Source organism: Opisthocomus hoazin, chromosome 3 (assembly GCF_030867145.1).
Source record: "Opisthocomus hoazin isolate bOpiHoa1 chromosome 3, bOpiHoa1.hap1, whole genome shotgun sequence".
NCBI classification, from domain to species: Eukaryota; Metazoa; Chordata; class Aves; order Opisthocomiformes; family Opisthocomidae; genus Opisthocomus; species Opisthocomus hoazin.
Genome location: NC_134416.1, coordinates 34798038 through 34942216, shown reverse-complemented (window position 1 = coordinate 34942216; position 144179 = coordinate 34798038). Strand labels below are relative to the sequence as shown.

The 144179-nt window shown below is 42.0% G+C and overlaps 1 protein-coding gene across 1 annotated transcript; it reads left to right on the top strand.

Moving 5' to 3' along the window:
• The first annotated feature begins 95808 nt into the window (after positions 1–95808).
• On the top strand, positions 95809–143132 carry STMN2 (stathmin 2). Its single transcript, XM_009942091.2, has 5 exons — positions 95809–96054; positions 128939–129034; positions 129659–129831; positions 138715–138906; positions 141782–143132. The coding sequence occupies exons 1-5, from the start codon at positions 96036–96038 to the stop codon at positions 141839–141841; spliced, it is 540 nt and encodes a 179-aa protein (XP_009940393.1). The 5' UTR covers positions 95809–96035; the 3' UTR covers positions 141842–143132.
• The last annotated feature ends 1047 nt before the right edge of the window (positions 143133–144179 follow it).

The following is a 144179-nucleotide window of genomic DNA, read 5'->3' as shown; positions in this document are numbered from 1 at the left end:
TTACTTTATCAGTCACATTTCTGCTCCTCACTGTAAAAGTAAAGATATCAGCACTGAGAAGTTCGTGAACTGGACTTTGATAGAGTTACTGAGTGAATTGCTAAATTAAATTTTGTCACTATAACCACACCAAAAATCAACATAGAAAACTGCCATCAGATGTTTCTAGGGTATTAATCTTCCCATAAGACTCAGTATTATATTTTCCCACCATCCACCCATTTCCCTCATTCTTCCTTCTGACAACCCACTGTAGTGTCCTCCAAGCTCATAGGTTTTTTGAGGTATACTAACCAAGATGAGGTGCATCTTGTTTTTTCCCCACATAAATATGCTTTCTCTGTGTTTCTGGCACCCAGCAACAAGTCAAGCATTCAAAATACAGAACATGATATTATTTCCTGTTCTTACTCTCAGTCCTAGAGTAGTCTGCAGCAGATCAGGGAACAGGTGCTGACTTGCCTGACCTGGAGCATGAAAAATGAATTTGGATCAGTTGGGATAGCTGGAAAACTTGGCATGTTTAGCATTAAAGTACTGGCAAATCTCTACTACCCATATGCAAAGAGACAAGGGTCAATAGCAAAGCTAATTTGGATAGATACGTGGACCGGTGATTGTAAAAATATTTATTCATTTGCTAACATTTGTGTCTTGTTCATTCCTTTGAAGTCTCCTAAAATTTGTGTGCGTTAAGCATTCTTTGGTTTGCTATTCTCACTGGGTAGTGTTCAAAATTTGCTCTGTTTTGGAGGATTGAGATGGCAAGTAAATGATTGATATTAGAACAAATGTCTGGAGACCATAATACAATTTTTTAACCTTACTGTTCAATTCCTCTTGTCTGTTTTTCTTGATAGTACGTTTATTTACATCTGTTTCTACTGTAGATAAATCTGAATCTTCACCACTGCCCAGAGTTTGCACTATGGATCTATCGTAACATTTATTTTTGACCCTTAACAAGTTGGTATACTGAATGATGCAGATATTGCCTATTAGGATATTAATTTCTTTTTTAAAATAGTAGAATGTAGACATATTTCTCTAGGAATAAAAAATAATTGCATGTTTCTACTATTTATCAGCACCTTATTTTGAGTAAATTCCCAAAGACAGTATCAAGCACATTATTTGGATGTTTAAAGTCTGAAAAAAAATTAAATTGTTACAGAGCTCTGCTTGAGTACCTTCAAGTAAAAATCAAATAAGAATATTGTCTCACATTCTGACTTCTTAAAAATACACTGCTAAAAGATGATTAGACACTTAAATCTTCTCTATTTGAAAGGCAGAATTTAGGAATAAAAAGAAAATTCTTGGACTGCAAGAGCTTTCTCAGAAAAGAAACAGTACTCAAATTTAGAAGACTGCCTCCATGTCAATACATTTGTTTTGTTTATTTTGTACATTCTATTTTGTTATGAAACAAGACAGGGTGATTTCTCTTATTCTGTATTTCAAGCACCATTGAGGCCTGGAACTGTCACAGTTATTTGAACTTCTTTGGGGATTTAGCTATATTTCCTTTTCTTTATTCTCCCTTCAAAAATTGATATAGGGGCCAGAGTGGTGTTGACTTTGACCTGTGTGAAGCATATTTTACTCTCATAATTTCATGAATGTGGTGGGTTGACCATGGCTGGAGGCCAGATGTTCGCCAAAGCCTCTCTATCACTCCCCCTCCTCAGCTGGACAAGGGAGAGAAAATGTAACAAAAAAAGCCCATGGGTCAAGATAAGGACAGAGAGACATCACTCACCAATTACCGTCAAGGGCAAAACAGGCTCAACCTGGGGAAATTAACTTAATGCAAATCAAATCAGAGAAGGGTAATGAGAAATAAAAACTAAATTTTAAAAATGCATTCCCCCCACCCCTCCCTTATTCCATGGCTTAACTTTACTCCCAATTTCCCTACCTCCTGCCCCCCATCAGCACAGGGGGATAGGGAATAGGAGTTGCAGTCAGTTCATCACACATTGTCTCTGCTGCTCCTTCCTCCTCAGAGGGAGGACTGCTCACATTTTTACCCTCCTCCAGCATGGGGTCCCTCCCATGGGAGACAGTTCTCCACGAACTTCTCCAACGCGAGTCCTTCCCATGGGCTGCAGCTCTTCATGAACTATTCCAACCTGCATCCCCCATGGCGTCACAAGTCCTGCCAGTAAACCTGCTCCAGCGAGGGCTCTTCACTCTGCGAGTTCACAAGTCCTGCTAGGATCCTGCTCCAGTGTGAGCTTCCCACGGGTTCACCGCCTTCTTTGGGCATCCACCTGCTCCAGTGTGGGGTCCTCCATGGTCTGCGGGGTGACAGCCTGCCTCACCATGGTCTTCTGCACAGGCTGCAGCGCAACCTCTGCTCCAGTGCCTGGAGCACCTCGTCACTGACCTTGGTGTCTGCAGAGTTGTTTCTCTCACATGTGCTCACTCCTCTCTTCAACTGCAGTGGCTGTCTTGTTCAGTAACTTTTTTCCCTTCTTAAATATGTTATCACAGAGGGGCTACCACCATTGCTGATGTGCTCATCCTTGGCCACTGGCGGGTCCGTCTTGGAGCCAGCTGGTACTGGCTCTGTCAGACACAGGGGAAGCTTCTGGCAGCTTCTCACAGAAGCCACCCCTGTAGCCCCCTCGCTACCAAAACCTTGCCACACAAACCTAATACAATGAAGAAATTGCTTATTGCAGAAAGCCTACTGTCACTCTTCTCTGGCCTCCACCTTGGCGGCCTTCCAGAAAGGAGGTCTGGCAGTGGCAAAGGTACGTACTCCAGTGAAGTGAGAAATTTTTTTACAAGTTCATGGGTTATTGTAAAAAATGTACATTTTTCAAGTCCTTTCACCAACTCTAGAGCTTGCTAAAACAAGATGAAATTTGATGAGCTCTTCCAGGTTTTGTCTGGTCTCCCAGGAACGGAGGAGGATACAGACAGGGATGAACCATGTGGGTCTGTTTTCTCCCTTTTCTCATTTGTTCTCATGCTCTTACCATACACATTTGTTGCACAGGAGAGAGACGGCACACCTTTTGTTTGTAAGGCCTTCTACCACACCACATCCTTGCTAAAGCTGGAGTAAGAAACTAGGAGAGTATACTAGAGAAAGGCTCTTGACGTCCACTTCTTTCCTTAACCATACCAATAGACACTACTGGAGGTCATTCACTAGGTTACAAGGCTCTTTCACTTGTACAGCTGTTCTTGGGTTGTAATCACTGATCTGAAGTCCTCACTATCACACTTCTCATTATTTTCTGTCAATCTCAAAGATAAAATCACTTTAAAATAATTTAGAAAACAGTCTTGATTGTTCAGGGACCATCAGTTTCCACTTCAAGATATGTTTAATGCAATCTTCTCAACATCGCTAATTTTTCTTGATAACAATTTTCTTTCATTGTTTCATTCAGGTACACAAATTAGACATCTTCAATCCATTTTTCAGCCTGATTTCCTAAAGACATAGTTCCTTCTATAGATGTATTTATCTAATAGACAATTTTGATGAAATATGAAAGAGGGACAGAAGCCTCTAAGATTATAAAGTTCCTGAAAGTTTGTGAAAATAAATGGCCAGGTAAAAGGAGACAACTGCAAGTCACTATTTCTTCTGAAGAGCTCCCTGTATTCTGCTGCCTGGAAGAAAACGTCATTGCAACATGTCATAGTTTTTCTTACTTATCTCTTTTCCATGTTCTTTAAAGCTGGTATTACTGCCTTTTTGACTCTATATTTCAGACCATGCTCCCCTTCTCAAAAGAAGTGGTTCTGTGTGTCAACCTACATGTATACATACACAAACACACAAATGCTTACATGCATAGACAAAAATATGGGGGGGGGGGAGTTATGTACATATGCATGTATATACAGACACACAAAGGTAAAATATCTTTCCAATTTCCTGGTCTTTTTTTTAAATGTCCTTTATTGCTGACGGGATAGTCTACGCCACCTTTTATGAAACCTTCATTTTCTCAGCCGATCAATTCCAAGCCTTTGCTTCATAAAGTACGCTTGGTGAACAACAAAAGTAATTTATTCTTAACAGGCCTTCTGTCATTTCCCAGTTCACCTCAGTCTTCAGCCCATTGCAAAATACTGATTTCTATTTCTATCACAAATCTTTAGGGTCTTTGACAGGTTTAAAAAGTTTGTTTCTGTATTCAAAGATCATTTAATTGGTGTCATTAACAAAAATAAAGGAAGATTTCATTTCTGCATAATGTTTTAGAGATATTTGGCTGACTTACAGTCATCATGAATCTGAGAATAGTTCTGTTTAATTTCCAAAAATATAAGTCAGAACTTCCCAGTGACTGGACAACCATTTTTCAAACTTAGAGACTTAAATTCAACTTGCTTTCTGTGCTTCATTTTTAAAGAGAAACATGTTCATAAAATAGTCTAATTCCAGCATAAAAAATATTTTTTTTACTTAATTTCAGAGGTATGTAACTTTACCCTTTAAATTGAGTTATTTGGAAACAAACACACAGTATCATTTTTAAAAATCATGTGAATATTGATGTCAATTCTATTTGCAAATCAACAGGAGCAAATTTTTCATTTCTGGATTATGTCTCTTTAGGGTTGTTCACGCATATTTCTCTTGAAGCTTGTTTTCCCTGCTGAAAAGCATGATATAACATAAAACATAGATAATTTCCAGTATTTGGATGTACTTCTCTTATATGGAGTTAGAGGAGGGTGCTTTTTGATATTTTTCCAGTCAGTTATCCCACCGACTTGTGAAATGTCTCATTTGTGAGTTGTATAGTCAGCAGTAGATTTGTCTCAAGGAGACAAAACAGTATAATGAATTATGCGGATGTACTTTGAATAAAACATTTCTTAGAGCAGCAGTAAATCTCATGGCCTGCCTTTAAATGCTTCAGAATACAGTGTTTCTAGACATTATGAGCATATCATACAGATAACGGTTCTTGAAGAAGATGAGAGTTACTAGATGTTTCATCAACAGGAAAGATACTGTACTCTCTGAAAGGAATAAAATTCATACAGGACATGAGACCTCAGGGTGGTGATTCAGTCCATGTATGTCTACCACATACCATCAGGGTCTGAGTCCATTAAAAATGAGTCACATGACTATTGATTGTAATGAACAGTAGACACTATGTTAGGCGCTTCCAGAGAATGATGTGTTCTCAGCTTCATCATGTATAGAGCTTGAAAGGACAATAAAAAAGACCAAAATCTTTATACATATTTAAATATGTATCTTTTGAAGAAGGATTTTCTATCCTGTATTATTATATTGTTTACACCTATTTTCATTCTCAGTTTCATAAAGAGGCTGTGCATTTCAGTAGTTCCTGCCTCGTATAATATATATTCTCTATATTTAGGGCAGATAAAAATACGGTGTTATGAAGCAGTGCTGCCAATGCTGTTAGGCCTAGGACAGGCACAGACACAGGGATACCAGCATGCTCGATCCATCCACCTAGGTCTTCCCTTACTGTCAGTAAAAGCATTCCCCCCTCAGTCTCTGTGTTGGCTATTAATGCCAGGCAATGAAGATGTCGCATACAAATCTGTGGGAAACTAGCATATTCCTCTCTTTCTGTGAGTGATGCAACTGATTTGCCTTTCTCTCACCCACCAAGAAACAAAACAGCAGTAGAAACCTTCAAAGTAAATGCAACAGCTTCTTCAAAATGTATAAGCAAGACTGTGAAGCCTACCATGCAGTCATAAAGTTTCACCCATGGTGCTTGCAGCAAATTACTTCAAAGTAAACATCAGGAAGAAAGAGCAAGCAAATAACTTCTAAGTTTTAAGCCATATTAGTTTTCTCAAGGATAAGTCCAAATGAAGTCAAACAGAAAAGCACCGCCACAAACTACTCCCTGAGGTTTTCTCCTGTCTAGATCAATAAAAACTCCTTCCCTACCCATGTCTCCACAACTGTGACTATCATCTCTTCCAGTCACCCGGCGTCTCACCCAGTCACCCGAAGTCTCCTAAGTACACATCCTCATTTCAAGAGCTGATTTGAAGTGCCTGTTCTCCCATGGAAAAAATTTTGCAACCTATCTTATGAAGTGGAGAATCTACCTCATGAATATAGATCTACATAATGTGATTATGGCTGAAAAAGAGAGTAGCAGAGATCATTTATTCTCCATTCTTGCTCCAGAAAAGGATGCTCATCATCCGTCGATAACATGCACTGGAGTAAAGCATCCCAGAGAGGACAAACACAGCCTCTGCCAGAAGAACAAAGGGGACAACTCTGTGATCAAAGTGAGAAGACTATCAAACACTATTTGAGATAATCTTTAAAATAGCTAACAAGGCTCAGCATCATTAGCAAACTGTTTGGTGCAGACCAGTTTAATGGACCACATTGGCAGCTTCAATATATTGTGGCATTTCAGAGTGGCTACACTGGAAGTCAACCTGAGGGCAAGAGGAAGGATGAATCAATTCCTTTTAAAAGGCAGTCACTACTAGAATGATAGTTTAGTCCATTCAAATTACACTGGCTTCAGGGACAAAATCTGAGATGCAAAGCAAGAAGAGCTGAAAAATCGGCTTGCTATCTAGTTGCTTTACCAAAAAAGTAGAAAACTTCTACACAGATATTACTTGATGTCTACTCAGGAGATATGAGTATCTTTTTTGACTATAACATTTTTTCAATAATTTTGTTTGTTTGTTTTTAAACCCATCTTAGAATCTATCTACCATTTTGTGCTTAAGGCACTGCACATTTAGTTCTACTTCAGTTTGCAGATGGACACTGGATCAGATCAGTGTGCCATCACATTGTATGGGATCTGACATAAAATATTTTTTCACTAATTAAGACAAGAAACCTTATTATCTTGTATGTTCTTTTGCTTTTTAACTAATGTAGATTTATCTCTGAGATAGCACTTATCCAGAGACAGTATAAAACATTTTGTAATGAAAACATAATGGATAACTACGTAATTGCAAACTTCTCTATTTCTCAGCCATTTACTGGTTCCTGTAACATTCACCACAAAGACTGCAGATATTTTTTCACCATACACAGAAGCAATTAGTTTCAACAATGACTAAAGAAATTACCATTGCAAAATAAACAGAGCCATGAACTCTGATCTCTAATTTTCACATGGGTTCATCTAAAGTGCACTTTGTGAGTATACACATAAATGGATATATGAATCGGTATACTTGAATGAATATACATTAATGGGCTAGAGTAAGTCAGTAGCCTTATTGCAGCACAATCAGGAGCACAACTCTTTCAATGTAACACAGCCTCAGTCATTTCAATGAACTTCCGCACTTGTGCTGGTTTTGGCTGGGATAGAATTAATTTTCTTCATAGTAGCTAGTATGAGGCTATGTTTTTTTTGGATTTGTGCTGAAAACAGTGTTGATAGCACAGGGATGTTTTTTTTCTGCTGAGCAGTTTGTACACAGAGTCAAGGCCTTTCCTGCTTCTCACCCCACCCCACCAGCAGTTAGGCTAGGGGTGCACAAGAAGTTGTGAGGGGACATAGCTGGGACAGCTGACCCCAACGGACCAAAGGGATATTCCATACCATATATGACTTTTTGCTCAGTATATAAAGTGGGGGGGCAGAAGAAAGGGAGGGAACATTCGGAGTGATAGCATTTATTTTCCCAAGTAACCACTATGTGTGATGGAGCATTGCTTTCCTGGAGATGGCTGCACACCTGCCTGCTGATGGGAAGCAGTGAATTAATCCCTTGTTTTGCTTTGCCTGCGCACGCGGCTTTTGCTTTACCTATTACACTGTCTTTATCTCAAACCATGAATTTTCTTTTACCCTTCTGATTCTCTCATCCAGCCGTGGGGGTGAGTGAGCAAGCAGCTGTGTGGTGCTTAGTTGCCGACCAGGGTTAAATCATGACAGCATGATAACAGGAAAAAGTAATGAACTTAATCACACTCCACTGATGCATGTCTTTCTATCACAGGGGTTTTACTAGAGTTTAATTTTGAAATAAAATGGTAGAGAAAAGAAATGTCGGACCTTGTCAGAACAACCTTGATATTTTCTGACTGAAAGATACATTCACTTCATTTTAAAATGCCATTTTGTTTGATTTTTCTAAATTTTACATTATACTAATACATACTGATAATGTACATGTCAATATTCTTTCTAATTAAAAAAGAAATACAAGGAATACATTGAGTAATTTCCATGAAATCACTTTGTTTTCTACAAATACATGGAAAGTTCACAATATCTGGCATTTGAAGTAGTCCTTTGTGCTCACTACCGATGGTACACATTCAACAGTATTTTTATTGACTGTACTGTAACCGAGATGACCAAGTGAGACACACTAAGCCAAATCAGAAGCTTGTTTTGCTTCCATTCTTCCATTCCCTAAACATCAGTCGGATTTCCCTATTTTTTAATTCATAAATTCTTCTTCTATCTCCTTTCATATTGCTTTAACTCATGACAACAAGAGATGAAAGATGGATAGACACCACCTACTTCCCATTAGCAGTAATGTGGTTTTGGCCATCTAACTAAGGCTGTTAGTTTTGTCAAAACATGTAATTTTGATGACTCTCAAGGGAAAGTAACACAAGAAGCAATTGCTAAGCAAAATGAAACAAATAAACTTATTTAAAGAAGATACAGCTTGATTCAGTACATTATATCATGACCTTTTAGTGAAACTCGTTACCAGTCAACAAGAAACAGTCAACAGGAAAAATTCAGTGCTGAAGCAGTCTGTGACTCACGCATGTAACTTGTGGTCAGTGGAACTATCACTCTTCTGTGACTCCTAGCAGCAATGACCATGCGGTTTGAAGGAGCTATTAGCGTGTTTTCTATGGAAAAATTCCTGTGTTTTCATCAATAAGTAATGCTACCAGAAGATGAAATTGAAATCCCCGGTCAACAATGTAATCATATTTTCTACCTTGATGTAGTTTTTTTTTTTAAGTCCATGGTGCTGTTGCACTTTTTCTCATATCTTCCACATATACAGAAGATTGCTGAGTGAAATGCATTGGTGAATACTTATCCATTCTGTGCATTTTCTTCTGGATATTCTTATTGATCCTAATTTTTTTTAGTCTCTTCCTAAAGAGATTTTTTAATAAATTTAAAACTAAATTCTAATTTTAGCTATGGTAAAGGGAGACCTTATTGCTCTCTACAACTACCTGAGAGGCACTTGTAGTGAGGTGGGTGTTGGTCTGTTCTCCCAAGAGTGACAGGGTAATGGGAAAAGGCCTCAATTTGCATCAGGGGAGGTTTAGATGAGGTATTAGGAAAAATTTCTTTACTGAAAGAGTGGTCAGACATTGGAACAGGCTGCCCAGGGAAGTGGTGGAGTCACCATTGCTGGAGGTGTTCAAAAAATGTGTAGATGTGGCACTTCAGGATATGGTTTAGCAGGCATGGTGTTGTGGGGTTGATGGTTGGACTTGATGATCTTAGAGGTCTTTTCCAACCTTAATGCTCCTATGATTCTATGATTCTAAATATCATCACTAAATTATCTGCATAAACCTTGCACTGTGGACATAAGTACACTACTGTGTGAAACTATATGGTTACCTATGTGCTCCAATACACTTGTAAGTGGGTTTTGGCTGTTCAGTTCGGCACATATGAAAGTGGTATCACAGTCACACATCAAGAAAGTTTCTCCATGGTAGCTGCTGTTGTGACTGAAATCTCTCATGACATTCTAGAAAAGACCCATTCCAAGACTCAGTAGTGAATATTTTCAAATTATCTTAAATTTCTGAAACCACTCCAAGTTGCTTTTGACTCTGACAACCATCATTATTTGCTTTAACATCTTTACTCAGTCAGAGAAATTATGGTATGCAAAACAAGTTTGTTTGGCACTATTTGCTGAAGATGGCCAAGACTGGCTGTGCTGTAATCATTATGAGCATTTGCATTGAATCAACCTTTGTATCCTGCCTCATGCTACATCTGAAGTCACTGTCTCTGCAGGAACAATTTTACATTATAGACATTATGGATAACTGCTGTTTCTGGGTTCCTTAGTACAAGAGAGACATGAACATACTGGAGAGAGTCCAGCAAAGGTTCAAGAATTTCATTAAGTGACTGGAGCATTTCTCCTATGAGGAATGGCTGAGAGAGCTGGGAGTGTTCAACCTGGAGAGGTGAAGGCTCAAGGGTGATTTTATTAGTGTCTATAAATACCCGAAGGGAGGAAGCAAGGAGGATGGAGCCAGGCTCTTCTCAGTGGTGCCCAGTGACAGGCTTTGGGGCAACGGGCACACGTTGAAGCACAGGAGGTTCCATTTGATGATCAAGAAAAACTTTTTTATTGTGAGGGTGACCAAGCACTGGCAGAGGTTGCCCTGGGAGATTGTGGATCCTCCCTGCTTGGAGATATTCAAAAGCCATTTGGACATGGTCCTGGGCAACCTGCTCTAGGTGGCCCTGCTTGAGCAGGGCAGTTGGACCAAATGACCTCCAGAGGTCCCTTCCAATGTCAACCATGCTGTGATTCTGTCTACACATACAAACTCTGGTTTGTGGAGCTAACTGAAAAGTCTGCCATTACTGTACTGGAATTCAAAACATAGGACTGAAACATTTGGCTCCAGGCCTTACAGGGAGTGTTAACGGTGCAACTAAGGGCAGCATTTGTAAAGGAAAACTTCAATTCAGGGACCTTGTGTCCTGGGGTCCAGTAAACACAGTCAAGATGGAAGATCCTATGGAGCGCATTAGAGAGCAAAAACATGCTTTAGACATCTAGCATCTTCTTCCCTCTCTCTCCCTTGACGACTCAGCTTAGGAAGAAAAGTCTCCTAACATTAAGGCAGCATTTGGGACTATGCCCCTAAAATTTACAAACAGGCATCCAATTGCAATGCTATACAGGATACCATGTACTGCAGCAAGAAACCTTGGCTTTTTGATAGCTCATTAAAGCATAGCTTTTGCGGTCAGAGCATTAAATGCTTGTTTATTCTCTAGGAGTGCACATGCACGCAAGTCACTGCTGTTAAGCAGATGACTCACACAGGAGAAGGTTTTCCAAGCTCAGAAGAGACATGCTACTAAAATGTACACAGTGCACTGCTAGTTTGCAACTGGCAGGACCATGCCCTTCCTAGCACAATACACAGGTTCTGCAGAGGACCATGGTCACGGTGGTAGGGAGAGGCTTAGTTAACAGTTCCAAATGAGGCAAGGTGATGAATCAGGATAGGGATCCATCCAGGGACTCCCACAAGGAGCTGCAGGAGATGCAGATAGACACAGGGCTGAAGGCAAGCTCATCACATGGGTCCAACATCCATGCAGAGAACAGGGATTAGGCACTGGTTAACCTAAAATATAGCTCAGGAAAAGACTTAGTGCCAAGACCTGTGATCAAATGGGGCTCCTGAGTCCATGGGCAGGGATGAGGGGAGGCTGACCAGAGCCAGTTTGGCCTGGTAGTGCCCTCAGGGTCTGGACAACTTTTGACTCTATGGATAAAAAATGATGAATCTCCCTTGGCCACATGATGGCCTGTGAGGATTGGCTTTATATTTTCACAGCTACAATTTCACAATTTCAATTGTCACTGTAGGTGACCCTGCTTTGGCAGGAGGGTTGGACTAGATGACCCACAGAGGTCCCTTCCAACGCCTACCATTCTGTGATTGTGCCTACTAACACCACCCCTCCAGGTATGATATTATGACACAAACAAATCTATGCTCCCCATAACTCCTGCCAAACATTATTTAAAATTATAAACAAGTCGGAATTACACAAATAATGTTCTAAAGACATTAGTCTAGAAGTATGTAGAAATTGTTCTTGGTTTATGAACTACTTTACAAAAGACTTATTTTTCTCTTATATTCTTAAAGGCTTTCTGACCAGGGTGGAAACGCTGTGTGTTGGTGAAAGCCTGTGCATTGATTAAAAAAGAGGGTTGAAAATAGTACCTTGAAGAGGTGGGATCTTTGCAGCACTGTCACAGCACTGTGCCCCGTGGCACTGAGCACACAGGAGGTGACCAGCTGCTTCCCTGGAGTTGAATATTGCCCAGAGAAGGGCAGACACGCACACAAGTCAGGAGGGAGCAGCAGGGACCTGGGCTCGATGTGGAATTGTGTGCCACTTGGCCAAAAGAACAAATCTGATAGATGTGCAAACAGTCACTGATAGATCCAGACTAATCAATCACACAAGCTCAGATGATATCCTGACTTTCTATGTCTGTGCCAGGAGATGTACAATATTTCAGTCCAGCCCTCATTTAAGCATTTCTGGAGACTGCAGTCATCCCATACTGTTCATTTTGATTTCTTTAAATTTTACTTTGCCACTTTATTTACTGCATTCTTACTTTGCAGTATCCAAAATAGGAACCGCACATGAGCAGAATGCATAATTGCCACCCCAAACCGCAACAAAATCCAAAATACAGTCAGTTGGACCTTCCATAAACAAGACAGAAACTTATAGAGTGCCATTGCTGTCTATTTACGTCTCTGCAGAACACACCCAGCACTGCTATATTGCTCTCAAAGTATTTTATTCCACAAATTCGAAGCAACTAACAATGCTCTCCTTTGCCCGAGCCCTGCTGTACAGAACACATTTTTTCCCCTTCTGGAGTTTGTTCCAGCATTCGGTACATAAAGTAAATCACAGAGGTCACACCGAGCGGTCAGAAGACAAGTGTGTTCTTGTTCTGTAACATGACAGGCTGCCTGAACATATTTAAAGGTGCTAGATTATTTTCATTCTCCAGGCCTCCAGACTCCCTTTGATCTCCGCGTGTCACTTTCCACTTCCTTTTACTTCTACCCAGATGTGCATGGATGCAGCTATGCAAAACCAGAGGTTATTTGTAATTAACCCCAAACGGAAGGCATGACCTTCTTGCCAAGCACCAGCCCTAGAACAGAGCCTCCTCTGCCTTTCCTGCGTGCATGGTTAATTGAGGCTGTAGCCGTGGCATTCCCCGTGAAGTGCCTGCACGCAGCTGAAAGAGCAAAGGTGGCAATGAGGGAGCTGCATATGCCAATGCAAAGACAACGTGGCTGATCACACCAAAATGACAGCTTGTTTAACAGCCTGATTCAGCCAGGTACTTAACCACACACTTAAAAATAAATATACCTGCTCTCCATTTGAATTCAGTGGGACAGAAATACATCCTACTGAACAAAGTGTGTGTTTGACAAACTCTGTACTGAATCAAGGTTTTCCACCATAAGGTTTTAAATAATGAAGCTCATGCCTACTAGTCACATTTCTATTCTTACAAGCTACTATTATGGCGGTTCTTAGGAGTCATGAACAAGGACCCCATCTTGTTTGGCTCTGTACAAGGTCGGGGAAAAAAAAGGACAAAAACCTGACATCACGAGAGAAGAGACAATTGACTAGGGAGGGGATGGGAGCGATGAGACGCGGGACGGGCATTTCAGTTAACTGCAGGCTCAGCCTGGCAGCAGTCTTGTTGTCTGGAGGCTGTCACAGGCACCCTGGCCAGGGAGGACTTTCAGCGGTGTCTGATGGAGGGTAATGAGGCAGCATCACAGAGGTGTACAGCGAGCTCCTTGGAGGCAGTGGGAGAGAAGACATGAAAGTGCATGTTTGAAATGTTAACAAGTGAATGTCGAAGCTGGCATCAGTGACCTATCAGGGCTGAGAGATGACATTTTCTATGAATTATAGATGATCTGTACGGAAGGTGCAGCTTTGAAGAGTCTTCAAGGTGAAGTCAAGTGCTTCACATTAGATGTGATATAAAAAGAAAAGCTAGGAGTGGGGTGATGAGGGGTGGGAGGGAGCAAAGTGACAACCCAGTGGAATTAATTTTTGCAGCAGCATGATGAAGGGCAGGGAGGCAATATCCCCGCGCAGATCACTCCCTCCAATGACCATGGTCTTCCAGCTGATCTTTCTCACTACAATGCATGGGGCACTTCCACTAGCACCTGGTAAGTTTGGTTATTTGTTCTCAGGTTCAGGGGCATGTGTGTGAAGGAGAGCGTACCCAGGAAAAGGAGTATGATAAAAAAGTCTGAAAAATACTAAAAATTAATAAAATAATCAACAGATAATCATAAGAGAATAATAATATATCACCTTCATTTTAGATTTTGACTTGCGTTCATAATTTCCCAAGAATTCACAGGATAAAGGGGCATATTAGTCCATTAATATCTGCATTTCATCAAAGAATCAATATTATACATAGCAAGAACTACTTACACTTGTAGCATAGTAATCAGGTCTAGCTAAATGGAAAAATAAATTACACTAATACATAGTACTTTGCTTAATTGTTCAGGATTTTTTTCATCTCATAAAAGCATTTGCTTTCATGTGCTTTCACCTTCTCATCTCCCAGAATTACATAGGTGGTGTCATATTCTCCAGACATTGACCTTCTCATTAGATCGCTAGAGACCTAATCCATCACATCCTTTGGCATGCGTGATTCCCAGAATGGGACAGACACTCATCATTGGCCTGCTGTAATACATTCTGTATCCACGCATCGAGGCATGTTTCTTTGTAATTTGCTCCTTTTATTCCATCTCCACCTCCTGCTAACAACCTGGAGCACTGATCATTTTAATGGAAATCCCAGATTTTGCTCCTTAGCCTTCAGTAATGATCAAACATCAGCAGTAAGCCAAAAGGTCGGTTGAGCAGCATTTTCATACACTTTTCTTTAATATCCAAGTATATATTACAGATCTTCTCAGTATTATTTTCTATTGGGTTCTTTACAGAACATTATTTCCTTCCATTTCCTTGCATTCAGCTGTGCTCAGCACACACATGAGAAAAAAAAAAACTAATCAAAAAAAACCCACAACCAATGAAACAAACAAAAAGGACTTGGTGCAGCTGCATAAAAAACCCCCGTCATCCTTGTACATTCCTACATAAACAGCGGCATTCGACTAGGATTCACCTCCCTTAATTTTGGCCATTTGGAAGACATTGCGTCTTAGCCAGTTATCTTGATCGTCCCTGTAGTCAGTGAAGTGGCAATCTCCAGAGAGTGATTCATCCTAGCCTTTTTTTGCATCGGCTTAGACTATGCAGCTGACTTTCAAACAGCTCAAGGTACACACAGTACAGAGCCCTGCAAGGCTTCTTCCTCCCGTGAGCAAGGCTCCTTCTTCTTGTAACGCAGTGTTGCTACACTGCTGCCGGAGACCTGCATTCAACAGGGATTAATGCATTCACCTTGGGTAAAACAGAAATGGTGAGAAAGGACTCCCTGTCCCCCCACCAGCTGGAAAAATAAGGTATTCTTCTTTTCCAACTGCTTTCTGCGAAATGAAAAGGTGATGATTTAGCTTTCTAGAGATTTCCTGAAGTGTACTATATTACAGATCTTCCTGAAAGCTCACTTCATCTGGTCTGTTGTGTGATAACCTCGGGGACACCATGTTTCTGGAAATAGTCCCCAGCACTCAGCAGCTACTCAGCTCATATTGCCCTGAAGCATTTCCAGCTGTAGGAAAACTTTCCTGGATAAGAAAATAAGCTTTTAACTAATTGCATGCACATGTGCGAAACCTCAGCATTGTTCACATGTGCAAGTTTACTGAGGTTTTACAGGTAGTCAAGTATCTGTTAAATCAAAAAGCGCTTTATTTCCCTAACTCATAGTTTTGCTTTCTTGTGAAATTAGAGGCTCTTTTACCCAGTTTCACCCATGTTTGCTCCTGACCCATCAAAACCATGAGAGAAGAAACACATGTATCGTATTTAGAGAAGTAATAAGTACTCATAAATAGCTCTGGAAGAGCAAATAGTGTCATAGTAAGACCTCACAGTTAGAAGAAAACATTTTCATATGTTATCGCAAAATCAAATAGTTTGAGAAGTTATGAGCAAGCAAACATAGGGCAGAGTGAACACTCCTGCACCCTGACTGCTAAAACAGCTGTGGATGTAGATGAAATGTATCATAGCACAGAATCTACCTCCCTTGCAACTTCCAGGTGCATGTTTCAGGTTCTTTTTGGTTTTCCTGCTTCTTATGATCACCCTCATTTTTCTAGTGACTTCAAAGCCTCCTGTGTTCATACATTCTGCACTTTCATCCCCATGATAGCCCCTTTTCATAAAAGTTCTGGTTACACGCTAGAAAAATTTGCATTCCTACAAATATTCCAAGGCAGCTCCACTTCCAGTATTAATCCTTGATTTCTGCTTTTGAAATTCTAGTGAAACTCAGCAAAATTAAGAGAAAATATCAGAACACCCAAAAAAATAATTGTTTGTTGGAAATCCACCATTCACAGCGGAGGAAAGATGGGTATTTGGATTAAGAATGGATGAGAATTAGGGGTCCAAATTCAATTTTATTGGGCAATTTGGCAATCTGTTTTCTGTTCCAAGACCCAGGATAGGATTTTTTTAGGGGTCTAAATCTGAGCTCTAAGAAATATTTCAAACATTTTTCTTGAAACTCTAAGTTGAACTATGTGCTCATTTAGTGAGTTAACTAGCCCAGAATGAAAATGGGAAATGTGCTAAAACCAAAACGAGGTGGAGTCCTTTCCAGTTCTTAAAAAGAAGATCTTTTTTTTAGTCTTTGGATCCAGTCTGGTTACGCAACACAGCTACAACTACAATCAGGAGTAAGGAATTTTACTTTTTGGATAACTATCCGTGTTTTTTCTTTTTGACTGAAACATGGCAGTTTAATTATCTCTTAAAAGTTTTAAATTATACAGATGTAAGTAAAACCAACTGCATTCATGCTGCCCTTGTCTAAGAAGAGCAAATGTCATACTGGCTGTTCTGGGGTTTGGTTTATGAGATTTCAGTGTGATTGTTTATGCTGGAAGATTAAAGCAAACATCAAAAAGCAACATTAGTACCAAAAAGATGACTGAGAAATAACAAATCATTAATAAGTCTATAACCAGGTGTGGAAAGTCTTTAACTCAAGTCATTGGAAATAATCTTTTCCCAGGTCAGAGAAATTCATGACTGGTCAGGCATGAATGGCAACTGTGACCAAACGGCCTTATACCTGAAAATAACTGAACTCGCCACATCAAGAGAATGTGATTTAATGTCCACTCAGCTGCACGCCTGAGGAAAAATCAAAAAGGGCTTATCATAAAAGAGGGATAACCTTTTCCACAAAGATGCTATAGCCCCTCCTGCAGAGAGATCCCTTTTGGAACAAGAAAGGAATCAGCCAGGCACTAAAACTGAAGGAAACCCAATGAAGAGCAGCTGTGAAGCAGCCACGCTTGTCTGGCATAGCACTGAGCCACACTCCAGCCTGGCTCCTCTCACTTGCACCAGCAGGCTCAGGAGAAGAAGCAGCGTAAGAAGATGCAAAGGTTAGAAAAGGTTAGAAACATCCTTCTGTCTTCACTGCTCAGAATAAAAAGTTCACTTACATTGCTTGACAAATATGTTTTGCTAAAAATAACCCTTTTGTATTTTGAGTCCTCTGCTGGAGTGTTTTAAATAATACTTTCTAAATATTATTAGAAATATTAAGTTTCACTTCACATTCATCTACATTAATAAGTTCTATTTCCATCACTATAGCTCTACAGTTAATATTTAAAGCTGCATAAAAAAAAATGTTTTTGTCTCACTGACAATCTGGGTGAAAAAATTGTTTGTCTTCCTAGGAATTGAAAGTTTCCCTTTATTGGATTTTTTTAATGTTTCAGGGTGGACAGACCAAATAATTTTACCAGAGTAGAAATTAAATATTTCATTGCCCTTGTATTTGAATCAGTTCAGCCTTTTCAAAAATGTCTCTTTTTTCTAAAAGTAAAACATTTAAAACTTTAAAAAGTTTTTTTTCTTCTTTCTTATGTGGACACTAGTATTTGAATTCTATATGAATTTGTGCATGACTGAGGCATTTCAGAAGGCCTTTTTTGTGAACAACAATAATAATTTTAAAAATCTTAAAGGTCTCCTCCTTTTGCCTGTGGAAACACAGTTGACCTAGAGATTGCATTATTCAAGTTAAAAAAATGTTGCAATTAAAATTATAAAAACATTTCATTCTCAAATCAAGCCAAAGCAAAAATTTGCAAACCAACAAACAGTCAGCCATTGGGTGAACCTCCTGATAATTTAAGTCCTGAACTCAGGTATTTTATAGAGTTTTATTTTTTGTTTAGCCCGAATTTTCTATTTTTGTCAGGAATGTAACCGTGTCTGAACTTCATTTTCAACAAAGATCTGAAATATCTCAACCACAGCTATTAAAAAAATCTTATGTTTAGACCTACCTAAAAATGTCTTTTACTTAGTTTCAAACATCATCTTTTGCACTTAGCCAGGTTTCTCAGGACATATAATCTTCTCTCATTATTTTTTTCAGTCATGCGAACTAAAATAGTTTTGTTTTTTCCCAGCTTTGGACAAAAATTAAAATGTGTGTATTTTCACCCCCAAACTCCAGTTCAAATCACAAGAAAAATAGTGTGAAAATGGATCCAAAGAAAACCTACAGAAGCATGTCCATTCTTGGGAAGGTGAAGAGGTGGGTCCTCGGACATTGCAGCTGCTGAATTTCAACCTTTCCTTTTTTGTTGCTCAAATTACATGATAAAAAAATCACTTGGTGTGATAAACACATAGGGTAATTTATAAAGAATTATGTGTGAAAGTTCCAATATGGACAGTGCTGGATTATGCAGTGAACAGACAGGGGAATGTCGATTTTAGGAGGTCCTTTTTTAGTGGTCAGCCACTGGAACAGGCTGCCCAGATAGGTGGTTGAGTCATCATCCCTGGAGGTATTTAAAAAGTGTGTGGTTATGGCACTTCAGAACATGGTTTAGCAGGCATGGTGTTGTTAGGTGGATGGTTGAACTTGATGATCTTAGAGGTCTTTTCCAACCTGTGATTCTATGATTCTATGATTGTATACTATTTTTCTTGAAATTCCAGCAATGAACAGAACACAACATGGCAAAAGGAAGTTCAGTGCAGAAAAATATAGACTCTCTTTATCTTTTCTCCATCCAGAACCTACGGGGATAATAAAATATAACCAAAACACTGAGAATTCAATGACTTTAAGCTTAAGCTTTAAGTGAATCACTTCCATTATCACAGAAGTTATTTGTTCCTTATGAAACTGTTAAACACTCAGGCACACCCATTGTATACACACATATGTGTTTGCATACATGCATTTATATTTTTCTGTATTTGTGCATGTATATGTAGGGATGTAAGACAATTTGAGGTACGAAATATGACATACCCAGTTTTGCCAGATTGGAAACAGAAACTGAAACAAACATGATACCTTGGTTTTCTGTTTTTCCACTGGGCTCTTTGAACTATGTTTTGTATTCTCCTTGCTGATAACTACAATGTAAAACTGTGGTTCTGCTCTTTTTCCACCTATTGCCTCCAAGGAGAAATTACATGCCAGATACATAAAACATGTTCTTCCATGCATATCACACAGAACTCAGCAACTTTGCAAAAAGTTCAAGACCAAAGCATCTTGTCCTTAAACAAAACACGTAAATGCTTCACTGAAAACTGAAAAGATCATGCAGCGAGGTTGCCACAGAATCTCTTGATTATAAAAATTATGGTACTAAATTTTCCTACTTTTTTGTCAAAGACTGATTCCACAACTGGAAAACATCTCTCAGATGCAAAATTATTTTTCCTCTTATTCAAATTCTGTAAAGTATAATTGAGAAAAAAAAACAGTGAGCATTGAAACGCAGTACGAGACAAGTCAACTTGGGAGCCCAAGATATGGAGGATAATGGCGCTGTCAAACAATTTATTTAACACTGCTTAGGAGAAAGAACAATGACACTTCTAGTATTGGAAATATTAATGGGTTTTGTTGCTGTTTTCAAATTATATGTGCTAAAATTATTTTGGAAAACTCAGAACTTCTCCACAAAAATATTTTCTTTGTCGAAAGCAAACTTATCCATTGAAAAACAACTTTGATATAACATTTTTGAACATACTTTTCCGTCAACCATAAAACTGAATGTCATTAACAAGGGAAAATAATGCTGTAAATAATCCACAGTGAAACAAAATTACATTCCTACTCCTGCATGAAGTACAAAAACACCTTTAATTTCTAAGAATTGATAACTACATATCAGTGATAGGACTGACCTTTTTCCAGGACTATTTGCTCGATTGCGTTTGATAGTAAAAAAATGTGTGAGAGGAAGAAGAACTATCCTTAAAAATAAGAGAAACTTACTTATTGCAACTCATGAAAGAACTGACGACACAAAAGGGTCTTTTTGGCTGTTTTTATTGTAAGAAAAACAGATAGAACATCCATCCTCCTCTTCAAAGGAGGATTTAGCTAACTACCGTTGCTCACAGGAAACAGAGGCAAAATGACAAAGGGTTATCTATTACTTAGGGAAGAAATATATCTAAAAGAAGACAGAGGTGAGACTGTCAAGATAGATTTTCCTAACAATTCCCTGAAATTTTATTCATGTGGGTATAAATTCTGCTATGGTACTTGCCCTCAGGTATCCTACACTAGAGCATACTCTAGACATGCTCTGTTCAGTTTACCAAGTAAGACAAAATCTTTTCATCCTTTTTTTTGTTTGTTGGATTATTTTTATACATATCAACCATATGTAAATTCTAGCTCACGTAACACGCTAGCTAGAACATTTATTCTATTCAATATCTTAATTGTATGCACCTTTTTACAAGAGAGCTGTGTTTCAGTATGCAAAGTGAATGATATAATCACCATACTGGAAAGGATGGGCTACCACTAGAACAGCTTCTTATGAATAAATGGATTTGGATCCAGAGCTCCAAGTGTTTGCATCAGCTGCTCATCTCCCTTGGGGTGAGGAGAGATTCAGAGGAGAAATACAAGCATCAGTTCTCCAGATGTGACGAGAGTGGATGTTGCAGTACGTCCTGCCCAGTTTTGTCAACTTTAACAAGGATATACTAAAAGTATTTGAGATGTTAATACAGTCCATTTTGATTAATTTGATTTCACCATTCAATACATACATGCATGGTATTTGAGTAGTGCACCATCACTAAAAACGAAGAAATTCACTTTCACATGGCTAGCAGTCTGCTATGGAGAAAATAAGGATGACACACAAAGCTAATATCACTACTAAAATATTTACTAGACTTGGCAACACACTCAGATGATCAAGATTTACAGCACTCACAGTAATGATAACTGAGGGAGATCTCAAAGCAGATTTTTACATGGCATTCTCATATTTCAGCTGTTTCAGGTATTTCTTTGAAGCTGAAGAGCGGTGACTAGCTCCCACTGAAGTCACTGACAGCCTATCATGCACCCTTGAAATAAATGAAGATGTCTCAATGGGCTCCAAGCAGAAGGATTAATTGGGATTTCTAGGATAAACTTCCTTACGCCCTGATTAAAATCCTGCAAATCTCTAAAGCAAGGCCATACTAAGTCCCAACTGAAGTCCAAGTGCACTTTTGTCATGAATCCTAATTTAGGATCCTGTCAACTACGCCAATTTGTCACAAATGAGTGATTTAGGATTGCTCAAAGAACAACTGTCAAAAGGTAGTAGCAAAAGTAATTTTAATATGATGTTGTAAAAATGGAACTTAAAAAGATCTTGATGGCAAAGTTCACTGTTAATTACTACATGGAAGGAACATACAAAGGAAAATTGAGTTACACTTGAGTTCGAATGATTCCCAGAGAGATTAGAGACCAAAGGGTAAGGAAGACCCTCCTACTGGGTCATGAGGTTCAGAATGGGCCCCCTTGCTTTCTAAACTCCTTCTCAGAGAGGAGCCTAGGTGCAGCTGCATCCAGACTTAGCTCCAGACTTGATCAATGATTTATGTCTAAAAAATTCTATACGAAGGTTTCATTAGCATCAATTCAGCATGCACTCAAAGTTACCAACGCAAAATTAAAGTTATCACACTACAGGGTAATGCCCAGTCCCGGTCACTTACCAAAGATCTGCCTTTGGTGAAAGATCTCTCTGCTTTGAGGAGCGTAGTTTGAGGGATGTCCCAGCTCAAGGGGAGATCACCGCCATGCAGCCATGCTTCCTAGCAGGGAGAGTTCAAAGAACGTTCACTCAGGCTGTCATATTTCTGGAATAAAGTGGCTGGCTTGTAGTCGAATTGCATGCGATGGGAAAGGTATACACAAGACTACTTGCACCCTCAACTTTCTTGGAAAGTCTTGGAAAAGCCACCTGCCATTCATGCGCTGATTGTATGATGGGTGTTCCAAGCTCATATGCATCAATGCTTACTCTGTCACTCTCCTCGTTTGTGGGTTTTCAGAGAACAGAATAAAACTAGAGGGGTTCTTGGGCCGTCCACGGCTCAGGCCTTTACCTCCCTTGGTGCCTGCACAAAATCACTGCTCACGTCATGAGTTAGGAAAGTTTCTCAGCTTAACCTGTCATGTATCAGCAACAGATGGGCAGGCAGCAAATGTAATGAAATTGAATACTAAGGAGAAACGTGGACTAAATTGTTGACCTAGTTCATGGGACAAACCTTGGTAATTGAACCTTGAGCATAGTGTTGTCAAGTAAAATTCTGTAGTTTTAAACCACCATCACATTTGCCTTGACAGCTCCACATAAACAGAGAGCTGACTTGCTAAGCTGCAGTAATTCCTGCTGTTCCAAATAGCTCTTCACACCCTTCTCACTTAAACAAAGGTGGTGTAAAAGTACTAAATTAAACACAAGGAAAAGCATCAATTTTTTTTGACAGTAACCTCACTCTCTGTTTTGCTTCCTTACATGGCTATACGTCACATCTGGTCTGAACAAATACCCACTGGTCATACACATCAGAGACGATATCTACCACTAGTGTGATCAAGACATGGACCCGCTCATGTCATGTTTAGTGCCTGAGGTTGCAGTGAAGAAGATCGGAGTGTTGATCCAGAAGGCAGTCTGAGCTAAAGCAGGGTAGTGGGTTGGACCAGCAGGCAGAAGGCTCAAGGCAGGTTTGTGACTGCAGCTGCAATCTTGAGCTACAGCAGGACGGCCGCAGACCAGTGGGCCAGCAACCCACCAGGGTGGGATTTGTCCCTGGTGGGACAGTGACACTTCACAGCCAGGATGCTGATATTGGAATGGCTTTTGTGTCGCCTGAAGTGAGTTAACATCTCACAGAGCTTCAAGGTCTTGGCATATAAGAACTCCTCTCTGCTTTTGCCCTGTGTAAAGTGACAGTGGAGATGGGAAACACAGGAGAAAGACCAAAAAAGAAACAGAATATAAAGTCCAAAGACCTATATCTTGGCTAGGCAGAGAAAGGGACTGACTGTGAGATGTCCTGAGTTTCTTCCCCTTAGCTAACATGTAAATTAACCTCCTATCACCATGACACTTAAATTATATTTCCAAGATCTCTTTCCCTTAAAAAGACAGCAAAGGTAGTGTTGCTTTTTTTTTTCCAGCTTTCCACAAGCTGCTTTTTAAACTTTGGCATAATCTCCAAACCAAGTCAGATCTGAGCACAAATTACAAGCACTCACAGATTTTAGAAATTAAGAGCACAAAATTAGGCTCCTACTCTAAATTAAGAATTGCCAAATGAATGACCTGATTTTCCAAAGTTCTCACACACAACAACTCTCACAGATTTCAGCAAAAATCTTAATTCAGAGGTTGACTTCAGTGCTTTGGAAATCAGGTCACTTGTTCAGGTACCCAAATACAGGTTTAGAAGAGTAGCTACAGCCTATGTTTATTTTTTAAATATTTAGATTTGGTGTTCAAAGCAGGTTATTGCTTCAGCTCACGCAAGAGAATTTTGCAAAACTTCGGCCATGATCCGAATTTGGTAAGGAGACATGAAGTCCAGGGGCACGTGGCACCAGGGTTTATGTCTCTCACACCAACGCACAGGTCCCCAGCCATTTGTAGGAGGAAACTCAGACTTTTGTTCTGGTGACCCTGTAAATGACCCTGACAGTTCAACAACAGCCCCTTCCTCAGCTGCTCTTTGTTCTTCTTCACACAAATAATGTTTCCTGAAACACTGAATTAAATAAACAGTAAAAGCATGGCTGGATGCAAGAAACTCCGGCAAGGATTAAAGTGCCATAGTTATGTATTAAAAAAGCACAAGTATGCAGAAATTTATAATTATATAGTTTTCATTATTTATAAAGGTGTAATGTACGTAACTAGAAAAATAAATAGTAAGTGGCAGATTATTCTCAGAGTATTTCCTTTGATTTGTCTAAACAAGATGTATGTTTGGTTTTGTGTGTCTGTCTGTCTGTCTAATTTGCTGCCAGGAGGAACAGAGATAAACAGAGGAACCGCTTTTGCAGATCACAGACCTGGAACCACTAAGTAGAAACCCACTAGAGGTGTAATCAGATGAGAACCTCAAAATTTTCATGATGTATCCACTGTATATGAGATGACCCTTACTAGAATCATATTTATTTTTAGGTTTCATTTCTTTGTTGCTTTATGTATGCTCAGCGCTATAGATCCAGCTATATGAGAGGTGATTTTTTACCCTTCCCCCACAGCTGTCAAGTGGAAGACTGCTTGTCTCCCTGCTTTCAGCCTGGCATAGCCATGCAGTATTACCCCTTCAAAAACAAATCTTTGCAGTTCTGCTGTTACTGTCCCTTCTATTTTAATCCAGGAAATTAAGATTGGCAGCCTAAACAATTTCACAATGAGGACACAGATAGCAACAGTATGACTGCAAAACAGCTTCTCCAAAAGAAATTATTTTTTCCTGCACCTCAACTTATTAAGCATGCAAGAAAAGGCAGTAAATATTGGATTCTACACATGTATTTCTAGTTACCTAAATCTTTATTTGCAACATCTGCAAACTTTCCCTCAGTCTAGATGGCTTTCATCTCTAGCTGTAAGACACAGAGAATCATGATCGCAGAGAGTGATAAGCATGACTGCCAGTGGGTCAATAGTCTGTTTACTCCCTCCTTCCTCATAAAGTCATCTTCTGTAAGGTTTAGCATGCCCTTCAGTGGTCAGCTGAATATCCGTAAATCTGTTGGTTTACTTTGTAGCATACTCTACCAAGAAATGACATCCTATGCCAAGTCCATTACTAGTATATAGACATACATCATTTCTGCACTGGCAAAAAAATGGCAGACAGCAACACTTTGGGTGACAGGGTGCAAGATGACACTTGACAACAGCTCCTATTTTGTGGGGTTTGTAATAGGAGTGACAACAGATGATCTTACTCCTGCTGCATCTGTTTCTAAGGGGTCCATAATACCACAGCGCAAGATTTGCAGTGTAGCTGCGGTTATTCCCACAGGAAGCTGGATTCAAGGAGTGTCATTAATCCGTCAAGAACTGAGAAACACAACGTGTGTTGTGACCGGCTGAGGCAGTCGGACTGGTACAACAGCAAAGGGCCAGTGCATTCAGGTGCAACAGCAGGCAGCAAAACAGAGAGTGCTCTTTCATATTTTTTAACACGCTGTTGACAGATTAGGACCCACAAGATTTGACAGCACAGTCGAAGGGGTGACAGAGACCCAAATCCAGGCTTGCAGCCGTGTCTGGAGAAGCCAGGAGGAACCATTCAGAGCTAGCAGATCGCACAAGGGGTTCTGACTGCTCCGTTGGGCTGAGCGCTCTCCTCCCACCACCTCCTCACCCCATTCGGCCCCAGGCAGACGTGAGAGCCAGCGGGCAGCGGGGAGCCCGGAGCCACAGCCACTTCAGGCTGGTAGCAGCCATCTCTTTACTCCCTTCCCCACCTTCCACTGCCTTTTTTTTGCCCTCTCCCCATGTGACACTTCACTAGAAAGCTGATGGATTTAGCAAGTCATGGGGGAAGGTTTTGTCATCCAGGAAGACAAGCAAGCCAACCATTCAGATTTTCATATATGAACAGCCCCCACTGACATCGCAGGCTTCCCGACGGCCACCCATCTCTCAGGAGCCACTAAAGGAAGGGAGAAAACGAACTCCCTTTTGGCATTTGTCTTTCTATATGACTGTATTATTTCCATATTGCTTAAACTACTTCAATGGGTTTCTAAGTGACCAGAGTGTAGACAGACAGGTTCAGGATGCTGACACCAGGGACGTTGTCATGGTAACGAAGAGGGAGTCCCGGTGGTTAGAAACTTGGAGGCAGGTAATTAAAAATGCCCAGAAGCCAGTGACGAGGGTTTGATACCGCCCTGTTACCCCAAGGCAAATTTCAAATGAAGATGAAACCTTCTGCCCCATGCTCATAATTAATGCTTCCGATTGTGCTCTCAGGCATAGGGAATCACAGCCTTTGCATTCAACTGAGGGAAAGTACTGTTTGTACCAGAATACTGAATCATCATTTTCCGGTGCATTTTGTTATCTCTGTTTCTAGCAGTGACAGTATATAACTGAAACAAAATCCCTAGCCAGCTGCAGATGACCCTGTGATTGGTGACATTAAATTTATTCGGCATCCATTATTCACGACGTAAATTGTCAATGAGGAAAAATGTTCTGAAAATGTACCTGCCCATGCACAAAGATCTGTCTGACTCATTATAGGGTGAATGGTGACACAATTTACAAAAAAAAAAGAAAATACCCACTTGCTAGGAGAACAAATAAAAAACAGCCTTGCTCCCTCAGAATGCAAATATATATGGTTCAGCATGTCAAAGGAAACTTTCACTTGCTTCCCTCTGTGTTAGCAACCATATAATTATGCATAATTAATTTATTTGCATTCATTTCGTCCACATGGATACTTGAGTATTGATGTGAACTCACAGAGACAGATATGTTGCTACAGGCAGCGTCCTGTACACTACATGATTTGGTGAGTCTGCAGTTTCTCCCTTCCTGCAAAATGTGTTCCAGGTTCTCAGCTTTGATCACACACAAAAGCAGCTTTAGCGAAGCCTTTGTGGTGCAAGGAAAAGTCTGAGAATGTGAGCTGAATATCAACTGCAACAGTCACCTCTTCCTACACTAGCAAGCAGACTAAAACAATAGGACACAGATCTCGGCAGTGTCATTCATATTAAAGGGCTGCTAACTGTAACTCTGAACCTAGGAAACGATCATCAGAAATTGTGGGAACAACAAAAAATAATATGGCAGTTGTAACAGAAGATTATATGTCCAGACTCAAATCTGAATGTTCATTTAAATGTATCTGAAGGTCCTACAAAAATGCCCAAATTCCCAGCTCTGATGCAGAATCTAGGGATCTTGGCACAAATTTTGGATGTATTTGGCTTTGTATTAGGATGCCTTTCACCTATAAACTCACGCAATTATATATTTACAAATCTAAATGCATGATTTCTTAGTATACGTTTGCAGGAAACGTTATTTTAGCTAGTGCAGTGCATCTCACTAACCAGAACTTAGATATGAAAACATAAAATGACTGATATGTATGTCATCTGTCATCTTTTTTACACTAAAGTTTTTCAGAGTGATTTCTTCTACTGCTTGTTGTCCACTCCATAGTTTGTGCTATGTGCACACTAACTATAAAACTGAAACTAAAGAAAAGCATTCATTATTGTGACACCAGTAAAAAACCCAACAAACTATACCCAGAAGAAAAAGCAGACTCATTTTTGTTTTGTTCAAAAATGTGGAGGAATCAGACCACATCAATATTACTTTAAAAAAGTTGAAAATTATGACATTTTAAAGAAGTAAGATGCACAAATAACCTGAGCTCTGTCCTTGATCACTACCATATTGAAAGTCTTTTTTCTGTCAGTTGATTACAGCCACCTTCACTCCCAGCAAGTAAGAGACCATTCATTCGGCTCAGCACATGGCAACCTGCCTTGTTTTGAAGATAAATTTCTGTGTCACAGACTTTTAGGGGAAGAAGACAGTGGCAAATACTTCAATACTGGCTACAGTATTTAATGAAGGGAATGAGTCTTATTACTGCAGTCATTTGTTGCCATAGCTTCCCATGTTAAAGCCAAAGAAACCATTAGAACATCTTTTTACCAGAGGTCAGATTTTAATTCAGTTACACCCATTACACCCAATTTGAGTTTAGCACAAGTATATCTTTCAGTTTGGCTGTGCACACTATTTTTCATTTCAGTTTCACAGAATCACACAGATGATCGGGGTTGGAAGGGACCTCTGAAGATCATCGAGTCCAATGCCCTTGCTCAAGCAGGGCTGCCTAGAATGGCTTCACAGCACATCATCCAGGTGGGTTTTGAGTACGTCCAGAGAAGGAGACTCCACAACCTCCCTGGGCAGCCTGTTCCAGTGCTCTGACACTCTCAAACTAAAGAAATTCTTCCTCATGTTCAGGTGGAACTTCCTATGCTTCAGCTTGTGCCCGTTGCCCCTTGTCCTGTCACTGGGCACCACTGAGGTATTTGCAAGCATTTATAAGATCTCCTCTCAGCCTTCTCTTCTTCAAGCTAAACAATGACAGCTCCCTTAGCCTTTCCTCTCAGGAGAGATGCTCCAGTCCTCTCATCATCCTTGTAGCCCTCCGCTGGACTCTCTCCAGTAGCTCACCGTCTTTCTTGAACTGGGGAGCCCAGTTCACAGTACTCCAGATGTTGCCTCACCAGGGCAGAGTGGATGGGGCGGAGAACCTCCCTTGACCTGTTGGCCACAATCTTCTTAATGAACCCCAGGATACCATTGGCCTTCTTGGCAACCAGTGCAAGCTGCTGGTTCATGGTCAACTTGTCATCCACTAGTACTCCCAGGTCCTTCTCCACAGAGCTGCTCTCCAGCAGGTCCACCCCAAGCCTGTACTGATGCATGGGGTTGTTCCTCCCCATGTGCAGGACCCTGCATTTGCCTTTGTTGAATCTCATCAGGTTCCTCTCTGCCCAACTTTCCAGCCTGTCCAGGTCACGCTGAATGGCAGCACAGCCTGCTGGTGTATCCACCACTCCTCCCTGTTTGGTGTCATCAGCAAACTTGCTGAGAGTACACTCTAACTCTTCATCCAGGTCATTGATGAAGAAGCTGATTAAGACTGGGCCCAGTACTGACCCCTGGGGGACACCACTAGTTACCAGCCTCCAACTAGACTCAGCGCTGCTGATGACAACCTTCTGAGTTCTGCAATTCAGCCAGTTCTGAGTCCACCTCACCGACCACTCATCCAGCCCACACTTCCTGAGCTTCCCTAGGAGGATGTTATGGGAGATAATGTTGAAAGCCTTGCTGAAGTCCAGGTAGACAACACCCACTGCTCTTCCCTCATCTACCCAGCCAGTCACACCATCATAGAAAGCTATCAGATTGGTCAGGCATGATTTCCCCTTGTTGAATCCATGCTGACTACTCCTGATAACCTTCTTTTCCTCCATTTTCTTGATGATGACCTCTAGAATGAGTTGCTCCATCACTTTTCCCGGGACGGAGGTGAGGCTGACAGGCCTATAGTTCCCTGGGTCCTCTTTCTTGCCCTTTTTGAAGACTGGAGTGGCTTTCCTCCAGTTCTCAGACACTTCTCCTGTTCCCCAGGACCTCTCAAAGATGATGGAGAGTGGCTCAGCAGAGGCATCTGCCAGCTCCCTCAGCACTTGTGGTTGCATTCCATTGGGGCCCATGGATTTCTGGTTGTCCAGTTTGCTTAAATACTCTCTAACCTGATCCTCCTTGAGTAAGGGAAGGTCTTCCTTTCTCTAGGCTTTCTCTCTTACATCCAGGGACTGGGATTCTGAGGGCAAGCCTTAGCACTGAAGACTAAGCAAAGAAGGCATTCAGTAACACTGCCTTCTCTGTATCCTCCATCACTGGGGCACCCACCTCGTTCAGCAGTGAGCCCATATTTTCCCTAGTCATCTGTTTGCTGCTGATGTACCTGAAGAAGCCCTTCTCATTGTCTTTGACATCCCTTGCCGGATTTAATTCCAGGTGGACCTTAGCCTTGCTTGTTTCTTCCCTGCATGCTCTAACAACATTCCTGTATTCCTCCCAAGTGGCTTGTCCCTCTTTCCACATTCCATAGACCTTTCTATTCCATCTGAGTTTTGATAGAAGCTCCTTGTTCATCCACACAGGTCTCCTGCCTCCTTTTCTTACTCATGGGGATGCATCCCTCCTGAGCATAGAGGAAGTGATGCTTAAATAGCGACCAGCTCTCTTGGAACCCCCACCTTCCAGAGCCCTAGTCCACGGGATTCTTCCAAGTAGGTCCTTGAAGAGGCCAAAGTTAGCTCTCCTGAAGTCCAAGGTTGTGATCCTACTTATTTCCCTGCTTCCTCTACGCAGGATCCTGAACTCCACCATCTCGTTTCTGAGGTTTTGACTTCCAGCCACTGGTTCTTCTTCTTCTGGGATATTTTTGACCCAGCAGAACATTTAGGCATTGTGATCAACTCCCTTGTTGATATTCCTATTGATAAACTGTCTGCTGTGGCCACTTGTCAAGCAAGGAAGTAACCTGAGAAGAGAAAGCATCTAATTCCAGTCAATTTAGTTCTCCAGCATCACCTTTTCAGAGCATTCCACCTTGCAGCCCCACTCTACAATTTTTGACTTGTGAGTTGGCTCTCATCTTGACATAAATAACATTATCACTTCTGTCAAATGATGCTGCTTTCTGCCCTCCCTTTACAGGCCTGTAATACCTTTATACTCATCAGAGTGATTAAAAATCCCTCCCTCCCTCTCTCCCTCTCTCACTCTTCACCAAGGAAGTCAGCAGCCTTATGCTTATTTTAAAGGCTGACAAACAGAAGCACACAGAGGATAGATAATACTTTACTATGCATTACATATCAGACAATGGCAGACCCCTGTAACCTAAATCTCCTGGCTAAATCCAGCAATGCGTTAGCAACGCTGGTTCTGCTAACTCTAACTCTTACTGATGGTTGTCTTCGCTACACACACAGACTGTCAAACTTCATAGATTTGTATGTTAAAATGCATCAAAGATGTCTAGTACCCTCTTTTTTTTCAGGAAACATCTATTTGATTCCCTATAATGCTCTTGCAGATTCAAGTCAAACCTACTAAAATGGGACTTCCTGCTTTGGTTTTTTAACCAACAGAGAGGAAATCTATGTAGGCAGGAAAACAGACCACTATTACTTATAGTTTAGGATGTTCTGTTTATGGTGCGTACCAAACAAAACATAAAACAGAAACACCTGACTCTACCAGAAAAAAAAGAGAGGCAATTTGGACATGAAACATCAACAGTGAGCCCTGTCTCTTGTATTCTGAATACACAAATCTCCCAGACTAATGGAAGGGCAATCTCCTACCAACAAGGTATTGATCTCCTCCATGTTGCATACACAAGCATTTCCTGGAAGTGTCAGATGGTGGATTTACAAACTCTGTAAACATCAGGAGCACAGATGTGCATTTAGTGAATCGTTTCACTATTACAGATGCCATGCAGTCTCATGGTATGTTTGATTTGTAATAAGCAACCTGTGCTTTATAAGTTTAGTGATTTAATTACTGTGAAGTCTCAATGTAGACATGCAATAGTAAGTCAACTAGCTTGTGGTCAAGACAGGCAAAACTGATTTACATCAGAGTTGTAACCCAGTACACTGAAGAGCACACATCAAACTGTATTCTTGTTGTTCCAGGAGCAATGAAACAGAAATAAAGAAAAATGTTGCATTCTACAGGCTGTCAAATCACAAATAGACACATGGCAGGGTGGGCAGTCACATGAAAGACTCCATAACTGTTTAGCTGTTTGCTGTTAATACTTTGATTTCCATAGAATAAAGGCACTGACTCCTTATCAGCCCTGACGTGATTCTGTCAGAATTACATGAGCTAATAGTGTTATAGTGCACATAGTTTAGACAAACCATTCATAATTTACCATCTACAAGTGGCATCTACCTACGTACCTACCTACCTACCTACCAGTGCTCTCATAAGGATTCCAATAAATTTGCCTCCACAGTGGTTGTGGATTTCTCCTGACAACCATGACTATAAAGGAAGGAAAAGTTACCAAATCTCATATCATAATTTGTCTGCTGATGCACATAAAATATTGTCATACAATGGTAGTAAAGATGGAGTGAGTTCAGTCCCAGGGTAAAATTCATCAGCCTAAACTTAAGCAACTATTGTCATTTAAATATCCAGGACCAAAAGAGGGTGGCAGACATGGTCAGTCCTGCTGTGGAGTCTGCCTCCTCAGTTGGTGGCTAGGACTCAGATAGAAGGAGGAATCTAAAAGAGTACCAAAGCATCCTACTCTAGGCACACCACTTTCTTAAGTGCTTCTAACCCAAATTTAACCTTTAAAATTAAAACAATGAACATGAAAGCCAATTCCTTGTTACCACAGAGTAATATTCTCTTGATATATGTTCACTGCTCAAAACTGATCTGGGAAAAGAATTAGATGTTTAATCATAGAATCATAAGTTGTAAAAGACCTCTAAGATCATCAAGATCAACCATCCGCCCAACACCACCATGCCTACTAAACCACATCCCGAAGTGCCACATTTACACGTTTTTTGAATGCCTCCAGGGATAGTGATTCAACCACCTCCCTGGGCAGCCTATTCCAATGCCTGACCACTCTTTCAGTAAAGAAATTTTTCCTGATATCTAATCTAAACCTCCCCTGACGCAACTTGACCTCTCGTCCTATCTCTAGTTACCTGGGAGAAGAGACCAACACCTGCCTCACTACAACCTCCTTTTAGGTAGTTGTAGAGAGCAAGAAGGTGGCCCCTCAGCCTCCTCTTCTCCACACTAAACAGCCCCAATTCCTTCAGTCGCTCCTCACAAGACTTGTTCTCTAGCCCCCTCATCAGCCTCATTGCCCTTCTCTGGACACGCTCCAGCACCTCGATGTCCTTCTTGTAGTGAGGGGCCCAAACCTGAACACAGTACTTGAGGTGTGGCCTCACCAGTGCCAAGTACAGGGGCACGATCACCTCCCTACTCCTGCTGGCCACACTATTCCTGGTACAAGCCAGGATGCCGTGAATGTTCTGTTTTCTTCACTGCTTTATTTGATGTCTAGGAAGACTGTGATCTTCTCATTTTAGATTTCGTGTTGGACTTAGACTAGGAGCAAAAGTGTGTGCACATGTGAATAGCTGCACAGCTACGTGTGGGGCTGTGGGGGGCACATACCTATATGTTCATGCCTGCCCACTTGCCGGCTTTGACACTATGCAAAAGCTCAGGAAAGATTTAAAGAACAGTTTTCCTTTCTGCTTTCTTGGGTCTTTTCTACTGATTGCTGCAAGAATACTTGGATTACGATTCTGATCCCCCTGCTTCCTTTGGGCCCTACCTTATCATTAGAGCAGTCCAACTTTCACAGCAGGCTGGTCCTCAGGGAAGAACAAGAACTGGTGATTTTGCATGTTTCCTCTGGTGGGAGTACACAGAGAACGAAGAGGGAAATCTTACTACCTTGTTCACAGAGTGATGGACATAAACCATTCTGTGTATTTTGCACCTACAGAACTTACTTGACTGATCACGCAAAGGATATATTTCTGCTTGTCAGGTTTTAGTTTAGCTGGTATACACAGGGGAGAAATCTGAGATGTATAGGAATTATTGTCAGATATTTGTGGACTCAAAAATCTCTGAATTTTTGCTATCTGTCTACTCAACTTCTCAGGTATCTCTTGATTTTTGCAATACTCATAATTTACATAACCTTCACTAGCAATTCCACAACTGTTTCAAAGTGAAACTGATTAGCAAAATGTCATGTGGGTACACACCTTCCCGAATACTGCTACTATATTTAACTATGAACCTTTGTTTCAGTAGCTGCTTTGCATCTATTTAAAGCCCACTAAAGGCCAAAACCATTTCCAAGAATATAAACCATGCATTGATCTAAATTTACTGACTTTTCTTGCCACCTGTCAAAATATAGATTTTCTTTCTACTTATATTGCTAGTTATTAGTCACTAAATAGATGAAAAGCTTTTCAGACCTGACATTACTATCTCAAAAGGTCAAATAAACCTAAAGACAAGTAAGTCTGAGTAAGGGAATCTGAGCAGATGACAGCTTTGATTAAAGACTGAAGGATTCCAAGCATATTCAGGGATGGCTGGTAAATGGTTATTATCTGTACAAATAAGGCACATCTAAGACACATTCAGAATGAAACAGCAAGAGGATATCATCAGTCTGAAATAACAGAAGGTCTTATACCAGAGGCAACATACTGAGGGAGGGCACAGTGTAGATAAAGTAGTTGTATCTGGTAGGACACAAGATCTGGAGTACCCAGTGCCAATAGCCCCTAGAGGTTATAATTTGTTATGCAGGCATATTCATTTGTTTACATTTCCCTGAGAGTGGCAATGGTAGCTGGACTCAAATTTAGGAGCTCAATTTACCTCTGAGAACAACATTGGGGATAATCATTAGAAATATAATCTCATTAAGAAGAAATCTGATACAAGAAAAATACAGGAATTTACAAATGTACCAAAACTACCACAGTTTTATGTGATTTACTGCACTCTGAGTTAGAGAGCATGAGAAATATATTGACTCTTCTCTTGTGTATGACAGGACCTTTCTTTTTTTTTAACTCAGTTTATACCAGCAGAACATAGATGATTTTACAGTGTACTTTTTACTGTGTTTCCCTCTCCTTTTTAAACTTTGAATAGAATTTTAATTGACCTTACAATGATACATTTTTTTAATCAAACGTAGCAGAAAAGATCACAACAATGACCTGCTTTAGCATATAGTGTATTTCGAAAAACAACAATACTTTAGAAAAATGCATATGACTATTACCATCAAACCTGAAAAATCTATCAGTTCCTCTAGCTCAATTATGTGCCACAATAAAAAACAATAGACTCTTGGAGTCTGTCAAATCTTAGATTAATAATAAATGAACACCTAATGATAAACACAACCTTTCACTTTTCTATTGCTGAAGATTATTGCAGGATATATACTAACAGGAAATTGAGCAATGTTAAATATAGGGCTTAAGAGATACATTATTTACAATATGAAAATGTATCAAAAATTCTCACTTAACTAAAAGGATCAGGCATACATTAAAAAAACAATGTGTTTTGGAACACATTATATTATATGGAAAAATATTTTCACAGAAATTACTTTTCAAGATTTAATTACAGAAATGTCCAGAGGATTCAGAGTTATGTGAAGTTGTATGACTACAGCCTTTGATTTGTCGATGCTGCTGAGGTACAGAGGTATTCTGGCTGGAAAAAGAAATGCTGGTTAAGAGGGGAAAACAGATGAATGTACAAGAAAGGTTACAGCAGGAACAGTTCAATAATATACAACCTTTTTCCATTTCCGGGAAATGGGCTAATTTCTAGTATATTCCTCTTCCTTCCAGTGGACTTTAATGACAGGGCATAGGTGATAGCAGTTTCAGCCAAGCGGTGAACAGACAGAACATATATAATAAACTCTGCTACCAGCATGCTGCAGACCTGGAGCAGAATATAGGAGCACCACTCTGCACAGTCTTTGATGACTGGGTAGGAGATCTAAAATTGCAAGCAGAATTTTGGTGGAAAGAATGAAATAACCCAAGTCAGAATATCTTCAGAAGAGAGACTTCTTGCATGATGTACTTCCCATAGTCATACTTACAGAGTGACAAAGGTCATTAGAGTTTATCTTTTACAAAATGGAGATAACAAAATATGTAGTAACACCACATTTTAATACAGCCAGATGAAGGGTCACACATTTGTGAACCTTCCCTAAAGAATTCATGAAAGCAGTGACAATAAGGAGGATCTTAGAGTCCCAGTACGTAATCAGTAAGACCAGGTGTATTTGCATCCTGTTGTAAATTGGAGAGTAAGACAAAATGGGTGTATAGAAAAGGTATTTGAGGGAATATTTCCTTTGTTTAACACATAAGTGAGACTACTACTAATATACCAGTAGTAACCAGTTGTACTGTCAAAAATCTGTTGAAAACGTGCCTCATCCTCAAAGAGTTCAAAGACTTGTCTGTTTATTTTATTCATAAGACAAGGCAATTTTCTTGTGGTCTACAAAAACTCATATGAGAAAATATTTCTGATGACAGACCATTCTTTAATCTAGCAAGAAAACTTCACCATGAGATCCCCTGATGACAGACCATTCTTTAATCTAGCAAGAAAACTTCACCATGAGATCCCAAGGGTAAAAATAGACCCCAGACAGAAAAAAACTATGAAAAATTTACAGCATTTTTTTAAGAGCTACTTCAATAGCTTAGGTAGTAAGTCACTGGGTTGCCTGTTTCTTAGTATGTAAATCATAATGGCTTTTTTAGAAAAGGTAGGGAACATAGATCAAGGAGATACCATGCTTACAATTTAACTATTAACATCTAAATATCGTTCCCCGGTGCGTTGCGATCAACATTTTTCCATGGGCACCGAGTATGTCAGTTTAGCTAGGGACTGCTCTGCTCCATAGGAATTCTGAGTCCTCACCTGACACACCGGCTGCACCCTATATTGCTTAGGGTATGTTGCCCTATAATCTGTCACCATCCCAGGGGATGAGACTGCTGTGAAGACATTTCACTAAACACAATGCCAGTTTTTCTCTCTCTCTGAGACCATCTTCACAAAGATCTTACTGCATGATCCTAATGCTTTGATTTCTTCAGGGATGCTACCTGTGTTTTCTAATGCACAGAGAGAGGCCCCAATGTAAATACTAAGTGTTAATGTAAAATACATATTCAAGAACAGATACTAGCTTGAGAAGAATTGGAAATGTACTCCTGGATTTTTACAGCAATGATGGGCAGAATTAGATTATAAAATTTGCCAAAAGTATTGCATTCAGACTCCTGGATGCTTCTTCCTGCTGGAACTTGCATCTAGGGCTATTCCTTGGGGCGGGGGGAAGTCTACTACTGATGGGTGCAAGATCAGCAAATAGTCATCATTTTGCTAAAGACTAGACCTTCTGGAAATATGGGAGCATTAATCAGTCTACTCTTTACTCAGCTATTCCTTCTTAACACCTCTCAGGACCTTTCAGATCACAGAATCACAGAATCACAGAATCACAGAATGGTAGGGGTTGGAAGGGATCTCTGTGGGTCATCTAGTCCAACCCCCCTGCTGAAGCAGGATCACCTACAGCAGGCTGCACAGGATCTTGTCCAGGCGGGTCTTGAATATCTCCAGAGAAGGAGACTCCACAACCTCCCTGGGCAGCCTGGGCAGAAAGATAAGTCCTTCCCTCATCCAGAAGGGAGAAGAAAGGAATGATCCTGGCAAAGGCAGCCACATCTCTGATCTCTGAGGGCAAAAGGCTAGTTCTATAGACTACACTTTTCTTTCGTTTCCACATGAGAAAAGTCTTATTACTCTACTCCAGAGTCCTCACAATCAGCACATTGTCATTTTGCTGCTGTAAAGATGATAAAAGACCCATCCAATTGACCCCCTGGAAAATAGACACATTAGTAGTGACAGCTCCTCTTTTCTGCATTGCACAGAAAGAGAGACCAGCTTCATTCAAATATAAGGCAACACAATGAAATTTGATTTGCTGATAGCCCAGAGACACAACTAGGAAGAGCACTGAAACAGGGATGTGTCTCTCCAGGACTATGAGTTCACCACATTAAAAAAAATTCAATGATTAAAAAGGAAGTCCCAAACTAAAGATCAGGTAGTCCTTCTCTGATTGTTTTGCAACCAAAATCTCAGACTGTCTTGTGTCCAAAATTAATGATGCATGAATATTTTGTTTTCCAGTATCATTCCTTTCTCAAACACAAACAGTAATAGACAATCAGTAACAAGTTCTTCAAGAAATTACTTTATTTTTCAGTATAGAGGAAAGGCAGAGAGAAAGAATGGATGTCACTAATCTATCACTACCACTATCGTACTCGTTAGCACTGTGCTTTCAGAGTTGACATTCAGCCATGCTTCTGAGGTCTCTATTATTTTCCCACTCTTTCCCTGCCTTATCCTGGTGTTTCCACTTACCTCTGGACTATACTTCAATTAGCTGACTCTACAGAATAAGCTATCATATTGAACCTGCCTAAAACCACCCAAAAAGGAGCACCAGAAGAAAGGACAATGTCCTTACCAGTCATCTCTGGCAGGAATTTCAAGCTTAGCTTTCCTCAAGCCCTCATCTTCTTAGCCCAGTGTCCACTGCAAGAAGCAAAACATTCTACAGAACACCACAACACATATCATGTATGTGAATTTTCAAACCATCTTGCTAAAAAGGTAAAAAACAAAAATCTCAAGTGATTTTCTGTTTGTTCAGTTTGTACCTTCCCCACCACTGCACAAATCTGGGACTTGGAAGAGCAGGTATAACAAAGGATGAGCCACAGCTTAAGGTAAGTGCATGTTGTTTTTTGATTTTGTCCTTAATGTAAAGATGATTGTACGTCATTAGGAGCTAGTGATATCATTAGTGAAAATCATATCGATTATATCAAGTTTCCATTAGTCACATACTGCACATTCCCTTCTGCCATCCCTATTATATGCTTATTTTTATAATTCTAGGAAAAATAGCAGGCTAGGTTCTCCTACATGAGAAGCTTTGAAACCAACGGATTTACTCACAATGCTAAGTGCTACTCAGCACAAAAAAAAACAGAAAAGATAAAAAGGCTTCAACGCTACCACTGGGGATGTTGCCTCCGCATTGTTTCACCTTTAACAGCCTGAGGCCCCCTTCTCCACTGCTTTCTCTCTCAGAGCTGTCAAGAGCAGTCTCATCGCAGAGTGACCACTATGGACTTCACCAGCAAGACTTTGCAGTCTTCTCAGGCATTGGTATTGCAAAACATTCTATGTGAAATCTCCAGATATCTTGCAAATATTTATTCGTTAACATCCATTGCACTCAATAATGTTGCAGTATCATCATTTCTTAAATGGATAAGTTGAAATAATGAGAAGGTAAGTGACCTTTCTAAAGTTATAGTGGGAGCCATAGTTACATTTACAAGTATATTTTAAGTATACTTGCCATTTCCTAGTCACAGCAGTACATTTTCTTGGCCCACCTGCAATTTTGGTGGCAAGGTGGTTCAGTGACCATCCAAATTAGCAGAGCATTAAAGAAAAACTGGCCTGAACTACTGTGTAAGTGTGTCATGGGAAATCTGCTCAGGCTAACGCCAGTCCAGTCATAAAACATTGCTTGTGACAGCCTGATACTAGCAGAATGATTAATGTCCAGTGCCAACTACTATTTGGAACAGGCCTTTTGTCCCATGCTAGAATTCCAGCCATCTGCAGAAGAAAAGAGTAAAAACCATCTGTTTTTATATATTCTTCAGGTCCAACACACTGGCAAATCAGGAAAAAAAAAAAAGCACAGCAAATGCCATGTGTTTTATAAGCCTCAAAGCTTTTTTCTACATGCTTGCTGCACACTCTGGCACTCACTTCATCTGGCACATCAGCAAGAAACCACTCAGAAGATTGTCTTGTTGATTTCTATTAGGAACCAAGGAAAGCAATTTTCCAGGGAAGATGCATGTAAGATACACACATTTCTTATCAATATTTGACTGAGGACAGAGTTATGGAAACAGAAATAACGGGAAGAATCCTCTTCTATTGAACAGCCAGCCAAGAAAGTGGCAGCCAGTCTCAGCATAATCAGATCATCACAGTGCTCTGCAGCATGGCCAGCCTTTGTTTCCTTTATGTGCTTGTTCATTACTTATCTGGGCTGAAAATCAAAGCTTAATGGCTGACACCCATTTCTAATGAATCCATGTGACAGACAGAAGGGACACGATCATTACTGGCATCCCAATGTATGCAAATAATGCCTTTGTTCAACTGCCCTTTCCACATCACTTGATCAAATTGGGCATGCTTCTTGTGGATCATACACCCAACTAATTTATAAACATCAGCTGTTTCAGAGCCAGAGGTTTTCATTGTATTGTACAATGTATTGTACATAACCCTTCACTCCCCTTCACTAATAACTAAATAAATAATAACTAAACTAAATAACTAAAAGATGATTTCTTTAAAAAAAAAAAAAACTGAGTGAACTGAGTCTAGTAAGAGCTTTAAAGATGGTAGATCTTGTTTCCCTCTTTGCTCTACTCTGTAAATTATTATGCTGCAGCTACGAGAACATAAGCCATTACGACCTGCAGCATTTCTCCAGGGATACAGTACAAAAGTGCTCTATCAGAAATGCAATCAATTCCAGAGATGACTGCTTCCTGCATGCTTCCAAGCTGCTGCTTTATAAAACAGCTCCCCGTAAAAGGAGCAGGAAATGCATGACATCGTTTAGCAACCAGTCATTAGAATCTAATGGAGGAGGATTAAAATACAAAAAATGCCGTGCTTATAGACCTTCCTATACATTACCCCAGCCTCTGAGAGGAGGAATTGGTGACATACTGGTAGAGCCTTAACCCTTTCCCCTTCTTCAGAGACAGAAACATCCCACGATCAGAAAAAAATTTTTGTCATATTAGAAGGGAAAGTCAAATAAAAATCAAACCTCTGAATGAACATGGAGTGAAAGTTTAAGTCAATTTAAAAATTTTTTGCGGAAATAGAAATGTGTTCCCTAATCTTGATTTCTCCTTAACTGTCTTTGCACAGGTGCCATACCTTGGCGTTTCTTGCATTTTAGCAGTTTTCTCATTTCTAGTTGCCTACGTTGAGGTGCGTGTGCATTCCCTCTTTCATGCACACAAGGTACAATGAGAACAAACAAAATAACCTCTGAAATTATGTTCCTACTGAGCTATTGTGAAGATGTTTTTCATACTGAAAACACCTGGTGCATGGTATCATGTGCATTGATAATAACTCTGGCTCAGATTTTTCCTAGAGCAAAGCAAGTATTTACAGCTACATGAGCAGGATGCTGGTGATGAAGTAATTCTTATCACAATCAAAAGATTACTTGAGCAGCAGGAATATATCAACCTCTTGAGGCTCAGCTCTCCCTAAATCAGCCCCAGAAGGTTCTGTGAGTCTCTCTCCCCTCTGCAAGTTTTAAAACTGACAACTGCATGGTGCTGATAACCAATATCTGTATAAATGCTTTTCCCACTGCATGTTAAATTGTATCTAAAAATAACTTACAGACCATCTATCTTTAAAAAGCATATTACATATCTCTGAATGATTACATATCTCTTAAATGACAAGTCTTTTCAGCGTACTAAGACAGAGGACAGAGTGGAGGTATGTTCTTTTTTGGCAACTTCTCCATCTCTCTTGGTGCTTTACTCTCCAGTTAAGCACAGTTCAAACCACACAAGGAATTGGGAGCCAGAGCACTGCCCGGCACCCAAACGACCCGGTGTCTGACACAGCTGCCCAGTCACATCTTGCCGTCCTATAGTCTGACATCATTATCAGCAGAATACAGTTACAGGAATTCAAATTCCTCAACTATTAAGAAAACGCATCTTGTAATACTGTGAAGTGTTGACTCACAAGGCCTGCCTGACTCATATTAAATATTTACTGTTATTTGTTAGTTTAGTCATTCAGCTGTAACAAAAAGTATTCCCTGCAGCCGTGTCACCCCAAGCTGTGATCTAACCACACTCCACACCCAAGGCAATGCCAGTCAGCCAGGAGGCCCTGTCACCTACCATCATCAAAGGATGGTGGCAAGGACAGACGCCAAACGCTGAGAACAGCTGCCACTCCATAACCAAATCCTCCCCCAGGAAGAGCAGTTGGGAAAACAGCATAGCTGGAAGTGTTGCACCCCAGGGTGAAGTCTGAAAAAAAAAAAAATTCTGACCATTTCTGACTATTCGATCAAGCAAGATCCTTCTTGTCCCAAAGCACAGAGCTGTAATTCTTCACTCTAAACCAATCACTCTTTGTGCGACTCAGAGTTTGACAAACCCTACGGCTTTGGTACAGAATCATCTAACTCCAGCATCTCTCCAAGGAGAATGTTTCGAATCTTCTGCTATTGCAATCAGACATCTCATTCCTTGTGTCGTGAATGTCAAACATAGTGTTGCTGTTTATTGTTAAAAATTGCCATATTCAACCCAAAGGTGGATTTATTTCACTACTACACACTAGCATTCATATATATAAGAAAAAAAATTATTCTTTTTGACATAAATGACATAAACCCTGAGACTAAGAAGACTTGGGGTCTCCTTCAGCTATCTCCCCTCCTCCTTTCCAACCACACATCTAACACGGCCAGCTTTTCTACACACCCATGAAATTATGCAGTGTTGCAATGATAAAGCTTAAATCAAAATGAACATAAAACATCAACAGGAAATTGTGGCTGCTTCAAATGAATACCCTTTATTGTTGCAGTCATTTAGAGCCTAGGTTGCCTGTGATGCTGAAAATCATCTAAATGACTAATTTAGAACTTCTTTAGAAAGATACACTTTAACATGCCTAGGCTTCAGAGAAATATATCTAGTGTGGAAATCACCAGCACCAGCCACAAAGGTAAAATTCAAGTCTAACCATCTATTCCAAGATCATTTTTACAGCACTTCTTTAAAAAAAAGGGATATACGAACACAGCATAACACAAGAAAGAACGTAACACCATCTCAAAGCAAGGGCCTTCCTTGGTCGATGTTCTGTCTCCAGCACTGGTCACAAGTGGACGTGTATGGAAGAGAAAGAAATGGGAACATATATGATCTAGTGACTTTCAGCCAAGGAGATTTCCCAATCCTGACACAATTAATAACCCAGTTAGTAAATGTCAGCAGATGTCGCTTCCAAGTACTTGTCCAGTCTGCCTTCATCTATACACAACACCCTTTGGCCAGGAGTTCCACAGGTCCACTGCATGAAGAACCACATCCCTTTCTGCATTTTGAATCTGATTCAAATTAGCCTTATACTTAATTCTGTGGGATTTGTATCTGAAAAATACAACAATCAGTTGAACCCTAGAATTCCTCTCCATGTACTCAGAATTGCGCTGACCTCTCTCATACCTCTGTAAATCATCCCTTTTTCAGGCTGAAGTGTCCTAGTTCACCTCAGCTATGCCCACATTATAGAGTAGGTAATAGCAGTGCATTTGTAAAACAAAACTAGTGATGCAGAGTCCCGGGCATCCTCAGGGGGCTTTTTTCTTCCAACTAGCATAAAATTGGTCCTGCCAATTGTATACCCACTAGCAGCTGGATCACACTAGGCTTGTTCCAGGACACAATCAGGTTTTGTTTCATCCAAAAGGAATTCAGTTCAGGTGCTCCAAGACTGTCCTTTGTTTGAAATAAAGCGCAGTAAGTGAGGATGATTTGAAGATCTGTTTCATAAAAAGGTGTCTTATCTGAACTAAAACTAGTAGATGTACCTTGGTTTTCGTCATAAAGAAGCTGTTCTATAGCTCTGAATCATCTTTATCACCATTCTCTGAGCCTTTTCCACTTTAAGGACATGCTTTTTGAGATGGGAGGACCAGAACTGCACACAGCTGTGAAGGTGTGGCCAAACCATGAACATATTTGTTGTTACAATAATGGCTTCTGTTTTCTCCTCTATTCCTTTCCTAACATTTCTGAACATCTGTTTGTTTTTCAGACAGCTGCTGAACCTAAGATGACAATTTCACGGTACTATCAATAATCACCTGAAGGTCTCTCTCCTGAGTGGTAATGGTCTCTCAGAACACAACATTTTATATATGAAGTTAAAATCGGTTTTCCCTGTATGCATCACTTTACATTTATCCATCAATCTGATTTTTGACACAAACATACGATATCTAAGAATTGGTAGAAACATTATATGTATCACAAAAGTCAATTAACCAGCTGGTTATGCCACACAATCTTCTTTTGAGGCATGTAAGCATTATTATATGCACTTACACACTACTACATCAGTTTTTTGAGAGACAAACCTACTTGGACAAACAAACTCAAATGAGGGTGAGTTTTTTCATCTGCAGAGCAAGGAAATCCCACTACATTTATCCTACTTCTAATAGATAAAACTGCCACAACTAGAAAGGAATCCTGGAAAATGCCTGCTGGTACAGCTCTTTGCAGTACAGATACTTCCAGCAAAATGTAATTTGGGAACACTAGTATCATCTAAAGAACACATTATAACCTTGGGTTATCATGTCAGAAAAGAGCATCCAAAAGTTAATTATGCTTTTGAATTGCTTAGCTGTTCCTCATCACTTGCCAGGAATTACCTTTAGAAGGACATTCAGGTGCTCCAGGCACAAGAATTCTCTGATGCTAACACACCAAGTTCAATAAGCACAGTTAAGCTCCCCCTTTTTCACACTGATGGATTAAGAGTTTCTAGAGTCCTTATCAAGATCCTTCTGACAACTAATTTTTTATATGTTTCCTAAATTTAATACAAAGCTGCTGAATTTTATGAATTTCAATACATAACACCAGATGCTGGGCTCTTGAAAGAGAGTACTTAAAAATGAAAAAGTAAAAGATTAAAAAGGCATTGAAGATGGGATCTAACTTCTGGCAGGACACAACACAGATCTCAGCTAGCCAATGCATCAGACTTTTTATGGGAACAGCTTAACTAAAAAAGCTTGCATTTTAATTTCAGATTTTCAATTACTTTGTCCAAAAACTTGCTATGTGGCTTTTTCATTTTCTTTCCTGAGGAAAGCTTTTTCAGCTTTGATAGATATGAATGTTCCTGAATCAGCACAGAGACCCTTGAGAAGGAGGGTATTAACCTGAAAATCATGAGATTAAATATACTTATTACATTCCATGCTATAAAACAGAAGTATTATATAATTGCAATATATTATATATATGTATCATATGTACGCGTTCTGGATTTATAGTCCTGGCATGACTTTGGGTTGCATTTTCTTCATAAAAATGAAGGCTGGTGAGCTTTTAGAAAATGAAAGCTTAGATTTTCTTGTAATGATTTAGGTCTTACAAAGCAGTCCTTTTTGGGGCAAATGCCCTTGTGCTTGGCTTTTCCCAAGGTGAGGAATTTTACCCTCTGTGATGAGAGCAGAACCTTGGCACAGTGGATGAATCACCTTAAGGTCTGCATGTCTAAAGCACACATAGTTTTGGTGCATATATATGTGAGCTTCTTTCCCTCTGCCACAGTCAAAGTGTCTGCTTTGCAGTTGAACAGTTTATTTATCTTCGTTTATAACAAAAAGACCCCACATAAAATCCTGAAACAAGACAGAACAACACCTTGGTTCGCACAAGGCAGAAATCCTTTAGGCATCAGTAAAATTCTTGAACAAATTGAATTACTGAAAATAATATTTCATTATCTGCTGAGTTCTTCCTGCACAGTCCTCTCTGTCCTAGCTGACGTGTGCTGCCGCAGGAGTGGGACTGAGCAGGGCTAGGGCAGATCTGATCAAGTGCTTTGTCCTGTGAACCGTGCAGGTACAGCATTGCAAGCTGCTAGTACAGATGAAGTCACAGTAGGATAAAGACAGCTAAGCCAATACAGATTATAGCTGTGACCATAACAAAATGTGCTGCAGACTACAAAGGCACCTTTGTGTGAGGCTCAGAAGTTGTCCTCATCAGTGAGGTAGTATCAATATAACTAATGTATCCTAAGCCTAGTATAGTTATGTCCTCAAAAATCCTCAAAAAACACGTGGACAGGTTCTGAAGGTCCAGGTCTGCATCCATGCCTGAAGGCTTTTATTTGAAGGAGCAGCTGTGGGGGATTTCCTTAGAAAGGATCTTCTCCAAAAACTCTGTACTGTACCATGGTTTATTGTTCTGGAGGAGTGTGCTCCTTTATGAATGTCTTTTTCTTCCCTCAGGAAGTGCGATAGCTGTAATGCTAAGCAACACTTATTCAGGAACGTCTCTCCTTCTGATAGCTTGAATTTGCTTTTCTCCAATCTGTTGATTGAAGATATTCTGTAGCCTTAACTTTAAATTGAAGTAACAGTTCCTGATGGGTGCGCTCGATCCCTTGACCAGAACAGCGGTGGTTTTGTGCAGGCGCCAAGGGAGGTAAAGGCCTGAGCCATGGACGGCCCAAGAACCCCTCTAGTTTTATTCTGTTCTCTGAAAACCCACAAAGGAGGAGAGTGACACAGTGAGCATCAACGCATATGAGCTTGGAACACCAATCATGCAATCAGCTCATGAATGGCGGGTGGCTTTTCCAAGACCCATTTATCAAGGAACCAAGAAATGTGAGAGTGTAAGGAGTCTCATGTATACCTTTCCCATCGCATGCAATTCGACTACAAGCGAGCTGCTTTATTCCAGAAATATGACAGTCTGAGTGAACGTTCTTTGAACTCTCCCTGCTAGGAAGCATGGCTGCATGGTGGTGATCTCCCCTTGAGCTGGGACATCCCTCAAACTATGCTCCTCGAGGCAGAGAGATCTTTCACTAAAGGCAGATCTTTGGTAAGCGACCAAGACTGGGCATTACCCTGTAGTGTGATAACTTTAATTTTGCCTTGGTAACTTTGAGTGTGTGCTGAATCGATGCTAATGAAACCTTCGTATAGAATTTTTTAGACATAAATCATTGATCAAGTCTGGGGCTAATTCTGGATGCAGCCACACCTAGGCTCCTCTCTGAGAAAGAGTTTAGAAAGCAATGGGGCCCATTCTGAACCACATGACTCAACGTGAAGGTCCTTCTTACTCTTTGGTCTCTAATCTCTCTGGGAATCATTTGAACTCAAGTATAACTCAATTTGCCTTTGTATGTTTCTTCCATGTGGTAATTAACTGAGTGAACCTTGCCATCAAACTTTTTTAAGTTCCATTTTTACAACAACGTATGAACACTTTTGCTAATACCTTTGACACTGTTAAAATAAATTAAGTGAAAATTTACTTGCCATTTTCACTAGTCTGTAGGCATAACCCATTTAGCAACACTTCCTAAAACTACATACAGAAAATATCAGTATTTCAGGAAGTGTATTAATCGACCAGTTTGTCTGAGACTGTGTCTACTACCCACTTCTTCAAAGACAGCTACAATTAATGCCACTGAACATCCAGTCAGTTAGTACCTGGATGAACTCAGGAGAACACATGAATAAAACGTACATTCAGGACAATATATGATGAAGAATCCTCTTAAAAGATCCCTTCTCATGGAATTGAACCTGTTAAAGGAAGGATTTACTATACGTCACGGGTGTGTTTTGAAGAAACTTCCACTGTATTCAATTGCTATTGATTCATTAGGTACATGACCTGTACAGCTCTAATTAAATCCTTTTTCTTTCCTTCTTTCAAACCAGCAGGGAACCTTAAATAGATTTACTCTAAACTGAAAAAAAGTGATAAAAAGATTAATTAGAAAAATGCTAACCCAAATTCCCTGGCCTTCTTTGTGTCGATATCTAAGTAACCATAGTCTCCCTGGCCCTCCCTGAGCTGAGGCAGTAGATGATGAGCCTTCGCAAGGTCTTTGATCACTTGTCTTCAGCCCAAACATGCTTTGGCATATCCCACAGGCAGGCAGTGCTTGCTCATACACACTGTCCTTTCCGTCTCTGGCAGGGAAAGATCCCAGTGCTGGGAATCCCAGATGGAAAAGATAGATGCAGAAAAGGAGGAATGGCTTTATTTGACTAACCGGGCTTCCAACATGCTGACTCGGCAAGCCTTTCTCAGGGCAGGGGAAGGGCTGGTGAAGGACTGTGCTGGTGATGGGTCTGGCGGGGGGTGGGGGTTCTGCTGTCAGACTGCGTTGCAAGAGTTGGGGAGTAACTGGTGGATTGTGCTGAGCTTTCTATCTCACTCTGTGGATGAAATCCAGCCTGTACTGCTGACCCAGTGCCCAGACTGTGTAAACCCCAAGAGTCTTTTGAACTGCCAAAAGGTTTCCTGAGATAAGGTTCTTCATCCTCTGGCCCTGTCCCACAGCATTTAAGAATTTAGATAGTCCTCCAGGTGTTACAGCATCAGACAAGACTTTGCCGGCTGGACTGAAATGAAAATACTCCAAACCTACTCCAGGAGAGGGAAATACATCTCTCTCTAGGTAGGTCACTACTTCATGCTTAAAAGCCTATCATCACGTGTGCTGCTTAGGCTTTGATAGCCGCTCATAGAAATAATAATTAGCAGAGGCATTGTAAATGCTTTATACCTTCTGATTGCCCTGCAGGTAGTATCTAATCTGACACAGTAGAGTCACGTCATCCTCCCAATGCCTTGCCATGCGGCAGATAATGATTAGACTTCCTTAGTACAAATGCACATCCTAAGCATTGTCAGCGCTCTCCAAAGTAATAACGCATCTAGGTGTTTACTTCTAATTTCATGCAGCTACCAGTGGGCTGAGGGCCCATTTTGTGGTCATTCACCAAGCCAGAATTTAAAGATATCTGTTACCACAGGGATGCTCTGCTTTAACAGAGACTCCTACAACCTTTCTGCTGTTGCTTCTCTTGTCAAGATGAACCCAGATTCATTATGGTTCAGGGCTGCAGTGGTTAGGGCAGGCACAACCCATGTGCCCCATTCAACCCAGTACAACTGGCAGCTGACAAACCGTCAGCCCCTTCCCCAGCAACACGGCAGCAGGGCCGGGCTCCAGCTCCCACAGCCTTGCCCTGCCTGCCCACTTGAACAGATTTTTGAAAGATCTGTTAGTATTCAATGGCAACAGGACTCTTGACTACTTGCTCAGGACATTTTTATGGAATAGAAAATTTCACCTCTGATCTCCTTTAATCAAACTATAAAATCCTACAGCATATATACCTATATAAAAATTGCTGTTGTCAGTGGATTTTTCCATAAGGATTTCCTAGACTCAGTTGACTTCAGATAATAATTTCCAATATGTATCTTCAGTTCTGCTTCATTTTTTTCAAAGTTTCTTCTTACTCTGTGATGGAAATCACATATTTGTTGATGAGTAAGGACAACTATTTTCTTATGGCTGCTACATCCAATGCGATAATCGTGACAAGCTGCAGCTTCATCACATTCCTCCCATAGTGGCTACATCTGCTCAGCTTCCACCAGGGATCCAGACCAATCTGCAGGTACCTTTACACATTAATAAACTTCCACAAGTGGCTGCTGCTTTAACGAATTCTATGTGCAATTCAGACAAATACTGGTCTACCATCAGTTTTTTCCACTTAAATATGTTTTAGCCTGTCAAGTGAACAGAAAGAGGAAGCCATTACTGTTGTAAATGTAACAAGAAAAGTGCCAGGAGTCCCATTATTTAAAGCTGAGCTGGGCAGGGTGGAGGGAAATGTATGGTAGAGACCAGTCCAGCATGGAATGGGCTAAACATTCCACTGAACTCCATTTCATCAGCAATTTGCTGACTTTCATTTCATTTACCTGCATCAATAAGCTTGGTTAATAAGGCACAGACCCCTGCCATTCCTCTGAAAGGCTTCAGCACTGCATTATAGAGCAATTTCACTATCCCAACACTAAAAGAATGATATTTTCTTCATGTTGAGGATACTTTCAATCTAATTTAAAAACCACGTGGGCAATAATTTAAGCAATGTCCCAAAACCTGCTCCCCCTCTCCATCTTCAACAATTCCCTATGCTCACATGCTATTTTCAGATGTTGGGGAAAGACAGCACACTTTTCAAAGGAGCTCTAAAGGCCATGAATTTCATTTTCATATAGGTCATTTTCATAGTCTGAACAGCTTCAACAGGAGCTGGTTAAATCATGGCACAATTACTCGAAAATTCAGTGCATGGTTTCTTTCATTTCTTTGTGGGGTTATAGAAAAAGTCTTAAAATTATGCCTGATCCACAGGATAAATTTAATCTTAACGAGTTTCATTTCTGCTAATTGCTAAAGCCAAAAGGAAGCCTGTCAAAGGCCAATAACTCCCCAGCATCTTCTGAGACATTAATGTGTATTATCAAATAAGATTACATATTACATTCATCCTTTAGAGGGCATTCTGTGAGTAAGAAATATGCTCTGGGTAACACTGAGGGTCATATCTACTCTGGTGTATATTTCCGTATTTGCACTTAAGCCAATGAAAACACATGAGTTACACTGCTTGCAGACACTACTCTTTGTCTTTAAAAGTTTGTTCTTAAATCCTGAACTGACTTAAATCTTTTCAAATGGATCTCCATGTCTTCTCAATAGATTTGTCATGTAGCTTACAACTGTTCCTTTCTGGTTTATACTTGATTACATGTCTAATCTGGTTGATAAAGAAAAAGAGCCACCCAACAGGAACGGTTGTTGCTCACTGTCCCATAGCCTTCACTGGTAGGAATTGTTTCATATCTAACTTCTCTCTTCCTGGGTTTAGTCACATAGGTATATTTAAAGAAGGAGTTCAAGACACCAAATCATTCATCAGTTATATGTAAACTAATTAATTCTAAGGGTTTTATCAGACTGTCACTCCATAAGAACAAAAAACTGTTTTGAAACGCAGGTGGTCTCTGGTTCATTCACAAGAACTGACATTACTGGCTAATAATAGAAAAAATATCAGCAGGTCCATAGCTCCTTACTAAATCTTGTACTTAGTCCTTCAGTAGAGGTGACATTGGGCATGGATTTCCTAAAAGCTTTCCAGGTTGGTGATTTTATTGACGTGGTTTTGGAAACCAGAACTGGAAGGACGACTGGACCTGATTCAAGCTCCAGCAATTCAAAGGATGGGAAAGCATGAAATACGAGACAAATTTTAAAGAATCAACCAACTTGGATTAGAGAGATGTAAGGATACTTAAAGGAAGACAGTCCAAAATATATTGGGATAATGTAAAGCACAAGACATTTTACAGAAAATGTCTTATTTAGTGAACAAAAACAGGAAAGGTATAGAAAGATTAGGCGTTGTGTACCAGGAAAGTTTTCTAACAGAAAGGCCATAAAACAAAGGAGAGAGACGGAATCCCCGAAGGCTCTCCAGCAAACCTTCAGGCTCAAAGCAGGACCCAGACATTGCATACAGTCATTTAAAACAAACATGGACAAGCGCTGGCAACAAACTTCCAAGAGGAAAATCCAGAATATACATCATCTTATCTCTCTCACTAATGTGTTTAATCCTGTGAAAACAAGTGTGCTCCTTGAGGTTATTTGAATGCTGAAAGCTGATCTTAAGCAGGTGACAGTGGGCTGACAGATGGCATTAAAGATGAGATTAGAGGGGAGTTTCTGCAGAAACTTCCATGTGAATTCCTGTCCCAAATCTGAAAGGTTGCATGACTCTGAGCTGTTGGGTTGATGCAACCAAATGTGTAAAGTTACCCATAACATTGACCCTTCCCTGCAATGATGACTTTCAGTATGACAAAGCAGAATGAAAAGGTTGAACTTCCATGCACCTTCTGGGTCTCAGAAAAGGCTGCATTGTCATTTGTACCTCAAAATGAAACTCAAAGCAAGTTATTCACAGCACCAGCAGGTCTGTTCTCCCTGACCATTGTAATTGTGCATTGTGCTCGAAAGCATATAAGATTTCTCCTCAGTATATTATTTTCACTGAAAATATTTGCCAGATAAAAAAGGACAGATTGCTACGAGAATAAGTGTCACTTATTCTAGCAATAAAAGCCTCTAATTTTTGCATGTCTCAGAATCACAGAATCACAGAATCACAGAATCACCCAATGTTCGGGGTTGGAAGGGACCTCTGTGGGTCATCTAGTCCAACCCTCCTGCTGAAGCAGGGTCACCTACAGCAGGCTGCACAGGACCTCCTCCAGGAGCGTCTTGAATATCTCCAGAGAAGGAGACTCCACAACCTCCCTGGGCAGCCTGTTCCAGTGCTCTGTCACCCTCAGAGGGAAGAAGTTCTTCCTCATATTCAGACGGAACTTCCTGTGCTTCGGTTTGTGCCCATTGCCCCTTGTCCTGTCGCTGGGCACCACTGAAAAGAGCTTGGCCCCATCCTCCTGACACCCACCCTTCAGATATTTGTAAACATTTATAAGGTCCCCTCGCAGCCTTCTCTTCTTCAGGCTCAACAAGCCCAGCTCCCTCAGCCTTTCCTCACAGGAGAGATGTTCCAGTCCCCTCACCATCCTTGTAGCCCTCCGCTGGACTCTCTCCAGTAGCTCTTCATCTTTCTTGAACTGGGGAGCCCAGAACTGGACACAGTACTCCAGATGAGGCCTCACTAGGGCAGAGTAGAGGGGAAGAAGAACCTCCCTCGACCTGCTGGCCACACTCCTCTTAATGCATCCCAGGGTGCCATTGGCCTTCTTGGCAGCCAGGGCACACTGCTGGCTCATGGTTAACCTGTCGTCCACTAGGACACCCAGGTCCCTCTCCACAGAGCTGCTCTCCAGCAGGTCCACCCCAAGCCTGTACTGATGCATGGGTTGTTCCTCCCCAGGTGCAGGACCCTGCATTTGCCTTTGTTGAACCTCATCAGGTTCCTCTCTGCCCAACTTTCCAGCCTGTCCAGGTCATGCTGAATGGCAGCACAGCCTTCCGGTGTGTCTACCACACCTCCCAGTTTGGTGTCATCAGCAAACTTGCTGAGAGTACACTCTAACTCTTCATCCAGGTCGTTGAATTTCCAGGGCTTGACAGTTTTGACTCTTTGACTTCCCAGCACACTCTGAACAGGTCTTTCATTGATCTCATTTTCTGCAATCCTTAAAAATCAAATATTGCTAGTGAGGATAATTTTTAAATGCACAGTATTTCTCTACAAATCAATCAGATGTCTATGGAGCAGTGCAAGAACACTCAGAGGTATCCAGGTTCCTTCGAGCATACTTATTCTCCTAAAATCTCAAAGACCATCACAAGAAATAATGCAGTAAAGAGCTACCAGTAATGCAGTAAGCAGTTCTCTACCTCTTCTGAGAGTCCAGTTGATTATATATATATATATATACGTGTACCTATCAGTGTGTTTGTGTGTGTGAGGCCAGCCATGCCTCTCCCATTTACTCCGTATGTGATTTTTTCTCTCTGAGACTCTATTTATCATTACATACAATGGTTGAACTATACTTTGAGATCCTTGAAAAATGTCGTCTATTGCTATCTAGCTATCTGTATGTTGGTTAAATGCTAAAACGTGCAAGTCACTAACATTAACTTGGTGTAACAACAAGGGTGGACAAGGGAAAACCTATGGATGTCATTTATCTGGATTTTTGTAAAGCCTTTGACATGGTCCCCCACAACATCCTTCACTCTAAATTGGAGAGCCATGGATTTGATGGGTGGACCGTTCGGTGGATAAGGAATTGGTTGGATGGTTGCAGCCAAAGCGTAGTGGTCAACGGCTCAATGTCCAGATGGAGACCAGTGACGAGTGGAGTCCCTCAGGGGTCCGTACTGGGACCGGTGCTGTTCAATATATTTATCAATGACATGGACAGCGACATCGAGAGTACCCTCAGCAAGTTTGCAGATGACACCAAGCTGAGTGGTACGGTCGAGACACCAGAAGTACGGGATGCCATCCAGAGGGACCTGGACAAGCTGGAGAGGTGGGCCTGTGTGAACCTCATGAGGTTCAACAAGGCCAAGTGCAAGGTCCTACACCTAGGTCAGGGTAATCCCCGCTATCAGTACAGACTGGGGGATGAAAGGATCGAGAGCAGCCCTGCTGAGAGGGACTTGGGGGTACTGATAGATGAAAGGCTGGACCTGAGCCAGCAATGTGCGCTGGCAGCCCAGAGGGCCAACCGTGTCCTGGGCTGCATCAGGAGAAGTGTGGCCAGCAGGTCGAGGGAGGTGATTCTCCCCCTCTACTCCACTCTGGTGGGACCTCACCTGGAGTACTGCGTTCAGCTCTGGAGCCCTCAGCACAAGAAGGACATGGAACTGTTGGAGTGGGTCCAAAGGAGGGCTACAAAAATGATCCGAGGGCTGGAGCACCTCTCCTATGAGGACAGGCTGAGACAGTTGGGCTTGTTCAGCCTCGAGAAGAGAAGGCTGCGGGGAGACCTGATTGCAGCCTTTCAGTACTTAAAGGGAGCCTATAGGAAAGATGGGGACAATCTTTTTAGTAGAGACAGCAGTGACAGGACGAGGGGTAATGGTTTTAAACTAAAACAGGGTAGGTTTAGGCTGGATATAAGGAAGAAATTCTTTACAATGAGGGTTGTGAAACACTGGAACGGGTTGCCCAGAGAGGTAGTGGAGGCCCCATCCCTGGAAACATTCAAGACCAGGTTGGACAGGGCTCTGAGCAACCTGATCTAGTTAGTGGTGTCCCTGCTCGCTGCAGGGGGGTTGGACTAGATGACCTCTAGGGGTCCCGTCCAACCCAAAACATTCTATGATTCTATGATTCTATGATTTTGGCTAAGCACGTGTGGTTCCTCAGACTGTCTGTGCAATTTTCAGTAATGTAAAAGGGAAACGAGGGCAGTTTGATGGATGTTTCATTGTTAGCATATGCAAACCTCTCCTAGAAACCAACTACTAAAGAAAATGCACAAGGTAGAGCTTTTTCTTTTGGGATTCTTGTAATTTCTCTTTACTGTAAACTTGGCTGAAGTACGTCAAACCAAGTCCTGAGAGCAGATATAGACTACCTAATGTCAGAAAGAAGGCAGGTCATAGTGTGCAGAAATGGTGAGTTTGTTTTAAATAATGGAGCTGGGCATAGGTAGTGCAGCTTGCACATTCTGCAAGAGAAACCCCAGCAGACACATCCACCACATCAGAGAGCTGCCTAAATCTAGCCATCGGCAGCTGAAGCAATAGTCCACCTGCCTGATCAAACTGTATATGAGGACAAACATTTCTACTCTTTGTCTGACTTGACACAGGACAACTGACAAACTCAGCAAGCAACAGGCATCAGATTTCTCTTGTGGTGCACCACATTCTTGTGTAAGAGCTTATTAACCTAGGAGAAGAAACTAAGTGCAGACGTGGAAGACACTTTTGGCAGTTATCTCTGTTTCCAAAAAGGTCTTTTAGATTCTTCCAAAAGAAAGAATCTAAGGAAACTGCTTTTCAAGAACATAGATTATTTGCTTATAAATAATATTTGAAATTGCCTTCAGTCTTTGACAAAATGTCAGCAACAGCAAATATGTTTCCAGCTTCACTAGCCAATCCATACAGTCAAAGGACAGCACATCTATATTACTCATGTTCAGCCTTCCAGTCACAGATAAACGTTTGTCTCCTCAGTCTGCAGCAGAACATAACTGCAATATCAGGAGGGAGGTGTGACAGAGTAGTCAAAGAGAAATGAAAAGTGTGTGAAAACACTGTTAATCATAAGAGTTAAACACATACTTTACTCAATGCATACAAGGAATCTGGTCTGCGATCTGCTAAAGATCTGAAAATCACAGAATCACAGAATGTTTGGGGCTGGAAGGGACCTCTGTGGGTCATCTAGTCCAACCCTCCTGCTGAAGCAGTGTCACCTACAGCAGGCTGCTCAGGACCTCCTCCAGGAGGGTCTTGAATATCTCCAGAGAAGGAGACTCCACAACCTCCCTGGGCAGCCTGTTCCAGTGCTCCGTCACCCTCAGAGTGAAGAAGTTCTTCCTCATGTTCAGATGGAACTTCCTGTGCTTCAGTTTGTGCCCATTGCCCCTTGTCCTGTCACTGGGCACCGCTGAGTAATTTATAAGCATTTATAAGGTCCCCTCTCAGCCTTCTCTTCTTCAGGCTCAACAAGCCCAGCTCCCTCAGCCTTTCCTCACAGGAGAGATGCTCCTGTCCCCTCATCATCCTCGCAGCCCTCTGCTGGACTCTCTCCAGTAGTTCTTCATCTTGCTTGAACTGAGGAGCCCAGAACTGGACACAGTACTCCAGATGGGGCCTCACTAGGGCAGAGTAGAGGGAGAGAAGAACCTCCCTTCACCTACTGGCCACACTCCTCTTGATGCACCTCAGGGTGCCATTGGCCTTCTTGGCAGCCAGGGCACACTGCTGGCTCATGGTTAACCTGTCATCCAGCAGGACACCCAGGTCCCTCTCCACAGAGCTGCTCTCCAGCAGTTCCGCCCCGAGCCTGTACTGATGCATGGGGTTTTTTCTCCCCATGTGCAGGACCCTGCACTTGCTCTTGTTGAACTTCATCAGGTTCCTCTGCACCCAACTCTCCAGCCTGTCCAGCAGCACAGCCTTCCGGTGTATCAGCCACTCCTCCCAGTTCGGTGTCATCAGAAAACTTGCTTTCTACTAAATAGTAAAGTGTATGAATACCAGTTTTTGTCTATGATCCTGCCTTCTTTTTGTCTTGAAACAAGTTGAGATTTAATCACTCTCCGACTTCTCTCTCTCAGACATTGTTGATTGGCTGGCAGTTATGGGAAGTCAACACAAATATGAATTTTACCTCATCTTCATTGGAAGTACCACCAAATGACTCCATCTTAATGTGCACAGTCCTGAGCCAGTTAGCAGTAAAGCTCCGTCTCCACTGAAATTGCCTGTTAGTAGTGATCTCGTAACTCCTGAGGAACATAAGTTATGAGAAATATTAAACCTGTGGTGAGAAAAAGTATCTGAGACCTACTGTATGGCTATCATAGGGAATCAGTGTCTGGATTTAATCCTAGTGTTGCAGGAGAACTGTGGATGAGTTTCCCAGTAACTGATGTTCTTGATGCAGCAAGTTTTGCTTTCTGGGAAACTGGAAGATATTAAGTCTTTATTTGCATTTGCCAGTCTGGAGATGCTTGGCAAGCCAGTTTTATTCCTCACCACTGTTTCAGATGCAGGCCAGGGCCAGCCCAGGTTCAGTTTAGATTTAATTAGGATTCAGGTAACATTAAACTGCTGCCACACGCAGTGATTAGAGTGCGGTGCCGAATCAGCCCTTGTGAGTGTTCCTCTCTCTAATTGCAATTAGAAAAGGATGACTGTTTTCCTAAAATGAATGTCTCAGAAACCAGAGTTAGATGATGCGAGTCTGTCCTCTGGTTTCATAGCAGCCACAAGTAGTACACTGAATATCTAGCAGCATTCCTGATGATAATACTTGCAGTGCACAGGACAGCCTGACTGGTTCAAGGCTGTGTTTCCAGTTCAGACTCAGGAATATGCACAATTCCCATGAATTCCTTCTCTGAACTCTCCTTTAACAATCTACAAAGTGACACTGGCCTGTGTATTTTTAACAGTGTCCACCCAGCCCCTCCCATCAGACAGAGTAGGTATGTGATGCATGAAGAAAACAAGGAGTTCTGATTCCCAGAGACTAATTTTTAGGCAGAAAGAGGTCGGGAAAGGCTGGGTTGGGTTTCAGAGTACAGAAGAAAAAGTTCTGTGTAGTACAATCCATCACTGTAATCAGGGCTGTAAGTAATAACGCTTGTGTTTTCAGTGCCTAGCTCCAGAGTCAGGACCTATGCAGGAAATTCCTCTTTCTCCCTCTCTCTCCTAGCAAAACAGCTGATACCTGCATGTGAATCCTTATCAGAGATGCTTTCCCTGCCAAACCAAGGGGAAATCCAAGTGCAATTCAATTAGTGAATGCAAATGGGGTCACCTGTCACCTGCAACCTGATGGGATTGTCTGACAGGGCATTGGGAGCATCTGTGTACCCCAAAGCATCACACAGTTAAGATTTTCTAGAGGACAGTGAAATACGTGCCCCCGAGTGTTTCACAGATGGTTGGGAGGATCTTCTTTATTAATGAATTCAGACTTCACAACAACTTGCCTTGACAAAAGGATAACATTTAGAGATTCAAAGAGAGGAGGTAGCAAAGAGGTTGTCTGAAATGATTTAGATGAATGATGTTCTTTAATTCATTTCAAGGTCCTTTGAGCATAGGCCTGTTAAATATAAAACCTGCGCATAAGAGTATAAACATTTTTAAAATATCTACTTAAGCAATACCAAGAGACTTACAGAAACTTCATTGTGAAAAGTAAATAATATCTAAGTCAGGACCTTGGTGCTGTCCCTCACTGACATCCATATTCAGTTTTGCAGTATTTTATGATAGGGATTTTAAGACTGAGAATTCTGAGGACTTCTCTGGGAACAGAGTAAGATATAAGATTCTAGCCATATATATGACTTCCACCATTTTCAGTGGTTTAAACCAATATTTGTGCTTTGTTTCATTGTCATTTTCAGGTTTGAACACACTGTCTTTTTTTCAAAGCTTCCCTCTCATTATGAAGGGATGATTGAGAAATCTCCTCTTAGCAGCTCTTTGTAAAGAGATCTCCAGAAATATAGATCTCTTAGACATTCAGTATAACAAAGTAAAATGGAGTCTTAAATGCACTGAGTAAATGCTGGTGATACCCACATTTTAAGAGAGGAAATATGTTAACAAGAGGTAGAGCATTTCAGAGAACATGGATGGACTTTGCTAGCTGGACAGGACAGAATCTAATGAAGAGAAGTTCAAGGCTCTTGTGCTTGCAGCATGAAAAGACAGTTACAACACAATGTATTTTATTTATTTGGTTGAATTCTTCTTCTACCAGTAAGAACAGGTGGCTGCACCTGTAGAAATGACAGCCAGACCATTACAGCCTCCCCCAACTTTAGCCATTACTCTGAGGAGAGGAAGGGTTTATTCTTCCTAAAGAATTGTTGGAAAGTTTTCCAAAGCAGCCAAAAAGAGATCAAAAGCATCTGTAAATCATCTCTCATCCTCAGAATAATCTGGTAGCATTGAAGACAGAGGAACTATGGTCTCCACCTGTTCCCCAAGCTACCTAGGGAGAGACTGTGCTGCCAGAGCAGCATGCTAGCTAAAAATAAAGGAGTAAAGAAGCAGAATTTGCTCAAGAATATGCCTAGATTGTTAAAACCAGTGGGAAATGTTGCTTCAGAGAGATACTCTGACAAGGAAAACCACTTATGCAAAAGCATCAGAATTTTCTAGGGGAAATGTCATTTTCTGCTAGGAAAAAGAGATGCAATTTTCTGTCAGGAAAATAAAAATGATAGCTTTGTGATTGCCTAACTGGAGGGACCCTATCCATTAAGCTCACTACTCACAGGAAGAAAGCAAATAAGTAAGCGCAGTCCCTCAGGAAGCTGCTACCTACTGCAGACGTTGTTTCCCACACAGATATGGATGAAGGTCCTGGGGGGGGGGGTGTCACATTTTCCTGCTTTTTTAACAGTTTTTTTCAATTAATATTATTTTTGTTTCAGATAAAAATTTTCCAAATGCACAGGTAACATTTCATAAACTCTTCCAGTCCATACTGACTCAGTACAGCAGCACCTCGCAGAACAGTTTTAGGAGAGGATCTATTACAGAAAGCATGGTAGATTAGTTTTTACTGAATGTCTTCCAGGGTCTGCTCAAAAGCCTCTGGTTACTGGGCAATATACAGACCACATTATTTCCACCCACATGAATTTGCACCAATGTGAAAGGTTAATTTTCATGTAAATTGCATGGGAAATGGAATGCCGCCCCAGAGCTAAGAAGGTAAGCAAAAGCAAATACAGATGAATGGTATAATCTGAGATAAAATAAAGGGAAGAAATTAAGTAGGATGTTGTAGTTAACAAAAATACCCTTGAAATCACAAGACTTATCTGTGCTTTGCAGAATTTCTCTCATATACCAACATCGAGGTCCAGATTACAATTTCCATAATTTACTTTCTTCCAAGAGCAACGTCCAATTTCCTGAGCATTTATTTTGGTTCCATTGGGCATATTTGTGAATAGGGTGCTACATAACTTACAAAAGTGTAGTAGAATGTAACACATTCACTGTTACTTCTACAGCAAAATGATGACACGACTGTTGTAAGGAAAACTATGCTGTCCATGACCTTAAATACTTAGACTTCGATGTGAAACTGAAAAAGAAGGAAAGTAGGTTGTGATATTTTTCCTTTTTAACTCTGTACATCCAGGACAGAAATGTATCCCAGCAGAGTCTGCAGAAGATGCCATACCTTCATTTCAGATGGAAAATCTATACCTCCAAGACGCTAAAACTTGGTATTCTGAACCTACAAAGAAATAATTCTAATGAGCGTTCCAGACACTGATATATTTGCAATCAAAGCTACCTCTGCAGAAGGAATTGCGACAAATGGCAAAGTGAGACCTGTGCAAGGCAGAAGGAAGAACTGGGAGTAGGGCAATTAAGAAGTAGCAAATAGCAAACATCTGCAAGAAAACTGCTGATTTGTGGCTGAACAACCTCTCTTACTAAGCCAGATGGTTCATTAGCAAAAAGCATGTGTAGATGCCAAAGAAGCTTTAACTCTGCAGTGACCAACACCTGTATCTAGTGTTTTCAGGAGTGTTACAGAGACAGGGCACTCCAGAGATGTGTCATGTAGTTTAGTGTCAAGGGTGGCAATACCGGATCATGGGTCTCCACTGCAAATTCTATCCTGTAAATAGCCCTGACACACATGGAGCCTGGGAGATGAGACAGCAGATTATTTTTAAAGGAATAGCAGATCTGTTGCTTTGTAGCAGCACCTTACTGTCCTTCGTTGTTCCCTCTCCTTTTATAACCTCTTCCCACCACCCATCACGTTCCAGGGTAAATGTGGTTTTGCACAATGTCCAGTTTGTTTCTTTTTCATTTCTCAAGGCACCAGACACTCTCTCTTTAACTGTGCTTTTACCTTTCTCTGTGACACTGGTATCAGCTATGAGGAATGCTCTGTTATTCTTGTGCTCAAGGCAGAGACTTATTTTTGGCTTTTTAAATATACCACAAGCTGTGGCCAAATTTCCAGTTGCTCTTTGCACTCACTTTAGTCTCAGCTGTGGGTGAATGAGCATGTTTGAACATCAGGCCCACCCAGGCTCATACAAATGCTCTGTGACAAAATTTGGGCATCTGCGTTGCAGCAAGCATAGAGTGGGTAGAGAGATTACAGCCCTCTTCCACCCGGAGAACATCAGCATTGTAGATTGTCCATGAAAGGAGGCCTCTGAGAACACCTGGGGTTGGTATCTCCAGGACCATGTCTGTGGGACTCAGCTGATTTCGGGCCACTGTCACTACATGTTTTCATAACATCACATATAGCTGAGCCCATGACAGGCATTTTTGTTTGTCTTTCTCAGGCTTTGTTCCCTAGGAGGTTGCATCTTGTGTCTGCCCAGCCATCTCCAACCATTTGCTTCTTGGCCATGGCCAGCTTTTTGGAGATCTCTACTCTTCCCTTCTCCCAGAGGTCCTTTTCCACTTCACACCAGAGCCTGCCTTGCCCTAGATGGAAGAGCTACTTCAGCAAGCACTGCTCCTCAGGGGACAGATCGAAGAGATGCTCAGTTCCACTGGAAGCACTATAAGCATTAATATAGGTTTCTTAATCTCTCACTGCAACTTTCCCCTGTGTCCCAAAAACATGGTGAGGGTCCTCCTTGTGAGGAAAAGAAATCTCTGTTTGTACCTTCCCAAGGCCATGTTCAAATGAAAAAGGAAAAGACCTGTGGACTGAGGGACAATGGCAGTAATTTATAGTTACTGAGGGTGATGGGATACATTCTATCCATCAAAGACAAGTAAGTGCTTAGTAGATACTGAGTCAGGCTTGTAACTTCCCACCAGATGGCAAGGACGCCCTCTCAATAGCTGAATATGCTTTGTCTCATGCCGATAGCTTTGTGCTTAAGGCTAATATTATATTTAAAAGTATTCTTAACGTTATATCAATATAATGCACTTCCTTCACCTTGCTGGAGGCGTCTGTCTGGAGTATTAATGGCTTGGAAAATCTGGCACCATCAGCAGTGGTGCTGTTCTCTTTCTTTATTCTGGAAGCGGTGATACCACTTCCAAGAACCTAGATACCCATGAAAGCTAGTCAAACACACACACAAAAAATGCATACATCTGTCTTCTTTCTCCATTTGTGCTAATCTGTCTGCACTGCATCTGGACATTATTCTATCATGTGTTTTATATGTCTTTTGCGTAGAAGCCTGAAGCACAAAACTCACTTATAGTCTGCACACGCCACTCGGGGATTACTCGCAATCTTTCTTCCTAATCAGATTCTAAATTCAGAAAAAATATCCTGATCACATGTAGCTGGTCTTCCCATTGTTCACTGAAAATCACAGTGTCATTTGAATATGTCTTTATACTTTCCTGATTGGGCCAGAGAAACTGAATGCTGAAAAACAACTACATCCACTGACGAGATGACACTATTCTGAACTCCAAGGGTGGAAAGGCCAGATTCCCTGCTGCCCCACCTTCACCCTTCTGGTTAGAGGGATACACTGAGGTCCCTTGGTTAAAAACAGTGAGGATATAGACATGGGAAATTAGCAAATTTAGCACTTCATCAAATATGACTTAGATTTGGATTCACATTTACCTACCAGAAAGCCATCTGGGTTAGGACATCATGACCTGTCTTTCCCTCGGGATATGGAATTCCTTTGTCATTTCATATTTTTACATCTCACTCAGCTCTTGTTTGTGACTAGCAGCCTCTCTGGGCTTTGACCTTAATTCAAGGACCTTTTTTTTTCTTATGTATAAGTGTCTAGGTGTGATAACAGATGCATTTGCTTCATCCTTGAGAGAACACATCCCTTAACTTCTGTACCACGTAATCTAGAGGTTTACGTTGCTGTACTGCCCTTTGATTTCCTGTTTGCACTTTCTCTGATAACTTGTGTGATTAGGCTTAGCTTGGGTTTACAGAGATAAGGTGCTACTCAAATGTCTTGGTTTTCCTCCCTCCCCATGCAAAACTATTTCTTGCACTTGTGGCTCAAACAGTCTCTTTTTCAGTGTTTCACATGGATCCTTGCCATTTTGCAAATAGCTGGTACTCCAAACTTGCCTGTGATACTTGAATTTTGTTAGAATTCTGTCCCCTTTTCTTTGACTATACCCTCAAGGTATAGCCCCCATTCAGCAAGGCCACCTGGAGATTTCTCTTCTTCCTCCTCACCCCAGTCTTACAACCCAAATGTTCTTGTTGGCTGCAGGCATTACAACCTTGCTACTGCCTCCTGGACAAAGAGAAGGGTGTCAATAAATGATCCAATTGTTGTGGTCTAATTGAGAAGTGCCTTATCATGTCCTTTGATATCTGACTAAAACACACTACCCACTCATCAGTTGTGTTTGATAGGTTGACATCCTTGGCATATGAAGAGCCAGATGCTCTTTGAAATAGCAGAATTCTCTTTTATTAGGCATGATAGAGAGTTAATCCATCATTCAGCAAACATTCCTTTGTGCAGTCACACTCAGGAAATACCTTAGTTTTGCTATTCATATTTTGGGATAGCAAGCAGCATAATTTATCAGCACCTGCATTCATGGTCACATATCTGACAACTGATTCACAGCTCTGAACCCCTCAATACACACATAAAGATAATACATACCTAATCACCAGTAGCTGTCTTGTTATTGTTTCCTTGGGATCTCAAGGATGTTTATTCATGGGCTTCCACGTGTTTTCCTATCGCTTTGGCCTTGCTCTGAAGTCAGTAGATCTGAGCCTATGTCATCAACTCTATTTCTCATTGTCATCATAGAATAATCATTTGTATTTCCACCCATTTTCACTGAGACTTGATCAAAAACAAAGTCACTGTATAGAGCTGTCATAGCTTTCACACACCAGCTTTTTTCCATTGTGGAGACAAACAATAAAAAGCCGTCACACTGTTATGGAAGAGCAGCTCTCTGGGACCCTTCTTTTGTGCCCTGCTTCATGGCAATGATATTTCAACCCCATCTGTAGAACTTTGGCTCTTTGGCCCTCTATTTTGCCAGTCTTCATGTGTGCTTTCACTCTTCTGACATACTCTCCATCAGTTTCATGCCACAATATGTTTCACAGTTTCTCACTTCTTCACTGCGATCAAAAGCTGAAGGTGCTAGTCCTTTCCTCCTCCTCGCTCATACAGTCACCATCAGGGAGCAGAGCCAGGAGAGTAATTTCTCCTTAAAATGCCATTACTACTGTTGTGGGGTTTTCATTCCACCATTTTTAGAAATGTAGGACACCTGATGCAGCACTGGAGCTGGCCACAGTAGAAGCACCTTAAGTGTTGAGATGCCAGGGAGAATGATGCAATCGTCCAGTCATACATTAAGGCACAATTAACCTTTGGCTCTCTTGTAGGTACAAGGAAAGAAAGAAGCAGGACACAATTCATTTAGGCATTTCTATACGTAAGTTTTCTTAGGAGGTGGGACAATGAAAATATACAGTGTCAGCCTAAGAAACTACAGTCTTAAGACCACTCAATCAACAATAGCATAGAGATTTAATATATAGAGGAACATATAGTTCTTTCCTCTATTTTAACCACTAGATCAGATGGAAATTAATCTATTTACAACTAAAGTGCAAAATATTTCATAATTCTAAAAAATTAATTACAAATCTGTGTATCACAGCAAAGATAAATTTAATTGATTGAGAAACCAACCATGGCATGAGAAGGTCTTACACTGAATAGTGAGTACCTAAGTATGCAGAACTGGGTATAGCTTGATCAATCGTATGTTTATCAACAGTACCTATTAGAATACAGAGTTGAGATCCTGCCAGGTATACAAGATACATGTTGAGGACTTGATTTGGCTGTGTAATATTTTTGGCTGACAAATATTTTCAGTGAAGTGTCTCTCACACATACCTCTATTGCCTTCAGCTGCATGGTACAGCAATACAGACTACTGGTAGAAGGCAGTTTAACCACATATAACTTTTATTACACTGTATAGTGAGACTCTAACTGTAACTTCTTTTCACTAACATGCTAATGTCCCTGGTACGTTCACTGTATGCAGTGCAAAAGAATGTAGTGAAAATTGCCATTCATGTGCAGGCAGGTGGAAAGTGGCCCCTTGCAACTATTAGCTGATCTCTATCAATATAAAGACCCCCTTGTGTTGTATTTCCCTGTGCTAACAAGCCATATCTGAGTAGCGAACAGGGACAAATTTGTCAAAACTCAAAGAGTATTTGATGACCAGACCCCAGTAGCCTAACGTTTCAGCAGCTATGTTCTGTAGCAGAGCAACTCCTGTTGACACTTCAAGAACACACGCAGATCTTTTTGCAACAGCAGTTTCCATCTGCAAGAACATTTTTTCTTGTAGCAGTAGCAGTAAACAAGTGCTGAGGCAACAATAAACTTCGCCAAGGATTACCTTCAAATGCAAAAATGGGTTTGCTCTTTAAAGAATCTCATAATAAATGCCAAAGCCTCAAAGACTGGAGCCCAGAACAGATTCTATAAATGAAATAAGTGCAAAACTTTCTCTTTAAATCTGACAACAACTGTAAGCAAACCACATAACTTTTTGGTTTCACAGATAATCCATCTGAAAACATCACTTGATTCTAAAAGTAGCTGGACAACTCTCGCTGGTACTGAGCCAGGGAAAAGCCAAGTTTATAAACGGCTTTGTCAGTGAACAAATCGGAGATTTGTCCTTTGGTCTGATAACGCCAACAAGACTGATAAACAACACCCTTATCAACATAACAAATACAAGTATCACAACCCATTTTACAGTGGAGACTGTAGGAATCTTTAATATGCCTGTAAAATACTATATGCTTTGATCTATCTTTTGTAAAAAGATGTATGATGAAGAAATTGGGTCATTAGCATTGCTGGAGCATTGGAGCAATGTAGGAGATGAGAATATCACTGCCCAATTTTCTTCAAATTCTTTTTCTTTCATCAAGACTTTTATTGGGAACTTCAGCCATATCACCAGGTTTAAAGCACACCTATACGGTTGAGCCAGTTCGCTTTTCCAGGAGACATCTTTCCATTTTTATGATTGCCTGCCGCACTTTATGAGGCTGAAATGGCGGATGGTCTCACAGTGGCATTTCTATTGTGTTCCAAAACTCATCAAGTCTGCTTTGCTTAAACTAAGATTATTATCTTCTTTGCTCATAACAGCTTTCCTGGGCTAGCTTTGCCTTACTACTTAAATTTCTTTCCTCTTATTGTTACACTGCCAGTGTGAGAGTCTGAGAGTGGCTGTCGGTGAGCTGACTTGATGAGGCATGTCTTGGCACCTGCACTCAGGACAGCGCAAAGCTGATCCCACGTGGTATGCGGGAAAAAAAAAAAATGCCTTGCTCAGTTTCCCATGCTTTTGGAAAGGCTGTTCTCATTGCAATGCATTTCCTTGTTTATGAAAGGAATATGCTTGATTATCAGGTCATTAGTGTTTTAAAATTTCCTGTGATCTAAATGTTGCTCTTGCAACAATTTGTCAAAGACAGATTGTCACTTGGAATGATTTTATGTATCAGAAAACAACTAGAGGTAAGAGGTAAAAGATCTCGTAAGTTAATTATTTATACCTGAATCAAAGCAAAGACATTAAGAACCTAGTATTTTAAAAAAGAAGTTAAAATACTTCTGTGTTTAAGACAAAGAAATGGCATGTCAGGGATCCTGCCTTCTACTTTGGGTTTTAGTGACTCTTTCAAGTGTGGTTTTAGTCAGATTACTTGTGCACTGTGCTGTGGACTTGCTCCCTGCAGGGGCATTGGCAATCTTCAGCAGGTCACCTGTTCTATGTAAAGCGTGACAACAGCTAAATACTGGTATTTGTGAACACTGGCAAGAGCTACTAAACCCCAACCAGGAGGCAAAGCTGAGTGACATCCAAATTCTGCAACTTCCCAGGGACTGCAAGGCATCTGAAGTGCTACTAGGAGGTGGATCCTTTCATTCAGCCTCCTCAAGGCTACATCTTCTTTTGCAGGTAGTTTTGTCCCAAGATCAATACAAAAGTCGTCATTGATGGATATAATGTTGAACAGCCATTAAATAAAATGCACAAGTCATCAGTGGAGCTAGCACTGGAGCTCCAGTTTGCTTTTAACTGGAGAAGTGTCCTAACTATGGCCAGAGAACCTGATATCTTCTGGAAACTCAGAAACAGCCCAGAGGTTTACGAGGACCAACAACCACTTTGGATCTTTGGATGTAGGTGCTGAGCACCCCTTTGGTCTTCAATTATGTTTATGAACCGTGTTCTGACGCCCTGAAGAAATGAAGGAAAAAAACAATAAGTGCAATATCCATAAAGGTACTTGAAAGATTAGTTTCCTCATCTCTAAAATCGGTCTGGTAATCTATACTATGTATCATGTGTCGCTGTGTCAGTGCTAACTGTATCATTTTCTTGCCCGTGCCCCTTACAGATGCACTGCGTTATGCAGTGCTCTACCTGTTTTGATGTATTGCTCCACAGAAACTGAGTCATTATCTAATCATATGTACAGACATCCAGAAACACTCTTGAAAGGATTTTGGCTCTTTGATTTCTTCAAATATTCCCTTCAAATGAAAATTACAATTTTTCCACTCCACTCACCGAGTGCTTTAAATGTTAAGTTATATATAATCTTTCCCACAGGGGCTCAGGCATTAGCTGGTATTCAGGCGCTCCTGAAGCTGTTTCAAGAGATGTTGATGGCAAAGTAGAGCTTCCTTGTCCCAGTCTCATTATATATACGTACATTTATGTACATGCAAGAGAAACAGCCTTGCAGACTCCAGGCTCAGAGAAGAAGAGGAGGCGGTGCTCCAGGCACCTGAGAAGATTCCCCTGCAGCCTGTGGTGAGGACCATGGTGAGGCAGGCTGTCCCCGTGCAGCCCATGGAGGACCACACTGGAACAGATATCCACACTAAAGTTCATGGAGGACCACACAGGTTATTCCACCTCATTTTGTAGCTTTTCTCACTTTTTCCTGGCTTACAGCCACGCATGCATAACTATAAGGCACCAACCCTCTACTTCCATACACTCACCATACATTCTCAATGAGCTCCTAGCTAATGACAATGAAGCTCAGGAGGACTCAAAGCAGGTTTGCCTTGGGCTTCATTGACTTGAGCAATAGTTTCCACCTGCTTCTAGAAACTACTAGTAGCTATGGCAGTTACATAGATACCTATGTAATTTACTATTACATAAAACCACCACCTTGCTGCTCTGCTGTAGTTGCCCGGTTGTTTTTTCACTCTGGCAGAGAGGTGACTAAAACTCCCTTCAGCTTTTGCATTGTAGAGGGCACTTTTCCCCACCAGCCCCAGTAGCATAGGCTTCACATCCCAAACTCTGCTCTCTTGATTTCCATTTCTGGAACTAACTCCCACAGGAATTTTCCACTGCCTCAGCACGTCTGTAGTGTGGAGATGTTTTTCTACTGTTGTTCACTCAGTCAGCCAAAATGTTTGTGAAAATAGTGATCTTATAGAAACGATGGGTCCTAAATTAATGAGGTATGCTGCAAAGCAGAATCAGATTTCAGACTCTTTATACTCAAAATGTCTAAATCTCAGCTCTGACCTGGCAGTTTACTTGACCCCATCAGCAATGAAGCCAACAAGTGGAAAATTGGAAGGGCTCTGACTTCACAAGAAGAGTCAGAGAACTGTGTCTCCACATGCTCACGTTAGCTGCCAGCATGCAGATGCAGCTCCCAGCTGGAGACCAAATCTTTTCAAGACAGACTTCTGCCGGTTCCCAAAGGAAAACTACGACAATGTTAGACAGCTAATTCTGCTGTTTACATTATCAGCATCAGAATACATATGTATTGGAACAACTTTAAACCCAAAGGTTACATGAAAGATTAGGCTCTGGACTGAAAAAATAGCTCCAATGAGCACCAGTACAACTGTTTCACAAAGCCAAAGATCATGTTTAGACAACATCAGCCAGTCAGCAATTGATCTGGAGTAATTTTCTTTCCAGAGCAAGTTTACTGCCCACCTGCTCTTCTTTTCAGGCACAGAAAGCTGCCAAGATGCTAAAGGAGGGCATTCACCCAGACCAGTAATCGCAGCTTGCTGGAAACTTGCTCCTGAACAAATCACCACCAGCTGGCACTCATGGGACTGCACCAGCAGCACACACTGCACTGCAGATCTGATGGGCCCCAGGATTTGCCCGAGACACTTATCCTCAGACACAGATGCTTTCTGAGGGAGTTGCTCAGCTTTGGGAATCTTCTCAGCCTCAATCTCTTCTGAAGAGTTGCTAGTCAGCAAGCAATGCAAAAATAAATATGTTTCAGTAAGGTAACTCATACGTACAGACTCATGAGTCTGTAAATAGAAGGCATTCACCCAAAGTAACTGGTGATATATCTCTGACTCCCTCCTATAATATTACGTAGGCAGCCACACTTCTTCAGAGCTTTATTTCTAGGAAATACTTCATAGCATCACAGTAATTTTCAGTTTCTGATTACATAATTCAATTCTCCCAAATTTTGTCTTCTTTTTCAAGTAGCACTGCTGGGAAAGTTAAGAAATACAAGTATATTAAATTCTTATGGGCATTCTCACAGGCACAAATGCCTATATAATTGCCATATTAATAAATTAATAATTAATAATAAGGTTTTTAAGTATTTGGGTACCCTCTGGACTGCTAAGATTTCTGGTACTAACAGTATGTCACACTTTAGCACCAAAATTATGATGTAATTTACCAAAAAACATTCTCAATTTTAACTAAACCATCTTTTTAGCAGCAATTTTAGTGTTCGCCACAAGTTTCAAGTTCTCAAATGAAGCAATCTGCAGGAACCTGTGCAAAATCCAGACATTTTCTCATACTCCATTGTATACACTGGAATATTCGTTTCAACCTTATCAATACAACCTTTCAGTTACCTACTGGATCGTCAAAAGGGTGTGGTTAATCAGAGTAAGGCTGCAGAATATTCTGATTTGTGAAGAGTTTTAAAATGTTTATTTTTCATCCTATTTCAGGGTGGGTCCACATTTCTGAAATTTCAGCATCTCCTACACGGCAAGATTTCAGTGCTTTGACCATTTTACTGATTTGACATTTCTCAGAAGCTACAGTCTCATGTACAGCTACACCACCGTGCTATATAGTATGCATTGGGTCTAAAGGGTGTAAGTGTTCTAAAAGCATTTTGGAAATGCCATTGCTCCCGTAAGATATATTTAGAATGTTCCTGGTCAAAATTAACAAGTATTTCTACAAGCAACCATGTGACACTGCGTATTAGAGGCTAGAAAGAATGACAGTACGTGGGCTCCTCTATCTGAGAATGGTAGTATCAGATTAGTAACAAGATCACTGAATAAGCCCTAGGACAAATTCTTCCAGGGAGGTCCATCACTGCGGTACCGAGACTCATTTTCATGCAGTGCCCCTTGCCACTGCACTGATTCAATAAAGCACTTCAGCATGGGGGCATGCATGTGATTTCTGTTCAAAATCAAGCATAAGCTTAAACCAATTAGGATTCCAAAAGACCTGAAATCAGGAAAAAAACTTGTTGCCAGGACCTCAGCAGAAAAGGCTACGAATCCTATTTCTGGGTAATGTTGCTGGAGCTGACAGGTTAAACTCCCTGCTACATGGAGTAAGGCAGAGGAGGGAGGTCTGTCCTTCTAGCACAGAACTTCAGAAAAATTGTGTAGATGGAAACATAGCTTATCTGCTACCTCTCCACTACACTCCTCCAAGTATAAGCCGCTATGTGACCAGGGAGCCGGGAGAAAATATAGCAAAGAAATTAATTACAAACTGATTACACGTAGCACCAGTTTCATGCCTTCTCACCATACCACTGGGAGACTTGGACACGCATCTGCACATCTCAGTTCCTGCATACATGCTTTTCTGGTTACATCTACCATGATGCTGCATTACACTAGGAACACTTTTGTTCTCTCTTGCTATCTCTTTTTGACTTTTTTATAGTTTAAATAAGAGTACAGAAGCACTTGAAGCTGACTTAAAAAGGTGGGGTTAATGAAAATCATGCAGATGGTGAATGGTAGAAGAATGGTTCAAGGATTTACATGCATCATAGTGGAGCCACTGCATACATTTCCATAACAGTAAGTGATGAATAATAAAATGTACAAGTTTTATGTTTTAATTATGTCATCATCTCTGATTTAATATTCTTTTTGGTGTATTTTTTTTCTTCCTTGCCCACAGTCCTCCTTTCTTCATTATTTAGTTCAAACGATAAGTCTTTTTTCACCTTTGGGAGTTCTATTTATACTTTTTTCCCTTCCTGATGCAAAATAGAAATATGTACTAAGAAGCCATCCCAGAGGTGATTAGAGTCATTCATACGTAAAGCAAATGGAGTAATATCTGGAGAGGACTACTAAGAGCATATCACTGTTCAGGAACCTCTGGTTTTCATCTTTTTTCCCACAATTTTGCCCCCAGAAAGAAAACTCACATTTGCCAAAATAGATGGCAAAAAAAAATGATGGTGCTATTTGGTCAAAGTCTTGGAAAATTGTTCTCTTTAGGCAATGGCAGTAATTTGAATTTTATTGCTTACCTGGCAGACGGGCAATCCTCAGGAAAACCTGCTGGTGTGAGCAGAAGTGCTATTAAGGCGGATCCTTCCACACCGAACACAAAGAGAATGTCTACCTTTCATTTCTAAGCAAACTAGACCAAGATTTATACTGGAGGTTATTATCTCTGTTCTACAAATGAAGCCCAGTGTAAGAAAGCCCCAAAATAGGACATAGTTGCCTAGCTGTCTTTTGGACCAAATTTTCCATTCTCCCATTAACCACTGCACGCAAAATGGAAATTGAGGCAGAGCTGAACTGCACTTAGCTGTCGCCTAACCAGAGAGGCATTCAGATTTCCTTCAGCAAGAGATTTCATCTTTTCAGTTTGTGGAGCCCAAGACATTTTTCAGTGAATGTCATAAACATGACTGTGACTTGTTGTATGGCTACTGTAAACTTGCCTTATTTTGAGACCCGGGGAATAATGCAGGGATTCCCCAGGGTCTGTGGAGCAGAGCTTAAAAACGTCAGCGTCGGGTGCTTAGTTTTCTGACAGAGAAATTCTCTTGTTGCCTGACTGTCTCTGGCTAGCATCGTCTAAGTGTCAATAATATTGAATAATTTAATACCCAGCATTTACACCTGCCTGTCTCTTAGTGGGATTCAGAGACTCGGTGCTCCTCCATCAGCTCCACCTACGGAGCTTTTCCCAGTACACTTTCTTTGGAGTTTACCTACTGAAGTAAACCTGAGCAGATCAAGGTAAACATTCAAATATTTTGAGTTAGGCCAAAGCTATTTAAACATAGCCTTACTGGAAGATTTTCAGTGTCTTTTAGACGCCACCTTAGTCTTTGGTAACTTATTCTCTTATTTAAATCTAAATACATTAAGATACTAATGTTGTGAACTAATAAACAAGCTGTATTTGCCAAATGTGACAAATTTATTCTAAATTAATTTTAAGCCTGTAGTTTTGACAGCCCTCGATAAAGGCTTAAACAATTGTGACCACTGCCGTGTATAACAATAGCCAGGCCTGGAAACTAAAGAAAGAAAAACAGATGGAAAGAGGGCCAACAAACACAGATTTTTTATGAGGGACACTGAAATGATTTGCACATTAAGAATTCATTTTATAAATAATTTTACCTTCACAAATGCATTTGTCTTAACCTTTCCAAAAGGGATCATTTAGACTTCTTATGTAAAAAAAAAAAAAAAATCAGCATTTAAAAGGGGGATAAAACGAGCTAAAAACTAAATCCCATGCTGAAATGCTCTGTTTGATTTATTTGACCTGCTTTGTTTCATGTTTGTTTAAAAACAAAACACCCTAAAATACTGTCAGTTAGGAATGACCTGAATTACCTGTTCCTCCCCATGCTCTTCCATTTTTTTCAACTCAAATGAACTTGGGAAAAAAAAACCCAATTACTTGCACAGGCATGTTACAGCCCTCAAAAAGTTAGAAGCCACATCTCCCACAGTTTAAGATAAGGATAAAAGGCAGGCAGGAACTTCCCTTTATCATCCATTAGATGGGAGGGAAATGCCCCGCTCCACATGTGAATGAGGGACACACTCTTTCTCCAGCTCCCGCTGACTGGCTGGATCCTGGGCTTGACCTGAGCTGTGAGTACATGTCTCTCACCTCCACGATTCAGTTCCTTCTCTACAGGTTCCATTTTCCCTGGTCAGGACTTGGGGCTGGAAGGGAGGCAAGGAGAAGAGGGATTACCATCCAGCTTTCCTTAACGTGAGGCAGAATAAGGAAGAGTCTGATTTTGCCATTCAACATGGATAGCATAGTTATTCACATGAAAACTTGAAATCTGGTTTAAAAAAAAACCACCAGAAGAAATCAATAGTAGTTTGCACTCCTTTTTTTTCCCCTTATCTCAAATGAAAATATAAGGAGAAAATTGAGAATAATATGCCAGAAACTAACTTTCTTTCCCCTGTTTAAAGTGCAATATTCTCACTGGGATTGGAATGTCATCCCAGATGGCTTGGCCAAGGAACATATGCCAATAGTCTAAACCTCACTGTATATGATTTGACATCTTGACATTTAGCAAACTTAGAAAACATAATTAAAAGAGACATAGATACCGTAAAGATAAGCCTTATTAATACTAATGTATCTATTTTCTGTCACTGTTTTCCTGGAGTATCTGGCAGCGTGGAAGGTAGCTCAGCCTGTATGCAAAATATCTAAATTCATACAGTGCTGCATCCTCACTAGCAAGCTTTGCCCGATCCTGGGCATTTCCGCAATTCACTTTACCCAATCCAGACCCTGGTGAAAAATGCTCTCAGGAACTGCAGCCTATGGTAGGAGGCAGGAGAGCTCAGAAACTCACGTGACAGAGCAAATATCTGTCTGCACCTCGTGAGCCTTCTCTATCCTCTGATAGAGACGAGGCTGAGCGGGACTGCTCAGCAGGGGCAGAAAGTAACGAGGAATCAATCCAGGACAAAGGACTATTGTGGAAAAAAATCCCCCATGGCATGACAGCCACCCCTCTGCTGCATACCCCCTCTGCACAACATGCTTTCTGCAGGTGATGGTGGGCCTGGAATGGTACACCTCCCTTGGTGTTTCACCTCAGGAGTGTGCTTCTAATAGCAAATGTCTTGACATACCCCACCGACCTCACTTTGGCTTGCACCGCAGTGGGGTTTCAGAGCTGAAATTTGGAACTCAAAACTGAAATGAATTTGAATTTAATTCTTTCTGGACGAAACTAAACAAGAAGGTATACTCCAGAAAAGCACCTGCATCAAATTAATTACTTTTCAGCTCTCAGAAACACAATTTCAGTGCTCACAATCACATAAGAATTAGTCTAAAGTAAAAACTCTTGAAATGCATTCAGTGTGGATATCGGGTCTCATGGCATTTCACCGTACAGACCTTGGTCCCTCTGGACCACAGCAATGGCTAATGTAGACATGTTAGCTAGCGCATCAAGGGAAAGAGAAAGACTCGGAGTCCCTCAGGTGCTTCGCCTAAGTGTCTGAGCCATCTTGCAATCAGATTTCAAAGCACTGAATATTCATTACAATGAATTCAATCAATCTTTATTGTATACAGAATTGCCACTGTAAAGTATTCTACAGGCAATTTCTGTAAGTAATTTTTATTGCAATTTCCATTACAACTGCAAATAGAAACTTGCTCTTAATGTTTTCATAGCAGGCTCCCACTTGAGCTGTTATCATGAAATATGTTTTCTGTCATGAAGTGCTGAGGACGGCATAGCACAGATGGGATGGGCAATATACAATTATTTAGGAAATGTATCCTATTACCAAATGGTTGACATGTTAAAAATTAGGGGAAAGGGTGACAAGATCATCTTACAAAGAGGATGCAGAGGAAGATGGATTACTTCTAATGAGAGTTATTCACTGATTTATTTTTTTTTTGCTTAGAGTTAAGACTCAAAAGACTGTTAAAAACAAAACAATAAATTTCAGGTTTCTCTTTTCCCGGGATTCTGTAGAACTTCGGGAGACACCAAAGGGAGGTATCCAAAGATTGCTCTGTACAACACTCCATCAAACTGCAGCTGAAAACATACAGTTAGTTATCTAATGATCAAATTAATTATTACTCTGCTTTCAGAAACATAATTTTTGAAGGAATTCCTAACAATTTCCTTTCGCTTTCTAATGTGACTCACGGAGGATGCCAGTCTAGGCTACAGCTGGCAACAGAACTACTTGATTAAGCAGAGTGACTCTGGAGTGTGCACTGATCTGACGCACGTGATCTAAATAATGAAACATTTTGTCTCTCTAAATGGGAATGCTTCTAAACACACGCCTAAATCAAAAAGCATGTGGTCATGCTGTGGCAGTGTTCCAGGGATGCAGCAATGGTTACAAGATGCTCCTTGTACCTAGTGCTGGCACAAAATTGGACTTCATATGACATTTCAGTACAAATTCTTCTGAATCAGAAGACAGTCCGCAAAAAAATGCCTTATAGGACAAAAAGATACTAGCTTATCACACTATATTTTAACAAAGGGTCACCATCCTCAATGGGAACAAATAAACTTTAACAATGTTACTGCAATTGACAGAAGAAGAAATCTCTGTCTCATCACTTCACAGACACCTTCCTCCTACGAAAGCGAATGCTGCTGAATCAACTAAACTTTCCAAATAAAGTGTATAAGCTCATCTTCGTTTTAATTGATACAACCTTTTTATGTTTACAGTAAAACTAAATCAGTTGCGTATTTCTCCCCCCCCACCTTGAATAGGGAATTGGTTCCCTGGAAATGCAGAGAAAGAATTTTCTATAAAATCCAATCCCATCTGATAGATTTGTTGGCAAAATTCGTATTGGGTATGATAAAGATTATTTTTGTATCTACCTTCTCTTGTTCCTTCAGGAACAGTGAACAAATGACCTGAAAAACACCTCACAGGCTACCAGCAGCAGCAAGAATTATTGGTTTTGAAATAGAAAATTAAACTATTCTAAAGTTAAAGATTTTCACTCCAGATAAGGCCTCTGCTTTGTTATTAACAGTTCTGGAGAAATGCATTCAAGATTTTCTGTTAATCCATAATTCCTATTTACTGATATTTGGAGATTACCATAGGGCTCTCCTCTGGGATGTTCATTTACTTCTACTGTTAATGTGAAAAACCTGCATGTCTATTTATCTGTCCAAATGGTAAATAGCCAGTGTTTAATCAACAGTCCCTTATTAAAGTTCACTACATTTCTGTGAGGTTTTTTTCACCCGTCCTATTATCAAAAATGAATCCAAGACATTAAAAAAAGAAATGAATGGATCAAGATTTCAACTGACTCACTAGCAAAGCTGCAATTGTAAGCTGCAAATTCCTGACATTTAGGGCTATACACATTTCCACAGATCCCCAAGAGAGGGCTAATATCTGTTACCTCCCTCTTTGTCAAATGGCCAAGGAAGACCTACAAATCAAAAGTTTCCTGTGTTGTTTTGAAAAACCTAAGCATTTTGCCTCCTGTTGTCCTGTTTAGCTATGAAAGATTAACTTCACTCATTGCTCTAAACAAGTATACATGAAGGCTAACTCCCCATGTCCTTCCACAGAGAAATTTTTGACTAAACAACAAGGATGTCCTTCCACAGAGAAATTTTTGACTAAACAACAAGGATCATGGTCTTCAGTAGAGGAATAATGAATATGAGTCCAAGTCAGTGAGGGAAATGATGTTTAATTTGATGCCAGCAAGAAGCTTCCTAACGTCCTACTTTCTGGCAGCACCACATGTTCACATTCTGCAAAATTATCCAAGAACAACCTCCTGGAAGCACAAGAACAACCCATCCCCTACAAAGGGAAAGGACGAAGCAGAACAACCTGGACTTTTCTATGATTCTACGAAAATCAGGATCCCATTGCAACATTAGGAGAAAAAATTAACACAGACGGAGGCTGAACCTGTAAAGAGATGATCCATCTGAAATTATAGTATCAAATGGAGAAAAAAAGACAACAGAAAATCAGAAGTATTGGTAAGCCCTTGAAAATGTTTCAAAAGAAGCTTGAGAGTAATCTTTAAAGCCATTTGCACATATTACACAGTGAAAAAATTCCCATAATAGAATAAGAGGTACCATGCTGTAAAATAATGAAAACGACTATGGCCTCAAGCAGAATACAGGAAAGATTTGATAAACAGGAAAGTGCAGCAAAAACCAAGCTAAAACCAGCCAGCTCACATGATGGGCTACGAACTATCTGACAAGGGTTTGACGGCGATGCTATACCCAGGACTCTCAGCCTTTACTCAATCCCTGCCTTGCCAAAAGAGTTTTATTTTGTGGTTACGGGCTTATTGCTATTAAAACCAACGTGACAATGTATATTTATACTGGAGTTGGTGAATTACAGTTAAAGATCCCTTGTTGCAATGGTCTCACAGGTGAGAGAAGACATCCTTTTGTGTGCATGAGGTGCTATGAAGTATTTGCACTGAAAATGTCATTACGTTTACATCAATGAAAAATGCTTAGTATGGCTGAAGTGGTTTGGGTGGGGGGTCTTGGGAGGGAATGGAGCAAGAGAAGTCATTCCTGAAAGACCTTGGAGGCAAGGTAAAATCCTGAGAATGGCATACTGACTTAAAGAGCAACAGGGCTAATTTACTGATGGTTTAGTAATTGTCAGGCTTCAGTGAAAGCCACAGAAAACCTTTAAAATCTCTATAAAAGTGAACTGTTCTAAAGAGGCTGTCATTGCTGAAAGGAAAAATAATAGACTAATGGGACTAATTCTAAACCCAGCAGGTCTGGAGGTGAGTCCCCACAGAATAGAAAGGGAAAGCAATCATGTCAGATGAAAGAGAACTTATATGGGAAGAATATTCTGCTGGGTACCATCAAGCCGATTGTGGACTAATGCACATCTCTCGTTGCTGTCACTAATTTAAATAGGCTGAACATTCAATCACTGTTACTACGTTGTCTTTTTAGCTGAAGGTCGAACACATGGGCATTGAAACCTTACCATTTCTCCTGTACATGTCAAAAAATGGACTCCCCTACATTTGGTATGTAATATTGCACTTCGTACCTAGAATTGAAGGATGTATCTGAGAAAATGTTGTGTATGGGTGGCAATCTCTGTCCAATGAGTAGGGATTCATATCAGCAAGGTAAGGAATGACATGTTCCCTCTCATAGAGCTTCCCACTATGGACATACCTGTACGGCAAGCTGCGCCAGGGCTGTGGTCACCAGTGACCAGTTGTTTTTATTGTGGGTCCTATGATTATTTCTCATAAAACTGTACAATGGAAAACAACAGAAGTCTCTACAGAGCTTTTCCTTTATGCAGTCCGTGATGCAGACATCAATAAAAAAAAAAAATCACGGAGCAGAGTCACTAGCGGGAAACCTAGTCATAATTCTGGGACTCCAAAATAAGAACTCTCTCTGCTCTGTACGTTTCTTAAAGAATCATATCATAATTTAGGCTGGGAGGAATTTAGGTCACTTAGGCAGACCTCCCAGAACAGGGCCAGCTTCCAGTTTAATGAGATTGCTCAAGGCCTTTTCCATGAAAGTTTCAACTATGTCCAAGAATGGCAATCAACAACTTTCCTAGGTAACTGTTCCAGCCTTTCCCATTCTCACTGCACAGAAATATTTTCTTTATATCTTTCTGGAAGATTTAATGTTTCTATATTGACAGTAAAAATTGCCAAGTATCATCTTTTCAGATTCCCAAATAAACAGATTTAAATAAACAAATGCCCAGCTATTTGCTAAAGCTTGCAGTGTGAGATGGAATACAGTAATACATTTTTAATAGCATATGCTTTGCAACAAAACAAAACTCAAGAACCCTTAGGATTCCTGAGTCATTACTCTCCCAGTCTGAACAATGGAACAGAGATGACAGATCATAGCTTTCCATCCTGCTTTTTAAAGAAAATTAAAAAATCCTTCTTTGGATCCTTCAAAAAAGGGGGGGGGTGTGTGATGCACCATGTTGTAGCTCCATCTCCACGACAGGACATGCAGTATGCTTCATCAGCACTCACCAAACATTCGCTGAAGTAGATTCAGATAACAGGTTAGAAATTATTAAAATTGTAATTATTTTGTATGTATCCCAGTGCCTTAAAAAGACACAGTTCTGCTGCAGACTATCCAGCAGAGAAAAGCACAAGGGTTTCTGTCATATTTAATCAATAGTACACTACCCTTGCAGGCATGGACTGGTCAAGGAGGAAGAGAAGCAGTAAGAGGACCTCAGATCTTCATCTCCTGACTTATCTCCCAGCACTGGGCTATGCAGATCACAGATCCAGAAGCACTGGGTGGAGGATCTGCTGTGGGGACCTGGAGAAGGCTGCAGAGTGGTGTGCCTCCTATCCCAGCAGCACGAAGAGGAAGAGGTGCTCCACCACACACTGGGATTGCCTTGCCCTGCTTCTCCCCTGCCCACTGGGGGCTGTGGCCACCTCAGAGCCAGGCACCACTGCCGGGCATGCAAACAGACAAAAGGGCAGAGAGAGACAGCCCTGGCACAAGTAAGTACTACACAGCAAACAATAATTATTGCAGATCCAAGCAGCGCATAGAAATGCGCTTCTCTACGTGACTGGTTTTAATTAGGTCCAGTATCCATGCCCGTGTTATGACAGTGCTTAGAGCGACCATATACAAATCAATGCACATAATGTCACTGTGCCTTTTGTAGTCAAAAACTATGAGCGATTCAGCAATTGCCAAGCAAACCAAGAGTACTGGGATAAAGTAACATGATCTTCTCTATAACTATAGATGTTTCCTGAATTAATTTCTGTTTCAACAAGAACACATCTCTTAAAAAAAATTGACTTGTAAAGGTGGCAGTGACATTAAAATCATCACAACCTTTGAGAAATAATTCAGATGATTAGCAACCTCCATGGTTAAAAACATAAACCATACTTACAGCCTGAAATCATGTTTCATCTTCCAGTCTCTACCTTTCTTTTACACCTGAGTCTTCTAAAATGAAGGTCCTTTTATCAACCTTTGGTTCCCCATGCAAAACTACACTGAAGCCATTTTTCTTCCTCCTCAGGGACCTCAACGGATTAGTCGACCTTCTTTTCCTAATAAGGGGGTCCTGTCCTTACATCTGTTGATGTTTTCACCACTTCATGTTTCCTCAAGGACATTTACATAATAGTTCTCTTGAATTGTGCTTATTACTCCAGCAGCTGAAGCAGGGCATACCATGGTAACAGGCCCACAATTACTGCGGTGATCTCTGGCAGCACTACAGTAATCATTGCCATGTGAATGGGATGAACACATTTACTGACAATCTCAGGGAGAAAATCTGGAAAATTATTGTATAAACACACATCATTGTCTTCCATCTTAAATTCAAATCCATCTCAGACAAAACACTAACTGAACCAAATAGTTGTATTTTAAGATTATATATGTATATAAAGACGTAATCTGTTTTTATCCCATAAAAAGAATTATGCAATGCAGGTCTAGAGATATAAAAGTGTAAAAGCAGACATTTTCAGCCTTAAACAGTATTCCTTTTTTTTATATTTCTCTCTCTTACTAATGTACAAATGCTGCTCTGAGACACACTACAGAATGAATTACAGAGGAGCAGGCTGCACCATGGCAGTAATGGGAGTGGGACTGGCATATGAATGCCTAATTTTGCAAAATACAGACTGCTTCTAACAGTTCTGAAAGGTGTAATGCCCCCCACCCAAGGCTGCAAGGATCCTCGGTGGCTCCCATTGCTGTCACCTGAATGTGTGTCACTCCTGTTGCTTCCACACTACAGAATTTCCAAGGTATCTGCAGGAGGTTTCAAAAGAACTCCAAATTTCAAAGCGATATACAGGGGGAAGCACTGAAATTCATTTGGGTTTGCTTTGAAGCAAAGACCTTTAGGCATGAACCCCAAAGCTTCCTAAACTTGAGTGAAGCTTTCAGGAAAGCTGGCTGAAGTTAGTTAGCCAATGTTAGGCAAGCTTTCAGTTTCAGAAGCCACTGTAAGGAGTTCACAACATTGGTATCGCAGTGCTCTTACCTAAAAGTAAAATACCTCTGTGAAAGTGTAACCTTTAGTATAAATCCAGAGTAAACCTATGGAAATATGTCTGCTAATGGCAGCTGGTCAGAACTGCCATAAATAACTTTATAATTATGTCCTTCAGGGAGTCAACAAACTGACTTTAAAAGCCTTTGCTAAGAAACCAGTGGAGCTGCTGAGCATGATGATTAATATTTCCAGTTCAGTAAGACCAGGGACACAAACATAGGAGACCTGTGAAAGCTGAGCCTAGCATCCGCCTTGGGATGTTCGGCAGCTAGCTTTTTGGGATGCCAAAATCCTTCTAAGCCAAAATTCTTCAGAGATCAGCTCTGCAAGCTTCAGCCAAGGAGGCCACAATCGCGACTTCCTACCAGGGATGAAATCAAGTCCTGAGAGCTGGAAACGGTGCTCATCAACTGCAGTGAAGGAGCTGTGGTGTAGCCAGGTCTCTCCTCCTCCCCAGCCCCTGCTGCCTGTCACTGCTCACTCACGGACTCCTGCTTGGGCTCTCTGCAGTTCCAGTGCTCCTGCAGGGCGCAGAAACATGGCTTCACTCAGGATAAGCAAATAGTACATGCTCTCTGCCCGGGCCTTGACTCTTTGTACTGATATCTGCAGCCCGCAGGACTGAGCCCAAGCTTATTCACGGCATACAATACTTTGGCTTGATAGCTGGCACCCTAACGTGCAGAGGATTTATGGCACATGAGTGTGCATAACAGAATCAGATTGTTATTCCAAGAAATTGGACCCAATCTCATCTCGACAAAGCTAGTGGTAATTTTCCTAATTAATGCATTGGGACCAGTCCTCAGGAACTATACTGAAATGCAGTTCTCCATTAGCCTCCGCGGGCTGCAGTTTCACAACATGACAATTATTGAAATATCATTTCATTGTAAAAATTACAGTTTTAAGCTGTGTTATGGGTTTTGACATTTGATAAATTCATGATACATTTTACTACATGTTCCTGCTCAGGTGTTAATGTGCAAAATCCCACAAATGCAACAAAATACAATAAAACTTCTGACTTAAGATATTAATTAGGTGATTAAACTGTCACACAAGATTTGTTTGTCCTTTGTAAATTACTAGTTCAATCCTCACAATTTATAAGCAGAACAAATCATAAAACAAAAGGCTTGGTTCACTAAAAAAAACCACTAAGCCTTCACACAAGGCCAAAGCAGCCACGGAAAATTGATTTTCTACAGCATACTAAGTCTTGAATAGGCTCTGCTTTGTATAATATTTTTTATTGAGTGAAGCCAAAACTCATTATAGCTAAGACCTTTAGGAACAACGTGTGTTTGCTCCATTATTTTTAATGTCATCAACATCACATTTTAATCTTATGTATTAAAGTGGGAAGAGCACAGGTATATTTTCATTTTATTATTACCAGGGTAAAAGAAGAAGACTACGCCAAATCTTTAGTAAAATGTGGACCATGGGAGAAGGAAAATGATTATTCATTATTTCTCACAGGATAAGCCATGGGTAAAGAAGAGGTTTAAGGTAAAGTGAAGCAGAGCTTTCTGTACAGTGTACAACTGTGGAATTCATCGTCATTGGATCTAAGGACAGTCACCATATAAATAGCCCTAGGCAAATTCAGGGAACGGGACAATAAACACAGCATTTCAGGTGCTGCCTAAGAAACCCCTCGACCAGCGATCACCAGAAGATGGGAAGCCCTGAGCAACCTGGTCTCTCCTCAGAGTCTGGCTTTGCTTTGGCCAGCAGGTTGGACCAGAGACCTCCTGAGGTGTGGTCCAACCTGAACTGTGCCACATGTCTCTATACATGCTCATTTCTTACACTTTTAACATCCTAGCTGTATCAGAAACAAGTTAGAGGGCTACATGGACATTTGATTTGAGTCGGTATGGAAGTTTTTACACCATGTCAATAGACAAAATTGTGTCACCTGATCCAAGATATATTAAAGTCAACAGTCTTCAGTAGCTTCTCTGGTCATTGGATCAGTCTAGTTAATTTTGCCAGGACTATCACAAAGAAATTCTTCCAGAAAATACTCCATAAACCTGAATAGTAATAGTGTAGGGCTGGGCAATCTGCAGTTTACAAACGGTACAATTTACGATCCACGCAAAAAAACACCAGCTGCTCACCCAGCTCTTGGCAGAGATGTGATCTCCTGGAGTCACAGTGCTTAAATCCAGAAGTGCCATTTGTGATCATCTAATCTGGTCTACTTATCATAGGCCATTACCTTTGCACTGAGCTCAATAACTTTGTGTTTGACTTAAATACATCTTCCACAATGACATCCCATCTTAATTTGAAAATGAGAGATGGGGAATCCATCTCTTCCCTTCATCATGTATTTCAATGATTAATCACTCTTTCTGTTAAAAATGGGCACAGAATTTCTAATTTGAATTTCGCTGGTGACAGCTTCCAGCCATTGCTTCTGTAGCACTCAGAATTTTCTTATTGTGAATATGCTCACGCATTTTAATGAGGTCACCTCTGAGTCTTAGTTTTAATTCACTGATATGCCAATTTCTTTATTTCTCATGGGATGAGTTATTTCTTACAGCTCATGAATCATTTTGGTAGTTCTTTCCCTTGCTCTCTCAAATCTTTGAACAGTTTTTTAACTATGAATATGAACTGGATACAATATTCCCTTTCTGTGCAGAGAAGACATCTCCACAGTCCTGTCATGAATATGTTTATCAATGGACAGCCTACTATTGATTGGAGCATGCAAAGTGGATTCCTTTCAATGAAACAAAACCATATTAGAAGACTGACAGTTAGTAGATGAGAAGACCTTTGATATACGAAGGTTTAGTTGAGTACCCAGATTCCTGAGTAAAGAAAACAAATTTCTTAGTGAAACATGCTGACTGTCAAGCTGTGGCCTTTCAAAAGTCACATTACCACCCGACCTCAGCTTCCATAACTACAAAACCAGAACAAAATCGTGTTAACACTGACACACCAGGAAAAAGAAAAGATTGCTTGCTGTGTTACCGTCATAGCAATTCCATTCTTCACCACAACTGAAATTTTCAAACAATTATGCCACCTTAATATTAAAAAATTTATTTTATGCTATAGTCCTTTTTCCTCCAGTGGCTATTCAAAGCAAATTCTTAGATCCTAGAACCACTGCAGACATAGTAAAAGCTAATATCCTACTGCTGCAATGGTGAGATACATGACTACTGAGATAAAAAAGGGCATGGGCTGTACTATGCTAGTTCAAACCTAATGAATTTTGCAAACTTTTAACTGATGAGTCTCGCTTTAGAATCACTGCTGCCATTACTGATGTTTTATAATACCAATGTAAATGCACTGCTGAATTGAAAATTTGAGCTCTCCAAAATGTGCTTTCTTTACTTTCAAAATAATTCCTTTTCAGTAATAGAGCTATACAGTTTCTCAGAAGTGACGGATGCTGCATTCCTTTTGCTGCTCAGGATTCTTATCATCCTTTCAGACAATTGAATTTCTTCCATTTGTAAAATCTATTACCAGAGGAAGGATTGAAAATAAACCCCAACAACTGCGAACAGAACTGCTTTGGTAATACAGGAATACTTCATTGATCTATATTAATACCTAGGAATCCCATTAAAATTTTCTATTTACTTAGTCTTAGGAATTAGAACTTCAGCAATATCATGAGAAAGCTCATCAGTGATATAAATTAATTATATTCATACAACAGATTTCTGTAAGATACATTTCAGCTTGAACTAATTTGCTGTTTAGATGTTTGGAAATTCCTTAAATAAATCTGACCACATTAAAAGTCTAAAGGCTGATTAACCACAGACACTGAAGAAAACGATCACAAGCAAAGCATCTTTATCCAAAGAGGTACTTTCTAGACTGGTTCCCAAAAAAGGATCTACTTTAAGTCAGATGTGAAACAGCATTTGTCAGTGATCTAAATGGGACTATTAAACTGATGCTAGCAGATACAAAAATACTAATAAAATTTGTGACTTCATAAATAATTATTTGCAGAATGACTCAGAGAAAGTAATAGCCCCTTCCAGACTTAAAAATTTATGAACTGATGACATTCTATTGATTGCATTTACTGCACCTTCAATAGGTCTAATTAATGAAACTCTTCACAGAATTAAACATAGTACTTAGCAGGATGACATGACACCCCAGTTAAGAATATTTGGTTCATTTCTTTTATCAGTTAACTTCAAATCACTACTACACCGATGAAGATGTAGGTGGTCACTGTAACACACTGGAACCTGTGTCACAGATCTGGAAAAATAAATTCGTTCTATTTTGTGAATAATATAAATTTGCACTTTAATATGTTCCAATACAAAGGTACAGATCCAGAAACAGGCAGTCTAACATAACAGAGAACAATAACCTGGAAAGCAGAGTCTGAAAGGGATCTGTGGGTCCCAGCGGAGGAATGGCGTGAACTCTTCAGCAGCTACACTATGGCAAGAAAAGTTAATACATTTTTTTAATACATTAAAAGAAAAGAAATAAGTAAAAGCAGAGAGGCAGTTCATTCCTCTTGATAAGGACACTTTAGAATAATATGTTCCTGCCTACTACTCTTTTTTTTAAAGATGTTAAAAAAGGACAGAAAAGGAGTAAGAAGAGCCATAAAGCTCAGGCCTAAGATAATGCCTTAAAGCAAGAAACCTGAGGGGCCAGATCATCTTGGATTTTTCAGGAAAAGGACTGAGAAGAGACTGGGAACTAAAACAGAAAAAGACACAAAGAAAATCAGAAGATGGACTCAGGAGGCAGAGAAATTCAAATTAAAAACTATACATTTTTAAATAAAGATTATTGGATTTTTCATCTCAGTGCCTTCAGGTGAAGACTAGATACCTTTCTAGAAAACTTTTAGGAAAATATGAGTCATTTTGTCAAACAGTTGTTGGAATGTAATAGTAACTTAGCTAAAGAAATGCTTAGCTAAAGGAGATCAAAGTTTTCTGCCTCAGTGAATCCTGTTTCCAGAAATTCACTGCTAACCAGGCATCCAACAAGCAATTTCAGAAGATCCACATCTTGAAAGAATGGAACTTGATCCTTGCCTAACTGTTCAACCTATAAATCCAAAAGCTTAAAGTTGTCATCCTGAAAGTCAGATTGTTACATTTGTGGTACCCTCCTCATATGTCATGATCTCATTTGACATATACACTGCAATATTTTAATGCAACAGCCTCAAAAGGAGATGAGTCTTAGTTTTCTCAGTTTTGTGAGCTTCAGTCAGCACCAAAATGTTGCTTATACTTCAGAGATGTGTTAGAATACCAAGGACAGGAAAAAGTTTTGGATTAGCAGCTGGATTGTCCACTACAAACCATCAAACAAATGTAGCATTCTAAATTCTGAATTTCTGGTTAATGGAATATCTCTAATCCTTAAGTTGACTTAATTCTAAAAGCTACCAGCCTTTGGAAGCTGAAACTCTACAGCAGTCCATAGAATACAACCATGGCTAGCAATAGCAGCGCATATTCTTCTGCCAGTGTGGATTCCTACCTGAATCTTCCCTGGAAAGGGAGTTCTTCAGTCTCCAGCTTACAGCCTCATTTGTTTCCCAGGAACTTCCCTCAGTCATCTCTCTTCTTTACCCTTCAGGTAAAAGCAGCTTTCATGTGTTGAGTGAAGTGGTAAACTGTAGGATACCAACGCTGTGACCCACCGTGACTTCCGTATCTGCCAGCTTCTCTGGAGAAACATAAGTAGTCCAATCCAAAAACCCCCACTTCAAAGAACTTTTGAACAATTTGAATTTAAGTTTAAAAACCAGTATGGAAATGTACTCCTAGCCAGTCCCATTCAGCTGCTGAACTGGAAGTTTGAATATAATGTGATTTTCCATGTTTGGTTATTACAATGGCTACTTAGCACAAAGTCATTGACAAAGGCCGGCAGCTTTTGCTCTTTTTTCCCTTTTCTAACTAAAGTTAGAGCCCTTACATGACTTGAATCTAATAGTATTTGAGTGAAGAGGAAATCAGAAGTCAGACAGGAATTTTTCAGCCCGAGAAAAGATAAAAGTGAGTTACTGCTTTAATTGGCTGTTGAATTAGCTCATATGAATAATAGCTCATGGTCTTTTCAAGTTCTGTGGTTTAATAAAACTGTATTTTAATTCTTTGTCTGAAGATTTACTGGAAAAGACTCCTTCCTCCTGGACATAGTGATTACATTCAAACTCCAGACACAAAAAAAAAAACAACAGCTATGCAAAGCAAAAAGCATAAATGTATAGGCTGCTAGTAGTAGCACTGTTTTTTTCCCACTTTCTCCATGTGGCAAAGACAAAGATCTGTTTTAATTACACTACAGAGCAAAAACTGAGGGGGCACTTCATGACATGGGACTGCACCATATCAGCTTTGCAGAGCTGCATGTAAAAAGAAAAACAAGAAAAGGCAAAATGGGACAGAACAGACATATGTCAGTCAGTTGATCCATCACCCATGTCACAGAGCTGGAACTCCAGTGGTACCAACAAACCTGGGGAGAAATTTCATGTGATTCAAAAAGCAGGTGCCAATTGAGCCCCATACCTACAGTAACTGCAAACAGACACTACCAAAAACACTTCTTGTGTACCAAAAATCAAAACAGAAAGCCAAAACAAAACAAAACAATTCTTTATTCTCTTTGAATGATTTTTGTTGTGAGTTACTAAGCCAGTAGCTCCCTACCTGCATGAACTCTCAGTATGACACCTTTTTCTTTGCAAACAGTAGCACTGAAGATGTTCATCTAACCTCCCACCATGCTGTTAATGCATTGCCGCTATCTTCCAGGGCACCAATTAAATCTCTACCTAAGCACTATTTACCCGTGGTGTACCCAACCATATATTCGGAGACAGTGACTATGTGGGGCATAGTGTGGGGCAAATTCCCACAAAAGACAAGAACCTCCAAGAACTCCATCACCTTCTGCTCTCAGCACGAAGTGGACTCATGAACCCTACACATTTAAAATGGGAGTATAGGCATTAGAGTACTCTTCACAAACCTGAAACTCCATACTAGGCACACAAACAACCCTGCCCTATAGACAGAAGGAGGTACATGGGGCATCAGTAGATTGTTTAATCCCCCTCTTGGAAGTCTTTCCTGTACATCGGTGACAATAACATCTTGTATCTATGTATTTTGACACAGTCTTTAATAACTATTTTTGCACAGGATCACTGCTTCATTCACCAAACAGCTAATCAATATTTTGCTTTCCCCTCATAACTCACTGTGTGGCCCATGCTTTGTTTACTGCCCATTATTCAATTGTGTTATGATGGCAGAATTATTAATTTCCTCCAGGGCTTCTCAATCGTGCTCTTCGCTTCAATATCCTAGTGCTGCACAAATGTAGATTAATTTGGCTTCAGAAAAATCCACAGTAGCAAAGAAAAATACAGGGTGTGGAGGCACAGAAAGATTAAGGGCAGAGGTAATCACTGATTTCAGATGTTCTGTCTGAGGCATCATAGATGTAATTTTATTTAACAATACTTCAAACACAGAGGTTGCAGCATCAGTCACAGGTGTGACTGTTGAGCAAATTGGATTTAGGACTGTAAAGGTGGTCATTAAAAAACAGATAATTGGAACCTATTAGCCTACTAGAGGTTCCACATACGGGGACCACAGAACAAGTTTAAGTGGCTATATGAGCACTAGATAGGAAAAGTCCAGTGCAACTGTGCATTACTTCAGTGACATGACCTTCCTTTACCCCCCCTTGTTTCATTCACTAATGACTTCCCAGCCGAGGCAATAAACGAGGCAGGAGTCACTCCTGCACAGCCTTAGTACATCCCCAGAGCAGGTCCATCCCGCACAACGCTTGAGCCAGAAAACTTGCATAAAAACAATACATGATGACACACATATCATAAGGGGACCGAATTAAGGTTGCCAGGCAACCACCCCCCCACATCTTGCCACACATCCTTGTCCTTCATCTCTTCAGCAAACAAATGCCAGGCCCTGTCTCACAACCATATTCTCTCTTGTCTGCTTCTGTGACCCTAATTACCCGTGCTCCCAAAGGCTTCTCGTTGCAGTTTCTTTGTCCAGCCAGTACCAGCTTTCCCTCATTACTCCAGTCCTTATTCTGTCTTTGTGTTCTTCATAATTAGCATCTAGTCCATTCCATTTCCTGTTTGCCTGGTCAGTTCTCAGTCCCAAAAGATGAGACAGATACTGTTTAAAAAAACAACTGCGTGCTCAGTGAGGAGAGAAACTTCAAAGATTTTAGCTGTTAAGATTTTAGCAAGTGTCTCCAAAAGTAGTATAAAGCACCATTTTTTCTAAGGCATTAAAATGTTGCCAAGTTTAAGCGGATTTTTAGAGTGAAAAGACAGTCCACCCCTCTGCTACCAAAAGAAATGCCTGTCAGATTTCAATTATCTATTTCAGAACAGGACATGCTACTGCATTTCCAAGAAAAGATAACCAGAATGAGCAAAACACTGTCATATTGCATAAAGTTTATCCTCCAAACTAGCTAAGACATCTCAGTCGACTTCTTTTCAGACACAAATAATAATCAACGGGCATGCAACACTGAAAATGCCAGATGAAGATAATGAAGTCTGGCAAAGCTGTGAGCAAAAACAGTTGTTAAATGAAATTTTCTTTAAATTTTATAATGGGCTAAGAGCAAGACTAGAAATAAAAAAGTTCTCCTCCACTTCATTCTCAAAGTGATCTTCTGCTACTGTTTCCCTCTAAGTGTGAATTTCACCCAAACGCAACTAATATCTTCAAAGCCTATTTTATCTTTCCTCATCAAATTTTTCCTTTATCATCATCTGTTGTCTTTATTACAATAAATCACTGAGTAGGTCAAAGTAAATTTCAGTTGCAAAAAAGTATAGATGATGAGTGTGAAATCAGGAACTGGATCCTTGTTTGAGAGACAGCAACAACATAACACCTACTGTCCTAAAACTCACATATCTATGGATATGCCTGACTACATAGAGAAAAATGGTCCAGAATATACTTGGAGCATCAAATGGTCTGTTGGTCTTCTCCAAGGGGTATGGGACAAAAGCCATGATGAAACATCTGGTAACTGGCAAACTGTCACAATAAATTTAGTCAATCTAAAGAAGGGCAAATACAACAAAAGAAAGTTAAAATAGTTGTGTACGTGTCACTGCAAGCAGTATGGGAGACAGAGCAAAGTGAATTTGGCCCTTTGCAGCGTACTTCTGTTGTCTGTTTCTTATTACACAGGGCATTTTGCTGTTCAGAAAACAGGAGTCAGCAAAACAAATCAGAAATGTGCAGGTATATACCTCATTTCAACAGGACATGCAGAGGACACTTTCAAACTTGGCCTTGGAATGACTCGTGATTTAGATCTGCTGAATATTGGCGCTTTTGTTTCTCCAGGAAAATTTCACTGTGAATCTCTGAGGTGCGGTGGATGGCATTGTCCCCCATCAGCCTAATCTAACTCCTTCTGCATCATCTACTTGTCATCTCCCATTTTAAAAGGAGAACTGGATCTGGTATTCTTCCCTCCATTACTTTTTACTTTAAAGAGTAAAGAACCCTATGATTCCAGGACTGAAAATGTACTTGATATCGCACATCTAGAAAAACATAATAAGTCTTGTTAGCACACATTCTTAAAATAAGCGAAAGAAGATGCCTCTTTACACAGCAAGGAACCGACTGCCACGGGACATTGTGGACATTGTAGAAGAAAGAATGATCCATCAAGGCTTACCGAGTAGGAAACCCATATCAGGCTCCGGCATCTCCTGAGAGCAGTCAGTGGCTGGAATGATCCCTGGGGCGAGTACGGCATGTGCTTGTGCTACCCTTAGTCTTCCCCCAGTGTACACCTACAGCCGGTGATAACAGGGAGAGGCTGGACTACTACAGTGTTACTAAACATGTAGAAACCACAGGAAGGCCTCAAACTGCATACACTGGGAGAATAATAGGAGCTGTATCACATATGCTTGCCCTCTGCTGCTACTCCTCGGCCTGTATTTATAGCTGCTCTTCCTACATGGTTTCCTATTTCAGAGACACGTGTCAGCTTTTCCCTAAAAAAAAAAAAAACCAAGACTCTACCTGTGAATGGTGAACTAAAGTGGAAAGAAATTAGGGAAAAACAAATGCAGGAGAATATGGAAGTGGAAACAGGAAGGCAGAGGAGTGTCAAAGAAAGCAGCGATTCACAGGGGGACATCAAGCTGAGCATCTCTAACAGCACGTTTGTGAGCACTCTGAAGGCATGCGAGGACCTGGGGAGGCTGCCCAGTGGTGGCCTACCTGGAGATGGGTCAGGATGAGAAAAATGACATAGGCCCACAGGCACTGGGATTCCCCTTCAAGTTGCCTCCTCTAAAAGCTGGTGGTGACAGGTTCACCCAAGGCAGGAACGTCACTGACAAGAAAATCCTCTTATCTTGTGAGACCTTGCAAGCAGAGGACAGACAGTTTACAGGCTACTGGATAGATGACCCCTTTGGTCTGACCCCACACAACAGTTCTCATGGTCTCATGAACATGCTGTCCTCATGCAGAATCGTACAATTGGTTTCCGCCTCAATTTCCCCCATCTTCTCCCACAAGGCCTATGGTGCTTTATGTGTTCGCAGCACAGGACAGAGTCTAGATGCAATCAAGTCACTACCATCACGCGGCCTTGCACAGCTCCAGCTCACGTCTCACGGACAAGGGTGTTGAGGGAGATCTCATTATGTACAATCACCGTGTTAGCATTAAGCCATTGCTTACAGATTTCTAGGAAAATAAATATCTGCAAGTACCGTAACACCATTATTCAGCTTCCCCACTGTGATCCTGAACGCTGCTGAAAGGAACACCACGTGCAGCCGTGCAAGCATAAAAGCCTGCAGGAAACCGGGTGAGCACTAAAGCTGTACTGCTCCAACGTGCATGCGGAATGAGCAGCGGCTGAAATCGCTAATGGGGACATTGTTTGCAGTGGGCTTATCAAGCCACTATCAAGCTTTAACAAGACGATTTTTAGATAAGCTATGTCTAGCAAAAAAGCGAAATTTCAGAAGCAGAGAAATGCTAATAGAAACGTTAACAGCGTGTTACTGCTTTATAACTCCAGTGTTACGTAGGAAAATGAAAGGATAAGAAAAATATAACTCAAGAAGAAAAGGGTGACCGTGCTTCAGATGTAAGACACAGCTATGCATATGTATCAGTGCTCTTTCTTTCTCCCTACGTTTTCAGTACACAGCTAATCTTTTCATCTGCACAGTATATTTATAGCCTTCCCCAGAAAATTTCAGAAAAAGTTACAAAAAAAGGCAAAACATTACAAAAATTACAAAACCACAGATGCATGTTTATAGTTTTCTCTCTCTAAATTTCACATTAAAATACACGGGGTTTAGTTGCTTACTGAAATATACACTATGCTAACATCTTCTAATCTATACTTCACCTGATGTGAAGAATAAGGCTACACAAAAGATTTTTTCACTCAGGTTAGGAAAATACTCTGGCAAACAGTCCTTCAAGAGAATCTTTACTGTACCCATGCTTTCAAGGCCACAGCAGACTGTGTCAAGGTTCTGTTGTATGAGAACAGAATGAAAATAAAATATCAAATAGTGCTTACCAAGGGTGTACTATCCGTCTTGTTATGTATGCAGGGAGAATCAGGTGAAAAAAATAGCATGTGAGTTTATAATTAAAAACGGTATCATGACATATATGCATAGGAAGGGTAATTAAGGTTGCACAGGCACCATTCTTTGACTTTTGTGGACTTTATCATACAGTCTGAATAATCTGTTTTACCATAGGTTTTGGTGAGGGGTTGGAAGAAATAGGGATGAAAACAAGCTAATCATTAACTAATTGCTAATTAATTTTCTAAAATTGCATAGACACAAAGAGAAACTGCTCCGGGAGGCCTAAAGAAGCAGCAGGAGTGACCAAGGGAAAAAAAAACAAAAATCAGCTGCTCTAGATAAGGTCCATTACATTTCCTAATGACAAAGGCCAAGTATAAACAAGTCTCCCAAAAATCAGTCAGAAAAAGCTGAATTTCTCAAGTTATTTAAGAAAGCTAAACAAGGCCGCATGGTCTGCCAGCCTACGCAGCCGAGACACAAAGCACTGGCAGACAGTAAGAGATTCACGACCCGCTCCCATCCCTGCCATTTGTGTGATTTCAGTGCCATTGCAGCTCATTTACCCGGCAACAACAGCCTCCAAAGCGCTGCGTAAGCACTGATCTTTCCAGCATCACCTCCCCTTCTCCCTTGTCTCCAAGGGGGCAAAAAGTAAGCTCCTTCCTAAGAAATCGAGAAAAGAACAAATGGGGAAAAGAGAACAAAGGCTTTTCAATGATCTGGCCACGGCAACAGAAGAAGTGTCCAAGCGAAGTGGGATGAAAGCCCCAGTTCTACCCCACCGCAGCCAAGGAGTGCTTTGCGCAGCCTGGGCTGATCTCAGTGACGGGAAGGCCCAGCCTGGAAAGGAAACCAGTCCTAGGGCGTGCTGGAGCTTAACTCATGCTCCTCTAAAGTTTCCGGGAAACACAACATCAAAAGGTGGCAGCGGATCAGAAACGGTACACGGAGCGCCTAACAGCTGCTCCCGTACCTGCCGGGGTCTTGACACGACGGTGATTGACATGGCATTTCTCGCACCCCTTCCTCGGCACCCCCCGCCCCAGGGGCCTGGTACCCCCTTCCCGGGGGAGAGCAGACCCCGGCCTGGGGCACTCCGGGGCCCGGGCGGAGGAGCCGCTCCCGCACCGCCGGCAAAGGGAGCGGGGCAATGGCTGCGGTCACCGCGGCGGGGGGCTGCAGCTGCGGGAACCCACCGCCCGGGAACCCGCCCGCTCTGCCTTCGCCGCCGGTGTAGCTCGGGGGGGGCGAACGGCAGAATCGCTTAACGAGAGGACAGGCGTCAGGGCGCGATCGCTGCCTCCGGGGCGGGGGACGGGGAGCCCAGCCAAGACGCAGCGCGGTGTCCCCCGCGCCCCCCGGGGCAGCTGAGCCCCGGCCGAGCCAACCGGACGCAGCCGCTCCCCCGGGAAGGCGGCGGGGAGCGGCGGGGCCGGGCGGAGCCGGTGCCGCGGCCCCTCACCCGCTCCGCGCTGCGGCTGCCGCGCTGGCGCAGGGCCAGCGGGGGGAACGGGGGAAGCAGGGGGGGAGGGCAGCCGCCCTGCGGCTCCCCGCCCTGCCGGACACCCCCTTCCCGCTCCCGCCCTGCCCGCCCCGGCCGGGACGCGGGGGGCGGGCGGGCGCGGCCCCGGGAGCGCCGCCGCCTCAGCACCACGGAGAGCGCCCGGGCGGCCTCGGCCCGCCCCGCGCCGGGCGGGGCCGTGCGGCGCCTCCCGACCGCCGCCCCGCCGGCCGTAGCGGGGTGCTGGGGGAACGGCCGGCCGTGCCGGGGTGCTGGGGGACGGAGCTCGGTCTCCCGCTCACCCTGCCTCCCCCCGCAAGCAGCCACACAGCAGTGGTTCACCCCAAAAGGCCGCCTTCGTGCGCCGGGTGCGGGAAGGGACTGCCAGGCAGGCAGATTATCCCCCCCCCCCCTCCCGCACCCTGGCAGCCCCGCCGCATCCATCCCCGGCCGGACAGCAAGGCCCAGCTGCCTCAGCAGGGAGCCATCACAGCGCCCGGTGTGTCGCGCGCTGGTGGGTCCCACGCCTCCGTGTGCAGTCTGGGGGTGTCTCCTGCCCCCCACTCACTCCAAGCCCTCACTGTCCTCATTTAAAGGAAAAAAAAAACTAAACAAAACAACAGTTCCTGCAATTCAGAAATCACACACAGTGACTCAAACGAGAAAGCTGGCCTCAGGCTCGTGCTCTAGGCCCCACTGTACCCCAAGATGCTGTCCACCGACCTTGGGGAAGCTCAAAAAGCATAATCCTGCGTTGCCTGTTCGTGCGGCAGAGCGTCGCAGCCAGTGCTGGCACACGGCGCGGGCTGTGCAGCTGCGAACCAGCTGCCGAAGGAAGGGGCACTATGCCAGTGCCCTGCCTGCTCCGGGAGGACATGGCTCCTCCCTGGAGACCTCTGCGCGCTCGCCTAACTTCTCCCATCCACCCATGCACACCATGAAACCACTCCACCAGGGGTTTGGAGCAGCTTCCAAATTCCAGGCTGGAAATTTGCTCTGTGCCTGCCTGTCTGGGAGTCTGTTATCACTGCAAGCTTCAGACAATGAGGCTGGTTTTCCCCTGGGAGAGGGAAACGAGCTCCAGATGGACAGCGTAAGGATAAGACGGCAGTGTAAGGATGGAGCGTTGTCCCCCTTGTACCACCATCTTGGACACCGTCTCCTCCAGGCCAGCCACTGCTTCCAGCCCTGGGAGGCGTACAAATAGGTGCCATCGCTGCCACCTTTCTAGCAAGAACTGCAGATGGCTATGCACATTTGTTCTGTGGCTGTCAGCCCTGTCACTGGCTCTCCTCTTGCTGGGGATAGAGAATCCTCATAATTAATACAGAGGATCCTTAGGATGTGTCCACCTCCTTCCATGTAACCATCACACCAGGTCCCACTCTGCCCACTTTATCCAGGGGATCAAAGCTCGCAGCTTCCCGGCGACTCTTGATATAGTGCACCAGGAAAGTGGTTGTTGGCAGTTCTTCTCACTCTTACCCTGACTTTGGTTTTCCAGAGCTCTTTGAGAGCGTGAGCGGGTCCAGCTGCCACTCCCCAAGTTATAGCAGAGTTTGAGTTGTCCAGGGTTAGGTTTGGGAATTCTAAAATAAACAGTGAAATGCAGAAACATTCAGCATAAACCAGCTGTCTGCGGAATCCATGTACACTTGTAGGAAAGGGAATGCAGGGGCAACAATCACCTGCGCAGCTGCTTTGCTGAAATGGTTTAGACATCCCTTGCATCGGTCCCTGTTTTTTTGTCAAATCTTTTGAATAAAACGTGTTAAAATGAATTTGTGCATGTTTTACAGGTAGCAACAGCAGAGCCTTCAACGCCAATCAGCTTTTTTCGTGTAAGACATAACACGTTTGACATGGAACGTACTATTAGAGCCAGACCGAGGGGGGAGAGGCGTTCGAGGGCCGATTTCCATTTCAAACTGCATTCTGGCACTTTGTACTCCAGCACCATTGGCGGATCAATATTTAATGCCCGGAGGTTCTGGCTCTGCGGGAGTCATGTCAGGGGACCTCTAGAGCCAATCTGCTTGGGTGGAGGAGCGATAATTATTCATGGGCTCCTGCCTCTCGCTCCTTCTCTCGCACAGCCCCGCTCTGCTGACTCAGTGCCTTACTCAGTCTGCTCTCCCTCTCTCCGCCGCTGGAGCCGGACCCCTTCGCCTTCGCCGCCTCTGAGAGCCCGCACACCCCGCCATGGCTAAAACAGCAATGGGTAAGAAACCGCACCGCTTTCGCTTCAGCCGGGGCTGCTGCCGGCGCTGGGCGCGCTGCTCGGCGCCCCCGAAGTTTGGAAAAATCAAGACAACGCTGAACGTATTTTTAATTTCTTTCGTCAGGGAAAATAAAAAAAAAAAAAAAAAAGGGGGGGGGGGTGGCATCCCGGGGCTCTTTTAACGTCCGAACCGGAGATAATCAGATTAAACGTTTACCGACGGGTGAGGTCGGCACCCGAGCGCAGCCTAATTTTGAAACGGCTTTCGTTATTTTAAATATATAAATTATGGAATTTGAATATATAAATTACGGAATTTGAAAAAAACAAAACAAAAATCAAAAAAGAGGCGAGGCGCCGGGCAGTGCCCCCCGCTGTCACTGCGCCTCCCACCGCCCCCCGCAGCCCCCTCGGCCGGGGCCGGCGCTCCCCGCTGCCTCTGGGATGGGGGGGGGAGGCACGGTCGGGGGAACCCAGCGCGGCGGGGGGCTGCGGGCGGCGGCCCGGGGCGGGGGGAGCGAGCTGGGCCGGCAGCGGGGGGCGCGGTGCCGGGCGGGGAGGGGGGGGGGGGTGCTGCAGCGGTGCGGGTACCCGCGGCGGCGCGCACTGCGGGCCGGCCGCGCCCAGCCCAGCCCAGCGCGGTGCGGGGGCTGCGGGGGGGCGAGGGGAAGGAGCCGCCGCTCGCCCGCTGCCCCGGCGCTGCCCGCACCTGCAGTCTGCCGGGGGGGGGGGGGGTGCTGCTGAAGTAGGTCACTGCAGCACGGGGAGCTGGCGTCCGCTAGCAGTCCCCACCCCGGTTTTCTCTCCCGGGGGGGCAGCTGCCAGGGCTGCTGTTGTCTTGCGCTTGTCAGCTGCAAGCAGAGCATCCCCCCCCCCCCCCCCCGCCTTCCACCCCGCCCGCCCGGGAGCCGCACCCTGCGCCCCGCCGCCGCGGCACCGCCCCCGCTGGGCCCCGGGGAGCGGCGGGGACGGCCGGGGCGCGGCCGGGGGGCTCCGGTCCCCGCCCCGGTGAGCCCCCCGGTCCCTGGTGTGCCCCGGCGTCAGCGGCGGGGGCGAAGGGCGGCGGCCCCGGCCCCCGCCCCGGCCCCTTTGTTCGCGGGAGGCTGGGGCGGGGGGGGCGAGAGGAGGAGAACGACGGTGGGGTCCGGCTGCTGAAAGCATCCAAAACCTCTTACTCCTTGTTTTTTCTTATTTTTTATTTATTTTTTGGGGTGTGGGGGGGAATAAGGCAGGACCTACGTTTGACGCATTCAAATTCAAGTTTTCACAGTCATTCACCATCAAAGTCATGCACACACCGACCCCCCAAAAACAAGGATGGAGAGCCCCAACAGAATTCTAATCCTTCCCCGGGAAGCAAATCCCATTCCGATTCCCGTTCTGTGCGGTCCCGTTGCCGCTCTTACCACGCTGCACAAAGTTATACCGAATCCCCCTGGCACTGGCCGTACCCGATGCATTATACATTTATTTATTTATTTGAATGCTGATGTTCCACTCCGGACGAATAATGGGAATGGATGGGAAGCGTTCAAACCTGGCTGTGGCACCCCTGGGAGCAAGGCATGAGCCAGCCGTAGACGCAGGGAGACGAGGGCTGTGGGAGTCTGGCCAGCCCTGCAGTGCTGAGCACGCCGTCCCCTCCCCACTGCAGCAATCTGGTAATCAGTATTGATAATTTGTAGTCGGTCGGAGACTTATCGCTGCAGAAGGCCCTGTTAGGAATTCTGTCGCTAGGGAAGAAAGGGCTCTTCAGCCTTTGATTAATGAGCTCGCAGCACACAAATACAAAGGTTTTCTGCAGCAGGAGAGGTGCCTGGAATCATTGGGTTTGCCCAGAGACAGACAGACTGTGCCACGCCAGTTTGCCCATTCATACCTGGTTAACAAGCTGCATACACAAGCAATAAAAAAGCCACTTAACTAACTAGTTCAGGTTTCTAAAAATGCTGATTACAACAATATTCAATGAAAATGTGAAAGATGCGTTATTAAAAGCATCTTCCCTCTTTAAACTCACAAAGGTAAAGGATTCTCTTCACCATTTCTTTGAACCTTATTCGTCCTTGTTATAGCTGTTTGTAGAGGAAATTTGGATCTAGACAGCGTACTAGAAGAAGCCACTTTATTTCAAGAGTTTCTTCAAGGCAACAAATTTTATTTTCATGTGGAAAAATAGATGCATTCTCAGTCATACACATTTCCAGTTAGTGATAAACAAGCTGCATTTCTTTTGTGCTCAAGCTTTACCCAGTAGACCACGAAGAGAACTACAGAGTGCTGGATTTTTTCCCCTGTTGAGCACAGTGTTTTGCAGAGTGGCAATAAAGGCTAGATCCTGCTGCCACTGGAGCCAACAGAACATTTCTAATCAGCTTAAGCCACTCCCTATTATGTTTCTGGCCCTGGTCCAGCAAGGCACTTAAGCGGGTGTCTGAGCATGTGAGTAGCCCCACTGGCTTTGGACAGAACTCTTCACATAACTCAGGTTAGGCAGATGCTAAATACCTTGATAAGCCTGTGTTCATATTCTGCCGTGGAAAGCAACATGAAGCCTCATTTTCTCTTAGGCTCTGTTAAATAAAAGGTTTTCAAGGAAAGCTCCTTTGACTTACATAGGAATTTCAACAGCCTCAAGAACTTCTGGAGCTCACTACACCCTGCCTGCCCAATGAAGTTCTTTCTGTTTAGGTCACATAGTGTATGAATGGTGCACAGCAGGCACGCACATACACACGCCTATTTGTTCACTTATTTATTTATAGTGAAGTGTGTCTTATTTTAAAATTTCGTAGAATGTGACTGTACAGAAATTCTGGGGGCTTTTAAATTGCATCCTCCCCTTGACGCCATCTTCCGAAGGAGATCCGGGTTGCGTGGATGGGTTTCTTCATGCCTTGCGCTCCCTACCACATTGGGTGTGCCTTACATAAATCAGCTTTTGCAGGTGGGGCCGCTACAGACCCAACAGGCCATCTGCCTGGTTGGATAAACTTCCTTAGGGTATGTATGGGACAGCGTGAGGGTGAAGCAGTTGGTGATGCCACTGAAACTGAAGAGGTTTCTGAAACCGCTATTTCATTGTTTCCTTGAGGAGTTTAATTTAAAGAATATTTATTATGAAAACATCTTCAGAAAATTGTCATACAGAAAGTCTCAGTCCTGGTTATGGTTCCTGTTTATTTTATGGGAATTTGTCTAACAGAAATACATGACGTGTATGAAAAATGTGTTAAAGAAGTATTTTAATTCAGACTCCTGAGGCAGTCAGGAACCCTGTGAGGTGATAAATGGGTGGGATTATGAGGATACGGGAACTCAGGCAGCCCCACGCTGCCTCCTTTCCATATCTCAGTAAGACTGATTAAACTGTTGTAAAAGTGCTTCAGAGTTGTTCTTCTGCTTTGTTATTTGCATTTTAGTTACAAGCTCAGAGCTTGATGCTTAGCTTGATGGATGCAGTGTCACTGCTAAGTTTGTCTGTTAACCGAGCACTCCATTATTGTTTTGTCTTTGTCTGGTATGTAAACATACATACAAAGTCATAAAGATCTGTGTGGTTGTTAAGTTTAGCTGGTTCAGTTATTTTAATAAGTGGGCTTTTTTACTGCAAAGGGGTAAGCATTCTGCCTCTGCTCTGCCAACACACTTAAACAATTGCTTGGTCTTCAGCAGTTGCACACGAGTAGTCATCTGGACATCAATGGCAGCGCCAAGCTTCAAGTTAAACAACATATGGCTAAGCGCCAGGCTGAATGTGGACTGAACGTGCCCCTTTCTGTATTACGCAGCTTTCAGCAGCAGGTTTTAACCTTCCCCTTTCGTAAATAAATATGATTCTTCCCCTTTTATAAATAAATAAACACAAGTCAGCACTGAATTATTTTCAACTGTCAGAAAATTACATGTATATGTAGACAAATAGGAAATTACTTTGAGAATGAATGTAGACAAGATTCAGAAAAGAGTTTATTATCTCGTAATGTTAGCACAAGTGTGATTTAACTGAGATACAGTTATTCCAAATTTTGGCAAGATCTAGCAGAAAAAAACATTTTAGTTTATTTCTCTGATAATTTTGATTACCAAGCTAATATAAAGTTGTTGGCGAGTACAATTCATTGGAGAACTGAAGGTTAACACCTATTCACATTCTTTTTCTGTTTTTAAAGAGTAGATTACTCATCCTGTGTTTGAGAATTCAGGTAGCAATAATTTTAAAAACAGTCCATATGGCTATGAATTTGTATTGCTTCGTAGCAGTTCTTTACTTACCCTGTTAAGTGTACAAGCAGGAGGATGGAGCGTCATCTATTCCATCATCTTATGGAAGAGATCCCATAACATGCTGAGGAAATAAAAATAAAATTCAGCAGCTTGCACACTTCCAAAATGTTCTCTCACCTCCACCTCCATCACCTCTTTGTCCCAATACAAGCTCTATTTAGACTAAAGGCTTCCCTGTTTAATGGTGGATTCCTGTAATTCATTCACATTGATCCTGTCAATTTGAATTTCCTATAATTAATTAATTAAGCCTGGATTTTTTTTTTTCAATTTCTTTGGTATTTGCACTACGATAGTACATTTCTCTAGATCACATTTTGCACACCTATTTTTTACTATAAATATATGTGTAATCTAACCTCAGGGTTAGATTTTTCTCAAATGACATTTACATTAATTTATTTAGAAAAAAATTCTCCATTTTTAAATTAATAGCATTGATTAAAAAAACTCATTATACAAGAGAGATCTTAGAATAGTTGGGGTAGGAAGGGACCTTTAAAGGTCATCTAGCCCAACCCCGCTGGAGTGAGCAGGGACATCTTCAATGAGATCAGGTTGCTCAGAGCCCCCTCCAACCTGGCCTTGAATGTTTCCAGGGATGGGACATGCACCACCTCTGTGGGCAACCCGTTCCAGTGTTTCACCACCCTCATTGTGAAAAATATCTTCCTTATAGCTAATCTAAATCTACCCTCTCTTAATTTAAAACTATTACCCCTTATCATATAGCTCATATCCAGCAATACATTTAGATAGCATTTTAGCCTTCAAAGACTTTACAAAATTGACTAGTTAATTCTTCTAAACACCTTCTGTGAGAAGTAGGTGTTATCATGTAGTCTGAAACACAGAGATCAGAGGGTTCCCATGACAAGTAGTCCTGGGCGATACTTGACCTGTGTGACATTTTCACGTAGGTCTAGTTTAACTACCTTATTAGTTTATAGTCAAAAGGAGTAAGAGATGTTCAGCACTTCTGAAAGACATTAAGACCTAGGTGTCTTAAACTAGGCATCCAAAAATGGTGTCACTCCAAATAATTGATGTAGTTGGAAAATTAGCTCACTAAAAGCTGTGATAAATATTATACAGCAAGAAAGCCACCACCTGAACGTAAGGGACTGAGGGTGCCTCCTAGCCCAACAACCAGTGGGCAACAGAGCCCGAAGTGGAAGTACTCCAACAAGCCTTCTCGCTGAGTGTGCTCCCCCAGACTGTATATAAATTGAGTACATTTGCCTTTCAACTTACATTATCAGCCTTCAAAACTCTTTATCCTGGCACTCTCAATGGTTGTGCCCAATACTGTAAGGAGGAAGAAATGTCAAGTCATGAACCAGCAGTGCTTACTTACTTCTGCAGCAATGCCTTCAAAAATCCAATGTTAATTCTCCATACAAGTCCCCTTTATGAACAAAAACTGTTGCTGTCATCAGGCGGCTTGTAGAGAACATGTCTTCTTCAGCAGTATCTATAAAATGGTTGATAGAGGAATGAACTTTGCAAACGAGTCTTGCCTCACTGGAGTCAATGGAGTTCAGCCACTGGCCTCAGCACCGTCAGCTGATCCTTAGCCCATTGGGACACAGAAATTGGTCGCTGATTTGGAGGAATGGCTGCTATTCACAGTTCTCCCTAGAGCACACATAATTCTCAGGCTATGAATTCTGTGGATACAGTCTGAGGTGGTGTTGTTTTTCATTAATTTTAAAAAATGTTGATCCCACTTGGATGTGTGAGTCCCCCTGTGAACATCAGCCAGCAGTTCTACCTGGGACACATTACCTCGATCCTGAAAGGTGCTCGGCACCCATGACTACAGTGCAGGCAGTATCTTGAGCTCTAGTTGCTCAGCACTTTCCAAAAACAGAGAAAATTGCTTTGGAGACCTCCGTCTGCAGAGACCTGCATTCTCAGTCAAAAAAAATGGACTAATGCAGAAATTCTGGCCCTTGGGAACAAAATATTCATGACATTGTGTATCTGAGCAATACCAGCATACAAAGCTGCTCTGTAATAATTTCATTTTCTCTTCCATTTATTATGTTTTTCTTTTTCCTGTCTGCTAATATGTATTTTAGAAATGAAGCAAATTTAAGCTCTTTCTGCCAGGATGTGCTGCTAAACTGATGCACAGTGTCTACATGGAACATTAGGCTTTGCTGAATACATTTAGTAACGTTATCTTTTGTAGGTGTAGCTGTCTAATCCAAGAAGTTCGTAAATAAATTATCATTTATGCACTCATTCTAATACACAGAACTCATCACTGTTGTTGCAGTTACTCTGTGAAGAAATTGTGATCCTTCATCACACTGTCACAGAACAGGATTGTTGGGGTTTGGTGAGGGCTTTTTTACCAGTTTTGCCCCAGGTGGGTGGGTTAGTTTAGGGAGGTGACTGAGGGTAGAGTTAGTGAAGCTCTGAGTCACCTGTGGTGGGATACAGGTGTGACTGTGCCTCCACAGCACGTGGGGAGCAGTCAGTGCTACTGGCCGTGATTGGACACCACATCGCTGAGGTCTGCCGGACTGGATGTGCTCATGACTCAGTGACCAGAGGGAAATACAGGGGAGAATGGTGAGGCTTCAGCCATCCCTTGGGTGATTCACCCGCAGCCACAGAGAAACCCTGATTTGGTCTTCACCATCGTGGTGAGAAGATATGGCAATGGGTGCAGTCCTCTCCCTCAGCCAGACACTGGTGTTCGGCCTCCGAGTGTGGCACTGGGATGTGGTGGCCCTTGTCCCTGCATGCCCCTCATCCCCAGAGAACACCAGAGCCATCAGGCTGTGGCCCCTTCCCACCCTCCCCAGGGAAGAGCATTGTGCTGGGGAGAGGACAAGAGAGCACACAGGAGGGTGGGTGACCTCCACCTAGTAACTGGGAAGCCCTGGCTTATAGGACCGTCACTGGGTTTTGCATGACACAGCAAAACAGAAACAGCTGAGGGAGCAGAAAATAAACCTTGAGTTTCTCTGGGTGGCAATTAGGACGCTTCAGTTTAAATCCCTCATTTCTGAAAGAGATTGAACCCAGCTCTGGCATTTCCCAGTCCAAGGTGCTCACTCCAGATGGTTGTACCAAAGAGCAGGAGTAAGATGGCCAGCAACGTTTCCCCTCAGCTGCGTTTTGAAATGAAGCAGTGTCTGCCCCTTAGGAAGGGCCCTGCCCTGTCTATGTACGTGCTCTCAGGGAACGGGCTACACAGATTTCTGCAGAGGATGAGGACTGGTTCGGAAGAACACCCAATTCCCAATGTTAGGGGATTAAACATTTCAAATCTGAGGTAGCCTTGCTTATACAAAAAGTAGCACCCTACAATGCACCACCGGTTTGAAGAGCACAAATTGTGGTATTTATGGATTTGCATGATCTCTCTGGAGCCGTGCAGCAATTGGCAGAATCCGCATTTTGGATTCAGAAGCCTGAACTTTTCTTAAATACCATTTTAGGCACCTAGCTCCTTTATTGGGTTTGTCCCTTAATCATTTTATGACCTGACGTTCTCTTCATTAAGATGATGATAATCTGATATACTTGCCTTACAGGTGTGATGTGAGGTTATGTTCCATACTGCATGGAAATGTGTAACAATGATCTGATGTTAGAGCAGTTGCAAAAACCCATACTGATCAGATTAGGAAACAGAGCAACTTACCTTCTAAAGCTGTATCGGCATTCTGTGCTATTCAGGTACTTTTTATAATCCTTAGGGAATTTCATAGGTAAAGAAAAAATAATGATGTGTGTGTTTTATACTACTGATAGACGTAGAAGTCTACAAACTGAGAATTTACCTTAAGCTAAGGTGTACTTTACCTGAAGCTAGCGAAAGCACTTTTTATTGTTTAAGTCTTTTACATTTAAATGTATTCACTAGTCACTAAGTGACTACATAGCTGTAACTTTTGATCTTGATACCATTTTTGATCTTTTCTAAAGTTATTGGAAACACAAATTGTCCCTTTGGCCTAAGATTTCTGATATACACATGTTCAAATTCATCCTCTGGATTCCACTAGGATGGTTTCTGCTGGGATTTCATTGGCAGGGCTCCCTGAAGTGTCTAATATTATTATGGTTATTATTTTTTCCATTTCAAAAGACTGTAGAGACCACATCCAAGTCAAAGAAGTACAAAAATTTTTACCTGCATTTATCTGTGAAGGTGTAGCAAAAATTAATTTTTTTGGTTTACTGGTATATTTGTGCTGCAAATCCTCCAGTTACCTGAATGGAGCCATAAGAAATGTTTGCATGTTCCTAGGAAATCTTTTATATTAAAATGAATGCATGAATCAAGCTCTACAGTTTTTCAAAGGCTTCTTTTGAAAGTGAAATTCATTTCTGTAACCCATGTTATTAGTCTTTACTAAATACTACATTTAATAATTTTGATATATTTGCTTCTTACGTCACTCAAGTGAAAATAGTGACTGATGTCACTCAGCAGTCATGTTTATAGTCTTGAATACACAGTCTTTGTCCCCAGGTGCTGGCATTTATTCAATTTATTATGTAAATGTAATACAAAAGACTGTTTCTAAGCTAATATCTTTTCTATATGTTTAGATATTTTTTGACACTGTCAAGACTGCAGTCAGGGAGCTTTCAATATTATATGTTGTAGACAGGAAAGAAGCCCATACTTATTGTGGTTTAAAAACCTAGATGTTTAATATTTGTCAACAAAGCACTTGTTCTTAAGGCAAATAGCTGTTTGCTGGGGAAATGATGTTCTTCTCTAAATATCGCTATTTTCTGAGTAAAATGTCAGTAAGGACTTCTCAAGAGAAGTAATAGTAAGATATTTATTTTAGTCTGCATTAAAGATTCACATTATTCCATTATGAAGTGCATTCGCATTTTCTGCATGAAACATTAAGAAGGAAACTATCTTACTGAGAGAATCATATTGCATTCAATTAAGCAGTGTAAAAAATTCCACCTTCTTGTGGTGGGAGGCCTGAAAAACAGGATGAAATGTGGTAGAGGTACTTTTAAGTACTCTGCAAAATTGTAATTATCAGTTTACATAGCTTGTCAGTGCTATTCTAGAGGGCTCAGCTCTGCTGGTATCCTGATCTCTTCTGCATGAAAGATGTGAACAGTACAGTAAAGGGTGAAAAATGGCAATAGTGAGGATAAATACTGAACTCTGGCAGAAAATTCAAGGCATTTAAAGAAGCAAACAGGAGTAACCTACACTACAAAGGTTACAAAATTACATTTAGTACATTTCTGTGCAGTTACACAGATACAATTTCCTAGATTAAAACAAAAATTAAGAAAAAGTATCCTGGAAACAGAATATTATATCAGATGGACCTCAGTCTGTCCCTGGACTGCTACTCTACTATTACAGTTTTTTAGTGTCATTTACATGTTACAGGAACGTCTGAGCTAACAGTCAAGAAGATTTCCATTTCAGATGACTCTGAACTTTCTTGTGAACAATCTGCCTTCCTAATCAGAGTTTCCCATCTGCTCCATCTCCACCACCTACTGATTTCCAGTCCCAATCCATTTCCCTCATTTTCTTAACACGGCCTCATTACCCAGTCAGTCATAGCATCACCCTCATTCTTGGTCCAGTTTCAATCGCCCCATCCCCTGAGTGACTGTAGCTTTTTTTTTACTATTCCTTCTTTTTTTTTGATTCATCTGCTCTCGGCAATTTCTTCCACCAGGCAGATTCAGCTCTCACCCCTTCACACAGCCCATTCCTCCTGACAATCCTCCACACTTCTGCAGGGCCAGAAGGGGAGGAATTAAGACCACAGGATAGTTGTTTCCTCTTCTTTTTTCAATTTCCAGCACTCCTCTGGTCCAGAGCAACCAGGAGGAGCAGTGTTCGAAGCATCACTCTCAGCCCATGTGGAATCAGTCACGTCCAGCACAAAGTGTCTTCAGAGAAATTGGCTGTAAGGCATGGACATGTCTCTCCCAGCCATGGTTGAAGCCTGGAATCAGATATTTCAATGATTTATTCTAGAGCCAGGCCTGAGGAGATTTTTCAAATGAAGAATGATTTCCTGACAGAAAGCGCTAGAGCCTTTCAAACAAATACAGTAAGTGCTTGTTTAATTTACCACGTGCAAGCTGTGTATTTTTCCCTAGTCATCTTCCCAGAAACAATGAAATTATTTTTGTGAAAAGCTTCTCCCAAATTCAGCAAGAGGCAGCCCTCCAGCCAAGAAAACTGGAGGCCAAGTCATTGTAATTTAACAAAGCGATACTCAGTGGAAGGAGGACTCCCATATTTTCTAGTGCAGTGTAAGTAAAAAAGGTGGTACAAGGTGGGAAATAGCAGTGGCTCACTGTGGTGTGTGGGTCACACATTGAAGTGGCTAAGATGTACAAAGGCCAGGAACACCAACTTTGCTGGAATTAGATCCTAAAGCAGTGCAAATCTATACTAGTAGACTCATGTTGATTTGTCTGATGAACCCGTTTTTTCCCCTTTAAATCTCCCGAAGCAGCAGCTTAGGAAGGAAACATCTCCTTTATAACTGTGAAAAGTCATGTAAAAGCCAGCTGCACTAATAAAGCAGAATTTGATTATACAGGAAAAGAGATTTTTTAATATGGGAAAAAGAATTTGATTATACAACAAAAGAGACAAAACAGGCTGTTATAAGTTGACATTTCGATATCTCCAGCTCCCGTTACTTTTAGAAGATGCTGAAAAATGTGATGGCCAAGCCAGTCCTGGAAGTTTGATAGGTCTATTCTAAAGGACTGGCTGAACAACACAAAGAAGTTCTGATTTGCCTTTAATGCCTGTTGATGCTGGGATATGCTAGTGCACAGTGCCATGAAAATCTAGCTATTGCAAGTGGAGATCCTCTTTTATTCAAAATGAGCCAAGCACCCTCACACCAGAGCCCCACAGAAATCAATGGAGCATCTCTGCAGGGATCGGCTCCTCGTGTGGTTGATCTGCTAGCAGACCGGTGTCCCTGAATTCATCAAGATCCTGTTCTGTATAAGTGGAAGCCAGTACTGCAGAAAAATAGTGACAGAGAGACAGACAGATAGACAGATAGCTACAGAGAGATAAATAGATTGACAGAGCAAATGAATTCTAGAAATCTTCAGTAATACTTCAGAACGGGAAAAAAAACACTAAATTGAAAAATGGTATAAAAGAGGGAAGGAGAAGAGAAAGATGAAAAACAGAGGTGGATCACGAAACAATTGGGAACAGTCGTATTACTGGAAGTCTGCATAAATTGCTGTAGTGTAGACATTTATGCACTAATTTTACGTGTTCAGAAATCAATGTATTTCTATTATGCAAATCTGAGTAAAGCTACTTAAAACGCATGTCACTTTTTCTGACCAGTGGTTCTTCTTCTAGTTTTATTGTAGCATCAACTGTAACAAAAGTATCCCACTAGCAATTGATGTCTCTCAGCCACGCTAATCAATTCTGAATAATACACTAATTTCTTTGAATCGTCAGCATGGTTTCAAAGAAGAGGCTGTCATTCTTTATTTTTCTTTTTTTCTCATTCATTTCACACATCTTCTGATTAAAGTCCTCAATAATATTTATAATCTATGTCTAACTATGATGGATTTTAGCAGTATGCTGCTGAGTGGTATTATTTTCTTAATGGAGACAATCAAATGAATATATGCATAAAGACATGGCAGGATACAATAGTAAAAATATAAATCAGATAATTAGTAATAACAGCTGCATAGATAGTTGAGTCAAAGATCGTACAGAAAAATCTGAAAGCCACAGAATAACAGACGTGACAAATAGCTCAAAAATTTCATCTTAGAAAGCTGCCTCAGAAAGCATCTATTGGCTAAAACAAATGCACCAAAGTCAAAGAGAACTTTTTGGTTGACTTCAAACAAGGCTGGGATTTCATCCACAAACGATCTGATTGCTAGTAATACAGTACTAATCACTCATTATCAGGACTGACAAAAACTTCAAACTACTGTAATTATTTTTACTGGGAGTTAGGAGAAGTTTGCAACAGTACAATGATGCAGGACATGGGCTGAATCTTCTAGGTGGGTTTCTAGAGTACCACTGATAAATGGCCACAGCTCAGTGGGTGCTCAAGTTGAAGCTTTATTTTAACATACGTACTTTGCATGTATTTTTTTTTCAGTCTAAGAAAGGATGTGATAAGCTGGAAAATGCTTGTTACCTAGCTGGAGTCAAGATTATTGACGATTTCACCCATCACTTCACACAAGTCACTTCATTGGTTCTTGTCACTGCCCAAATCAGTTTTACTAAAAAAAGCAAAGAATGTCCAATTAAATAAATCTTTCAGATTTATTTCATGGTCTAAGTTAGGTCTTAAGTTTGACCTATATTAATGTCTTCAATTGTGCCAATTTCTGGTTAAAATAGGCACATTTATGCCTACATGCTCTATTTCCACTAAGATTTTGTGGTTTTGCTCAGTAGCAAAACTTGCGGAGACACCAGATTTGTTATGCTACAGAAGTTAATACTGATGACCAGACTGCTATTTTATTTGCAACAGTTCCAAGAATGAAATGATCATTTAGACTCTGCAAGCTATACAAAGTCTTCCCAACGAGGCAAAGCTAAAAGAATAGTGACAACAATTCTCTTTGTTTACTTTTATGTATCTTTTTTATTGGCTGTGTGTATTCTGTATGGCTTATTGCTTCTTTTGCAAACAAGCTTAAGTGCTGAGAGAGTTTTTACCAAATCTGAAAGGGTACTTGGAAGACTGCATTTCAAAAAATAGGGAGAATGGCTAGGGAGGTGGCCTATGGTGATTGCCACATCTGAAGTCTAACAGCTGAACAGACAGGGTCTTTTTCCGGTGCTACCCCAATGAGGTATAAGGAAGAAATTTTTTACAATGAGGGTGGGGAATCTTTTACACTGAGAGTGGTGAAACACTGGAAGGGGTTCCCAGAGAGGTAGTGGAGGCCCCATCCCTGGAAACATTCAAGGTCAGGTTGGATGGGACTCTGAGTAACCTGCTCTAGTTGAAGATGTCCCTGCTCACTGCAGGGGGGTTGGGCTAGATGACCTCTAAAGGTCCCTTCCAACCCAAAGCATTCTATGATTCTGTGATTCTATGAGATGCTCTTGGAAAAAGGAAACCATGATGTTCTTTGGCAAGAAAGGAGGTAGGGTGAAGGGCAGAGAGTGAGTGAGTGGTTGGGAGAAGGGCCAGGGGAGGAGCCTGAGGGATTAGGTTCTGTAGTGTGCTGGAGATGAGCTCACCGAGACTCTGCAGCTAATGCACAAATCCGGAATCATAGCCATAGTGCAGAGGTCCAGTGAGATGAGATGCATTTTTGTTGGGGTAGCAAGCACTAAAAGATGTGAATACCAAAGAGGAGTGGAGCTGGGGCTTGTAGGTTGCTAGCAAGCCCTCCCTCCCACAACGGCATGCATAAAATTGAGCTCACTCTGGAAATTGAACTGCAGAGAAACTGGTTGGAAGGACAGCTAGAGGTTATCTAGCCTATCCTCCTGCTTGAGGAAGGACCATCACCACTGTGTCTAGCTAAGTTCTGAATGGATGATCTCACAACTTCCCAAGCCACAATCTGTGGCTGTTGTTCCTTCTTATGTTATCGGAAAGAGTTTGGGTCTGTCATTTCATTGGTCTGTCCTTCAAATAGTTGTAACCGGCTAGCTAAACAAACCTGGCGCCTTCCACCACCCTTCACAGGCCATATACTTCAGGTCCCTCACCTTCCTGGTAGCCCTCCACTGGACCTTCACCTGTTCCTTCGTATCCTTCTTAAACTGGGGGCCCAAAACTGCATGCGGTACCTCAGGTGCAGCTCCACAGCACCAAATACCTTCAACCACTGGTGAACCCAGCCTCCCCTCCTGTTGATTCACACGCACCTCTGCTTCTGGCCTTCCTGCTCTCTCCGTTTTCTCAATCTGACTGCTTTAAAAGAAAGGTGGAAGAATTAGCAAAGAAACTCTTCCTTGTGAGACTTTCAGAACCAACATACATATGCCGAATTTATTTCTGTAAATTTATTTTTTAAAAATATCGCTGCACCAGTATCTGTTCCTGTTTTGGTGCTTAGACTTCATCTTTCAGCGTTGTCAGTTACAGGTTTACGTAGCCACACGCTGAAACATCATCTGGAATATCACTTGGGCATTTGTATTCTCTTTAGGACTGTGTGCAAGACCAGCAGAAAATTATCTTATGTGTTTAAATGCTGTGAAAATAGATTTTCACGGTGAACATGTTGAATTCTGAAGTTGAGAAGTAGCCCAAGTTTCTAGATTTGCGGACTTGCCAAAAGATACTTTTGCTAGTCATTCTATTGCCCACTTGTTAGGAGAGGACACCAAATGAAAAGATGAGTTTTACAGACTCTGCTTTTTATTAACATGCTTGGTCAGGGAGTTGCTGTCATTTTTGCTTACTTTGTGCAGTGCTTTCAAAGTCCTTCAAAACCTAAAGATACTCTTTTTGAAGCAAAGGATTTCTCCAAGGATAAACACACTCTTGCTAGGCTGCCTACATAAGGAGACTTTGTTCAACTGAGGACTAAATTTCTCTAAATCCAGAAATTCAGTCCTTCAGAGTATCTTGTCATTAAAAAAGACAGCCTCATGCTCCCACATATGCCCAATTGAGTAGACTCTTATATAAAAGCATTTAAATTTCTATAGTCTTTGTTACCAAAAAAGGGACTTAAGTCGTATGATATAAAGCACCAGAGTATAAACGAGAATATCAGAGCATCTGCAACACAGTTTCCAATATCACACCCACTTGGGTTTAAAGCAAAATCCTCAATAAATACGAGGTATGTCAACAGGCAAACTCTAATATATAACAGCTTTATACAGAAACTTGAAAGTCATTTACTAAGAACTTTTTTTGTTCTGGCATTCGATTTAAAATATTGTTAATTAACACTAGTTATAATGTGTGTGCCATTGTTTGTATTATTGCAAGGATAGGAAACCTTCATTTTTAAGTAATCTATGTACATATGTCGTTTGCAATTGTGTACAGAAAGCAAACTAATGCCTTCATTCAAACTGGTGAGATAACCTTATTTTAAAATGTCCCACAAAATTAAAATTCCATTCAAAACCCAGAAGAAAATTGGATTTTTCAGACTGTCTCCTTTCATTGTCTTTTGCATTTTGATGTTTAGTCAGTAGTAGTGGCAGCCAGTAAGGGTGATTGTGTAACATAAAGATCCAGTTACACATATTTCGCTTTGGGTTAAGTACATTAAATACATGCAGATTGCTCAAATCAACCAATAAACTTCTGTAAAAAAAGCTTTATATATATACATTTTTATGTATACACCAATGTATAAACAAACTAATGAATCTTCTATGTGTTTCTTATTCAGACAATATAAAATTGTTTTTGAAGGCTATGTGAAATTATTAGTTTGAGAGGTACCTTTCACAGCCCTCACAGCAGCATATTGTCTCTGAAATGGCTTCTTCTGATAATTACGGTGTGAAAATAATTGCAATAGGATCTGCACTCAGTGGAATGACTCAGCAAGCAAGGAATGCATTTAATTACTGGAATATAAAGATCAAGAGTCCAACCCTACTGCAAATTATAATTGCATTTGTCCCGTAGGATACAAACACAAATTTCTACTTAGCTGATTGCCCTCAGTATTTTCTTCACCTAAAGCACCTTGCAATTGAATTTGCTAATTGTTTTCTGATCCTTAAGTTACGACTAACTAATATTTTGGCTTTCATCTATTCAAAGCACAATTTTTAAAACATTGGAAGACATCAAAGATATCTGCACTTTGGAATGGTACAAGATGTGCATTAGTGAGGGTTGTGGTTACAACTCCTGTATGAATTATAAAAAAACCACACTTTTTATACCTGACTTACAGTTCTATTAAAACCACATGTATATCTGATCCCGGAAAAATGTCAAGGCCCAGACTTTCTGTTAGTGGAAACTGGTAGCAATGGAGCTCTGTACCCTTGTCTGAGGTACTCTACAACAGCTGAGACTCGCTGAATAATGAAGACCGAAAAAGTTGGATTTTTTACCCATTCTTTCCTAATTGCCTGCTTTGCTGAAGCATTTTGGGTCTCTCCTTTGCTTGATGATGTATCAATGGCTTGCTTTCCGAACATGTGGGTAATTCCTAGAACTTGCTCTGTTGAGAAGCTCCATATGGCTCTTAACACAATTTGACTGTAATCTCAGTACAAAGATCAGGAGAAGGGATTTTGTCACGTAATTGGAATAATATCAGTACAAGCACAGAAAGGAGCTACTGTGTCCAGATGAAAAGAAACAGTAGCAGAACTCTTACTTCATTTGTGAAGACTGACAATATGCCAGGATTATGTCATTACTCTCTAGGCATGATATTACACAGCCACCGTGGAATAAAATGACATCCAGTGTCAGTGGGTGACGCATGGTTGGGTGATGCAAGACCAGGAAGAGTTTGTCAAGCCTGCATAAAGGGATCAGGCTGATGCAGAATTAAGTCAGCGAAGGCCTCTTGAGAGATCATTAGAAAAAACTGAGCAAATGCCGCTGTTCCAGACACACATGGCTGAGGACGAGATTCAGAAAAATAAAAGAAATGCTGGCAGCCAGCTCTGTCACAACCTGCTCTAGTAACCCATTCTTGCTGTGCTAAAACAACCCACAGCACGATTCATACCTTGGGAAGATGATGTTTGATCATAGCAGGCTTTGTCACTAAACCGTTGCCATTCTATATCGTCATATTTCATTTGCATCCTCACTCTAGGGCCTGTTTCAGCAGCCAGCACCCATATTGTCTGCAGCACTCTCAAAGAGACAGCCTGTGCCAACGAAGGTGTCACTCATCCAGATATCAGGAGACCTGTGTTCTCCACGAAGCTTTCCTGCAGAGCAGGTCTGTGACCTGAGGCAGTTTTCTTCACCTCTGGGTCGTTTCCCCCACTCCCCCCCCCCCTCCCCGGTCCGGCATCCGTTGCCTGCCTTTCTCATTACACCACAAGCCCTTTGGCACAGGGTGTTCGCGTCCAACGTGCTTGTACAGAAGCAGCGCAGATCTCATCTGGGCCTCCACGTGCTCCCACAGTACAATGAGATGACCTTAAGGGCATGATGGGAGACAGCAGCAGTCTTCGACAGCCTTGTCTCCGATGGGTGCTCCAGAGGAAGCCAGTGTGCTCACAATTGCACTTCCCACCCAGTGCATGGATCACCAGCCAGCAGAAAGCTGTAGGCATGCTGCCATTGCAGTGGCTGATGTCTGCATGCCAGGACTGTCGTGGGGAAAGCAGGCACCTGCAGTCTCTGCAACTTCTGTCCTTCCAAGCTGTTAGTCAGTCCACCCCACACCTTGCTTGTTATCTGTTAGGAGGACACTGAAGCAGTACTGCCGCCTTTGCACATCCGCCCCTGGTGCTTCGGCCACTGGCACAGGCCCAGGACCAAGCCAAGCAGCACAGCTTTGCACCCGAGAAACGGCATGGATTGAGGGGCTTGTAAACGCTACACAGCCACTTACCAGGGGAGGATCGTAAATCTGGGGATTGTCCTCCTGCAGGGAAGTCCTGAAGCAAACTCTACTAGGCTTCTGTTAAAGCAGGCTGGTGGAGGTGGTAGCCCCAATGTCAGAGATGCTGAGACAAGATAACCTGCGTGCAGCAGGGCTGCAATGGATGTGTTGAGGAGAAGCTCTGACAAGCCTTCTGCTCTTCTGGCCTCCACACATGAACATTAGCATTCCTGAAAACACTCCTATTAGCCCGTGTGGAGACTGAGGTTCTGCTTCAGTGCTGCTTACTGGGGAGATCTTCAAGTCATGTTAGTGGAAATTTTGGAGTGAAATATCTGGCTTTTTAAGCCATTTTATATGTAACTTGTCTCAGAAGTAAAACAGTTTAATGGCTTCGTGTGCTGGCAAAAGGATATGTCACAACCCATCAGGCATATAATCTGAAGGAAATGCGTTACACACAGTGAGCATTAAATCATGGAAAGCAAATCCATCCATTCAGAAATTCCAGGGCTTAAAAGTTTAGATCTTTAAATCATTCATATAAGACTCTGAGTGATAGCTCAGGGGATAGGGATTTTTCTTGAGAACAGGAAATGTAATGATAGGCTCAGACCCAGAATGATAATGTGCAGAATCGTTGCTAAACTAAAAGTAAAATTGAGGATTTTTCTATAAGACATAACAGAGCCAAGCTTGCTACAACACCAGCCAAAAGAGACTGTTTTCCCCATGTGCAGGTGTGTAACAAAACCAACAACAGTTCTGAAGCAGGTAAAGTGAGCCGAGTCTGGAGGGTTGTTTCTTTCTGGTGCAGCTGCTACCACCTGTTCCCTTTTTCCATCCAATTCACTTTCAGGAAAATGTCTTCAGTTTACATCATCCCATAGCTGAATTTCCACAGTCTTTTGCGCTTCCACAGAATACAGGAGACAGCAGGTATCAGAATGGTTACTGGGTGGGGCTGCATGAAAGGCTTGCAAACTATTAATGCTTACATGACTTTCTCACTTAGGTGCTAATAGTGGGTCAGGAACTATCTATGGCTGATATGGTGTCTTGTGAAGGTAGGCATAAGTTCAGCAGCTTACACGTGAGCATCCTGCCAAAGTGTCTTGAAGAACAGGGGTAGAACTTCTCACTGCAAAAAAATAAACCGTTATTTTCAGTTAACCAGCAGGAAATAAAGCTGTCTTAGTAGTACTGTAGCCTTTGAGTTCATTCCTCACTGTTCATCCTCTCCATTGTGTCAAGGTCTGTTTTAGTAGCTCACATCCTTCCCTACAGGAAAAGCTGTATGAGAAGAAAACTGGGGGAAGGGAGATGGGATGTGGAGGTAGGGAGAGAAATATGGGGGGATACCTTGAAAAAATTGCAAAGGCAAGGCAGACCTTGAAGAAGGAGGTCTTCGTCCCTGGCAAAAGAAATCTCTGGAATTTTTGTTTTCAGTCTATGTCCCGCCCTGCTCGGTAGGAGTAGCGGAAGGTGATCTTTTTAATTCTCTACACGATACTGGGAGTCATAACAATGACCAAGAGGCTTGACTAAAAACAAAGCTTTACTTGGAGTGGCAGTGAAATTACAAAAGATGATAACTCTGTAACTCCGTAACATGACTTTTAGTGCAGTGGAGTTGGAAACAGATATTGACTTGGCAAAAGGTTTCAGCAACACAATGCCTGATTTCACAAAACCACGGAATACAGCAGGTTGACAAGCTTGTACCAACATTACCCTTACCTGCCGAGAAAGCCAGAGACAGAGCAAGAGCAGAAATAAGAGAAAAGATATCAGCACCCTTGGATCCAGCGGCGGCCTCTGCTGGTGGTCGGAGTCCTCCGGTGGTAGGCACACACTTGCTGGTCAAGGTCTTCTGGAGGTGGGCATGTGCAGCAAAGGGCTGGCCCCCTCTCCATTTATACCCTTCGGGTGCCCGACTCATAGCTTCCCAAGAGTTCTCAAAAATGAGTCAGTGGGCATGGGGGATGAGGGGGGTTTGTGGCCTCACATTCCTCCCCCAAAGGCATGTACTCAGCTTCCTTGCGTACATGACAGGACGATTTTGCAAGCCAACACCCTGCCTCCACAGGGTTTCACTTGGTCTTCCACACTCCTGTATCAAGATGAGGAAGTTCCCAAAGCACAATGCCCAATTTGGGAGTTAGATTAATTTGAGTATGTTTATCAGTTTCTCCTGATGGATGTTTGAGGCAATTGCCCACCCTGGCCTGGGGACATTTGTGACGACAGTTCACCCCAGCCTGGGGCTGTACAGCCTAGCTGAAGTTCACTGAAGTTCAAATGGGTTTCAGGAGGGCGGGAGACCTCTGTATGGACGTTGGGCTCTGTTGCCTTCCCCTCAGTCCCAGCGGACTGCTGGAACTGCGCTACCAAGAGCGTCCTCATGTTGATGTGATGCCCTGGCTCTCCAAAGGGTTGGCTCACAAGAGGGAGTGCAGCATCTGGCTCTGCCACAGCTACGGACTAGTTTCTGCAGAGCTGGAGAAGGAGGAGAGGCTTACCCATAGCTTTCTTGTGTGGCTTACTTCTGTTCTTCCCATGTTTCCACCAGCATGCAATGTCATCAGGGCCCTGAGTGCACTGACAGGCTTTGGACAGGCACATGTCTCTATTCCTTCCACATTGTAAGGAAATGCATCTGTTTACATTACTGTAAATAGTACAATCTGGCTCAAGACTCTCTAATAGTGACTATGGCAAGGCATCTGCATCACTGTTTGTTTTGAGTAACCATGACAAGAATATATTTTTTCCAGATTCAAAAAAAATCCCTTCCATTAAAATCTCATTTTGACAATGCAGTTGCATTAGCCTGACAAAATACTCCTCTTAACTCATGTCACAGATGACCATAACAGTCAGGGTTCAGTAAATGGATTTTCTCATTGTTTCAGCTGTGAAAATCATGTAAATTGAAATAATACAAAATTGTAACTTCACATCTTAATATTCTGACATCAAAAAAAAGTGAACAAAGACATTTGAATCCAATCACATGCATTAAGTAATAATCGCAGATGTGGCATCTGGAGCAGTCCGTTTTAGTCCAAAAGTCCATAGTAATAATCAAGGACTAAGCTGTAAATTTAGGGGGAATTTTCAGTCAGACTGCGTGTTTGCATGGGCTTGTATCTACACACCGTAGATGTGAGAAAATCGTTATTGGGCAGTCTTTGCATAAACAGACGGCTACCTGTGTATTCCTTGGGATGGGCTTTCCAGCCGGATCCTGTGCTGTCACCTGAACTATGCTGCAGAAGCGGTGTGCAAGGGCTTGCTCTTGAGGGCAGGGTTCGTTGGTACAACTTGACACAATCTTAACAGGAAGCTGCATCTTTTCTTGTGTTTTGAAGAACTGATGCTGCAGTGCTCCCTGATTTCACTGCTACCCTGTGCTTTTCTGAATGACACTAATGCGTGATTCCATCCCAAGCCTTTTCAAAGCTGTTTGTTGAAAGGATCTCCTGTTGGAAAGAATAAAATCACTAGTACTTCTGCTGAAACCTAGGTAGCTTTAGTGACCTCAGAACAGTCATGAGGGTTACAGAAATTGATGCCTAAAACTACTTTTTAAAAATCTGAGTTGCCACAAAAGCAGATTATATCTGTCCAAGTTCGTTCTTTCTCATTTTCTGGACATGTGGTAGGAAATGCTAGAGTCGCTGTTGACAGAGGAAACTCAGTAATTCACAATTTCTTTTCCTTATTTTCTACTTCTTGTTTCCTTCTCAGTACTTGCTTACTCTATGACCTAGATACAGAAATAGCACAAAATTCAGGAGTAGGGGACATGACCAAAACTCTGTACTCGTCTCTACATTAAACTGCATTGCAGTATATGAAGAGTGCGATTTTAAAGTCTTGGTCACCAAAGAATGACCTCGAGTGAGGGTCCTGTGCCACCTTTCCCAGCAGTGAAATGTGAACACTATGGGGTGTTAAAGAGGCAGTTCAGTTCAGCTCATCTCGACTGCCTTCACTCTGAGCCCATGAGCTGTTAGTACAATTTAAAGCAATCTAATTTTTGTTGGGGAAACTGGACAAGTACAGATGTGCATGAGGTTGTGAGATGGACTCACACCGAATACTCTGTTGAGCAGTGTTTTGCACTCAGTCACAAAAGAAGCTACACCTGTGTGAACCACCAAAATGAGATGTCACTCATGGCTGAGTGTGAGGGATCCATAAGATGTATTGACTGCAGATGCTTTTGATTTCATTCCCTTCATCATTAGCGACTCCATAAGCCTGTGAACATCCTTAGGTTTTCTGACAATGGAGGGAGATTTGTTGGCCTTAAGACAACCTAATTTGTTTACCATAGACGTCTCTCTTAGAATGGGACGAGTCATTCTCTGGTGGTGCTTATTTCTCCATTGACTAAAAAGAAAGCTTTCAATACTGCTGCAAACTAGCTGTGTTAAATATTAGATGGCCAGCATTAATGAAAGTGAATTCCAGGCTCATACATCTCAGACAAGTGCCAAAAATAAAATGACATGTAGAATCCCTATCACTCATGCCACATCTGGAGTTTTACTTCCCCCAGTCCTATGTGCTAGTCCCAACACTAGTTCACCACTATACCAGCGCTCATCTTGCAGCTTTCTTCAAATACCCCACCAGCTGTGGGGAAACAATTGCATTACGATCGTATAACACCATTTCATTTGACAGAAAAGAATGCATCACATTACTAAAGTGGATTTTAAAAAAAACAGTATACTGGCCAACGGAGTGTGCCTGTTGGTGTTCACAAAATGACATGGCTTTTCATGACTGAAGGTATTGTCTTGACAAAGCAAAATCTCTAGCACTTCAAAGGGAGCATTAACAAAGTGAAATTTGTGACAAACTTCTTTGTCAACAACATCCGTGAGAAATCGATGTAAAGGACGGCTGTGGTAGGTCTTCTGGCCCTTGTATTTCATGCTTCGCCTGATCTCAATTCTTAGTCCTGCAGTCTCTTCCAAAGCAGAAAATGAAGCAGGATTTCAGTTCAGTCTCAGAAGGCTGACTGTCTCACAGGTGACTGGCAAGGGCCAGTCTGAGCCGTGCTATAGGTTGCACATTTGGCCGTGGCCATCATGCCAGTTTCTGTTTCCTTCCAGGTGGGCAGAACTTAAAGAACTAGTTGGCTAGTGGGACTTCAAGCATCAAAAATCAGTAACACTTCATTACATGTGGACTGGATTCAGTAAGGCAAAAGTGAAATTTCCCTTCATCAGATGTTAGTTACAAGTAACGTTTACACTTATCTCTCTGCTTTCTTGTGTTAAAAATAGTCTTGCTTATGAATAAGGGTCTCTGCTGTGACACAGCAACCTGTCCTAGCTGTGCTTTGCCAAGGAACAAAATGCGACCCAAATTGCCCATGGCCCATCAGTCAGGACAGATTTTCATTTTACATTGTAAACTCTAAAAAATTCCTTGTATCTATTGGATAACAGATGAGAACAGAAAGGGTAGTTTTACTGGTGTTTTCCCTAATCTTCCTATTTCCCCCAGCAACAGGTAAGTCTTTGCTGATTTCTAATGGTAGCCATAGCACTCTTCCTTATTAGCTTCATTTAATGGGCAAGTGAGCTGCAGGACTGGTAATGGACTAATTTTCTGTCATTAGCGGAGGAATACGGGATGTATCTGAATAAGCATGTTATCTGAGATCAGGAGAGCACTTTCAAAAAGACTCTTCAAAACACCCCAGCTGACCATGCTTTGGCTCACAGTGCTGAGCGATCTCAGAGTGCACAAACTGGCTTGCTTGACAGGTAATGGAACTGGACGATGTGCATTCTGCTATGCTCCAGGCACTAACACTTGTTCAGACCACGGGACCGAACTAGTCTAAAGAAGAGACCCTCAAAACACATACAGTATGGGCATGGAATCCTTAGAATTGTTTCCTGCCAGAGATCCAGTCCTGCGGTCCTTCCCTGCTTGCTGATGCAGACATTGCACTGGTGCCCTTGAAAGCCTGCGGGACATCTTGCCTGGACTAGCAAGTAAAGAGCTCACGAAGAAATAGCATGGAAATGTTTACCCAATGCAGGAGGTGGCTTCGCAGTTTCTAAACATAGCTGTTAAAAAATAACAGCAAAAGTTTAGGAAAATGGTGAGATTAGCTTAAAACTATGATGCTAAGGTGCATTTGGGACTCATTCAGAAAAAAAATAATGAAATCTTGAATTTCAAACTTATCTGAGTTTCTTTTTCTCTGAAGCTGTCAAAGCTTTTAGGGGCATTAGATAACATTTCCAAGGCTTGCTCTGCAACTGTTAATATGATAAATTTATTTTAAAAAAATAGAGTACATTCTGAAATTATCACACAGCTTGAGGATTTAAGACCTGTAAATCACAGAATCACAGAATCACAGAATGTTCGGGGTTGGAAGGGACCTCTGTGGGTCATCTAGTCCAACCCTCCTGCCGAAGCAGGGTCGTCTACAGCAGGCTGCACAGGACCGTGTCCAGGCGGGTCTTGAATATCTCCAGAGAAGGAGACTCCACAACCTCCCTGGGCAGCCTGTTCCAGTGCTCTGTCACCCTCAGAGGGAAGAAGTTCTTCCTCATGTTCAGACGGAACTTCCTGTGCCTCAATTTGTGCCCATTGCCCCTTGTCCTGTCACTGGGCACCACTGAAAAGAGCTTGGCCCCATCCTCCTGACACCCACCCTTCAGATATTTGTAAGCATTTATTAGGTCCCCTCGCAGCCTTCTCTTCTTCAGGCTGAACAAGCCCAGCTCCCTCAGCCTCCCCTCGTAGGGGAGATGTTCCAGTCCCCTCACCATCCTTGTAGCCCTCCGCTGGACTCTCTCCAGTAGCTCTTCATCTTTCTTGAACTGGGGAGCCCAGAACTGGACACAGTACTCCAGATGAGGCCTCACTAGGGCAGAGCAGAGGAGGAGGAGAACCTCCCTCGTCCTGCTGGCCACACTCCTCCTAATGCACCCCAGGATGCCATTGGCTTTCTTGGCAGCCAGGGCACACTGCTGGCTCATGGTTAACCTGTCGTCCACCAGGACACCCAGGTCCCTCTCCACAGAGCTGCTCTCCAGCAGGTCCACCCCAAGCCTGTACTGATGCATGGGGTTGTTCCTCCCCAGGTGCAGGACCCTGCATTTGCCTTTGTTGAACCTCATCAGGTTCCTCTCTGCCCAACTTTCCAGCCTATCCAGGTCATGCTGAATGGCAGCACAGCCTTCCGGTGTGTCTACCACACCTCCCAGTTTGGTGTCATCAGCAAACTTGCTGAGGGTACATTCTAACTCTTCATCCAGGTCGTTGATGAAGAAGTTAAACAAGACTGGGCCCAGTACTGACCCCTGGGGGACACCTCTAGTTACCAGCCTCCAACTAGATTCAGCACCGCTGATGACAACCCTCTGAGCTCTGCCATTCAGCCAGTTCTCAATCCACTTCACCGACCACTCATCCAGCCCACACTTCCTGAGCTTCCCTAGGAGGATATCATGGGAGACTGTGTCGAAAGCCTTGCTGAAATCTAGGTAGACAACATCCACGGCTCCCCCTTCGTCTACCCAGCCAGTCATGTCATCGTAGAAAGCTATTAGATTGGTCAGGCATGATTTCCCCTTGGTGAATCCATGCTGACTACTCCTGATAACCTTCTTTTCTTCCACTTGCTTCATGATGGCCTCCAGGATAAGCTGCTCCATCACCTTTCCCGAGATGGAGGTGAGGCTGACCAGCCTGTAGTTCCCTGGGTCCTCCTTCTTGCCCTTTTTGAAGATTGGAGTGACATTGGCCCTTCTCCAGTCCTCGGACGCCTCTCCTGTCCTCCAGGACCTCTCAAAGATGGTGGAGAGTGGCTCAGCAATGACATCCGCCAGCTCTCTCAGCACTCGTGGGTGCATTCCATCGGGGCCCATGGATTTGTGGGCATCCAGATCGCTTAAGCGATCCCTCACACAGTCCTCCTTGACCAAGGGAAAGTCGTCCTCTTTGTAGGCTGCTTCTCTTACCTCCGGGGCCTGGGATTCCTGAGGGCCAGTCTTAGCACTGAAGACTGAAGCAAAGAAGGCATTCAGTAGCTCTGCCTTCTCCGCATCGTCTGTCACCAGGACACCCGCCTCATTTTGCAGCGGCCCCACATTGTCCCTAGCCTTCCTTTTGCTGCTGATGTAGTTGAAGAAGCCCTTCTTATTGTTTTTGACATCCCTTGCCAGCTTCAATTCCAGGTGGGCCTTGGCCTTCCTCGTCGCATCCCTGCATGCGCTCACCACGTTCCTGTACTCTTCCCAAGTGGCCTGCCCCTCTTTCCACATTCCATGGACCTTTCTCTTCTGCCTGATCTCTGCTAGAAGCTCCTTGTTTAACCATGCAGGTCTCCTGCCTACTTTGCTCGATTTCTTTCTCAGGGGGATGCATTGCTCCTGTGCATGGAAGAAGTGTCGTTTAAAGAGCGACCAGCGCTCATGGACCCCCCTGCCTTCGAGAGCCCTGTCCCACGGGATTCCTCCCAGTAGCTCCTTGAAGAGGGCAAAGTCAGCCCTCCTGAGGTCCAAGGTTTTGATCCTGCTTATCGCCCTGCTTCCTCCACGCAGGATCCTGAACTCGACCATTTCATGGTCACTGCAGCCGAGTCTACCTCCGACCTTCACATCCTCCACCAGTCCCTCCTTGTTTGTTAATACAAGGTCCAGCAGCGCGCCTTTCCTTGTTGGTTCCTCCACCACTTGCATCAGAAAGTTATCATCGATGCTCTGTAGGAACCTCCTGGATTGCGCCTGCCTATCTGTATGGTCTTCCCAGCTGATGGCAGGGTGGTTGAAGTCCCCCATGAGAACCAGGGCCTGTGACTGTGAGGCTGCTTGCAGCTGCCTGTAGAAGGCCTCATCAACCTCCTCCTCCTGGTCAGGTGGCCTGTAGTACACACCCACCATAATGTCACCCTTATGAGCCTGTCCCTTAATTCTAACCCACAAGCTTTCAACTTGTTCCTCATCTGCCCCCAGGCCAAGCTCAATGCATTCCAGTTGCTCCCTCACATATAGAGCAACTCCCCCACCTCTCCTTGTTGGTCTGTCTTTCCTAAATGCTAGGATATTCACAGCAAAACTCCCAAGAATTGTTGATACTAAAATCTCTTCTGGTTTTAGCAAAAATCAGTGTTCTGCTCTTGCCCAGCTTTGAAGCATTTAATGCGTCTAAACATTTAAATCTTGCTGCATATAACTGAGAAGATTCTGTTGCTGTCTTTTGTAAACATTGTTCTTTCCTAGCAATTTCCCTGTCAAAGCTTTTGTAGTATTACGATTACCATCATTTACTTTCTTTCATTTAACTTGCACAGTTAATGGAATGATATGTACCCTACATGACTGCACAAGGAGCTATATAATTAGCAAGCCAGTTGAAACACATTTGGAAAACAAACTTTGTTGCAATCACTGCTTGTCTTCAGGGGTTTTTAAAAGCTCCACTATAAGGCAGATAATTTTTGTGCCTATTTCGGTTAACACAAGAGGTCCTATGCAGATTGCATAAATGTTGTGCTGTTGGCATTCTGGCCTACATGTGCTGCTTTTTTTTTAGTGAAAAAAACCCATTTATTTTAGAGAGAACAGGCTTCCATGGCTAAAACACCAACTGCTCAGGATTTATGAATGCACAGTTACCTCCATGCGCAATCTGTGTGACACTGGCCAGCCAGGCTCATCAGACCACCAACTACAGGTGCCTGTGTAGATGTCACTGGGCTAACAATGCTGCTTTTTTTTGTAACGTGTGGCAGTTTAAGGAAAGGACAGCTAAACAAAGCAGGGCTCCTGCTAGTCAGTGCTGCCAAATAAGCTCTTCTTTGCCTGGTCAAGGAGGACAAGTCACAATGATGATGCCTGAGCAGATGTGTAGGTCTTCCCTTTGAGGCCCTCAGCCCTTGTCTCCAACAGGAAAAGCAGTACTTGTGGACACACCAGGAATACAATGCATTGCATATGCTCCCGATGGCTGACCGAGGCAGGGTAGGGCTCCTTTCCCATCCTCTCCTGTATCATCCATGTGCTGTTTGGCTCCCAGGGTTGCAGCAGCCTCCAGAAGTTGCTGTCAGTATTCAGACCAAGTTGCAGCTATGGTTGAAGGACTTTCTAGGGCAAATGGAGACTAAATCAATACCATGAAAAAAGAAAATGTAGTGCTTGTAAAGCATGGAAAGTCATCCTAATTCTGTCAGTGGCCAGAATGAAATAGGACAATCATTTCGCCAGCATGCTTTCAGTGCAGCTCTTGTGCTGAAAGGCAAGAGAGCTGAGCACATTCTTATCTTTCTCCAGCCATGTTTTGCAGATGATGGGCTGGAAGAACAAACACCTTTTTCTGATTGTTTTAAATGCTGTTAGAAAACAAGACATATTCAATGTCAAGCAAAGATAAAAAAATAGTAACAAAGACCCCACAAGGGCAGGATTCCTAGGACGGTGCTTTGGATGCCTCTTCCTACAAAGACATTTCAAGGTGTACATTGTAGCAGTGATTCAGCAGACCGTGTACAAGAATGTTCGGCTTTCAGCTTGCATCATCCGTGGCCATGTCTTCAACGTGCAACCCAGCATCCGTTTTCTGTATGTTTAGTAGCCTCCCGGGCAGCATGCAGCATCTCATGTGTGCCCACTTCAGAACCTCCCGGCTGGAAAGGGTGCACTTTTGGTGGCGTGGGCAGCTGCCTGGGCAAGCTTTCCTCAAAGGACAGTCTGGACAACCACACCTGCACTCTTAAGAGTTACACAGGCAGTTAAATGCTTTGTTGGATGGAGGCCTAAATGAACATCCCCTTAGTTTGCCTGTTAACAGACATCAGACATCAGGTGGACGTGATTTGTCTCTTCAGAGGATTTTGCAGTTATTCCTTGCAGGTTGATACTTATGTTTCAAACCAAAAAACTTGTCAAGTCCAAGCTTCCTTGACAACCTCAGCTCACAGAAAGCAGTCTTCAGTACACTCTTAACCTGAGATGCTAGCTTTCAACAGCGGTTTCTGTAAAGCTTCCTTTGGGTGGGTTATTTACTGTCCATGATTAGAGGCCTCCTGCAAAGCTTAATTAGATTAATTAATCATCTACTGCCAGTTAGAAATCCATTCCTGAACTGATGTATCATAGAATCATGAAATCAATTAGGGTGGAAAAGACTTTAAGATCATCGAGTCTAACCATTAACCTAACACTTACCTTAGCCTAACCTTACACCAAGTCCCGGTAAACCATGTCCCTAAGCACCACATCTACATGGTTTTTAAATACCTCCGGGGATCATGACTCCACCACTTCCCTGGGCAGCCTGTTCCAGTGCTTGATGGACCTTTCGGTGCAGAAACTTTTCCTTATATCCAATCTAAACCTCCCCTGGCACAACTGGAGGCCATTTCCTCTGGTTACTTGTTTTCTTCACTTGTCACTTAGGAAAAGAGACCAGCACCCACCTCACTACAACCTGCTTTCAGGTAGTTATAGAGAGCAATAAGATCTTCCCTCAGCTTCCTTTTTTCCAGGCTAAACAAGCCAAATTCCCACAGCCACTCTTCGTAAGACTTGTGCTCCAGACCCCTCACCAGCCTCATTGCCCTTCTCTGGACACACTCCAGCTCCTCAGTGTCCTTCTTGTACTGAGGGGCCCAAATCTGAACACAGTACTTGAGGTGCGGCCTCACCAGTGCCAAGTGCAGGGGCACGATCACCTCCCCACTCTTGCTGGCCACACTATTCCTGATACAAGCCAGGATGCCGTTGGCCTTCTGTTGACCACCTGGGCACACTGCTGGCTCATGTTCAGCTGGCTGTCGACCAGCACCCCAAGGTCCTTTTCTGACAGGCAGCTTTCCAACCCTCTTCCCCAAGCCTGTAGCGTTGCATGGGGTTGTGACCCAAATGCAGGACTGGGCACTTGGCCTTGCTGAACCTCATATAACTTGCCTTGGCCCATCAATCCAGTCTGTCCAAATCCCTCTGTAGGGCCTTCCTACTCTCAAGCATACCAACACTCTGGCTAACTTGGGTGTCATCTGCGGACTTACGAGGATGCACTCAATCCCCTCATCCAGATCATTGGTAAAGGTGTTAGAATTGGCCCCAATACTGAGCCCTGGGGAACACCACTTGTGACTGGCCACCAACTAGATTTATCTCTGTTCACCACCACTCTTTCAACCCAGCCATCCAGCCAGCTTTTTACCTAGTGAAGAGTATGCACATCCAAGCCATGAGCAGCCAGTTTCTCCAGGAGAGTGCTGTGGAAAAAGGTGTCAAACTACCAGACTAAAGTCGAGATAGACAACATCCACAGCCTTTCACTCATCCACTAAGCAGGTCACCATGTCATAGAAGGACATCGGGTTGGTCAAGCAGGACCTGCCTTTCATAAACCCATGATGACTGGGCCTGATTGCCTGGTTGTCCTGTACGTGCCATGTGATGGCACTCAAGAAGATCTCCTCCATAGCTTTCCCTGGCACCTAGGTCAGGTTGACAGGCCTGTAGTTCCTGGGATCTTCTTTTCGGCCCTTCTTGTAGATGGGCATCACATTTGCTAACCTCCAGTCAACTGGGACTTCCTCAGTTAGCCAGGACTGCAGGTAGATGATGGAAAGTGGCTTGGTGAGCACTTCTGCCAGCTCCCTCAGTACCCTTGGGTGGATCCCATCTGGCTGCATAGACTTGTGTGTGTCTAAGTAGTGTAGCAGGTCACTAACCATTTCCCCTTGGATTACGGAGGCTTCATTCTGCTTCCTGTCCCTGTCTTCCAACTCAGAGGAGTATCAGGCTTGGGTACCCTGAGAAAACTGGTCCTACTATTAAAGACTGAGACAAAGAAGGCATTAAGTACCTCAGCCTTTTCCTCAACCTTTGTCACTATGTTTCCCCCTGCATCCGATAAAGGATGGAGATTCTCCTTAGCCCTCCTTTTGTTCTTAATATATTTATAGAAACAGTTTTTATTGTCTTTTTATAGGAACTTTTTTTTACGGCAGTATGTTATCGTTCAAATACCACCATTTTGAGCAGCACCTAAAGGCTGTCAAGCCCTGGTAAACTTCAGGGGCCCTTCTGAGTAGGAAAAAAATTTCAAAATGCACGAGAGCATCCATGAGAAAGGCTGAATGACAATTTCTTATGTATCCACAATTTGGAGATCAAAGGGCTGTCTGATTTTCCTTAAATAACATCAAGGATTAATTTGATCTCATCAGTTAAGTGCAGCGCTTTTTGCCGCACTTATATTTTAAGCTATATTTTCACATGCTGGCATCACATGTGTGTCTGCCTCTGTAGATATGATTTTGATAGTAGCAGGGATTTGTGTATGCCAAGATAAATTTTGAAGCAACCCACCCCTCCACATACATGCTTCATGCAGTGTGGGCAGTGGCTAGGATATTGCCACAGGACCCAGGAGAGCTGGCTCTAATCTGGGCTCTGTCATTGACTTTCCAAATGACCAGACAGAAGACTATTTTCCTACTTACAAGCTGGGATGATAGCAATTAGAAAGGGTGAACACAGAATGTTGTATAATGGTCACGTATTGCTATCACCATTTCTAGACCAAGTCCTCAGTCCATGACTGGGGCCTATAGGCATTATAAAGTCAGTACAGGTAACACCATAAAGGTAAATTACAAGGGTAGCCTTGTAACCTCATGAAGTTCAATAAGACCAAGTTCAAGGTCCTGCATATGGGTTGGGGCAATCCCAAGCACGAATACAGACTGGGCAGAGAATGGATTGAGAGTAGCCCTGAGGAGAAGGACTTAGGGGTGCTGGCTGACAACAAGCTCAACATGACCCAGCAATGTGCACTCACAGCCCAGAAGGCCGACCGTAGCCTGAGCTGCATTAAAAGCAGCGTGGCCAGCAGGTCGAGGGAGGGGATTCTGCCCCTCTGCTCTGCACTGGTGAGACACCACCTGGAGTCCTGCGTCCAGCTCTGGAGCCCTCAGCATAGGAAAGACATGGACCTGTTGGAGTGGGTCCAGAGAAGGGCCACAAAAATGGTCAGAGGGCTGGAACAGATCTCCTGTGACTAAAGACTGAGAGAGTTGGGGTTGTTCAGCCTGGATAAGAGAAGGTTCCGGGGAGGCCTTTCAGTACCTGAAGGGGCCTACAAGAAAGCTGGGGAAGGACTTTTTACAAGAACCTGTAGTGATAGGACATGGGGTAATGGCTTTAAACTGAAAGAGAGTAGATTTAGATTAGATATCAAAAAGAAATTCTTCACTATGAGGATGGTGAGGCACTGGCACAGGTTGCCCAGAGAAGTCGCGGATGCCGCCTCCCTGGCAGTGTTCAAGGCCAGGTTGGATGGGGCTTTGAGCAACCTGGTCTAGCAGAAGTTGTCCCTGCTCATAGCAGGGGGGTTGGAACTAGATGATCCACAGAGGTCCCTTCCAACCCCTACCATTCTGTGATTCTGTGATTCTATGATTTATTGCATCAGCAATACATACTAGCCCCAGGTATGGAAGTAAGTCAGTGAGGAAGGAAAAGCTTTGTTTTAAGTAGTCACATATATTAAGGACATTATGCAAACAATTTGGTAAATGTATCCTCGTTTCTGGTTTTATTTTTAATTATCTGGATGACATTTTCATTTGTAACAGATAATGTCTTTAGCATCTGCCTATGGCAACACACGGGCAGCATTTCAGAGCTGTTCTCAATTGCATTTGGATACGTCAGAGAATTTGTAAGAGCTTCATTTCTCTCCACCTGCCAGGAGAGAGTGGAGTCATGGCACTGCTCCAATGCTAAATACATTTCCTGGTAGCCAGATTCACTTTGTATAAACCAAAGAGGACTGTCTGTGTTAGACCCAAGGCTGAGATCATGCAGGAGATCAGAAGCAGTCGCTGCGGTACTCAGCATCTGATGTGTGCTTTGATAAAGGTTCGATGTTCAGAAGAAATACTTGAAATTAAATATTCTGGTGAAATCTGCCAGGTGGGTGATAGAGCAGATTTGCTGGTCCCCAGCCAGTCACCTCAGTTAGAGATTCACTAAGGAAGATCTGGGGAAGTGAAGCATGCTAACAAGGTCTCTCGTTTCAGCTTACAAGGAAAAGATGAAGGAGCTGTCCATGCTCTCCCTGATCTGCTCCTGTTTTTACCCCGAACCTCGCAACATGAACATCTATAAATACGATGGTGAGTGACTTTGACTGGAAATCATCCTGCAGGTCAGATAGTGTACTAGTTCTGGGAAGAGACTCGGTTCACCGTCCCACTCCATAACGTTAGTCAGTGGATGTTTTGCTGATTTAACAATTCATTTGCTGGTTTTGGCTATTACGTTCCATTAGTTGTGTGTTACCCGTGATGATGGATATTGTTCCTAGTAGCAACTAACTAAACTCTTAAAGCTAGCCCTCTCATACTGAGCTGTACTTTTCCGATTACCCATTTGAGAATTACAGCTGACAAAATTCCCAGGGAAACCAAGAGAAGACGAAAGCATGCTTAAAAAATTAATCAGCTTGGGCACTGCTCGCAGGGGGTGTGAAATGACACAGAACCCCAGTAAGCTTCCAAAACTGCTGTAAATTTTTATCTTTATGAGATTAAGGTATAATTAAGCTATTACAGATGAAATGGAATGTCCTTCTCGGGGAGAACAGTTTTCAGCCCATAATCTGCCATTGCATTTAAAATGCCCAAGGCAAAGATGCTAAATCTTTTGTCTGTGCTTCTGATCCTACACTGTCTGTGTGCTTCTCTCCTCAATATCACTGAGGTATTGAAGGGCTTACCATTTCTCACTTTATTGTGCAGACATGGAAGTGAAACAAATCAACAAACGTGCCTCAGGCCAGGCCTTTGAACTGATCCTAAAGCCGCCATCTCCGGTCTCAGAAGCACCACGAACTTTAGCTTCTCCAAAGAAGAAAGAACTCTCTCTTGAGGAGATCCAGAAAAAGCTGGAGGCTGCAGAGGAGAGGAGAAAGGTATCTTTCCTTAAAAAAAATGCTGGCAATTAGACCTGACAGTGCACAGAATAACAGCCAAGTTTCCTGTCCATTTGTATGTTTACCATTGCTGTCACTGACTCACACTGGTCCACAGAGACAAAAATTATGAATACATTTAAAGAAACAAATGGCTTGATTTGCTTTCAGCAGCTTCCAAACAAATCTCACTGGTTTTGAGTATGCATCACAAAATACAGATAGCTTTGGTATAGATAGCCACCCAAGTGGCTTCAAATACGCATGCTTACTGTGTGAGTGTAAGTGGTTCGTTCAGAGCAGCTATGATAGTTACTGAAAACCAGTGCAATTCTTCTGCTGTCTACATTTAAGAGATAAATGTGCAATTCAAACAGCTACTGTCTGGGCTACCAGGTCTCGACTCCTTGCAGTGCCCATGGAAATTACGCACAAGGCCTGCCTGGGACAGCTAAAATGTCTTATTTATGCAGTATGGAGGCATGTGAGCCATGAATCAAGTGCGTTCTGGATCATTCACCACATGCTTGAGCGTGTGGTGACGCTAGCGTAGCACAGCTACTGAGAGACACATTTCTAGCAGACATTCTTAATAGTTCTGGAAGTTGGCCCTGTGGAGTTATCAGCAGAGCAAGTCTCCTTCCTTTTTGACCCCGTTTCATAATCAATAAGTTTGTCACACAGGGCTTGGAAGGGTTGTTACATCTTCTGCTCAAAAGTCAGCACAAATGCAGGGTGCATGCAGAAGAAAGTCTGTATTAACCGTTTGTTTGGGTTCCACCATGGCTGATGTGTTGCAGAGGTCTTTATCTACTTGAACTCAGAGCTTTCAAAGAAATACTTCTGTCAAAGTATTCATTTTAGTAAAAGGACATGACTGTATGTGAAAGGTATGCATTTGCACTAGCATCTGCCCAGAAATATGAGATTTCACACACCCAAACGATGATATGCCCCAAAGACTCGATCTGTGAAGTGTCTCTGTACTGAGTACAAATACTCAAGTATAAGATATGGACACAGAATGAAATGGCATCAATTAAGAAGCCTGATATTATGCATATACTTAGTGGGAAGTATAAATTGAATGTCCCAGATATTTCATTTCATTGATTTCATTACAGTTCATTTCTTCCTAAAGAAAAACTCATTATGCAATAAACTGGTAATCAGTGATAGCAATACAGACACCTGCCATATCTTCCCTTGATACTATATTCATTTTGAATGAACATATAACTGAGTTATTTTAATAGACAAGATCCTCGACATTAGCATTGCAGCAGAAATTGCCGAGAAGGGAACAAAGAACAGAGCAGACAACTTCATTGCATGACTGTTAAAATGCCTGCTGCTCCCACATCTCAAATATCACCTTCATTTTTGGCCTGAAAAAGAGTACAGTGCAGAGAAGGATAAAAAAGCAATCAGAGGAACAGAACATCTTCCATAAGAAGATAAATTAAATAGTCCACTTTTCAGCTTGGAAAGAGACAGCAGATGGAAGATGAGACAGAAGTGTACAAAGTCATGAATGGTAATGAGAAGATGAATATGAACAATTATATTCTGTTTCACGCAATCCAAAGGGGAAAAAATGCTCAAATGAAATCATCAGACAGAAACTTGAGAACAGAGATAGAGAATCACCTTTTCTTGTATGGTTTCATTTCAGATGTATTTGTTAGCACAGACTATTTAGAGGTTATTAAATTTTGATTATTTCAAAAAGATAATAGCAAAACTGATAGAGCACTACCTTGTAGAAAACCATTATATGGATGCAACCTCTGGCTCAGAAAATACGTAACCTGGTGAGTGCTAAAAGCTAGGAAGCTATATGTATAAATATATGTCAAGGAAAGGACCAGGCAGATTTGCCCAACTTCGTCTATGCTTTCCCTAAGCATCTTCCGCTTTCTGCTGCTGACAAACCAGACAGACTTTCTGACATCCAGCATGGCAGTTGTTATCATACTTTTCAATCTATGTACAACAGCTATCAGGCATGACCATTCTAGAGTGCGCCCTTCCTGCACGGTTCTAATTAAAATCAAGTATAACTAATGGATGAGAATTGCCTTTTTGGAAGAAATACTAATTGATTTCACACTGTTTAGGAATTAGGTTCTGCTCTGTTAATTAGACAGTGTTCCTTAATAAATTTTCAAACTCATGAGAACATCTACAGCAATACATACACTTCAGCAGTCTCCTGCTTACGCTGTTCCCTATTTATCATTCTTGTTTAATCCCTTACAAGATTTTATAGGGCCCTTTCCTTTTCTCCCCCTTTTTCTCTACCTCACTTGACAGCCACTGTGACCTCATACTTTCAGACCAAAATGAGAGTTTCACTGAAGGCATTTTTTCATTTTGCACGACAGAGCAAGATCTATTTGGGCTAGTGACAGATTTCTCCTTCCCATTTACAGAATCCTCTTTACAGCATGCCATCATTATCCCATAATATTTTTTGGCATATGTGTGCAATATTTTCCTATTTTGGTGGATAATCAGAAAGATCTTGTCATCCTTCCAGCTTAAGAAATTGGAGCACAGTGACATTGCAAGCAGCAAAAGTTTATTTCTTACAGATCCTTTAACATTTATCGATTTTTACCCATTGGACTTGAATGTTGAGCTATTGTTACACTGGATGTACAGGCTTCAAGAGCCATGTGTCAAATTACATATCTTTATTGCCCATGTTCAACTTAACAGCATAAAAATGAAACACTAAAGGGACACGCATTTCTACTAGTCTTTGGATTATGGGAGAGAAATCTCTTGTAATTAAATCCTCTTAATGGCTTTATATTGGCCTGAAATCGAATCAGGCTTGTCCTTAGCGCTTAGTGCCACAAAGGATGCAGAACAGTAATTTTTTAGCTTTCGCGCTGTTGGATATAGACTTGTAGCTACATAAGTTTTTTATACCATTACTATGAAATGCTGCAAGACAAGCCCCCCATGCAGCCCAGCGTGGCCAAAGCTCACTGCGCTCCCTGCAGCGGGCAGTCAGCCCTGGGCATCTGGGCCAGCATCACGGCCACACTCTGCAGCACCCAGCTCGCTGCCCCTTCCAGCCAGCCCCACAGCCTGCCCAGAGGTACTTCTTAATACTCTTGATCCATCTCTCCTTTGGCGTTGAAAGCGCCACCCGTGCTTTACCACACGGTACCCAGGCAGGCTGCGGGGGAAAAGGCTTCGCCCAGACAGGGAAGACAGCGGAGCTGGGGAGAAGCGCTCCCGCCTAGAGATTGCGCAGGACATACAAAACTGCTGCTCCGGGCAAGAGCAGAGGTGTAGAAGGGATTGCCACCTTCCCTGGCAAAAGCGGAGCTTTCTTTGTTCTTCCAACTCGTTCCTGTTCCCCTTCTTGGTTTCCTGTGATTTGTAAGTGAGCAGGATTGGAGGGGAGGACAGGCACTGCCCAAGACATTTGCCTGCCATCTACTGCTATTTGTCTTGCCCATCTGCTGGTCTCCCTTTCTGTTACTCCTGGCCCTTATCTGTGCTTGTGTGGAGAGGGAATACAGTGTGAAGTGATTTTCCATGTAAAAGTCCCAGCAGTAGTTATGGAATCAGCACTGGAACCACATGTTTCTGCCACATTTTGATTTACACCGTAGCCTTTCTATACCTTGCGCTTCACCCCTAGTATTTACAAAAGAGAGCCAAAACGGCAAGCCACTTCGCAGTTCCTCTTCTGAAAAGTGTAAACCTATGTGATAATGTGCCCACAGGAGGACATTTGCTACCAGCTAGGACAGGGCTTGGTCTTAGGCACCAGGGTCTGTCTCAGAGCATGTGGAGTGACGAGCAGAGACAGCATACATCCCAGTGCTGGCAGAGCGGCTCCCTGCAGTCTGCTGTGGGCTTTACTGCTAATGAGCAATCACAAGACAAACTGAAATTGATTTTCATTAACTTTAAAATGCCAGGCTTCAAACTGCAGCAGATCAAGAAATGCCTCATGAGCAGGTAGGGGACCATCAGGCAGAGGGCTCAGGTGGTGCCCCCTGCATCCCTCTGACATGCCTTGTTCACCCCCCATGGCTCACAACCCTGAGAGCAGCAATTTTGTGCCAGGTAAGGAAGTGAAGTTTTCTGTTTCACATTGTGGATGGGCTTTTTTTTTTTTTTTACTCTTCTTCGTGCTCTTAGTAGCCCTGACCCAAAGCTCCACTGGCAAATAGGACAAAAAAAAAAAGGTTCTTACGAAAATTTAGTCAAAATTTTGCACCATCTGGTTTCAGTAGAAGCAAGATCTCACATACAGTTACAGCTGATGTCTCTGACTCTCCCACCATATGGCTGTTTCTCTCTATTCTGTCACCCCATGGACCACAAGCATGCCCCTCTTCTTCGTGTCCCTTTAGACTGTCATCACTTTGGGAGAGGAACTGCCTCTGCCTGTGTATTTGCACACTGCCTGGCACAGTGAGTCCTCACAACAGCCAGAGCAAGTGCTAATGTAATACAAATAATAGTATTCCCAGTGAGGAACTGCATGTAACAAAGCAGAGATTTGAGGAAGCCAGTGCCATGAGTGAGGAGGTCTAGCTTGAGTCCCTTCCCTCATTTTTGTGTGGAAAAATCCCAGCCTCAATTTCTTCCCCTGAAAACATCACTACTTCAACTCACCATTTCATTCTGACTAATACCTAGGCTTCATCTTGGCATTTGCATTGCAGTAGGAGCCTTTAATCCTGCCTTTGCATTCTGCTTCATTAATAGTATCTCTTAAACACACATTACACTGAAAAATACAAAGGTTAGTGCAGCTTCTGCTGAACAATTTAATTTTAAAAAATCCAGCCAGTGAATGAATGAATGTGTTATGAAAGTGGAGCTCTCATGACTGGTAGTGTGCCTCATACATCCTAGTATGAGGATATTCCTAGTAACTAAGGAAACTGGTAACTGAGATGAATGCATTCAAGCCAAAATTCCCAATTTAAAAGCAGTTGTCTGAGCCCATTTCTTGCTTAAAAGTAATCCTTTAATTTTATCTCTGCATAAATTACTTAAATATTTGGAAGTATCTGTCAAAGAAAAATAGATAAATATGAGAAAATAAAGCACCTGTTACTTAGATCAAATTTTCTTCCTGTCTGTAATAACTAAAAAACACACGTAACTCCAAAGCCAGTTTCCACAAATAACTTTGCTCAGAAAGTGAGTGTTTAATTGTCTGCATCTGTTTCTGGCCAAATATGAGATGTGGATTTCCGTTTAGAGCAGTAATCTCTGAAAACTGGGGGTGCACATGTTCCTTTAGAAATACGGGATGAATGTCACAGGAGTTTGCCTGCATGTGGCATGTTTTTAACACAGTAATACATTCCTAGGAGCACAGGTATCTTATCTGTACCAGGAATCTCTTAGAACAGTATTATTTCTCCATGCCAGCATTAGAGACTGCAGCTGTAGCTGCATTGATTATGTCTTGTTATATTTAAGAAATCTTATGAGTATTCACCCTTGGGTATTGCTTTTTCCTTTCTTCACCATCTCATACTTTTCTCCTCTTGTTAATCTTCCTTATCTTTCATCCCATTTCCAGCCTTTTCTACTCATTTTCTCACAATAGCTGTACAAAAAGGACTTATTGTAAACCATTTATAAGTGTGTTGGAACATGGACTATCAAGGATTTGAAAATACCTTTTCCAGCACTTCAGACAATACGAACTTGGAATAAAAACTTCCTATGTATGTTGGAATCCTGTGTCAGGACCAAACACAGCAGTTAAAAGCCAACACAAACAACAAAGAGAGTCTGTTAATCCCAGCCGCACTAGGTATCTGGGGTCATTCATTTAGCCATTTCTGGATGCGCAGTAGACTTTGAACAGATGGGGTGGCCAAGTTCTTTTGCCAAATGTGTTGGAAACAGAAAATCGTTTGACAATCCAGTACAAAAACATACCAGCCACCTTCCAAAATTGTCGTAAGGGGATTGCAAAAATGATCTGAACACCAGGGAGACAGCCAGACTCACAGCTGGGGTACAACGGCATCAGAAGAGTATCGTTGGTCTAAACAAGACTGTACCCCATGGATGTTTTGTGCCAGGGAGGAGGGTCCCTTTATTTTGAACTGGTCCTGGGCACCTTGAACATTTTGAGTGAGGAAAACGAATGCTGTTCAAGGCATATCGCAAAGGAAAATCACATTAGGGCTGTGCAGCTGGTTCCTGAGGACTCGTTTAGCTTTCATCCAGACTCTTACTGGTGCCAACACAATTTGCATCCAGTAAATACTGTATTAGAGTATAAGGATTTTCTTCATTATCATGCGTTAGTGGAGAAATTACTTTTGAATGTGTTGTCTGCCAGCATAGCCTCCAGAACTGTGTGTACTTTGATATGGAACTCTAATTTTTCATTATTCTCCTGAATTTATGATAATAAGAAGTAGTTCCAGAAGGCAAAGGGTTTGAATGGAAGAAAATAAATCCTGAAAAATGGGCAAGCGTCCCAAAGTCTCAAAGGCATTTTGCTACTTCCATTGAAAACCAATGTGCTTTTCAAAAATGCTGTTTATAGACACAGTCCAAATCTTACTTTCTATTACAGCATCTCCATGGGTCCTGGATACGTCCTTGGAAATGTCTGTTTACCAGATCTGAAAATGCTTGATTTTATAACACATTACCTATACATATTTAAAGACCATGAAATGTTAGCCTTCCAAATTAACAAGTCAATGCTTAAACATTTAATGGGAAAGGGCATTACAGTTAGTATCATGGTATCTTTTCCATTCAGACTCGCAACAGGAAGGGAAATAGATTCTTAGATTATCAAAGTTACCGTTAGATCACTGAAGCAAAGAGTTCGCACAATTCATATCAGCAACCAAAATTTAATGACAATAACTTTTCCAAAAGTAGATGAAAGATTGACATTGAGTAGCATATTAAAAAGAAAATGCAGAATAACTTCACAAGCATTGGTCAAATTGGTCACTCAGGCTGGTCCAAAAATGGTAAAACAAGATGAAAAAGTTCTATTATTTCAGTTTTACTTTGTACAAAATCTTTTAAAATACCTTTTTTACATTTTGAAATCACCTGCATTTAAAGAAATCTTACATGCTAAGTATGTGAAATCAAATATTTTGCTTCAAAATAACTTACTTTTATCATATTATTATTAAAATTATTGATGTTTTTGTTAAACTGATGAGGCTTTTATGATTTTTCAGTTCATCTACAAATTTCCTTCTTTGCCCAGATCTCTTTCACTTTGGCTCATTCTGCTTCCATTCTCCACCAGTGAAACTCTTTCTGCTTATAGCTGCACCTTTTGATCCATGCAACAGTTATTTTCTCTGACTCAAAGATCTGAAAAACACATGCTCACTTACTCTCTGTTCAGCATGTGCTGTAATGGAGGTAAGAGCAAGGAGGAGCCTTTGTAAGGTTCCAGCCATTTCAGTAGACCATTCCTATCAGCACGTGCTCTAGGGAGCACCGTTGGAGAAATGAACCAGTAACTGCGGCCAGGCCAGAGGAGAAAACAAATACATGAAGTGGCCAAGATGGATGGAAGTAGCTTTTTTCTCTGATCTCGAGCAAGCCATCACAGCCTTACGAAGCCAGATATGTTTTATTCCAGTGCCTTGCTGTAAGATGTTCTGCCTGGCTTTTGTAGCCTTTTCTAGAATCTGCTTAATTTGCCTCGTCAGTGCATTTGGCTTTATATGTACCTCACCTTCGTTAAAATACTTGTTTTCTTCTCCTAGTTGCATCTCACTCATATAAAAGAACTGCAGATTTTTTCACTCCATTTAAAGGCAAATGATAGAATTTAATAGGATTCATTATCACTAATTGTAATTATTGGTTAAAGCTCTTAATTTAGGCCTTAAACTAATTCATTTTTACAGATAACAATGGCAACAGTGCATTGTGATCTGCACTGAAATACACACTTAGCTTCCCAGAGCCATGTTTTATTCCCTGATTTCTGTTTGCTTCTCATGCTCCCTCTAATTTATTTTATCCAGAAGCCTACAATGTTTCCAAATAACCCTTCTGAAATACATTGTCTGTTCAACTAGACTTGCCTGGAGGCTGGGCCCAATGCTGCAAATTCTTTGACTTCTCTCCTAGGATTAGTGGTTTCATGTTAGTAGTATGATTTAAAATAAATAACCAAGCTTATGCTTCTGAGTTTACAAAGAAGAATAACACAGTACTGCACATAGGCTGTGTCCATTTAATCCCTACCTGCAGTTTTCATCTTCCTTGCAAAATATGAATTTTTTACTAAAACTAGCTTTTTGTTTATTTGCTATAGAATAAAACCCTTTTTTCCCTTGCTAATCAGTGAGATTAAGCCAAACATGCACATAATGGGAAAAACACATTGTCTGAATTGATTCTGTTTTTCACAACAGTAAACTTCAAAGCCTGTTATTGACTATTTAGGCGCATTAAAGGAGTCCAACCTGGGCAAGAAGTGCACCTGTCCTGTGTTGGCAGCCTCCTTTTTTAACGCTGTCCCTACCTTCAGCCCGTAGTCCCATATCGCTACAAATAAAATGCTGATAGCTAAAAGACTGCAGCTGTCAGAGGTTGAGCAACCACTGCGGTAACCCAGACATCCCAGGGCAGTAACACATGGCAGCAGTTCTCATTAACAGAAATGCTTTGCAGGCTCCTACCTCGCATTCAGCCGGTGCCTCTAAGCCACTGTTATTGAAGCTAATGTGCTTTATACACAGAAGTGATCTTGACAAACAGTGCATGTAACAACAAAGCAACAAACTTTACGCAGTTTCCAAACTCACCGAACTGTTGTCCTACGGGGTTCTATTTTGCTCCACATGAGTATTTCACTTCAGCCCCATGTCTCTCTGTTTCCAGTCCCAGGAGGCCCAGGTGCTGAAACATCTGGCAGAGAAGAGAGAACATGAGCGAGAAGTGCTTCAGAAGGCTTTGGAGGAGAACAATAACTTCAGCAAAATGGCAGAGGAAAAGCTGATACTGAAAATGGAACAGATCAAAGAAAACCGTGAAGCTAATTTAGCTGCTCTTATTGAACGTCTCCAGGAAAAGGTAACCACGCCATCACTCTTCATCCTAGACTAGAGAGGAAAATCTAATCAATGTTTTGAAGAGCTGTTGTGGGTAGCTCCTATCTCAGTTGCTGCACCTAAGCAATTTTTAAATCAGAGCCCCTGATGCCTGTCTACAGCACCACTCATTTTTGAAAAAGACTAAACATCTATAATCACACTGTCACAGAATGGTTGAGGTTGGAAGAGGGCTCTGGAGTTCATCTGGTCCAACCCACCTGCTCAAGCAGGGTCACCCAGAGAAGGGTGTCCAGAATCATACCCAGACAGCTTTTGGGTATCTCCAGGGATGGAGACTCCACAACATGCCTTGGCAACCTGTGCCAGTGCTCAGCCACCCTCACACTGAAAAAGTGTTTCCTGATGTTCAGAGGGAACCTCTCATGTTTCAGTGTGTGCCCATTGCCTCTGGTCCTGTCACTGGGCACCACTGAAAGGAGCCTGGCTCTGTCCTCTTTGTACCCTCGCGTAGGTATTTATATAAGATCCCCCCTGAGCCTTCTCTTTTCCAAGCTGGACAGTCCCAGCTCTCTCAGCCTTTCCTCATAGGAGAGACTGAGAGATGCTCCAGTTCCCTAATCTTCATGGCCCTTCGCTGGCCTGTCTCGAGAGAAAGGTTGATTTTCTACCTTTTAAGAAGTGCTGCAAACAAATTAAAGGTCACATGTTTAGATTTTGACTTTTAAGAAAAGTCATTGATCAAATCAAACAGTTGTCCTGTGTCTGTACTTCTTGGTTTCTCAGAGGACAAAGATGAAAAAATATGGGGAGAAAAAACCTTTCCTATACAGCAAAAAAGACCTGTTCTTTCATAAGCCTTGCAACTAAAAGAGAGTAAATTTTCTTTTGGAGGTCTTTGGCACAGTCAGAGGAAACAGGTAAATCACAAACCCCACCATGCAGGACCAAAAGTGGCCTTCTCCAAAACAGCCCTTCCACACAAGAGAGGGAAACGTATGAATAAAGATTTAGAAATATTAAGAGTAAATTAATCAGTTCTGCATGAGTGAGCACTTGTTTCTCTCAGTGATTAACTTTCTAATTTGTTAGCAAATTGATTAACAGAAAGAAAATAGCTCTCAGTGGTTTTCAATGAGATCTTCTCCATAAGCACCTCTATTTCTTTGTTGGAGACAAAAGTCTGGGAGAGCAGGAAAGAAACAACAGAAACCAAAGGATGATGTTACAAGTGACTACGCAAATGGGGTAATTCTTGAGCTTAAGAACGGTACCCAGATTACTTGACATTTTTGCATTAGATTAGGTTGCAGGCACATATCCCAAAGCTTATGAAAACAAAGGGAAAAGCCAATTAGTCATCCTTGAGGCTCAGAAGGAAATGGGAAGGACAGCTGAAGCTTCTCTCTATACTAGGTTAATGTTAACAGACTGTTAAGCCCCATTTCCACAGCAATGTGATGGCATATGTGCATGACATCCAAAGAAGGCTTCTGAACAAAGATGACAATAACTCATTTGGGAATGTTTGTACAGACCAGTAATTAAAAATTGAATGACTATACAGTTTTGCCAACACAAAAGTGAACTGTGAATATGCCAGAAGAAAAGAATTAAGATACCTGAGTCCAGATCTTCAAACTTCACACGGAACTGTGGACACCCTGAGGTTTTGGTGTTTAGAAGTTCCTACAACCAAAGATAACTTCTCTATACTGCAGTTAACTGGAGCAAGGAACAAATCCCATGTAAAATCTAGCATTCAGAATTATGGATCTTATGAAAAACTGTGATTTACAGTCAGTTGATGCAATAAGCTGTCTTGGCCTGTGATCCATAGTCCAGCTCTGACAATGAAAATGTAGCTGTTGACTTCAGTGAATTTTTGACCATAAAAGACCCTCTAATGCATGGAAATAGCTAGGGAGTTCCTTAAACTGAAGTCAGCTAGGGATGGATATTTGCTTCTGTAGTCACCTTGTGCTTGTCATTTGGTTATCTGGGTGTTTTTTTCAGTGATCAAACACAAGAGGTGGAAGTCTAATAGTTTGACAGTTGAAAGAAGAGAGGCGTAAACCAAAAACCGTAAAACCCAGAAGCTGCCAAAAACAGTAATTTTATAAACATCCCGAGTAGAACATTCCTAAATTCATTAGACAGCTGTTGTTCCTGACCACAAGCCCATTTCCACAGAAGTATCTGAATATACACTGGCTCAAATAAATCTAAATTAATTATGACTGCTTATATAAAAGGGAAGACAGCATGGCTGAAAGTGGACAGAAGGGTCTAGCACAGACTTTTGGTAGCTGCACCTCTTCTCCATCACAGCCAGAGAAAGAATGGAGAGGACAGCTAACTGCATTGTTTGGTCTAAGGGGATGTTTGAGATGTTCAGATTGACCCGTCTTGGTAGAACTGAATTCTTGGACCTTTGAGTATGGTTCCTAGATGCTACAGATAACGCAGTAACTAACACTTCTTCTGCATACAGTGTAAAAGCAATTAATTCAAGCCCACTCATCTTTCCCTATATTTAGTTTAACATGTAGGCATTCAAATGGCAAATGTGAGCACAGGGCACATTTTATGCTGCAATTGGCACCTCTCTATGTGGGCCTTTAAAATTAAACTCTGTGAGGTGCTGAGGACTATAAGGCTGTATCAGGTAAAAGACTGAGCTCCAGAGCATAAGCAGAATGTAAGTGTCGAGCATGCCTGAGGCTGGTCTGGTGGATGACACCTCTCCTGGTTTGCATCCTTTAAAGATGGTTGCGCTATGAAATGAGTTTTGCATGAGTATCAAATGCATGATGTAAACGGGTCATCATCAGGAGCCTCCCTGGGCAGGCGGAATGAGAAAGAGGTTTGATTTTTCCCCTCTTCATGTTTTCCAGGAGAGGCATGCTGCAGAGGTCCGTAGAAACAAGGAGCTCCAGGTGGAACTGTCTGGCTGAAAACAGCAATGGTGGATGTGACCCATCCCCACCATTAGTAAACTCCCCCTGCCTATATTATTATGGATCATGAGATATCAGTATGGGAAATGTATGACATGGTTTAAAAAAAAAAAATCAAGAACTCAATAAAAAACTTTAAAAAAGAAACAAAAATAAAAACAAAACAATGCGGTCTCTTTGCAGAATGATTTGCTTGATGTTTAAAAAACTTGGATCTTATTTTGTAAATACTTACATTTTTGTTAAAAAATACAAGTATTGCATTATGCAAGTTATTTCATAATCTTACATGTCCTGTAACAGGCTTCTGATGTTGTCTATTTCCACTCGGTTGAATTTGCTGGGTCTGTTCATTTGAAGCACCTCGCGTCTAATTCCATTCCCTGCGACTTCCATTCCACCCCACCACGAGGTCAGTAGTAGTTCTATGGTGCTAGAGACCAGTCATTGCCTAATAGCCGAGACTGCTTTGCCATCAATAAGCTTTGTTAAAACAATGACTAGATCACAGGTATCGTGACTTCACGTTCAGCTGTCCCAAGACAAAAGGCTCTTAAAATGTAGTTTCTTCAGATGCAACTTACGCTACAGGACTCTGTAGCGTGCTGTATAATTGGGGTTAAACTGCCACATGTGGTACTTGTTGCTTCTGCTTTTTGACGTGAGAGGCAACAAATACAGCTGTGCAGCAGGATGAAAGCAAGTGGGATCAGTCTGAGGCAAATTTAAGAGGCACATTGTAACCATCAAGCTATGACAAATTCTGGATGATGCCAAACAGCCATACAAATGCTAATTGTAAAGTGAGCTTAATTCACCACTCGAAAATTTATTGATGGAGCAACTAAAAGCATCAAGTGGCTTTATCTGTAGGTGACATGATCTATGATACTTATCTGATGCTACCACATTACATGTGTAATAGTACGAGAGGCTACGGAATGTTTCACTTGGAACCCGTGAGCCAGTTGTTACCTTTTTTTCCGACACTGCTGACTTCCATTCATCATGACCTTTACTCTTCAGTGTTAGCCAACCCTACCTAGTGACAGACATCTAGGGCTAAGAGGGCTGAAGCAGGAGGAATGACTAGACAGGGTGCTTGTGCCAAGTACAGTTATCACCAAACCTAACACATCATCCCCAAAATAGCTGCGGTTTTGAAGTTGTCCCTACCCCCCTGGAGGTTGCTGCCTGCATATTCTACTCTTCATTAGTGCTATTTTCCTGTATGTCATTGTGAGCAAGCTGTGATTAATAAAGAATTGGGGTTCTGTGAACTGAAAAAGGGCTTGTCTCTTCTCTCGCTCCACTACTTCTTTGACATGTGCCCAATTGAGGGGAAAACCTGATGTGGGTATAAAAGCATGGAAATGAGACTTGAATAAGATCTATTAGTAAACCGAGCCTATTTATCTGCTAATACAGCACTAACCCCTGCTATGTGTTTTCCAGTGCTTAGGCTGGTTGTTTTTGAACATTACTGTATAAACTGAGCTTATAAATGTGACCTCTAGCACTGAGTATATTCAAAAAGCGAACTAGCTACACACCCATGCACATGCATCCATTAATCCTGACTCAATATTGGGAAAAAAGGGGAGTTTGGGGAAAAAAAAGTAATGTAACTCTGGGTACAGACTTGAATAGCTGCAGCAAGATTGTAGCTGTTAACACACTGACATTCAGGGTAAAAGGGATTCATTTACAGGTTTTGTTGAAAAACACAAAATCGGTAGGGAAGCTGCTGAGCTGCAGAGCTGAGGTATAAAATTGGATCAGACCCCATTTAGAACTGGACAGGTCATCGAATTACCTCTAGGATTAGTTTTCTGGTTTTAAGTCATGAAAGTGGTATTTACATTCTTGGTCGGAGACATGGGCCAAAAGCTCCAGATCTGCAGCAGTCAGTTTCCGACCCATGCAGCCTATTTTATTTCAGAGCCAAGTTATGTCCCTGGAAGATTTGGCCCACAGTCAAAAAGCAGCAGAAACTGATCCCAGCGCAAGGCGGCGGTCTCAGCTCTGTGTGCAATGAGCTCTGTACTACAGAACTAGAGGAGTACTCCAACTTGTTACGGCAGGTGGGTTTCCGTGCCTGAATTCTTTGTCTTTCTGGCAAAATCACCAGAAGTAAACATGGAAGAGAAGCCAAGCAGCAAACTTTGAACATGGATGTCACGAGCTTCAGTGTTGGCAAGACCTCAAAGTTTGTATATTGCTTTAAGCCCAGTGAAAAAGGTCATTCAGTCAAGCTTATATTTCAATTTAAGGTCCAGGATCTTGGTTTGAGGGCTCCTGGATTTTGGTTTCATTTCCCAATGGCAAGTCACTT

Excerpts from the sequence above, each read along its gene's own strand:
- STMN2 (XM_009942091.2), top strand. Across the intron at positions 129,035-129,658 it reads GAACATCTATAAATACGATG|ACATGGAAGTGAAACAAATC; the intron begins GTGAGTGACTTT and ends TTTATTGTGCAG. Across the intron at positions 138,907-141,781 it reads TTGAACGTCTCCAGGAAAAG|GAGAGGCATGCTGCAGAGGT; the intron begins GTAACCACGCCA and ends CATGTTTTCCAG.